Below are 122376 nucleotides of genomic sequence, written 5' to 3'. Positions count from 1 at the left end.
GTTAGCAAAATAAATATGTAGCTCAGATTTCAGTTTCCTGCCAGACTTTGATCTGACCTCTTTGAATCTGGAGGTTTTCTGTGGCTTTGATGCCACATTTGATTGAATTTGATCTTTGAAGATGAATTCTCTCATTTCTTCCCTGACGGATTAAATACATTTTCTGTTAATTCTCTGACAGCGCCCCCTACAGGTCTGCAGCTTCAGTTGCTTCTCTGAATCAGAATTGATCTGTTTGGTTGATCTGTTGCCTCTGAATGTTGCAGGTGGCTGTAAATATTGTCTGTTGTTGCTGTGGTCAGATGGACGACGTACCGCTCTCCTCCTCTCCTCTCCTCTCCTCTCCTCTCCTCTCCTCTCCTCTCCTCTCCTCTCCTCTCCTCTCCTCTCCTCTCCTCTCCTCTCCTCTCCTCTCCTCTCCTCTCCTCCTTTCTTCTCTCCTCCTCTCCTCCTCTCCTCTCCTCCTTTCATCTCTCCTCCTCCTCCTCTCTTCTCTCCTCCTCTCCTCTCCTCCTCTCCTTTCATCTCTCCTCTCCTCCTTTCTTCTCTCCTCTCCTCCTCTCCTCTCCTCTCCTCTCCTCTCCTCTCCTCTCCTCTCCTCTCCTCTCCTCTCCTCTCCTCTCCTCCCCTCCTTTCTTCTCTCCTCCTCTCCTCCCCTCCTTTCTTCTCTCCTCCTCTCCTCCTCTCCTCTCCTCTTTCTTCTCTCCTCTCTTCTCTCCTCCTCTCCTCTCCTCCTCTCCTTTCATCTCTCCTCCTCCTCCTCTCTTCTCTCCTCTCCTCCTCTGCTCTCCTCCTTTCTTCTCTCCTTTCTTCTCTCCTCTCATCCTCCTCTCCTTTCTTCTCTCCTCCTCTCCTCCTTTCTTCTCTCCTTTCTTCTCTCATCCTCTCCTCCTCCTCTCTTCTCTCCTCCTCTCCTCCTTTCTTCTCTCCTTTCTTCTCTCCTCCTCTCCTCCTCTCCTCTCCTCCTCTCATCCTCCTCTCCTTTCTCCTCGTTGCTTCGCAGCGTTTAGTTTTCACCGAGTGGAAATGTTCAGACTTTCATCTTTTCGGTTTAACTTTGTGAAGTTTGGTTCACAAAGTTTTCAAAACATTGAAAACATTTTATTCTCCTTTTTCATATTTTTATCTTTATGCATTCAAACTTCCTCAGGCTGTTTTTAACGTTGCTGCATGAATTTCTTTCTCCTCTTTTATAATCTTGTGTTTTTAAGACTTTTCTCTGCCTGTTTTTAAACCTTTTTTATTGTTTTTCTTTCTTCGTTTTTGTACTGTACAGTTTTTTAATAATTTTTAATGATGTGTTTGAACATTAGAAAAGTTCAAGATGAGTCGACCGTTTGCATCCAGGAGAATAAAAGTAGGATTTTGTTCTGAGAATTTGTTTCCATGTTTGTTGTTTCTAACTTCTTGATTCCTGTTAGAAAAACCATTTTCATTACCACAAGTCGCCACCTGGGGGCAGCACCGCATGGCCCAATCGTTAGCTAATTATTAGCTTTCTAGCTACTTGTGATCAAGATCTAATGGTTTCCAGATGCTTAACTGATCAGGTATCAGGTATTTAATGTCCATCAATAACTGGTCGCTAACCAAACATGGCAAGTTAATCGGTAGTTTTCTAAACGATTCATTATTCTATCAACTCATTCAAAAATCTGAATATTATTGCAAAGTGTTTATTTCAGAAACTTTATCACCAAATGAAACAATCATACAGATTAATTATGATGATTTTTCAGTTGCAGTGAAAGAAAACGTGACATTTAAAATTATACTATCAGACCAATATTTTAACTAAAATATGTTCAACACTTAAAATTTTCAAAGTTTTGATATGATGAAGAGTTTCATCAGAATAGACTCATTATTTAATCAGATGATTTCTGGAGAGTCATCAGATAAAAGATGTGAAAACAGACAGTTCAGGGTAAAGATGGAGGTTTCCATGGCAACAGCACCAAGGCAGATGCTGGCTTTACCTCCACGTCACTTATAGTAATATAAATCTGTCCTTCATTAAATTATTTACTTTGAGTTTTGATTCTCAGCTTTTCGTCCCAAAGGTATCCTGCCTCAGTTCCTCTATATTAGTTATAATAAATATAAATAATTTCATTCACCTACTGCTGTCGTCTGGTTTAGTTCTCAGTGTCTGAAACAAAACCAGACAAACTAAAATCACTTTATTCCTGAAATCATCTAACAGCTGCCGGTCCAGACGGAAAATCTCAGTGAGGTGGGTCCAGAGGAAACCTTGGACCCGGTCAGGGCCGAGCGTGAGGGACGGACCCGTCGCATAAGATCTGAGAGGTAAACGGTGATCTGATCTGTGCGTCCAGCTCAGACACAAGAGGACAGGCAGAGAAATGAGCAGCAGTTCTTACCTGAACAAAAAACTCATTTCCGCAGTTTGTCACATCGTCTCATCTGCTGAACCTTCAGGTCTCTGGGCTGAAAGGAGGCGGTTCAGGGTCAGTGGGGTCAGCAGGGTCAGCAGGGTCAGCAGCGTCGGCCGCTGACCCTGCTGACCCTGCTGACCCCGCTGACCCCGCTGACCCTGCTGACCCTGCTGACTCTGCTGACCCTGCTGACCCCGTTGACCCTGCTGACCCCGCTGACCCTGCTGACCCCGTTGACCCTGCTGACTCTGCTGACCCCGCTGACCCTGCTGACCCCGCTGACCCAGCTGACCCCGCTGACCCTGCTGACCCTGCTGACCCTGCTGACCTTGCTGACCCCACTGACCCCGTTGACCCTGCTGACCTTGCTGACCCCACTGACCCCGTTGACCCTGCTGACCTTGCTGACCCCACTGACCCCGCTGACCCTGCTGACCCCGCTGACCCTGCTGACCCCGCTGACCCCACTGACCCCGCTGACCCTGCTGACCCCGCTGACCCTGCTGACCCCGCTGACCCTGCTGACCCCGCTGACCCTGCTGACCCTGCTGACCCCGCTGACCCTGCTGACTCTGCTGACCCTGCTGACCCCGCTGACCCAGCTGACCCCACTGATTAAATTCAGGGACTCTGTAAACAAACCGAGCTGCAGCTCATCCTGCTCCACTTCATTTCATCACAACTTTGACATTAAACAAAGTTGCTGTAAAAACTGAGATTTTGCTGAACTTGCAACATTTTGGCACAAAAAAGGCAAAACAGATTTTTAAGCTGCAAAGGATTTTAGAAATAAAATCTGAGTTTCCCACTGATGAGTAATAAATGCATAAGGATTTTTATTTGTCAGAAAATCAGATTCTTTTCTCACATTGATCATTAATATCTGCAGCTCAAAGTCCCACTTTACCAAAGTTATAATAGTTTCTCATTTTAGTTTAATTTCATTTCATTGTGAATTTTGATCTAAGTTTTATTTAGTGTTTCTAGTTTTTACTAGTTAAATATTTAGTTTTTATAAGTTATGTGATGATGTATAAATCAGTTAGGTAAATACTCAACAGAAGAAAAAAAAGGTTCAGTTATTCTTCACTCTTGAGTTTTCTCCCATCTTTTGCTGTCGCCATTTTTTGGAACAGCGTAAGTGGCGCCAGCAGGAAAATGGATCGCTGACATCTGCAGACAGCTGATGTAAACAGCTTGTGTGGGAAAAACTATTTTATATCAGTTCAAAAGGCCAATAAATCTATAACTTCAGTTTGTTTTAGTTTTATAAACATGAATCCAGTTATCTCTTGTTTTCCCCATTAATTTCCGTTTTAATTTATTTCAGTTCATTTTTTTCTCCTTTTCATTTTTATTTTGTTTGTTTTAGTTGAACTTTTATAACTTTGTTCTGTTTTTAAAACTCCTGAATCTAAAGGCTGAGTTAGAGATGAACCATTTATAGATTCAGACGACCGTTTTTCATCTCAGATGCAGCTAAACTCACTGGCCACTTTATTAGGTTTGAAAGGTTTTGATTTGATTTAAACACTTTTTCATTTATTGAAGTTCAGTTTAACGTTTGTAATCTTTCATTTCAGTATTTACCTTTGCCAGGTTGTTTTATCTGTTTACCTGCACCGAGTTTAGGAACACATTTTGCTGAACAATCTGATCATCAATAAAACATTAACCAGTATTGATCATCTGCTGCCGGTAAGGATCAATAAATTGCGTCACGTTGGACTCGTTCAACCTGGATCTTTGCTCCCAGAGATCCAAAGCTCAGACCCGGACTCGGATAAAACCCGGAGCGCTCCAGGGCTTCGGCACAGAGTCTCCTGTCCTGCAGTCGGTCCAGGTCTCTCAGTTCCTCAGTGAAGATGAAGTCCAGTTGGTTCCTGGTGGCGGTGCTGCTGTGTGGTCTGGTCAGCGCTCAGCAGGGCGGTCTGCCTGAGCGGGTCCAGAAGCTGGAGGCCGACAACGACGTCCTGAGTCGGTTCTGATGTTCTTCCTCAGACTTTAGCTGATTGTCTGTTGGACTCCCAGATGTTTGAGTTTCTCTAACTGACCTTCTGACCTCCTGCAGCCAAATCCAGGGTGGCGTTCTCCGCCGCACTCGTCGACACCGACGACTGGACCACCAAGGGCCCGCTTGGAGCTGATGAAACTCTGGAGTTCAAGAGAGTGATCACCAACATCGGCAACGGATACGACCCAGCAACAGGTGGGCAGGGAGTCACTAGATTAGGGTTCGCAGGACCAACTAAAGTCCAGCAGCAGTTTAAATGTCTTCCAGAACGAGAACCACTGACCCAGATTCTCTTCCTGCAGGCGTCTTCACCGCCCCGGTCAAAGGTCTCTACTACATCCGGGTCTCTGGAGTCGCCGGTCCGAACGGTGAGCTGCACGCCGGGGTGAAGAAGGACGGAGTGAACATGTTCGCCATCTACCAGAAAGCAGGAACCCAGGCCGGCGCCTCCAACGGCATGGTGCTGGCTCTGGAGCAGGGAAACCGGGTCTACGTCCAGCTGTGGGCCGGGAAGACCATCGCTGACCAGGGCCGCCTCAGCACCTTCACCGGGTTCCTCGTCTTCCCCATGTAGATGAAGGTCTCCACCTGCAGAGCTGCAGGAAGTCTGCTGGGCGGCTGTCAAATTAAGAGCACGGATAAATAAAAATGCAATCTGCAGATCTGTGAAAGATCTGAAATCAGCAGGCTGCTTGTTTTGTTTTGTTTTTTTGTTTTTCTCAAATCTGTTGAATCCTGTGAGAAACCAGTCAGAAAGAAACATGTTCAATATTTTCAGACTTTTAAATATTGAAACAGATAAAATGTGAACCACACAGAAATGCTTGGATTCGATCCAGAAGGCCGCCTGCTGTTTGGTTGGTTCAGCAGGTTATCGACACGTTTCACAGTCAGAACTGTTAACATCCAACAGAGATGGGCAGAAATCAATAACCTCTGATGGCGGGAAAACAGCTGAAGCTTCAGTTTCCAACCGGGCATTCACCCGGTGGGCTGATGTTCTGCTGGTCGAACCCATTCAGCAGTTCTTTTATTTACTGCATGGTCTGGCCAGCATCCCAACAACATGAACACCAGCTGCTTTCCTTCTGGATTCAACAAGTAACGTCTGTGCAGCAGCCACCCACCTTGAAACATGCGGTTGTGTAAAGCTGCTTCACTTCGTTACTGTAAAGTGAGTCGGCTAAAGGAAGCTAATCGTTGGTGAAGCTTCTTAAAGCAACAGTGCTGAAGTAACCCAGCAAGGGTTGGGGTTAGTAAACCAGAGTTGTTCTGTTTAAAAAGCACTTTGGAATTTTTGGAAAATATTCTCATCAGTAGACTGAAGTTTTCCAAAATAAAAGCATAATATTCATGTTTCAGGGTTTGTGAATACAAACATCCTCTCTTCCGCTGACACGGTGGAGGTTGCATCATGCTGTGGGTCAGCCTCCAGGCCTGGACAGGCTTAATATTCAGTTTTTACACCTTAGATCATCTCTCAGTGGACGGGACAGAAATAAAACAAACTCAGTGATCCAAAGCAGAAATATTATGGGATGGCTGGAGACTCAGGCCTTGTGTGACGACTTATAACGATTTAAACAAAATGTTTTTCACACTCGGACTCTTCCGTGTGGATAGCAGGGTCTAATTAAAGCCTCTGAAGTGAATCAAAGCTCTCCTGCTGTGTAATCGTATTTATGGCTCATTTATGTCGTGCTAATGGAGTTCTTCCTTCTGCTGAAAGATGAAATTTAATCACTAAAAAATATTTTTTTGACAGCTTGTAGGTGTTTTTGAAGACGATGAGAGAGGAATTGAAGTGTTTATGCTTTGAAATGAAATAAAAAATATATTTTAGGATGTTTTGCTGTGACATTTTTGTCTCTTTCCTCTTTGAATCGAACTCTGAATGTTTTCCACTCAGTCGTCAACAAAGGGCCTCTGTCGCCATGGCAACCAGGATGAAACACGCTTTAATTGTGTCGTTTGTCTCCGTTCTCCTCCTGGGTGACAATAATTCGCCTCACAGTTTCTTTGTTTCTGCTGTTAATTAGTGTTTGTCACCTGAATTAGTCACCATGGAGACGGTGACCTCTGTTGACCTCGGTCGTGTTTCACACGGCGCAGAGACAGAGGAGCGTCTGGAAGACGATGCAGCTGCGCAGGACCAACATTCATCTCTAATCTACAAGCAAACAGATTTTCCAGACAAAACTGAGACTTTCAGTTATTTTCCCAAACCTGTGACCCAACATGGTGCTAAAACAGGTCCGTTGGTCGGATCAGAACCGGCAGTAAGAGCGCTGACTTAACTGGTCCTGAATATTCAGAGAAAGTTGAGTGGAAGAAAAAAGTGCAATAGAAGTGAGGATATATAAATGCAATCTTAGGAGAATTTGGGGAGATTCAAAAAAAGAAGAGTCAGAACCAGAACCAGAACCAGACAGTTTCTCTCAGTTTTCTCTCCAGATGACAGTTTTCATTTCTTCGTGTTCAGAGTCTGAAGGACGAGCAGAAAGAACCAGAATCCATGTCGGTTTAAGTCCAGAGGGAAATCTGGACCCATATTATCTGCTGGTTCTGGTTCTGGTCCACTGGGCTTTCCAAAGTTTACAATGTGAATATCCACTGTTTGCTCTCAGTCTGGAATTTAATTCAAACATTTTCTGAGACTGAGAAAAAAAGAAAATACAGATTTTATCATTCTAATATTTAATGTGCTGTTTTTCCATCCATCCATCTTCTGACTGCCTGAAACGACAGAAACTCGTTACTGGATGTATTTAACTTCCTTTTCATGCAGATTTCTGAGGCTGCAGCTCATTAACATCATAGATGGATGTTAATTGAAAATTAATTCAGAGAAACAAAAACATTCAAATGAAGACCTGGAAGCTGGAAGATGATTAACACCCAGTCTGGATCATTTCCCTCCTCATGTTTTAATCACTGCTGATCTTTGGAACCAAAATGACAAACGACGGACTGGAGAAGCTCCAGTCACGGCTGGACATTAAAGCTGCATGTCAAACTAACAAACTCCACTTATAAAGATAATTAAAACCTTTAAAACCATTTAAACTGATCAATAAAGCAGAAAGGATAACATGTGTTAACGGCACAGATGGTAATTAAAGGAACAAACAAAAGAAGATCCCAGAAGGACAGAAGACATTTAAACCATGGCAGGAGGAGCCAGGCTGAGAAAATCTGAGTTACCACGGCAACAGGGTCAACGTCTCCCCCAAAAGAGACAAATAAATCCTTCCTGACAGGAAAAGACAAAAATCAAGAGAACAGGATTTGGGCTGATCTTTCTTTCAATTTTAGTTAATTAAAAGCAAAGTCTAGAGTAAAAATGTGTTTTTAAAAAATAAAAACGTTTTTCCTGAGGATGATTGTAAAAAGGTTTAGATTTACTGGTAATGAAACGTTTCCCTGTCTCCAGCCTCCTGCTGATGAAGCTTCTGCAGGTTTTTATGTTTCATAGGAAACAAACAACAAGCCTGATGACATTTAGACTGTCAGTAAATCTTTATAGAGTAGAAAGTTTTCCTCCTTCAGGCTGTTTATTGTCATGTTACTTTAAACCTCATTGATCTGCTTCATTTATTGTTTCTTTGTCTTTAATAATCTGTTTTCAATAAAACCAGGTATGAAAGGTTTTCAGCTTCACTGCTGCCACCATAGGCGTAAACCCCAGGGGGTTCGGGGGGCCCGGACCCCCCCCCCCAAAAAAAAAATCATTGAAGAAACATTTGCATTTAAATAATATCAATATGAAAAAGCAAAAGAAACAAAGAATGAACTAAATCTGCCATTTATCTCAGAAAAAAATAAGAATTAATTTTTAGGTCCCCCCCACCATTATTAGAACAATGGTTCAGTCCAAAGTGAAGGAGGAGCAACAGCAGCGCTGAACGGAGAGGAGCTAGCTGTTAGCTGTTAGCTGTTAGCTGCAGCACTAACATAAACCCTCCACTAAGTAAATACTTAAAACAAAAGACATGTAAACATTTTATTTACCTTCACTGCTCAATAAGAAGAAACACATCAACAATAAAGATCAGCCTGCAGTTCGTTAATTTCTTACTTTGGCTGAATCATGATAATCTGCCTCATTAGCAAAACTGCTACGTTGCTTAAGTTTTTTTTCATGAAGCTTTTTAGTCAACGGTAGGAAACATCTCATTCATATTTAACTCTTTTAGTTAATTAGAAGCGTTTGAAACAGGAGGAGGGGCTGGACTGGACCAGCTCTGTGTGGGAGCCGAGAAACAGAAAGTTATGCTTTATTTCTCATTTTCTTCAATGTAGAGCGTTTAAAACCACAAAATAAAATCTGAATATTTTTCAAAATAAACCCTGGTCTTAAGCGTTATGTTTAAGTTATGATACTTCCCAGATATTTATTTCTATCTACTTATTTGTTCTCAGTCCTCCAGGCCATGCCAACATTTAACAAGCCTTAAAAATAAAGCAACTTAAGTTACAATTTAAACAGCCCATAACTTTAATTTCAATAAATCAGTGTTTATGGGGAATTTTAATCTCATGAAAACTTTTTTATTTAGAACCTTACATTTTTGTAAAGGTGTAGCAGAGATTAGATCAGTCAGACTGAACAAAGCAACATTTGAGTTTTAGTTTTAATTCTCAACATGTTGCTTAGAAAAACACGTTTGATGTGCATTACTAGTCATTTTTGGTCCTGCAGCTTGAATGTGGTTTAAAAACTTTTTAAACCAAATTTTACGTTACTTTTCACTGAAACTTCGTCGACCCCCAGAATTGGTCTTAAGAAACGTTCCAGTTTATGTCACAAATAAACACTCAGATCATGTTTACCTGAGTATTTCAGTGCTTCCTGTTCTCCAACACGCCTTAATTCTAGATAAGTGAGGCTGTGTTCTGCAGACGGTTCGGACCGGTTTGTCGGTACCGGGTGTTCGGACCGGGTGTATCTGAGTGAGCAGCCTCTCAGGCATGCAGGCGGCCTGCCAGGACGAAACGTGACGGAGAATCGTAAATCAGGTCAGCATCGCTGCTCTGCGGTTTTCACTCGTTTCTCTGGAAGAATCGGATCTTTGTTTGGTTCAGGGAACTTTAGAAACTGGATTCATTTTGTCTTCAAACCTCAACAACTTTACAAATGATCAATAAAACGATTCTGCATTTTTTCCTCATGTTTATAATTTTAATAGAATAGAATAGGTTTGCAGAGAATATCCTTCATTCTGAGTTTAATTTCAGAATATTGACTTTTTTATCAATTAATTTTTTTTATTTGAAATTCTGAATTTTTGACTTTTTAATCAGAATTTTGACTTTAATCTTCTGACAAATGTGAGAATTATGAAAAAATCAGAATCTTTAACTTAAACTCAGAATCCTGAGAAACAAAAGGTTTCAGTTCCACAGATTGAAGATGTTTGTGTATTGAGTCTGATAAAAACTTTTCTTCAGCTGATTGATGTCTGAAGTACAAAATGAAAGAAATGTTTGTTCTCATAAACTGTTTTCCTCGTCATTAGAACGAATTCCCGTCAGCCAGAAAGCATCTGAAACATGAAGGGCAGGGAGCAAACCACATCAATCTGTTCACACCAGGTAACAGGCTGACGCCTCGCAGCTGCTCCACACAACCAACATAAATCTGAACCAAAGCTCTTCCTCTGCCTTATCGATAATCTGAAAGCCAGAAGGATTTTATTAAACTGATTTTTGTTTTTGTCTTCAGGATTTGGTGAAAGTCGTTTCATTCCTGCTGCTCCACGATGTTCCTCATCATTAATTGATCTGCTCTGAGTTTTCCAGACGCCTCCAGGCTTTAAGCTCAAACCCAGCAGGGATTATTAGACAAACATCAATGAGAGTCAATAATTCAAAGAGCTGCAGGTTGTTTCCTCCCTTCACCGTCTGAGTCTCAGTTCACCTCAGGTCGCTTCACAATCAGCTTTATTAACCAAACCATGTGAACAGACAGACAGACAGACAGACGTCGGATATAAACATTAAACTTCATAGGAGATAAAAGGTAAACATTGTTTCTGGTAGATTATACTGGTGCAAATGTTCCAGTAGAGGATTCGACTCCTCCAGTGGTCATTGTGTTGATCACTGAGGCAGAAAATGTCTCTGTGGCGCCGATCCAAACACTCTGTGTCCAGCATGTGTGTGGTCTGCAGAGACGTTCTCCAGAGTGAAAGAGTCGATGCAATAGATATTCAGACATTAACTGTCCAACAGTCACAACAGGGACTGAAAACATTCAGCAGGCAATGAATCACTTTTCGAACTGAACACCCAACTCTGATTTTCCCTGAGTAAAACTTGTAGATTAAGGCAAATGTTTCATTATTTAAAGCTAAAATGCGAATAATAAGTATAAAATATTGTAAATAGTAACAGAGAAACAACCTGAGAGACTTTGAAACGTGAGTTTCTCTGTAACTGCAGGTTGAAAATCCTGAACAGCAGGTCTTGAATGCTGCTCCTCTGTTGTCAGCTCCTGCTGCAGCTTCATGCAAAACCTTCAAACAGCCGAGATTTCATCAACTTTCATCCGATTTTTAGGATGTTTGATACTTTTTTTTAATGGTCGTCACTAAAACATCCATACTGGCATTTAGTCACAACAAAAGTTTAAATGTTTTCACTCGCTAGGTGACGTCTGCCTTCATCATGATCCACGTCATAGTGCATGTAAAACTCTTCAATACTCTCTGATTTAGTACAGAGAGGACGTTCTGCATCTGAGTCCTGAGCATCTTCAGGAGGTTTCTTGAAACTGCTCAATCTAATCGATTTTGTAGAGGACTGGTAGAGAGAGAATCCATTTTCCAATTTTTTGGTTGAGCAGAAGGTTTTCCTGAACTTCTGCCTGAAGTTTTTGCCTATGAAGCCGTACAGCACCGGGTTCAGGCAGCACTGCAGGTAGGCGATGAACTCTGTGACGGACAGGGCGGTGTGCAAGCGGTCAGCCTCTTCACATGCCACCAGCTGGAACATGGTGGAGGTGTCGTACAGCAGGACCAGGTTGTGGGGCAGGTGGCAGACCACAAACACCAGCATTATCCCCATCATTGTCTTCACTGCCCCCATTAGATTGTTTCTGGATTTTGTGTTGTTTTGGTCGAAAGGCTGACCAGTTTTCTTTGCGGATTTTCTGTTAGTTGGGATGAACTTTTTGGTCAGTAGTTTGATGATGATGGAGGTGTAACAGACGATGATGACGAGCAGAGGCAGGAAGAAGCCGACAGCCATTTGGACGCTCGGAACCGCCACTTTCACGATCTGGGACAAGTCGTGGTCTTCAAACTGAAACTCACAGACGAACTGCGGCGACGCTGAGGAGTTGCTGTGATTTTCACCCTCCAGCATGTGGATGGTTTCACTTGTTGGCACATACAGCTGGTAGAAGTAGAAGGTGGGGACAGAGAGCAGCAGGGCAAACACCCAGATGGACACACAGACGATGAAGCTGTGTTTCATCTCTATGAAGTTTGTCAGACTGTACAGAGGACTGCAGAGGCTGACGAAGTGCAAAACGCTCATCCCAGCGATCAGCAGCATGCCGCTGTACAGGTTGATGCTGTAGGATCCCTGCAGCAGCTTGCAGGCCGCCTGGCCCATCGGCCAAGAGTACAGCTCGTTGTAGATCAGGAAGGCCAGCGCCACGGTGAACAGCAGGTTGGTGATGGCCAGGTTGAGCTGGAAGACTTCCTGTATCTTCAGCTTGTGTTTGGTCTTACATGTAAGAGTGATGATTATTACAAGGTTCCCCACGAGGCCCAGGATGCAGATGATGGAGTAGATGTAGGAGCTGAGCAGCCAGTTCATGCTGTTGCTGCTGCTGAACCTGCAGGGCTCATGCAGTTCTTCCTGGTCAGAGGCGTTGAAACCTGCCTGGATGACGGCTGAGTCCTCCATGCTTCACTGGAACAGAGAAAAGACAAATCAGGAAACAGTCGAGATTCCACTCACAAGTTTCCGCCTCTGATCTTTATTCTCCATCATGACCAACCTGTAACTGGGGAAGGTTTTAAAATAAAACAGCCAAAATTACACAGAACAATAAAGATACTTTTCTTTTCATGGTGCCTGAAATCTCTGAGAAATATTAGAAATGAACATCCAACAGCTGAACATCTGATCAAACAGGAATGAAAATGATTTCAATCACCTGGACAAAAACCTAAAACTGACAAAAAGTTTATCAGTGAATTATTGTAAACAGTTCAACCAGGAGATCAGATCAGATTTACAGCAGGTTGCTGGTCGTTCACTTTATTTGAGGAAAGTTACAAAAAATCTAAAACTGTAGATGCTAAGTTATAATTTTGACAGACAATTTTAACTGACAGGAAGCAAAAAGAGTTTGGCCTGATGTGTTCAGTGGTTTCTAAATAAATACAGACTGGAAGAACCACAGCCTGGTTCTGTTGGACCTCATCACAGCATGTTGACCGTCACAGTTCAGTGTTTAACTGGTTTAAAGATCAGGGACTTTAAGCTCCTCATCAGAGCAGGTGACATGTGGAGAACCTCAGGGTTCAGTTCTGGGTTCCTCCTGTTCAGTATCTGTTTGCTGCGCTGGTTCAGGTCGTAACCAGGAATCCGATTCATTTTCAGAGCTATGCAGATGACACACAGCTCTACGCACTAAACAGATGCAGAACAAACAGATGCACTAAACTCCTGCAGAAACAAACTGAAGCAGTTCTTACAGATCAAGAGTCGACACACAGCTTTAAACTGATCTGAGCTTCAGAAACGCATAAAGACAGTTACAAAGTCGGCCTTCTACCACCTGAAGAACATTTCAGGAGTAAAAGACTAAAATACCAACAAGGTCTGGAGAAACTCATCCAGGTGTTTATGTTGCTACTGCAATATAAAGTTTTTATTTGTTTTTATCATGTGAAGCACTTTGAATCGCCTACAATAGACATGAAAGCAAAAATTAAAAATAGTTTGAATCAAATTTTATTGTTTGAAAGGAGTTAATTAACTTTACGGTCTGAACATCAGCAGGACAAACCAGTCAGTCATTTACTCTGATGTCATTAAATGTGACTCAACATAAGAAACTTAGAGTAAAGTTTGATATGTCAGTTAAATATTAAACTTTTCTAAAACTCTTTCATTTGCATAATTAGTGAAGTTCAGAAATCTTCTGGTACCCAATAAAACTGTTTAGTGCGTCTGTTTCCGTAAGGCTGGATTATTGTAATTCTTTAACACCATAAAGCTGAAGGATTGAATCCGTTTGGATCAGAAATCCTTCAGATGATTTTTCTTTCCACCTGGTGTTTAAAATGTTTGTCCTGTAAATCCAAACAGAACCGGCCAGAACCGCAGCATTTTAGAACTGGACCCAGTGATGTTTTAGAAAACGTCAGGATGAAGGATGGATATTTTTAAAGAGTCTGAACTAAAAGCAGGTTTCTGTGTGTCCTCATACAGCCTCGTTCCAGCGGGAGCCGAGGAATCCAGACCATAATATACACAAAGAGTCACAGGCGCTGAGTCAGACGACACCTGATGACTGCAGCCAAACTCTCTGAGCCATTATTCATTCTTCTGCTTCTTGCAACATAATTACTCTCACTTCTGTGGAAAAACTCCAGGCTTCATGATCTGAGCTCAGACATCATTTTGATCTTTATTTTGATCTAAACACAAAAACTGAACTGATGAAAAGGCCTTTAAATTCTCTGCCACCCGGAATAAAATGGAGAAAGATCAAAAATGATCGTCTCTCATAACTTTGGACCAATTCAGTTCAATTTTAAAAGACAAAAGATTTTCTCCTGTAGCTCATGTTTAATAATGTTGTTTATGAGTTTGTTAAATGAAGATAAGATAAACATAAAGTTTAGAAAAAAACAAAAGTTTTTATATTTTCTGTCCTTTAAGTTTTTGAAGCATCGTCCAGATTTTTTCTACAACTTTTCCTCCGTAACCCTAACCCTAACCCTAACCCTATCCTTACCCTAACCCTAACCCTAACCGTAGAGATTCAAACAGTTTAAAAACAGACAGACAGGAAGATGCTGGGCGAGTAAAACATCTGAAACAATGTCAGAGATTCTGCTTATAATTATAATTAAGACCTTAATATTTATTGGTCTTAAATATAACATAAATCATATTAATCATAGTACTGTGCAACAATACCATGAAGAAAAGCTGCTGGTCCAGTAGAAGCTCCACATTCCTCCAGTTATTCAAACCAAACATCTTTTCTCTTTCTATAAAAGCAACAGACTCTTTGAAATGGTCGAGATTTTATCTAATAAATCCAACATCAAATTAATTTTCTGCAACATTTCTCTCATGCAAAACCAGGATTCTCACCTCCTGAAGCTGATCCAGGTCCTGCTGTGTGTTGAATTAAAGCTCAGACAGGAGGAGCCGGTCGTTCAGTCAGAGCTGCTCTCTGGGTCAACACGATCCAACTGATCATCAACATCCTCGATGCTTCGCTGCTTGAGAAAACAAAAACACTCAGAGGGACGTTAGGAACAGGTCTGACCTGTCTGACTCTCCTGTCCTTCCACTGCATGTCCACTAGGTGGAGGTAATGCTCCAAACATTCGCTCTGTTCACATTTATCTCCATAGTCTGCACTTTGGATCAAAACATGTGTATGTATTGGAACGGCCTAGTTAAAGTTCAGACTGGAATCTCAGTCAAGATTCAGATATTTTTCTCTCAAACTTTAGATTCGTTAAAAAGGCGAATGGGAGAAACTTTGAGGATGAAGACGTGATTCATCCTGTCATTCTGTTGGTGCAACATCACCATCTAATGGCCAACAGTAAAACTACATCTGATTATTATTATTATTATTATTATTATTATTATTATTATTATTATTATTTCCGTTGACTCATCATTTGTATTTTATCAAATTAAATTAACTCGTTTTCTTCATGTAACTCAGTAACTGAGTTGATCAGGACTTTGACTGGATTCTCCCATGGAAGTGAAGGTTGTCTGTGGTAGGAAGTCATCTCTGTGGGGAATTTCTCCACCAGTAAGAAGTGAAAGAAGAAATGGTCAAAAAGCAGAACAAAAATGCTGCCAGACTCCATGTAGACTGTTAATAATGGCCAAAATGAACCTTCAGAGACACATAAAGACGGTTACAAAGTCGGCCTTCTATCACCTGAAGAACATTTCAGAATTAAAGTCTCAACAAGAGCTTGAGAAACTCCTCCATGTTTATTTTTCCACTGCTATGTAATGTAATATTTCTTGCTTGTTTGTTGTTTTAACATTTTATCATGTTCAGTTATTTGAACTTCCTCGTTGTTGTAATGTAATAAAAATATATTTCTTTACCATCCCATTTTCATGAGAAGTGAAATTTGCAGTCAGTTTTCCTTGTTTGGTTGATGACAGTCAGTTTTATTGATCATTTAATCCTGATTATTTCTGATCAGTTGATCACAACAGAAATCTTGAAGACATGAAACATCTGGAGGGTTCAGCCGTTCTCTGACGAAAGGCAGGAAAAACGATGCAAAGAAACGAGAAAAGGTTTAAACTTTGAAATGTCATTTAGAAAAGAAACGTGCCCAAACAATAACGCCAAAATTAGAAATATTTTGTGTAATTCTTCACAAACTTAAAGCCCAAAGATGAAGCCAGATGTTTTTCTGGAGCCTCTGGATCTGTTTGTTTTCTGCGTTTTGAGGTGATTCTTATGAATTGATGCTTTAAAAGTGTTTTCCTGTTTTCACTGGAAATCCAAACAGGTTCTTAGAACTGGATCAGCACAAACACCAGTTATGTTTTAGAAAACTTCAGGATGAAGGACAGACGTTTCAAAGAGTTTGGACAAAAAGTCCAACCAGTCGAATATCTGATGTGAAGCCAAACATTATGAAGACACTCTAACACGTTCTCTGTGTTTATAAGCATCTCTAACACACGGCCTGCCTTGTTCACATCAGGAAGGAGGGATGCAGTGCATTCCCCAAACATGCAAATAGTCCAAAGATAAGATGAGACTGAGGGTAACAGAGTCAGGGAAAGTTAAATTAAGTAAAGTGAAAACAACTGGGGAGTTTTAGCTCCACGGGTTCGACCCGTCCCTGATGTCAGTCAGAGGTTTTGCTGTTTCTTAGATTCTCCGTCAGCGAGTTTCAGCCGGATCACAGAGAGCAGCTCTGACCTGGAAACAATCGGCTGCTTCTGTCTGAGCTTTAATTCAGCAAACTGAGCAGGAAACTGAATCAGCTGCAGGAGGTGAGAATCCTGATTCCACTGCTTGACAGAAACGTTGCAGAACTTTTTAGTTTTTAGTCTGAAATTTGGTAAAATCTCAACTGTTTAAAGATTTTGCTCCTTTTACTCCTTTGGAAGGTGAAAAGTTGTTTGGTTTTCATGACTGTGGATGAATGCAGAGATCCTCTGTGGAACCGGCAGCTTCAGTTCATGTTGTTGTTGCAGTGATAAATATCTAGCTCATGTAAGTTCATTTCTAAAACTAATAAATGGTCAACGAAGCAGAATTTCTGATATTTTTTCAAATGTTTTATTCACTAATCTTGTTCTGGCGTCAATCCAGGACAGAAAATAACTTCATAACTTTCTGTTCAATACATGTTTAGTTTTAATAAGTAAAGTTCTGGATCAGCTGAGTGAAAGTAGCAGAGACGTAAAGATTCATAAAATGATTTTCTGTGGAAATACAGACGATCTTCATGTGTGTAAAATATGCTGATGGTTCAGAAAGTTTCTGTAAACTGGATTCATATGCAGTCAGACAAACATGTTTACACAGACCTCCTCCAGGTGTTTCCTGTTGGTATAACCTGTGTAAAGCACCACAGGATGTATTACTGTCATTTGCATGGAAAGTTCTCAGCAGATAAATGTTTCATATTTGCATATATTATGATCTGCATTCCTCCTTCCTGATGTGAACAAGGCAGGTTGTCTGGGAGATGCTTCTGAAAAGACAATTAACAGAATCTGGACCATCTCTTTAGGACGTTGGACATAGAAGGTATAAAAATATTGCAATAAATACTTTATCAGTTTTTTCCTAAACTACGTAAAAAGTTTTATAAAGATGTGAATTTATTTAAAGGTCATTTTTAACTGACTAACTTTAGTTTCATTTTTTCATTCCTCCTTCCCCATAAAACAAAGTCTTAAGAGATTCTTTTGAACGAAAACCATACGAACTATCTAATCAATAATAATGTTATTGAAAAACCCATTTATTCCAGGAACTGAGTGAGTGAAACATATACTGTAAATTAGCTGAAAATATTCTCCTATCACAGTTTCACTATCATTGTTTTATAGAATTTTCCTGACAAAAGCTTTCTGCATAAATTCATCACCAAAGTTTTTCTAATTGCGTAACTTTAAAAAATAAAACAAATCCCTCAATGTTTTCCTCAACAATATTTCAACTTGTCTTTAATATCAACGTTACCGCCCCCTACTGGTTTATCATGAGCAATGAAACATTTTTCTGAATTGCTGCTTTTGTCACATGTTTTAATAAAGTTTCTCTTTAACTTTTATTGCAGAAAAACAAGATGAACCTCTCCAATAACTCCAATCCAGCCGAAGAAAACAATGAAAACTACAGTGATGATGGTAGATATGAACCTTGTTCTAACAGTGTGAACGTTGTGGTTGGTCCTTACATTCACTCCATCATCTGCATCCTGGGCTTGGTGGGGAACAGCCTGGTCATCCTCACCTATGCCCTCTACAAGAGAACCAAATCCATGACTGACGTCTACCTGCTCAATGTGGCCATCGCTGACCTGCTGTTCGTGCTGGCTCTACCTTTCATCGTCTACAACGAGCTGTACTCTTGGCCGATGGGGCAGGTGGCCTGTAAGCTGCTGCGTGGTTCCTACAGCGTCAACCTGTACAGCGGCATGCTAATGTTAGCCTGCATCAGCACCGACCGCTACATCGCCATCGTCCAGGCTCGCCGGAGCTTCAGGTTACGCTCGCTGTCACACAGTCGCATCATCTGTGCCCTGATCTGGATCTTTGCCTTACTGGTGTCTGTTCCCACTTTCCACTTCTACCATTGGTACGAACCATCACATAATGACATCGTCTGGTTCAACGGCACCGAAGAGGAAGAGACAACAGATCCACAGTACGTCTGTGAGTGGAAATTTGGTGACAGCACCACTGCTGGCATAGTGAAGGTTGCTGTTCCCAGGACCCAACTGGCCATTGGCTTCTTCCTGCCACTGCTCATCATGATCTTCTGCTACACCGCAGTCATCATCACCCTGCAGAAAGTAAGAAACTTCCAGCGACACAAAGCGGTCCGAGTGGTGATGGTGGTGGTGCTGGTCTTCATTGTCTGCCACTTGCCTTACAACCTGGCCCTGTTGTATAAGACTGTTCGTTTGTTCAAACACATTGATTGTGGTGAGCACGACTCCCTGCAGACAGCCATGTCTGTGCTGCAGACCGTCGCCTACCTGCACTGCTGCCTGAACCCGCTGCTGTACGCCTTCATCGGAGTGAAGTTCAGGAACCACTTCAGGAGGATCTTCCAGGATCTCTGCTGTGTGGGTAAGGGATACATCGCCCCACGCCGTTCATCCAGGGTCACCTCAGATATCTGCATGTCCACAGTTCACCATTCAGTGGATGGTTCTGCTGAAAACAGTTCGTCTTTAATCATGTGAAGATGTTGATCTCAGAAGTTCTGATTGAGACATTCAGGTCTTCAATATTCAAACTGGACTTTCTCCATCAGCATGATGGATTCAGAAAGGACTAAAAAAAACATGACGGTATCCATAAGTTTTGTTTTGTTGAGCTGATTGTTGCAACTGAACATTATAATTATTATTAACTATTAAACTTTGGCTTTCAAGTAGGAGATTATCTGCAACTTTCAAAATGTGCTCATTTATTATGTTGATGATTGTGATTATGGCATTTGACAAAAATTAATGTTCATTACTGTTTCAAAATTGATCGCTGCATTACGTGTTTATGACATAAACACTTGAAGTGTCTTTTTCTGAAATGTGCTGCACAAACGAGTCCTGATGAGCTACAGATGATTTTTTTATGCAAACCTGCAAAGACACTGTTGCACTAAGCAAATCAACTAAAGATAAATGGATGTTACTGTAAAGCAACACATCACTGTATTGTCCTACAAGGAGATAAAAATAAATACTGATGAAAAAAGTAATTTAATAAAGAAGCACCAAGAAAATCCTCCCTTTAAATGTTCTGCAGGTGACAGAAGGCTGGTTTTGTAATTGTCTTTATGTGTCTCTACAGGTTCAGGTCACTAAACCTGTTTAACTGTTGAAGCAGCTTTTTAAATGATTCTGCTGATGAATGAAAGGTTGGAAGGTTTACCTTAAAGCATTTTGTCTAGATTGTTTTTTCAGCATTGGGTTTGTCACTGCAGTGGAAAGTTAATTGTTTTTGTTTGTTTGTTTTTCATGTCAAACATTTTGAATTGCTTTGTTGATAAAATGTGATGTACAAATCTTTGTCCTTTTCTTTCATAATTGTACTTTTTATATTGTGGAATCAATTCTTATTGTCTGAGATTTATGTATCATTAAACCCTGATTATTTCTGATCAGTTGATTTGAATAATGTTCTCATATTAACCTGTTTTTATGTGTTCATGAGTTGCTTTGACAGAGCTCCAAGTCCCGTTTCCTGTCACTGCCATTATGTTTGTGCATGTAGTTCCGCAGTTGTCCACTGGGGGGTGAGAATGAGTTGATTTACCTATAAGTTGTTCTGAAAAAGTTGGACCTTTAGTTAGTGATAAAGAGCGCAGCTGAAGATGAGTTGGGGACAAAATGCAGCAGAATGAAGCAGAAATATTAATGAAATAAAACATTGATGATTTTATCTTTGGCTTCTTGGAGCTTTGCATCACATTATAGTGTTACTCCCTCATTAAAAAAATTACTATATCCATAATATGATAGATTTGGAGATTATTAAAATAGAAAGCAAACCATGACAAACTCCATAGAGGCTTTTTGTGTCTACTTGTTCATTGCTGCTCGATTTCCAAAAGGATTTTTGTTACTGCTGACGATACAATCAAGAATCAGCAACAGATTCAGCGATCATAGTGTTACCTAATGGGTCTATTTTTGGCTCGTCTGCAGGTAACGAGCTCTTTTAAAGGTTCTGCTCCGCTGGCGGCACACAAGGAGGAGGCAGATGAAAGCTTGTAGAACTTTATTCCTTCTTTGCCAGGCGAACAACGAACAGAAGAACAACTGCGCAGCTAGAGTCTTCCAAAGCTAACACACTCGCTCTTCTTCTCCTTTAAAAAACCCCTAGACGCTGCTCTCTACCGCCCCCTAGGGAAAGGCTGGGCCTGTAACAATAGTTAATGATCAGGCCTGAAATCTGGTGTTAACCTGTGACTAATTCTAATCTCCATTGAAGGATGAAAAATATTCTCTTCTGGTTGGTGAAGGGGCTGCACAGTGGTGCAGTTGGTAGAGCTATTGTCTTGCAGCAAGAAGGTTCTGGGTTCAATTCCCAGCCTGGGGTCTTCCTGGCTGGAGCTTGCAGGTTCTCCCTGTTCATGGCAGGTTCCCTCTGGGTACCCCGGTTTCCTCCCACAGCCCAAAAACATGACTGTCAGGTTAATTGGACTCTCCAAATTCTCCCTAGGTGTGACTGTGTGTGTCCTGTCTGTCTCTGTGTTGTCCTGCGACCTGTCCAGGTGACCCCACCTCTTGCCTGAAACATTAGCTGGAGAGGCAGCAGCACCTCCTGACCCCACTAAGGGACAAGGGAGTTAGAAAATGGATAGGTTGGTGAAGGGCCTTTTCCTACAGCGATAGAGTATTTTCCAAGTTGAGTAGGACTTCTAGACATTCTGTTTTAAGGTTAATTAAAGCAGTGAGCCAAACTCCTGGAGATCATTACCACCTTCACCCATCCAGGTGAAAGGGAATGTCTGAGTTATAAATATTGAATAAAATGTTGTGCCACATGACTGGCTTTATTTTCACTCTTATATTTAACTTTATGACACACAAAACCACAAATGAATCGTCCTTATTGTCTCCAGGTGCATTCTGGGTAAAGCTTGTCACCAACGTCATCATCAGTCACTTGGCAACAAATGGGAAACTAGCTAGAGCATTTCTATGGACTACGTTAACATGTTTTGAATTTGTGTTTCATCATTAGTGACCAGTAGCCTGATGTTTCTGTTCTTCTCCTGGTTTGTTGAACTTCATGTCAGATGGACTAAATGACAGTCGCTCTCTGTGGTGATGAAACTTGTTAGCTCATGTCCATGTTGTAAAGTTAAATTATCACAAGCTTTATTATTTGGGCTCGGTCATTAGCCCCGCCCTCCGGTCATTAGCCCCGCCCCCGGCCCGCCGTCTTGTTCCGCTACTGTCACATGTTTGCCTGCGGAGCGGAGGCAGCAGTTTGGCGTCTTGTCTGGAGCTTATAACAAGGTAAGTTCCATGTTTTTGGCTATTGTTTATGGAGGCATTATTTTTCCGTTCACACAAGAGTATGGATTCATATGCACAGTTTGCTTAACGTACGTTTATTTGTTTGGATATCACGGTATATACGACTGTTTATTATCTTAACCGAACATTGAAACTGTCAGGAAAACCTGGAGGCCATTTGAGTTAACATTATTTAGCTGCAGGGTCGTTTTCTTTAAGTTTTTGACCGTTGGTTTGATCAATGACACAGGTGTCAAACTCCAGTCCTGGAGGGCCACTGTCCTGCAACATTTAGATGTGCCTCTGCTGCACCACCTGAATACAATAATTACGTGATTAGCAGGACTCTGGAGAACATAGCTACACAATGAGGAGGCAGTTGAGCCATTTGACTCTGGTGTTTTGTACCTGTGGCACATCTAAAAACTGCCAAAATGTTTTTTCTTTGTTAGTGTGTCATGTTGGTGACTGAAGCCTGTTATGATGACTTAAACACGTTTCTTCAGACAGGTTGGCACGACTTCTAATGCTGTCCAGAATGTTTCTATAAGCTGAATAATGTCTTTAGTAATTATTTCTGACTTTTTTATGCTTTATCTTGTAAACCAGGTGGCAGAGTAATTTGAATGATTATGATGGTGACACACAGAGGTGGGTCTGATTAGTTTTGTTCTTTTTAAAATATGTATTTATTATCCTAATGTTTCCCGTTTTTCCTCCAGGCTGGAATAAACAGGCGTTCTTCTGTTGGTTCATGTTCTTCTTCCTACGTCCAAAGGCCACAGGAAAAATGCCAAAACGGCTCATGTCAAACTGGACCATGTTGTCAGATATGTGCAGGGATGTGTTACTTTAATGATCCTAGGTCTTTGTAGAAGGACTTTCTTATTGGCTTCGTTTGCTATTTGAATGTAGCTGTGCTCAATATAGTTAATTTATTTGTTTTCTTTAGGACGTCCTAATTTGCTTTTGGATTTCTTCATCTAACCCTGCCATTTTTTCTGCTTGTGTTTGCTGTCATATCAACTCTGATGGACAGTGTTTGCGTGAGTGCAATAAGGACTTATAATCATGACTTTCTTTTCGTAATCAAAGAGTCAATGGAAAGCCTCTTTCACGACTGGGACAGCTACAAACAAACTTTTCCACCTCCGTTTGTGTGTCCCCCAACCTCCCGTGAGTACCTGGCGTTGTGGCGACGTCCAGGAAATCTGAAAAGGAGGAGAAGAGGCTGCCGAGCGGGTGTCCAAGTTCGGATCAGGCGTGGCGTGCGGCGTACGGTTCATGGAGCTACAGGTGGCTGCGTCAGGTGCCGCTCGTACACGGCCTTACAGCTGGGGGTGCTGCTCCATCTACGCATCTCGCCACTCTTCCGTTGTGGAGTTAGGCGTGGACATTGCTGGACCCGCGATGGACGAGGTGCCTGGGCCCCAGGTCCATTTCAACGTTTTGTGCTTACATCAGGAGAGCAGTATCGGTCATGCCAGTACAGCTGTTTGTCACGTGACCGTGGGAGATGTCTTCGCCCTATCCCGCTGTGCCCAGCCGACTGGACTCCTGATCTGACTTCTTTGTCATCGCAAAATCGGATTGGATTATTGAATGCTCGTTCAATTTCAAATAAATCGTTCTCCATTAATGAACTCATTGTTAGGAAAAACTTGGACTTCCTTTTCCTCACAGAGACGTGGCAGAGGGAAAATGAATTTGTCCATTTAAATGAGCTTTGTCCTGCTGGTTGCTTGGCAGTAGGTAAGTCTCGCTCCGGCCGCCGTGGAGGAGGACTGGCTGCTGTGCACCGTGACTGGTCCACATGCAGACTGTCAGAAACAAGCCACATCACCTCTTTTGAAACCCTCATGATGGAAGTTGGTTCCTCAGATACATTTTATACTATTTTGATATATCGCCCTCCTGGCCCTGCTGGGACTTTTCTTCAGGATTTCGCTGACTTTTTATCTTCTATAATTAGATTGGGAAAGGTCTTGATTGTGGGTGATTTTAATTTGCAGATTGATGATGTTACTTCTATCCCAGCAAGAGATCTTATATCACTGACAGAGGCGCTTAACTTCACACAGTATGTGTCAGGTCCCACACACAACAAGGGTCACACGTTAGACCTGGTTTTTGCACTGGGCTTGCAAATTACCAATGTGTGTGTGGAGGATGTGCTTCTCAGTGACCATTACTGTGTTTTCTTTGACTTGATGGTGCCATCTGAACCTTGGCCTGTATTGACTAAGGCAAAGAGGAGAATCATCACAGAGGCGACAGCCATGCTTTTCTGCGATAAGTTTGATCCTTCTCTTCTTAATAATCTCACTGAAACTGATTGTTTTGTGAATTGTTTTAATAGCCAATGTGCTGATATCTTGGATCAAGTAGCGCCAGTTAAGGCTAGGAAGGCACCACAGGAAAGTTTCTGTCCTTGGATAAATGATGAAATTATGTCTCTGAGGAGAACATGCCGCCAGCCTGAACGTTTATGGAAGTCTACTAAATTGGAGGTCCATAGGCTGCATTTAAAGGATTTAATATTGTTCATAAATAAGAGGATTGAGGAGGCCAGGGCAAGTTATTTTAAATGTCTGATTGCCTCAAATAAAAGAAATCCTAAAGTGCTCTTTGACACTATCAGCTCTCTTGTGTCACCTGTTGCTGTAATTCCTCATAACTCTACAATTAGTTGTGATGAGTTCCTGGATTTCTTCATTGATAAGGTCAAAGTAATAAAGGACAGCTTGCCTCCTTGCCATGGTTCCCAGCATTTGGAACCTCCCACTCAGAGCTGGGCCTCATTTGAGCCTGTCACTGTGGAAGACATCTCATGAAAGACATCATGAAAAAAATGAAACCGTCCTCTGGTACTTTAGATGTTCTTCCTTTTAAACTGTTTGTGAGGGTTTTTGACTCTATTGGGCCCTATATTGCAAAAATGTTTAACATGTCTTTGCTTAGTGGTGTGTTTCCTTGTCTTTTCAAACATGCCATTGTGGAGCCACAGTTAAAGAAAACGGGACTGGACTCTTTCGAACTCAAGAATTTCCGGCCAATATCCAAGACCCCTTTCTTGGCCAAAGTCCTGGAAAAGGTGGTCTGCACCCAACTTAGATCATTTTTGCAGGTAAATGATATTTATCACACTTTTCAATCTGGGTATCGTGAGTTTCACTCCACTGAAACAGCCCTGTTGAATGTGTTTAGTGATATTATGATGGCAGCTGACACCGGTAAATGTTCTGTGCTGGTTTTGTTGGATCTGTCATCGGCGTTTGATACAGTAGACCATGGCATCCTGATAAACAGGCTCCAACACTTGGTTGGAATGTCGGGTTGCGTTTTGAAATGGTTCACCTCTTACCTAGTTGGCAGAACTTTTAGTGTGTCAGTGGGAAATGCAGTGTCTGATTCTGCAGAGCTTTTGTGGGGTGTGCCGCAGGGATCGGTCTTGGGATCTGTTCTGTTCCTGCTGTACCTACTTCCTCTGAGCAGGGTCATCCAGAAGTTCAGTGATGTGTCCTATCATCTGTACGCCGATGATCTGCAACTGTACTGCTCTTTCAAGCCAAGTGAGCCACATAAACTTTGCACTCTAACTAGTTGCTTGGCCGAAGTGACAAAATGGCTCACTGAAAACAGCCTATTACTGAACTCCAGCAAGACCGAGACCTTGATTGTTGCTCCTGACAGTGCTGTGCCTGGAATTAAGCAGCACCTCGGAAACTTGAGCTGCACAGTTAGAAGCAACCTGGGTGTTTTCATGGACGGAGCGATGTCTATGGAGCGGCACATAAATCAGCTTGATAGGAACTGCTTTTTCCAAATTCGGAACATTTCTAAACTTCGTAAGATGGTGACTTATGGTGAGCTTGAGATGATTGTTCATGCTTTTGTCTCATCGAGATTGGATTATTGTAACAGTCTGTTCACATGTCTTAATAAAAGGGAGTTTGCTCGTCTGCAGGTAGTGCAAAACTCAGCTGCACGCCTGCTCACTTGCACTCACAGGAGGGAACATATTACACCCATCCTCAAAAGCTTGCACTGGCTGCCTGTATCTTACAGGATGCACTACAAAATCCTGGTACTGACTTTTAGAGCTCTTCATGGACAGGCGCCAGACTATATTAAGAACCTCATCCAGCCTTATGTTTCGACTAGGAGCCTCAGGTCGTCCAATCTGAACTTGCTGATGGTTCCTCGGACCCTTTTTAAGACTCGAGGAGACAGATCTTTTAAAGCTGTGGCGCCTCGCCTCTGGAATGAGCTACCTTGTACCATTCGATCTCTGGATTGTATAGACACTTTTAGGAAACAACTTAAGACCCACTTTTTTAAACTTGCTTTTTAGCGTAATACTGTGTTTTATTGTTTTGTATGTTGCTTTTAATTTATTCATTTTTTTTGTGCAGCACTTTGTGACCCTGGTCTGTGAAAAGCGCTATATAAATAAAGTTTACTTACTTACTTACTTACTCTTCACTATCAACAGATTGTGTCAATCAACGTGTACGTAGCGCACATGTCAGTCCGTGGGGGTGGGCACAGCTGAAGTGTTTTGGTCCATTTACTCTCATAAATTTGGCGGCTTGGTGTTTTTCTGTAAGCTACAGGTGAATGAGCGGAGTTTTTTCCTTCCGCACTTCTAACAGCGGTCGTTTGGATCCGCCTGAGCGTTTTGCCGGTGTGGTTCTGGCAGGTCACCCGGTTGGTCAGCTGTTTAATCCGCTAATGATGCGTTCACACCAATCGCGTTACGCGCGTCAAAAACGCGTCTGACGCTTGAAGTTCGACGCGTGTGCCCTTTTGGTGGTTCACACCAAACGCGTTTTGAGCGTCAGGCGCGTTTGGTTTACATTCAGTATGAGGGGCCGTTTAGGACAAAATTTACGTTTTGTCTTTCACACACTACCAAAAACTCTCGCATACTCCAAAAAAATAGCCACGCACATTCAAAAAATACTCACGCACATTCAAAAAATACTCAAATTGCGTATACACACTACTAAAATGTCACACACACACAAACGTTAACTTTCTCGCACACATACACTACCAGCTCGCACATTCACACACACAGACGTTTATCTCTCACATACACAAGACTAAAGTTGAACACACACACAGTACTAAGACTCGTTTTTTGAATGTGTGAGAGCGAGACTTTTTTTGAAAGTGTGAGTTGTCATGGAAGAGGCGGGGCATAATTTTTGGATCAAACTGCGCATGCGTAGATCCTAAACTATAAGTTTCGATTGTTGACTCACTGTATGTTCTATTACGTAGTATATTTGTGCTTTTAAATATATATAAATATATTGAAACTATCTTTCAATAGCTACCTTATATTAAACTATGTTAAGGACAAATGTCAAACATAGTGCAAATATTTTGAAAACAAAGTAAAAGATCTTGCAGGTATATTAATCTCCTTCCTCCTTCATCAGAAATGAAAAATTATAAATGCACACTATGTGTTGGGAACCTGTGTTTGTTGACTGACTTTTATTTGTCAGGCTTACGAGACAAAAGCTGAAAAAAGATCGATTTCCTTCGCTTTCAAAATAACACAAAACAGCGAAAAAAGACCTCCACACCAGACCTCGTTTATTTATGTATGTATTTTTATTTTGATAGCTGCCGATTAAACTGAAAGTTACACATTGATATGATCATATGAGTAGTTTTTACCGAGAAATCTATCAGAAGCGCCGTGAAAATGGTCAGATTCACCGGATCCGCGTCTCTGGCTGCAATGCGCGCTCCCGTCACAGGGGGAACAGATTTTCACGGGGGAACAGAATTTCTCACAAGACCTCTTAATAATTCCTGTAATGCTGCCACCCAGTGGACAGATTGTACTACAGCAATTTTGCTACTTTTAATCAATCAATCAGATTTATTTATTTCTATAGCACATTTAATCTACAAGAAAGTTAAACGTTCTATATATATTTAAAAGCACAAATATACTAAGTAATAGAACATACAGTGAGTCAACAATCGAAACTTATAGTTTAGGATCTACGCATGCGCAGTTTGATCCAAAAATTATGCCCCGCCTCTTCCGTGACAACTCTCACACATTCAAAAAACGAGTCTTAGTACTGTGTGTGTGTGTTCAACTTTAGTCTTGTGTATGTGAGAGATAAACGTCTGTGTGTGCGAGCTGTTAGTAGTGTATGTGAGCGAGAAAGTTAACGTTTGTGTGTGTGTGACATTTTAGTAGTGTGTATACGCAATTTGAGTATTTTTTGAATGTGCGTGGCTATTTTTTTGAGTATGCGTGAGTTTTTGGTGGTGTGTGAGACAAAACGTAATTTTTTTGAGTGTGCGTGGTTATTTTTTTGGAGTATGCGAGAGTTTTTGGTAGTATGTGAGAGACAAAACGTAAATTTTGTCCTAAACGGCCCCTCATAATTCAGTCTATGTGGGGCGTCAAACGCATTGGACACACTCGACGCTTCAAAGGCTCAAAAGGCTCCAAACGGTTCAAATCGCGCCGCGCTTGACGCGCCTCCACATAGACTTTGCATGTAAAGCAGACGCGGCTGAAGCTCAGGACGCCTTATGGACGCAGCGGGTTAAACAGTTAAATCCAGTTGATACTTTGACAAAAGAGTAGATATTTCACCTCCCTCATCTCCATCCTCCGATCATATGGGTAGGCTTTGCTTTCATGCCTTAATTATTAGACATAATTTTAAAAATAGGTCGCTGTTTTAGTGAGCCATGCGCCCATTACGCACGTGTGACCTGAATTTGTGTGGTTTAGGTTTGTGCTGGTTTTTTGCAACACGCACATAATGTGGTTGTGCTTTTGCGGGTCAGCAGCAGTCAGTGTTGCTTCCTCCCTGGTGAGCAGTTACTTCAGTCTGTATCTGAACCGTTTTGATCACGTGTCAGGCTGTGAATATTTGTACGCATGCCTGAAAAGTTACTGCTTTACAAAGAAACACATCACATATACTTTGGACCAGCTTGATGCATTAGTCATTAAGCAGATCATCTAATTATGACGAAACCTTCAGACATGCTTTAATACTCTCTCCGTATTCAGCTGTTCATCAGGTCGGCTGCAGGTATTTATCCATCTTTTATATTTTTCCAGACTCCAGTTTTAAAATGGAATAAACTCTATTCCGCTTTAAATGCTCTGGGTGAAATGCGTCTTGTCCATGTTAAATCCCTACGGACAACTTCTAACCATTTTTTATGATTTCCCACTAAATCTCTATGACTGCAGCGCATTTAATATCCAGCAAGTCAGCCAATCGGTAACCAGACTGTAGCGCACGGTGCCAGGTGAGGTGAGGGGAATTTACTTCGGGACAAACCAGGAGTTGATTCAGCTTCTCCTGTCTGAGCTTCTACTCAAGAAAAGAAGAAAACTGTAAATCAGCTTCAGAAGGTGAGAATCCTGAATTAAGACAAACATTTCAGGTCAGTTTGTTGCTGCATTGTTTAGATAAAATCTGAGTTTTTAAAGCCTCAAAGTGAAAGTATGTTTGGGTGGAATGACTGCTGGAGGAATGTTGTAGTCTTCTACTGCATTAAAAGATGTTTCATTGTATTGCTGTGTGGTTGAGTGACTAACATTCTTTAAATTATATTTAAGACCAATAAATATCAAAGTCAAAGCCGAATTTCTGACCTTTTTTCAAATGTTCACACCCAGTTTCTTAAAGTGTCACTGCAGGAAATGGTACAAGGAAATGAAATGAACTAAATGTAGTGATCTGTATTCCTTACCTGTTCAGTTGAGTAAAAACTAAAATCACTGCCTGCTCAGGTGAGGAAGAACAGCAGAGAAGGTGAAGATGTGTTTTCCTTTGGAAATCCTGATTCATGCTTTTATTTTGTTTTTTTTTTCTTGTGCCTTAATTTTTAATACCATCCGATTTATTGTCTGCCAAAACATTTGAGCTTACTTTAGACAACGTACAGATGTGATGAATTAATTTTTTAATTGCAGTGTCTGATGATTTCTGCATAGTTTTTAATGCATTTCAAACATAATTTATGAGTTTTACAGATACAATAAAGATAAAAGTGAAACTGCAGAAATTTTATGCAAAGCACTTCTGTTTTTAATTTGAGCTAATTTTAACAACCTTTTATTTTTAACTTCCTGTACAATCTCTTATTCTCTTTAATTTCCCCATTGTGGGAAATTACAGGCCATTACAACCTATTCTACTCAAGAGACTGAAATCAGGAAGAAGCAATTTGAGTCACTGTTTACTTATATTACCATAAAACTCAGTCACTTTATTTTGGTAAATTAAGGAATTTTGCTTATCTTCCATTAAACCAAAATTATAGAGAACTGACCAACCAGTGATGATCACTTTCTATAATTAAAACAAAATGGCTGAATATTGTGTATTGAAGTTATTTTTAAATACTAAAGTATGTCCAGTGTTGGAAGAAAAGCAGGTCAGTCAGGAAATGGCTCTAGTCAAGTGTAACGGATATTCTCAGAGTAAAAACACAGAAACTCAAAAGCTGCTGGGTAATTAAATATTTTAGAACATTAACGGCTCCATGAAGGTGCAGAAACATAATCCTGAAAGTGATTCGGAAGAAATCCTCTTCCCTTTCAGAGCTGCAGAGTTTGGGGGAGTCTGTTCTATAATATATTTCTCCCTGCAGTCAAATAAAAAGGAAATGAATAACAAATATCAATCCGGTAAACTGAACATGACAAACGGGGAACTAGCACCACCTGCTGGTGGATCACCTTTGTATTGATTGAACCCATTCATAGAGGAATAGTTAAATGTTTTAACGGCAAAAGGTTTGACCTCTAACAATGGAAAACAGCTTTAGTGTCTTCAAGCACAAGATTCATCTACTGGACTATATGGGTTTTGTTAATTTGTTTCACTTTAGTAAAAGTTGCTTTTTGCTGAGGAACTAGAGTTCCTCAGCAAGTCTTCTTGCTGAGCTGCAAAAATTAATAAATCTTTTGTAATTGCATAACTGCAGAATAAAAGCAAAAACTAAAAAAATCCCACCATTTTGTTCCTTCTCAATGTTTCACCTTGTCTTTTTGTTAACATTAGCGCCACCTGCTGGTTCTTTATGACCATTAAAACATTTTGCTTGGAATTAACGTTAATTAAAATGTCAAATTAACTTTCTATTTGGCTTTTATTACAGTGAAACAAGATGAACTCCTCGGATAATTTCACAGACTACTATTATTACGACGACCATCCTTATGAACCGTGCCCTTCCAGTGACAACGGTGTGAACGCTGTGGTTGGTCCTTACATTCACTCCATCATCTGCATCCTGGGCTTGGTGGGGAACAGCCTGGTCATCCTCACCTATGCCCTCTACAAGAGAACCAAATCCATGACTGACGTCTACCTGCTCAATGTGGCCATCGCTGACCTGCTGTTCGTGCTGGCTCTACCTTTCATCGTCTACAACGAGCTGTACTCTTGGCCGATGGGGCAGGTGGCCTGTAAGCTGCTGCGTGGTTCCTACAGCGTCAACCTGTACAGCGGCATGCTAATGTTAGCCTGCATCAGCACCGACCGCTACATCGCCATCGTCCAGGCTCGCCGGAGCTTCAGGTTACGCTCGCTGTCACACAGTCGCATCATCTGTGCCCTGATCTGGATCTTTGCCTTAATGGTGTCTGTTCCCACTTTCCACTTCTACCATTGGTACGAACCATCACGTAATGACATCGTCTGGTTCAACGGCACCGAAGAGGAAGAGACAACAGATCCACAGTACGTCTGTGAGTGGAAATTTGATGACAGCACCACTGCTAGCATAGTGAAGGTTGCTGTTCCCAGCACCCAACTGGCCATTGGCTTCTTCCTGCCGCTGCTCATCATGATCTTCTGCTACACCGCAGTCATCATCACCCTGCAGAAAGCCCAAAGCTACAAGCGACACAAAGCGGTCCGAGTGGTGATGGTGGTGGTGCTGGTCTTCATCGCCTGCCACTTGCCTTACAACCTGGCCCTGTTGTATGACACCGTCAGTTATTTCGAACATCGTGATTGTTATGCTGAGTCTTCACTGCAGACAGCCATGTCTGTGCTGCAGACCGTCGCCTACCTGCACTGCTGCCTGAACCCGCTGCTGTACGCCTTCATCAGCGTGAAGTTCAGGAGCCACTTCAGGAGGATCTTCCAGGATCTCTGCTGTGTGGGTAAGAGGTACATCGCCCCGCGCCGTTCATCCAGGGTCTCCTCAGATATATGCATGTCCACAGTTCACCATTCAGTGGATGGTTCTGCTGAAACCAGTTCGTCTTTAATCATGTGAAGATGTTGATCTCAGAAGTTCTGATTGACACATTCAGGTCTTCAATATTCAAACTGGACTTTTTCCATCAGCATGATGGATTCAGAAAGGAAAAAAAAAACATGACGGTATCCATAAGTTTTGTTTTGTTGAGCTGATTGTTTCTCATTCTCCATAAAAATTCTGGCTACTGTTGACAATACGGTGTATTGTATGAGGCATAATTATGACTACAGGTACCTAACCTTAAAATTTTACTGAAAACCAGCTGAAAAAGTTTTTTTGTCTAAGAGTTGAGAAAGTTGTTAAAAAGAAAAATGAATAGATGTCCAGACAGTTGATCAGATGGATAAACCAACCTGACTTGCCACCTCTGTTATGGATCGATTTGGATAGACATAAAGAAATAAGATGTTTTATTTTACAGATTTTTCTGGACTGACTAAAACAACCTTCAGATATTTCTGATGCCCAGTTGAAAGCATTGATATGCTGCAGTAAGAAGATCCTGGTTTGAGTTTTTCTGCATGGAGTTGATGTTCCATCTCCCTGTGAGAGTACGGTTTCTCTCTGGGTACTCTGGTTTTTACTGGTCCGTGTGTGTGTGTGTGTGTGTGTACATGGTGGTTTGTCCTGTCTCTGTTTCCCTGTGATGACTGATGACCTTCCTTTACTGCGGCTCAGTATGGTCATATCGTCATTGTACTTGATGAAAATGTTGTGTAAAAGTTTTGTGTGTAGATGTGAAGAGTTTCAGACTGAGGCTGCTGCCCTGTGCTGCCTGTGAGCTCAGCAGAAATCTTCTTCCCTTCCCAACCTGTGGTCTCTGAGAGGAAGTCCAGAGTCCAGTTTCGGTGGGGGTTTGTGTTCCCAGTTCTCCTTAAACTTATGTTTACTTAAAACTACAAAACGTGCACTATGCAGGAAATCAAATAATAAATCCAACATATACCACCATTATTTGAACACTTGTCTCTCTTTTGACATGAGGGCAAATGTATAGAGAAGGTGAGGCGAGGAGCCCTCTAGTGTTCAGGTGAGGTATGACGATTTTTAAAATCACATTTGACCAAAAACAGCCACAGACACTCAGGAAACCTCAGAGGTGAAAACTGTTTCTATCAAGACAGAGATTTGGTGAACTGTTTGGAATATAGACCATAAAATATGCAAATACTTACATGAATGTAAAAATAAAACTCAATGTATCAGAGAGGAGCTTAGAAAGGAGCTTTAAATAATAATCGTATGTGAGACCCCATAATACACCTGTCCTGTGTGCATTTCTTACGTATTTCTGTTTTAGTGTTTTACTCTTGTGGTTTTGAAATGTGCTGTAGAAATAAAGTTGGATCACTAAAGCAGAACGACTGGAGCGTTTTTGTGGTGAGGTCGGCCCGGTTCCTCTGAGGGTTTGAGTTTTATTAAATGCTGAAGCAACAGGAATATTTGGCAGCAGTCGATCATTTTCACACAGCGACTGACTCTGAAACCATCGGCTGTTTGTGTCTGAGACTTTATTCAACACAGGAAGGAGGAAACTCTGTAAATCGGCTTCACAAGGTGAGAATCCTGATTTAACGGGAACAGAAATATTTAACTGTTTATATGATTTTATAAAATCTTTATTTTAAATGGTGAAGATTTTTTTATTGAATGACTGGAGGAACGTAGAGCTCTTCTAATAGATTAGCAGTTTGTTTCATGTTATTGTTGCTTGTTGTTTAATTAGATTTAAAGTCGATAAATATTTCGCTCCACAAAGTAGAATCTGGTATTTTTAAATGTTTATTCACCTAGTCCTGGTTCTGTCACTCCAGGAAATGAAATAATTTGACTTCATGTTTAGATGTGAGAAATAAATGAAGGTCAAATCAGTTGAGGCAAAGAACAGAAGGAAAGGAAACATTTTTCTTTGGAAATAAAGTTAATCTAAAATGTTTACACACTCCTGCTTCATGTTTTAACTGAGGATTGTGTTTCTGTCGTTTGTACAAAAAGTTTCTGCAAATAAAGTTTGACTGACTGATGGTCACTACAGACTGAGAGTTTCAGTTTGTTACCAAATAGGAATGATAAATATCTGTGTGTCGTCACCCAGTGGTGCAACTACACCTTATTCAGGTGGATGCAAAAACATAAATCGGTTTTTGCAACCTTCCCTCTCCCCCAAAGGAAGGTTGAAGGAGCGTGAAAACATGCGCTCGCTCTGACTGAACTCTGGTTCCTCAGAGCTGTTGATCCTCCCTCTGGCAGCTCCAGTTTTTATATATTTTATTTTCAGTGTAGAAGATTCAGACTTGTTGGAAAACTTGATATTAAAAGTTTTATTCAAAATATTCCTCTGTTACAATGTTAATATTGTACTTTGTATAAAGTTCATTAGCAAGTCTTATTTTATGAAGTGCAAAAATTAATAACCAATTCAGCATATTAATTATAAAACTATGTAGAATTAAAGAGAAAGAGACTCTGAATGTTTTCCTTCTCAATGTTTCACCTTGTCTTTGTTAACATTAGCGCCACCTGCTGGTTCTTTATGACCATTAAAACATTTTGCTTGGAATCAACATTAATTTTTGTTAATTTGACGCATTTTAACTAACTTTCTCTTTATTTTTATTACAGTGAAACAAGATGAACCTCTCCAATGACTCCATTTCTCCAGCCTATGAATATTATGAGAACTACCCTGATTATGAACCGTGTTCTTTCAGTAACAACAGTGTGAACGTTGTGGTTGGTCCTTACATTCACTCCATCATCTGCATCCTGGGCTTGGTGGGGAACAGCCTGGTCATCCTCACCTATGCCCTCTACAAGAGAACCAAATCCATGACTGACGTCTACCTGCTCAATGTGGCCATCGCTGACCTGCTGTTCGTGCTGGCTCTACCTTTCATCGTCTACAACGAGCTGTACTCTTGGCCGATGGGGCAGGTGGCCTGTAAGCTGCTGCGTGGTTCCTACAGCGTCAACCTGTACAGCGGCATGCTAATGTTAGCCTGCATCAGCGCCGACCGCTACATCGCCATCGTCCAGGCTCGCCGGAGCTTCAGGTTACGCTCGCTGTCACACAGTCGCATCATCTGTGCCCTGATCTGGATCTTTGCCTTAATGGTGTCTGTTCCCACTTTCCACTTCTACCATTGGTACGAACCATCACAAAATGACATCATCTGGTTCAACGGCACCGAAGAGGAAGAGACAACAGATCCACAGTACGTCTGTGAGTTTAAATTTGATGACAGCAACACTGCTAGCATAGTGAAGGTTGCTGTTCCCAGGACCCAACTGGCCATTGGCTTCTTCCTGCCGCTGCTCATCATGATCTTCTGCTTCACCGCAGTCATCATCACCCTGCAGAAAGCCAAAAACGTCCAGCGACAGAAAGCGGTCCGAGTGGTGATGGTGGTGGTGCTGGTCTTCATCGCCTGCCACTTGCCTTACAACCTGGCCCTGTTGTATGAGACTGTCCGTTTGTTCAAACAGATCGAATGTGGTGAGCAGGACTCCCTTCAGACAGCGATGTCTGTGCTGCAGACCGTCGCCTACCTGCACTGCTGCCTGAACCCGCTGCTGTACGCCTTCATCAGCGTGAAGTTCAGGAGCCACTTCAGGAGGATCTTCCAGGATCTCTGCTGTTTGGGAAAGAAGATCATCACCCCGCGCCGCCTCTCTATTGATGGGACCAATGAAGACGGTACGTCTTTTAGCATGTGAAGCTAATAGTGTCAGGAGCTCTGATTGAGATCTTCAGGTCTCCAAAGCAAAATCTGACCACAAAGGGAAGATATTAGAAAGTATTTAAAAGAAAAATCTAAACATTACAAACTGCTGAGCCTTCCTTGTGTTGATTGTTGCTTAGTTTCCATAAGAATCTTGGCTGCTGATGAACATGTGAACTGCATGAGGCATAGTGACGTGTGAAGGAAAATCATCTGTTTTGAATACATTTGGACAAGACATCAAAATTTCAACATATTTTTGGACTGATCCAAAAGTACCGGAAGATGTTTCTGATAGTTCAGAGTTTTTAGAGGAAGTGCCCACCACCCTCTGAAAAGGAAATATTACACTGTTTATGTACACTGCCTGTTTTAGTATAATACTTTATCTAGATGGCTCCAAAGCACTTCACAGTACATTCACCCATTCATACACACATTCACACACGGATGGCGGGGAGCTACTACTGAGGCAATTTAACCAAATAAATCCTGCAGGTTTTACCTGGAAACCCAATAAATGATCCTCTGTAGTCAGATTCACAGCCTTAAACTAAGAATTTGTTGAAGCACTTTTAATTAAATTTCACTTTCCAGGTAGGAGTCTATCTGTATCTTAACCTTTCAAAAGTTCTACAAATCTTCTCATCTATTTTCTTAATTTTGATGATGGCATTTGACAAAAATTCATGCTAATTGCTGTTTTATAATTGGTTATTGCATTATGTTTTTATGGTGTGAAGCACTTGAACCATCTTGCAGTAATCAATTAAACTAAAGATAAAAGGATGGGTTAGCGTCTCAAGACCTTTTTGTGTTCATTAGTCCTTTAATGCTATTAATTTTATTTTTAAAGCATGTTGCCACAAAGTGATTAATAACTATAGGGAGATCAAATCAATACTGATGGAAAAAGCAGTAAATTTATAAAGAAGCACCAAGAAAATCCTCCCTGGAAATGTTCTGCAGGTGACAGAAGCCTGGTTTTGTAATTGTCTTTATGTGTCTCTACAGGTTCAGATCACTAAACCTGTTTAACGGTTGAAGCAGCTTTTTAAATGATTCTGCTGATGAATGAAAGGTTGGAAGGTTTACCTTAAAGCATTTTGTCTAGATTGTTTTTTCAGCATTGGGTTTGTCACTGCAGTGGAAAGTTAATTGTTTTTGTTTGTTTGTTTGTTTGTTTTTCATGTCAAACATTTTGAATTGCTTTGTTGATAAAATGTGATGTACAAATCTTTTTCCTTTTCTTTTATAATTGTACTTTTTATATTGTGGAATCAATTCTTATTGTCTGAGATTTATGTATCATTAAACCCTGATTATTTCTGATCAGTTGATTTGAATAATGTTCTCATATTAACCTGTTTTTATGTGTTCATGAGTTGCTTTGACAGAGCTCCAAGTCCCGTTTCCTGTCACTGCCATTATGTTTGTGCATGTAGTTCCGCAGTTGTCCACTGGGGGGTGAGAATGAGTTGATTTACCTATAAGTTGTTCTGAAGAAGTTGGACCTTTAGTTAGTAATAAAGAGCGCAGCTGAAGATGAGTTGGGGACAAAATGCAGCAGAATGAAGCAGAAATATTAATGAAATAAAACATTGATGATTTTATCTTTGGCTTCTTGGAGCTTTGCATCACATTATAATTTAGTGTAAAGCACTTTGAAATGCCTTGCTGCTGAAATGTGCTATTTGAATAAAATTTGATTTGATTAAAAACATACCTGCAGTGTGTTTTAATTCTTTCATGCATGTTTGAAAAATCATTTAATCTCCCATGGCAACCATTCACAGGTCAGTTTTTTAAATTATTTTTGTGTATGCAGCAATTTTATCACAACTGAAGGAAACTTGATAGTGCATCATGTCCCTGGAAAATGCATATTGTTGCCCCTTTAAAGGTTTGTCACTGTTTAAACTGGAAGTCCAAACGGGCCTTAGAACTGACGCAGTACAAGCACCATTTTAGGACTGGAACCGGTTATGTTTTAGAAAACGTTAAGGTGATGGATGGATGTTTTCAAAGACGCTGAACATGAATTTAAACAACAAAGTTCCTGATTTGAAGGCAGCCTGAAGACACGCTGACCTCTGGCTGTTCCTGTGTTGTCCAACCGTCTCTTCCAGACAGCCTGACTTGTTCGCACGAGGAAGGACGAACGAGGATAATAATATATACACATATTGACAGGAATAAAAAAATGAAATTCAGAGAGGAACTAAAAATGACCTTTAGAACAGAAACGTGGAACAACAGTTGTTGTCACAGATCACATAGTTCCTAATATTCCTCTGAGTGATTTAGTATTTTTAGACGCTGAAGCAACAAGAAGGCATTTAAACGATCAGCTGCTTCTGTCTGAGCTTTAATTCACCACACCGAGGAGGAAACTGTCTGCATCAGCTGCAGGAGGTGAGAATCCTGTTTAACAGCCACTGCATGAGAGAAACGTTCAGAAGGTTAGTTTTTAGTCTGAAGCTGGACTGTTTAAAACAATTGAGATTTTACCAAAGATTTTGCTCCTTTTACTCCTCTGGAAACTGAAAAGATGTTTGGTTTGAATGACTGTGGAGGAATGCAGAGATCCTCTGTTGACCTGGCAGCTTTGGTTCATCTTGTTTCGCGGTGCAGTGATTATATTGTTTAGATTGTATTTAAAACCAACACATATTATGGTCAACAAAGCAGAATCTCAGATTTTCTCAAAATGTTTTATTCACCCAGTATGTGGAAATAATACATGGGAATGAAATAATTTAACTTAATATTCTTGGTGAATTTAATTGTGAAAACAGTAAAATGACCAATCAGTTCAGGAAAAGAAAGCAGGAAGTCTTTTCTTTGGAAATACAGTTGATTTAAAACGTTAACTCCTGCTTTGTGTTTTTGTTGTTTCCAGTCTGCCTGGTTTTAACCAGCACACTGTGTTTCTGTCATTTAAAGTTATCTACAGATGAAGTTTGATTGGTTGATTCTGTTTCTTCAGAATAAGAAAAATTTAAAAGACAACAAAGAAAGAAACTGTAAAAATCTTGCAGTGAATATTTCATCAGTTTATTATGACGATGTTCCTGTTAAAATGTTTTTCCTGATCTCTGAATGGACCTTCTAAGGAAACCTGATTTTGAGTAAACATATTTACTTATTTAAAGGTCATTTTTAACTTCCTCTGACTCCATTATTTGTTTAACATTCATGTGACTATTTGCGTATAATAAGTTTTGTGTTTTTCCTTCCTCTTGTGAAAAAAGGCGGCTGTGTAAAGAGATCTTGATGGACACCAGCCTGTGTTTTCTTCAGCTCAGAACATGATGATGTTTAGCTTTTTGTTCAAACGATTGGAAACATCCGTCCTTCATCCTGAAGTTTTCTATAACATAACTGGACTGAGAGCCTGTTTGGTTGTAAGAAATGTCACCTCAAGGAACTTCAAACACAAACAGAAACAAATTGAAGAATTACAGTACGACAGCCTTGAAGTAATAAATGTTTTAATTGCAACATATTTTAATTAACTTTCTCTTTGGCTTTTATTACAGTGAAACAAGATGAACTCCTCGGATAATTTCACAGACGACTATTATTACGACGACCATCCTTTTTCTGAGCCGTGTTCTTTCAGTAACAACGGTGTGAACGCTGTGGTTGGTCCTTACATTCACTCCATCATCTGCATCCTGGGCTTGGTGGGGAACAGCCTGGTCATCCTCACCTATGCCCTCTACAAGAGAACCAAATCCATGACTGACGTCTACCTGCTCAATGTGGCCATCGCTGACCTGCTGTTCGTGCTGGCTCTACCTTTCATCGTCTACAACGAGCTGTACTCTTGGCCGATGGGGCAGGTGGCCTGTAAGCTGCTGCGTGGTTCCTACAGCGTCAACCTGTACAGCGGCATGCTAATGTTAGCCTGCATCAGCACCGACCGCTACATCGCCATCGTCCAGGCTCGCCAGAGCTTCGGGTTACGCTCGCTGTCACACAGTCGCATCATCTGTGCCCTGATCTGGATCTTTGCCTTAATGGTGTCTGTTCCCACTTTCCACTTCTACCATTGGTACGAACCATCACATAATAACATCATCTGGTTCAACGGCACCGAAGAGGAAGAGACAACAGGTCCACAGTACGTCTGTGAGTGGAAATTTGATGACAGCACCACTGCTAGCATAGTGAAGGTTGCTGTTCCCAGCACCCAACTGGCCATTGGCTTCTTCCTGCCGCTGCTCATCATGATCTTCTGCTACACCGCAGTCATCATCACCCTGCAGAAAGCCCAAAGCTACAAGCGACACAAAGCGGTCCGAGTGGTGATGGTGGTGGTGCTGGTCTTCATCGCCTGCCACTTGCCTTACAACCTGGCCCTGTTGTATGACACCGTCAGTTATTTTGAACATCGTGATTGTCAAGCTGAGTCTTCACTGCGTACGGCGATGTCTGTGCTGCAGACCGTCGCCTACCTGCACTGCTGCCTGAACCCGCTGCTGTACGCCTTCATCGGAGTGAACTTCAGGAGCCACTTCAGGAGGATCTTCCAGAAGCTGTGCTGTGTGGGTAAGAGGTACATCACCCCACGCCGCTTATCCAGGGTCACCTCCGATATCTACATGTCCACAGTTCGCCGCTCGGTTGACGGGTCCAGCAGAACCAGCACATCTTTTCTTATGTGAAGATGTTTGAGTCAGAAGCTCTGATTTTGCCATGGAGGCCTATAAACGGCAAACATGACATGAAAATTGTTTTTATCTCAAGCACAGTTCAGCTACAAGATGTTAGACTTAGAAAGGACTAAAAAATAAAAAGTAAACGTCTTTGTCTGTGTTAAGTGTTGCTCAGTTTTCGCTTTTCCGTCCAATAACGCAAATTTAGGGACCTAGGCATATTTGAAAACTCACCAGTTTTCAACACATTCTTCCCTCACATGAAAGGTTTTTAATGGAATCAAAAGTGGTTGTGGCCAAACTGCTCAACGTTTAATCGGCCAAACGGTACATTGTAGAGATTTGAAACTTGTTATGTAGGTAGATGCTCCAAAAATCAAGTAAATAAATTCTCTTAAATATGTCCTGAAATGTACAGGGAGGTTCCTGTTCTGGGTAATTTCAGCCACTTTTCACATTTAAACAACTCAAACCTTGGAGTCCTCCTCCAAAGGTTTTGAGCTATTGGCTTCAGCTTCTCTCAGTATGCAGTTAAGAAATGAGAGATTAAAAGTTATCAAAATCTTGAGTTTTTGGGCATGTCTACGGGGAGTGGCCAAATTGTGACCTTGGCATGCTCACCAAATCAAAGGAAATGCCAGAACTTTCACAAAGAAGACTGAATTACACCAAACCTAGTCCGAGTCATGCAGGTTGTATACTCGGTACTATGTGGCTGTTTGCTGACATCATCACCCTGTGTTCATACGTCTGGCTCTAAACGTTTCAGTCGATCTGCTCCACATTCAATATGATCAGTCCTCATCCTAATATTTAGTGGGTGTGGCCTAATTCATCCCCCTACAATAATTAAAAAAATCAAACCCAATCCATGCTTTGATCAGCAATGATGAAATTCGGTATATATGTGTAACTTCCCGCAGGAAGTTGGCCATTTTGGATCAAAGTCACCATTTTGTCTCTTTTGCACATGTATCTAAGCAAACTCCTCCCACTGCTTTTTTTTGTGCTTGTTTTGCATGTGGGCGTGGCCAAGCCTCACAGTCTGACCATTCACCCAGTGTGTGATGAAGCTGACACTCCCAGCTTCATCACACTTTGTGTCGTAGCCGACCAGCAATCGTCTCATTAAGACAGTCAGATGTGACATCATTTTAGCTCCGCCCCCTTCCAAAATGAAGTCACTTATTTAGCTGCTGAACGTTTTCCTTTTGGACTTGGACTCGTACAGATTTTAACCTGTCTGGTGTCAGAACATCATGATGCTGAATCCGTCTCTCAACACTGGTGGCTGAACCAATCTGGGCCTGGCGGATTGGCGAATTCTCATCCTTTGCGGTTTGCATCCGATTGGCACTAAATCACACAAGCATTGTCTGATTTGCGCCAAACTGGATATGTATGACCTGTGTTAACCTCCAACGATGCCAGGAGGATTATACTGGAATCTGACTCCAGTGCGCCCCCTAGAACAGATACAGCATCTGATCTGTACCAGATTGATTGTGCGCCATCAGGGAGCACAGCTGCACACATTGGTGTGGTGGTTTGGTGACATGACTTAAGCCCCGCCCACTCACTGGACAAACTGGTGACTGGTACGTCCCTGTGTATGACATGAAAGTGTATCCACTAACATAATGTGTTCAAAAGCCAACAGGAAGTCCTCGCCAATATATCGTGAAACAGGAAGTGACAATCACTCCTGCCAGTTTGTGGCCCAACTTTAAAGACCTGCTGCTGGACTCATACTGGACTGGACTGAAGGCGATTTGGGAGATTGGCCAAACACACCACCTGGTGGACATGCGCGTGAATTACATGAGCGCGTTCATGATGCTGTGTTACTGTTGCTGAGATATTATTTAGTTATTGCATAGAAAATAAAATCTCTACAACCTGCATTATTATTATGTCTACATTTAACAATATTAGTTGTTTATCATTTTAAGTTGTCGTTTCTTCTGATGAAGTCATTGTTTTGTTGACGTTCATGTATGTTTGGATTCACTGTGACAGAAAAATAAACCCCAACATAACCCCACAGGCAGATGCTGCCACCACCGTGCTTCACTTTGGGTTTGCTGCCATCTTGGAATGAAAGTTCAGATTTGGTCTCAGCAGACCAGAACACATCCTTCTTCCAGATCTGAGGTTATTTTAGAGGTTTCCTTGGCAACAGTGGCATCTGATTCATGTCTGGTTTTGATTGTGTCACTCCTGTCTCATGTTTTCTCACATTATTGTCTTTAATGTCCAGATTTATGAATAAATACTGTTTATTGTCTCGTGGCCTGTAACAGTGACGCCTCCTGTTGCTCTGCAGCATCTCTGCTCTCAGCTGTTCAACAAATATCAGAAAATATTAGGACAGCAAAGCTTTATGTCCAGTTCATCGGCTTCACCATGACGGCAGGCTGACCTCAGGGAGACGCAGTTAAAACTGAATAAAACGGATTTTAATAAAATCTCAGCCTAAATGTGTGAATGAGGGAAAAGCAGCTATAAAATATTGTTACTGTTCTGGTTATAGATTTAGGCTCCAAAAACTGGCTAATTTCTTCAAACTGGAATTTTTTTTAACCTAAAGTACATCTTTATAAATAAAACTTGTGTTTTTATTACTGTTGATGATTTTGTCTGTTTTTCTTGTTCATTTGTTGAATTTGTATAACATGAGGATGTTTTATATGTTTGTTTCTTCGTCTTTTTCTCCTTCGGTTTCTGTTTCCTGCTCAAACTTCATCAGCCTTGGATTCAGTTTTAAGGATTAAACTCTGAACTTGTTGCCAAATTTGAAGCTTTTATTTTGCTGCTAAATGTTTAAGGAGTTCAGGACGTCTGAGGCACTGATGTTACACTTCAGGTAACGTTTATATGTGTTTGAATGTTACCATGGAGACGGAGCTAAAATCTGCATGTCTGAGATTTTAAGCATAACAATAAAAATCATTTTAATCAAAAGATTTGTGTTGTGATGTTTGTGGTTACACAGCTAACTTTGAATTTGTTCCTCATCAGTTGAGTCCTGATCAGCATCAGCTTGTCCAGTTTGATCTTTTTGATCGGCTGATTCTGAAGCCTGGAGGGGAAACAGCTGATCGTTTTACGATTCGAATCAGAGCAGATGCAGAACTTTGTGTAACCACCTTTTTCTCAAATATGGGATCAGTTCACAAACTCTTGGTAAATCACAAACATTTGGAAGATTTCACACAGCTCCACATTGCAGAGGGACATTTTACTGAGGTTATGACAGGCAGGTTGGGCTGACGGCGTGAGAACCAGGAGACAACGACATCATCGTGTGGCAGGAAAGCTGGATTTCCTGCTTTCACAGCCTGTGTTGTTTCTGAATATGAAAAAACAACATTCTCTAATATTCCACTTTCAGTGGCGACGTACTCCAGCATGGAGATGTAATTACATCTTCTGTCTTCAGCTTGTTAAGAATCAACAAACCTGACCTGTTGGGAGTCCGTCTGCTGATCTGGACGGTTTCTGTTCCTCTCAGGATGAAAGTGACTCTTAGATCATTTACAGACTAATGAGAACTTAAAGCTGCACATGACAAAAGTCATTTACCTTTTATAAGGAATGGAGGTTTTCTATCAGTGTGTTGTTATTGTATTTAGCTAAATGTGGTTCAGTTTCATCATTTAAGTTTAAACATTGGGTTACGATACTTGAGGTAAATGACTGAATGGAGCCAGATGTCAGATTTATTCATGCCGACTTGTTGCACCACAGAGTATTTATCCAAAGTGGCCCTGATTCCTTTTCTCTTCCTCAGAACTTCCTCTCATCTCCCTCCTTCTGTCCTTCCTGGATTCTTCTGTCTGCTCTGTTATTCCCGGTCGCTCGTTGCTCCTCTGCTCCTGTTTATCATCTTGCTTAACGGCTCTTGTGCTTTGGCTCCTTGGTGTTTTCCCATCATTAATATAAGTTGTTTTCAGTTTCATTGTTTAAGATTCATCACTGTGATTCTCTCCAGCTCCTGACTGCCTCTAAGTCCCTCTGCATAAAACCCTGCTGGTCCTGCAGGGCCAGAACTGAGAGCAATTTATTATTATTATTATCATTATTATTATTATTATTATTATTATTAACAATAACAATGTGCAATGTTTTCATTTAGTTAACAAATAAATATTTTGTTTGTATGAAAGGAATCTAAATCTTTGTTGGTCTAAACATCATAAATGTTGTAGATGTGCAAATCATTTCTATTGCTTTGGATTCACGTTCCTCATTTTTTCACACTAAAAACAGAAGCAGGTCATGGATCACGGATCGCGGATCAGGACGTTCAGTGTTTAGTTGAGCATAACAGAGGTTAACACCAGACAAATGCTTTGAGTTGTGCCAAAAAATACAATAATAACAACATATATATATATTTTTTTCCTTTTCTCTTCAAAAATCTCTTTTTATGAAAATGTAAATAATTTTTGTGAAGAAGAAGCAAAGAGGAGGGAGGCGAACAGAACCATCCAGAATGGACCCGGACCCAGTCTGGACTCTCCGGTTCTGGAGGACAGGGAGGAAAAGTGTTTGCACATTTCCTCCACTAGGTGGACGAGTGAAGGAACAGCTGCAGAGTTTCTGCCGCTCGGACTGAGTGAGTTTTATGAGACGAGGATGTTCAGCAGCAGTTGGATCATTTTGACACAAAAAGCAGCTCTGAGTTGGAAACGACCAGCTTCTGGTGTCTGAGCCTGTTTTCATCACATGAAGCTTCAGGAGGTGAGGATCCTGCTTTAAAAACAGAAATGAAGCTGAAGATCAGTTAATGCTGGATTGTTTAGATGAATGAATAAGATCTCAATCATTTTACAGGCTGTGTTCTTATTGTTCCTCAGGACTAAAGAAAAATACATCTGTATTTTTACATATAATATATATGTGGTGCATCTATCATGCAGCCATTTCACACCATGATGACATTCAGGTCTGACTGAGCTGTTAAACTGGAACAATAACAGAGTGACCTTTTAGCAACGCCTGACATTTATATTGGACAATAAACTGACATGTTATGGGTTAGTGTTTATTCAACAGTAGGTAGTGCAGTAACCTCTGACCTTTGCATAGTTTTATGGTTGATAAGAGTTTTATAGCTGCAATAAAGATAAAGGTCTGACTTCATGGCACGGCTGGGAAGATTCTGCAAAGAACTTCTCTTCTGTTATTTGCATAGTTTTGTTTTGGTTTTTCTGAATAGTGTGTTGTTGTCGTTGTTAGTGTTGTTGTTAGTGTTGTTGTTAGTGTTGTTGTTGTTGTTAGTGTTGTTGTTGTTAGTGTTGTTGTTAGTGTTGTTGTTAGTGTTGTTGTTAGTGTTGTTGTTGTTAGTGTTGTTAGTGTTGTTGTTGTTAGTGTTGTTGTTGTTAGTGTTGTTGTTGTTGTTAGTGTTGTTAGTGTTGTTGTTGTTGTTAGTGTTGTTAGTGTTGTTAGTGTTGTTGTTGTTGTTAGTGTTGTTGTTGTTAGTGTTGTTAGTGTTGTTGTTGTTAGTGTTGTTGTTAGTGTTGTTGTTGTTGTTGTTGTTAGTGTTGTTGTTAGTGTTGTTGTTGTTGTTAGTGTTGTTGTTGTTAGTGTTGTTGTTGTAAGTGTTGTTGTTGTTGTTAGTGTTGTTGTTGTTGTTGTTGTTAGTGTTGTTGTTGTTGTTAGTGTTGTTGTTGTTGTTAGTGTTGTTGTTAGTGTTGTTGTTGTTGTTGTTAGTGTTGTTGTTGTTAGTGTTGTTGTTAGTGTTGTTAGTGTTGTTGTTGTTGTTGTTGTTGTTAGTGTTGTTGTTGTTGTTAGTGTTGTTGTTGTTGTTAGTGTTGTTGTTAGTGTTGTTGTTGTTGTTAGTGTTGTTGTTGTTGTTGTTAGTGTTGTTAGTGTTGTTGTTAGTGTTGTTAGTGTTGTTGTTGTTAGTGTTGTTGTTGTTAGTGTTGTTAGTGTTGTTGTTGTTGTTAGTGTTGTTAGTGTTGTTGTTTTTAGTGTTGTTGTTGTTAGTGTTGTTGTTGTTGTTGTTAGTGTTGTTGTTGTTGTTAGTGTTGTTAGTGTTGTTGTTGTTAGTGTTGTTGTTAGTGTTGTTAGTGTTGTTGTTGTTGTTAGTGTTGTTGTTGTTAGTGTTGTTAGTGTTGTTGTTGTTGTTAGTGTTGTTGTTGTTGTTGTTGTTAGTGTTGTTAGTGTTGTTGTTGTTGTTGTTAGTGTTGTTGTTGTTGTTAGTGTTGTTGTTGTTGTTAGTGTTGTTAGTGTTGTTGTTGTTAGTGTTGTTAGTGTTGTTGTTGTTGTTAGTGTTGTTAGTGTTGTGGTTTTTCACTGATTAACTGAAAGAGCAAAACATCAGAGTGTGATCTCTCTGCAACAACGTTTTGCATGGCAGTGAGAGATTCCAGCGTCTGCTGAAGGATGTAAGGTGAATAAACTGATCCGGTAAACTTGCTGCTCCAAGTCGCCACCCGGACATTTTCTCAGCAAACACCACCCATTGGATGGATGAAACGGGTCGACCCTGGTGGACTCCAGGGAAACCAGTCCAGAGTATTATAAGATCCACTTTGTCACCAGGTTGTGATCAGTTCATTCCTCCATTTTTCTGAGTCTTCATCTCACAGGGCAACAATTCACATTCCAAATTTGGTCTTCAGTCATTGATTGGTTCAAGGTGAAAATCAAGCCTCTCCATGAAATGTCACCTTTGACCACATGGACTAATAGTTTTCAGAAGAAAGAACAAATTGCCGGGTGGCTTCCTGTGCAGCAGGAAGTTCTGGGAAACCGTTTGGTGGCTCAGAGATGTGGCTCTTTTGGCCATGGGACTGTGGAGGACAGCTTCACTCATTCAGGATGGCTGAGAAATTTCTAAGGAGTATCCGGTCTACATGTGTTTTGTGGACCTGGAGAAGGCGTCAGACTGTGTCCTCTGGGGAGCATCCAGGTGGCATCCAAGGAATATCCAATCCCTGATCGTGGATCAAAAGCAGCACAAAGTCTCACCTCTTCCAGCTGTGAGTTGGACTCTGCCAGGGCCGCCCTGTGACACTGATCTTGTTTGTGGCTTTCATGGACAGGATCTCAACGCATAGTTGTGGAGAGGAGGGTGTCAGGTTTGAGTACCTTAGGATCTCAGAGCTGACATCCTAAGGTACCCAAACCACAGATGATGGAAATTTTCTGGGCATGTCCAATGTCTCAGTCCCAGTCCTCATGGACTACTTCCCTCCATATTTTAGATATTTCTCTGTTGCAGAACACCTGATTGAAATGATTGCATGACTTCTTCTGCTTGCCATTAAGTGCTGCAGACGCCTGTGAATCAGCCACTTATTCCAGAAAGAAGCACCTACAACATGCAGGACCGTGGAGCCAGAGGACCAGACATGAGAAACACTAACAGAAAGTGTCTCGTTTGGAATCGATGCTTTCTATTGTCTTAATTTAACATATTTTGATTAACTTTGTTGTTGACTTTTATCACAGTTCAAGAAGATGAACTTCTCCATTAACTCTGATTATTCAGCTGACGACTACGAGAGCAATGAGGATGGACTTTCTGAACCGTGTTCTTTCACTGACAACAGTGTGAACATTGTGGTTGGTCCTTACATTCACTCTATCATCTGCATCCTGGGCTTGGTGGGGAACAGCCTGGTCATCCTCACCTATGCCCTCTACAAGAGAACCAAATCCATGACTGACGTCTACCTGCTCAATGTGGCCATCGCTGACCTGCTGTTCGTGCTGGCTCTACCTTTCATCGTCTACAACGAGCTGTACTCTTGGCCGATGGGGCAGGTGGCCTGTAAGCTGCTGCGTGGTTCCTACAGCGTCAACCTGTACAGCGGCATGCTAATGTTAGCCTGCATCAGCGCCGACCGCTACATCGCCATCGTCCAGGCTCGCCGGAGCTTCAGGTTACGCTCGCTGTCACACAGTCGCATCATCTGTGCCCTGATCTGGATCTTTGCCTTAATGGTGTCTGTTCCCACTTTCCACTTCTACCATTGGTACGAACCATCACATAATGACATCATCTGGTTCAACGGCACCGAAGAGGAAGAGACAACAGGTCCACAGTACGTCTGTGAGTGGAAATTTGGTGACAGCACCACTGCTGGCATAGTGAAGGTTGCTGTTCCCAGCACCCAACTGGCCATTGGCTTCTTCCTGCCGCTGCTCATCATGATCTTCTGCTACACCGCAGTCATCATCACCCTGCAGAAAGGCAGAAACGTCCAGCGACAGAAAGCGGTCCGAGTGGTGATGGTGGTGGTGCTGGTCTTCATCGCCTGCCACTTGCCTTACAACCTGGCCCTGTTGTATGACACCGTCAGTTATTTTGAGCATCGTGATTGTCATGCTGAGTCTTCACTGCGTACGGCGATGTCTGTGCTGCAGACCATCGCCTACCTGCACTGCTGCCTGAACCCGCTGCTGTACGCCTTCATCAGCGTGAAGTTCAGGAGCCACTTCAGGAGGATCTTCCAGGATCTCTGCTGTGTGGGAAAGAAGATCATCACCCCACGACCCGAGTTGCCTCTCCATGGTGGCCTCCAGTATCCGCCGCTCAGTTGATGCTTCTGTGAGGACATCCATTGCCCGCTGGCCCCTCTGGATGTTTAGTTAACCTTTATTCTACCTGGAAGTCCCTTCAGATAAAGATAAGGACCCCTGAGACTTGGACTTTGACTCCGATAGAAGTTTTTAACCTTGGCATCTGTTGAGTCCCTTTTATCCTCAGTCCAGTTACATAAACTCACTTTGAACTACTAATCTTACAAAAAAGACAAATTACGACTCATGGTGAAAATTTGGTCTGGAAAATGTTTTTAAAGACCAACATTTTATTTATGTTTTTAGGTTTCTGTTACTTTTAACATCATTCCATGAGATTCCACGTAACTAAACCTTGGAAGACTGAAACATTCTGAAACAACATTAATTGTTTTCTTATTCACTGCGGTCTCCATTATGTTGTCTTCATTTTTGGTGAACCTCAGGGTTCTGCTTTGGGGAACTTATTATTTTTGGTTTACATGTTCTTTGGCACTGGCTCAAAAGACCTTTAGAAGATCTGGGAGTAGTGATGATCTCTGACCTGAACCTTCAGAGCCACATAAAGACAGTTACAAAGTCGGCCTTCTACCACCTGAAGAACATCTCCATGGTGAGAGGACTAATGTCTCAGTGAGATCTAGAGAAACTCATCCATGCGTTTATATTTAGTCGCATTGATTATTGCAACAGTGTCTTCACAGGTCTGACTAATAAATCAATCAGCTGATCCAGATGCTGCTGCTGGAGTTCTGACTAAAACTGGAAAAAAGAGCAAGGTTTCTGTTATTTTATAACACCATAATATATTAAAGACCTGATGTTGAGCCTTCAAGACCCCTCAGGTTCTGGTTCTGGTTCTGCTCTGCACCAGAACCAGAACCAAACATGGAGAAGCAGCTTTCAGCTTCTAAGCACCACAAATCTGGAACAAACTTCCAGAAAGTTGCAAAACAGCTGAAACACTGAGTTCCTTTAAATCAAGGCTAAAAACCAGCTGGTTAGATTAATAACAACTGTAACATTGATTCATATATTTTATATATATCTGATGATTTTGATTATGGCTTTTGATAAATTGTATTATTTGTTGCTTGTTTATTGTGTTGTGGTGTTTTTGTTATCTAAAGCTACCGTGCAGTAAACCCAGAGGAGGTCTCACTCCTCTGACCTTTTCCTGACTTGGTTTTATGTTGTTTACCTGCAGCATCAGGAAACCATGAGGAAATTTATAATTTAGAGCAGGGGTGTCAAACGTACGGCCCGCGGGCCGGAACCGGCCCGCCGAACGATTTAGTCCGGCCCGGGGGCTAAATGCATTGTCATTATTCAAGAAAAAAACATATACTTCGTTTAAATGAAAATCTGCAGTTCCTATACTGTCCACGAGGGGCGCTGTGTTTTATTCAGAGCACACAACATGATGCAACACTGCAGCGGAACTAACAGCAGATGGCAGCACTGAGCTTCAGGTTCTGTAAACAAGTTGGATTCTATGCTTTACCAGCTTTTTATTTTGGCCCTGGCAACCTCATATTTCTCGTGCATGCTAACATACATACATGTTATGTATGCAAGTTTTTCTATATGTATGCATTTTATGCATCAACAAATGTTCTTAATCAAATGTCTGTTTAAAACAGCTGACACTTAAGATTTCAAATGTGTGAAGCCAGATAATTTGTTCAAATTGCTTCCCAGATGTTGAAAATTGATTTTAAATCTTTTCTTAGTTTTTGTCTGTTGTATTTTGTGATGCAGGACAGTGTTTTTAAGTTCCAAAAACTGTGAATTAATGTTTTGCAACAATCACTGAGATCAGTTCTTATGCATAATGCACTTAAATAAATGCTTAACTGAGCAAAAGTATTGTTGAAATTGCAGATACCTTTCTTAAAAACTGAGATTATTCATAATATATTTTGTAAAAGTGAAATTCGTTTAATATAAAAATCAACAAGTCCACTTTTATTGGTTCTATTTAATCTTGCAATGAGTTTACTTGTGTGGCCCCCTGCAGATCAGATTAAGCTGTATGCGGCCCCTAAACCAAAATGAGTTTGACACCCCTGATTTAGAGGGACAAAAATCAGCTGATGCTGCATCTTTGATCAATGCAGAAACCAGATCAAACCTGGAAAGAGAACATTCTTTTTAAACCGACTGGATTTTCTGCTCACGTTTTCACGAAGACGGACGCAGAGAATATGAGAAATGTGTTGAGCAGGAAGGTGTTTGGATGATCTCATCTGATGATGTAATGAGTCAGTCGAGTATCTGGAACATGAACCAGTAGCATCGACTCAACAACATTAAACTGATTCTGCCTTTTGTCCCTGATCTGTCAACATGTTTATTGGCTCCACTTGTTTTGATAAAACTACCTGGAGGATGAATCAACTGGCTTGTATTTTCATCACATAAACTGTTTTATAACTTAATAATTCAGTGATCAAACTGGAATTTATAAAAGATTTTATAGCTAACAGAGTGATTTCGACATCCATCCAGCAGGGGGAGCTGTTCGGCAGTAAATTCGCTGACATTTCATTTGAGGAACATCTCATCCACTTTCATTGATTTACAGAAAAAGCTCATTAGCTTTAATTGGACTGCAGGTTGTTGAAGGAGGAGCTTTGGACGAGACAGATTCTCCTGCTGACTGAACATCTGATTCAGCCTCACAGAAACGGTTTGACAGAATCTGGCATCTAATTCTGGACCTACACGGTTTTTTCAGTTTGGAAACCTGAATGTGCAGAAATCATATTAATAGATCCAGGAAAAATACTGAATTAGCCTTTTAATTAAGATAAAGAGTGAATTAATGATTGATTTGAGTCAGAATCTCATTTTTTAGAGGTTCTGCCTAATATCGATGTAGTTGCATGTAATTTATCGGAATTGTTTGTTGGTTCTGGTTCTGGGATTATCTGATCCCGGTTCAGCACCAAGGACAGCGACTCGGTTCACATAGTTCACAGAAACAAACAGTTTGTGTTTTATTTCAGAATCCATCACCCATTTATGGGGTTTTTATATTTATTTCTTCCAGCGGAACTTTCTGCAGCCGCTGCTGTTTTGTGTGAAAACTGTAATCCCTCCTCGGTGAGTTCTGGGAGGTTCTGCAGAGCCATTGTTCCACCAAACAGCCGGGGTTCCGCTCCGCCTGCAGGGCGTAGACGCAGAGTCCAGTCTGGAGCCTCGGACTGAGGAGGAAGAGGAGGAGGAGGAGGAGGAAGAGTCCAGCGGTCAGTGGCCGGCTTTGTGTCCGGAGACACGGAGAGCCGCAGCCAGACCGGAGGAGGGGAAGCCCGGCTGCAGCCGCCGCGCCCCGGAGGAGATGGAGGAGAAGCGGACAGGAGGGAAACTTGAAGCAACAGGGTGAATGAATGAGAGCGTAGCGAGCAGGGCGTCAACTGCTGGGGATTTGAGCAAAAAGGTGATAATTGGGCCTGACAGGATCCCGATCGAACCGAGCCGGTAACTATGGACCAGATGGCAGCGGACGAAGGGAAGCATCCGGGTCCAGACCGCAGCGACAACCCGCCGCAGATCACCGTGGAAAACTGCTACGAGCTGCTGGAAGAGGCGAAGCGCGGCGGCTCGGAGCGCGACAAGCAGCGGCTGCTGGGCTTCATGAGCGACCACTACCTGGAGGTGCTGCGGAGCCCCGCCGTGTTCGGCCGGCTCACCGCCGCGGAGAGGGAGCTCATCCTGGCCCGCAGGATGGAGGGGCGGAAGGTGCTGGCGGTGGCCGAGACCTGCGAGGTGCTGGACAGCAGCCGCCCGCAGAGCCCGCAGCGGGAGGACCCCGCCCCGCGCCGGGTGTTCTGCCTCCACCCGGACTCCCAGCGCTGGGAGCTGCTGACCGTCCTACCGGAGGAAGTCCCGGCTAAAGGCTCCGGGATGTGCACCCTCTACAACTACCTGTTCGTGGCGGGCGGGATGGGGACGCAGGACGGCCGCTCCACGGCGTCGGACCGGGTGTTCTGCTTCAACCCGCGGACCGGCCACTGGAGCCGGGTCCGCCCGCTGACGCAGCCGCGCTGCCAGCTGCGGCTGGTCTCCATGGACGGACACCTGTACGCCATCGGGGGGGAGTGTCTGTTCACCGTGGAGCGCTACGACCCGCGCGCGGACAGGTGGGCTCATGTGGCTCCGCTGCCCAAAGGCTCCTTTGCGGTCGCGCATGAGGCTGTTTCGTGCGGCGGCGCGCTGTTCGTGTCCGGCGGCTCGCTCTTCTACCGCCTGCTGCGATACGACAGCCGCCGCGACGAGTGGGAGGAGTGTCCGTTCAACGAGAGCCGGCGGCGCTCCGCCGACATGGTGGCGCACCGCAGCCTCATCTACCGCTTCGACGTGGAGCGGGAGCGCGCGGCCGTGAGCGTGTACAGGTACAACACGCTGGTGAAGGTGTGGCTCGGCGGCGCGCGCTTCCCGCTGGACAACCCGCAGCCGTTCCGCTGTGCGGTGCTGGGAGACCGCATCTACTGCGTGAGCCGCGGCCACGCGCTGCAGTTCGAGGTGCGTGAGGAGCGCGAGGGCTTCCTGTCGGAGGTGCTTCCGGGTCCTGCGGAGGCCCGCGGGTCCCTGGTACCGTTCGTCCTCAGTCTGGACAAGTGACCCGAACCGGGTCACGTCCTGCGGTCAGCCGCGGTGCCTTCCGATGAGTCCCAGCTCAGTAAAATTACAACACTTAGTGTTATCATTAATTCAGTTCAAAAAGTGCAATTTGTAAATCAGATGCATTCATTTGATTATTACTGCTTACAGCTAATAAAACATAGATTTATATTAATAAATAAAGTACAATTTAAGCCTGAACAACAAGAAAAAATAAGTTTTATAGATGTGACATCAAATCACACACAGGGACTGCTGACTCAGCATTGATTGTTTATTAAAATATTAAGAGCCTTTTGGGTTTCAGAGGAAGAAAACCTCTTGCATAATTCAGGACAACAGTGTCACATATCCTGCAGAAGTCATGTAGCATGAAAGGTCAGTGATAAACATGAACTCAGACATGCTGCTCATAAATATTACAACAGGAATGGAAGGCATGCTCTGTTCTCACTGACTTGATTATCAGTGGAATAAAACTTTTGGATTTTTCCTGCTTGGTGTGTCAACAACATCCAGGTAGTTTCTGCTTCTTTTCAGATTAAACTGAGTTTAACCAGTTTTCAAGTCTTTGGAGATCATCTGCTGAGTGTTTCACTGCTGGAACTGAACTCTGATCCAACTGGAAATAAAGCCGATATTTAACACATTTGTGTCTCTTTTCTCTGAAACTTTCCTCCTCTTCCTCAGGCTGTGGCTGCCTGAGCTCAGGCAGGTTTTATCTCTGGAGATGTGAGTGAGTTGCTGGGAAACAGCAGCAGAATGTGTGTTTCATGCAGTCAGCGCGTTGCTCCACTGAAACGGCCAGCAGCCAACAGAGCCGCAGTGTCTCCAGCCTGAATGGGTCTCTGTCATATTTCCTCGCCTCAGTTTAATATCCTGCATGTGTCTGGATTACTAATGTGATCCTGAGCTGCAACATGAAGCAATCATCTGAGAGTAAATATAATCCAGACATAAAATCCAACTTTTAGACCTGAAATTACAGAAACATGAGTTTTGGAAATGATTGGAAAATGTCCAATTATATGTGAGTATTTTATGGAAATCAAATATGAATCAACTTTGGCTCATATTTTGTTATTTATGCTGAGCTCCCATATCTTTAAACCGTGTTTATCCACGCACTCAGACGTTCCTGTTATCTCTTATTGTGGCTCTGTAAACATGTTCTCCAGGATTTCTGATGGTCTTTCTTAGTTTTTTGGCCTTTAGCTGCTTTCCATCCACATTTTCTGACATTATCATAAATCATAAAAAGTGATTGCTTGGAACAGTTTGTTTCCATCAGTTCTAGTGTTCACTTGATTCCAGTTTCTTCCATTTCCCTGCATCTGAGCTGCTTCTCTGGCCCTGGAAAATGTTTTACAGCAGATCAAATTATAGCTGGTTTTACTTACAGCCTGTTAAGCGGCATTTTTGGGGTAACTGATTTTACATGTCACATTTAAGAAGGAAACTTACAGTTCAATCAGACTCAGTTTTTCTCTTCTATTTATTTTTGATCTAATATGTAATATTATATGTAATATATCTAATATGTTCCCAGACAATAATAGGCTCCTTTGGGCCAATCAGAGAGAAGGACTGGGGCCTTTAGGGCCCAAGTTTAGTAAACTATGAGGTTTTTAAACAGAAAAGGATTAAATTCCATCTTTTTATCAAAATGAAATTTAATAATACAACTGTAAGTGTGCATTTAAGAATATTAGTGATTAATTAATTGATTTAGTTAGGTATTTCACAATAAAAGCCCCGCCCTCCAGGAAGGTGTTACAGGTGACCAGAACACCAGACCAGGTGTAGTTTCTATAAAAAGTTAAAAACTAACAAAAAAAGATAAAGTTAACAGTTAAAATAGCAGTAAGTAACACAAACTTGGAGAGTAGGAGGAGAATGAGGAGTGGTTTTCATTTCCTCCAGCAGCATGACTGCACAGGCAGATCAGGACAATCTAAGCCAGTTTAACTATCAGTTCTTAAAAGTACATTTTTAAGCTTAGTCTTAAAAGTAGGCAGTGGAACCATGCTGATATAACACTGATATAAATAACATTTGAAGTTGTTTCAGTTTTTATTTCCTGGAGTTTGTTTTCATCAGTCCCCTCCATGCAACAGCGCCCTCTGCTGGGTGTTAACATAAACTTTATTACCATGACAAACTGGCTTCGTTTAAGTTTTTGTTTCTCTAAATTTCGCTACATTAATAAATCAGGATTTTAACTACAAATAAATTGTAATTCATCATTCTAAACAGTAAATATAGATTTATGACTTATTCGATGATTTTGCTTGACAAATTAAACTGTGCTGCGATATCTGCTGAGGAAATTCATTAAGGAAAGATTTATGAGGAAAGAGCAAAAACACAGCTTCAGTTTTACACGTCATGTTTTCACCACTGACTTTCTTCTTCTTCCTGTAATAAATGACTAAACATTTGAAGTCACAGTGAGGTAAAGAAGCAGTTATCTCACCTCATGGTCCTCTGTGGCTTCATGATGCTGCGGCTCAAAAACATTTAAAACGCGTCAAGAAAAAGGCCAGAGTGAGACATCTTCAGAGTACCGACAATCTTTGCTTTCATCTGGAGTCGTGCAACAGAATTACCACCAAGGTGAGAACTCCACAACAAACAACTTTATGTTAAAAAAAATATTTATTTTGACACCAAAATCCCCCAAAATACAGATTTTATATCAGCCTCAACATTCACACACATTAACGTTGCTTAAAGTAAGACAGGAAGACTCTTTCAGCTCAAAGCAGCAAAATAAAAGCCTCAAAGCTGGCAAAAGTTTCAGTTTAATCCTTAAAAGCTGATTAAGTTTGAGCAGAGAAAAGCTGGAGGAACAGCGAAGATAAAAAAAAAATAGAGCTGCCTCTTTCTGAGAATTAAAGACTTTATATTTAACATCTTCAGGTTACACAAGTCCAACAAATGTACAAAAAAAACAGAAAAAGAAATAAAATCTGTCAGTAAAAGAAAAACAACATATTGTATTTTGATGAACATTTTCCAAACAGTTTGACGAATTTAACCAGTTTTAAGGGGCTAAATCTGTAACTCTGGATGTGCTCTGTTCTGACGAGACCAAATCTGAACTTTGGGTCACATTTCCAAGATGGCACCGACCCCCAGTGGAGCATGGTGGTGGCAGCATCAGGCTGTGGGGTCACTGTTTGGGGAGTGGTGGTTCTGTGTCATAGTGAATCCAATCATATATGGAAACCAACAAAACAACAGTCAGAAGAAAATTAAAGTTCTGGAATGACATTACCTCAGAGTCTTGAATCTGCAGCAATGAACCACAATTATTCTTAACTTCGACTAAATAACTAATTTTGTTCAATATAACAATATTCATATTATAAAATGGAGGTTTCAGAGTTTTTCCAACTTTCCAAGGAATAGTTAGATTGAATGTCCACTAAACAATGACGCTAAAGTACCAGAAATATTGTTTTTAGATCTGTATTTTCTCATTAAGTGGGAAATTACCTGCTTTTTAAATAATTTTCCATAAATAACATCCTGAAGGAGAAAGTCTATTAATCCTCTTTTTATGTTTTATGTGAATCTTTATTTTAAAATCTAATAACAGAAGTAAAATAGAGCTTCTTTATAAATGGCAACTTTTCTGGAAATGTTCATTTTGCTTTTTGATGAACATAAAAAAACTGTTTATTAAAAATAAAATTTTCTAAAAATAGTTTTAACTTTAAAAAAAAAGTTAAAAAAACAGTTTTTAACGAGTTTATGTAGATGAAATTAAAATAAAAGTGGCTCTATAGACGCAAAGGGTGCGTTCACACTGCAGCCTGAAGTGACTCAATTCTGATTTTTTTGACGCAATGCGACCTGTATCCGATCTTTTCATGGCAGTGTGAACAGCACAGGTCGGATTCTTTTTCAAATGTGACCCATATCCGATACATATCCGATTCGAATGAGGCCTAACGTCCAGGCCACCTTCATCCGAACTGAACGTCACTGATTCTCAACAAATCTCACTATTCTGTGTCCTGATAAGCGCAAGCGGGAATAAAAACAACAACCATGACGGATTATATGAGGATGAAGTTGTTAATATGCTGCTCCGGCCGGACAACAACTTCAAATATATAAGCTAAGCTCCACCGTTAGCCTCCATGTTTACTTCCGTAAACACTGAGCACTACTTCTTCTTTTTATGGCGGTTGGCAGAACACTTAGAATGCTGACGCTATGGCGCCCTCTACTGCGCATGCGGGACACGTTCAGGTCGTTTGCCCGTTCAGACTGCAGAACACATACAGGTCGCATTTACTGGCAGTGTGAACGGCCCCGGCAAAAAAAAAAAAAGAAAACATGATTTGACAAAAAAATGGGAATTGGGTCACTTCAGGCTGCAGTGTGAACGTGCCCAAAGGTTACAGACTCCAGTCCTAGTCAAAGTCCAGAACTAAATTTCTGGGGTCATCCAGAAGGGCAGTGGATGTCCTCACAGATAACAAAAAGATTTGACTTTTTAAAAAAAAAAGACAAGTCAAGATGCAGATAAATTCCTACTGAAATGCTGAACCTTAACCTACAGGTGCTTGAACAAAGTATTAGTTTAAGGGTGTGAAAACTAATGCAACCAGCATGTTACTACTTATTTATTGGTTTTCCAATAAGCTATATGTCACATAAAATGTGCAGCATTTCCAAGGCAGGGGACACAAATCATTTTCTCTAAACACTGGAAAATCAGGAACAATTTTTTATGTCTTGTCCAAATTTATCCTAAATGGAGACATTGAGACTTAAGGTTGGTGCATCCAGCTGATCTAAGATTGAACCATGAACAGACATCAGTAATCATCTGTCAGGACATCTTTACTCTTTTTAACCAAACTAATTGAGACAGAAGAAAAACTTGACTGTTCTGCTTCTTTCCAATGAAATTTTGTCAGTTTTACCTTTAGACATCATTATACCTAATATGGAACACAATATTGTCAGCAGAGAAGATCCTGATGGCAGCAGAGCAACAATCAACACAACAAACCTAAGGAGTTTGTCACATTCTGTTTTCTCTGTCTAAATTCATCATGTTGTGGCTAAATTTGCTTTAGAGTAAAAAACAAGAGAGTCAAGTTTGAATTTTAGAGATCTGCAGGTCTCAATCTGATCACATGGTAAAAGACGTGCCGTGTTCACTGGACGAATCCACCGAGCGACGGATTGTGGACATGAAGGTATCGGAGGTGACCCTGGAGAAACGGCGCGGTGCGATGTACCTCTTACCCAAACACCACAGGTCACGGAAGATCCTCCTGAAGTGGCTCCTGAACTTCACTCCGATGAAGGCGTACAGCACCGGGTTCAGGCAGCAGTGCAAGTAGGCGATGGTCTGCAGCACAGACATCGCTGTCTGCAGGGAGTCCTGCTCACCACATTCGACCTCTTTGAACAAACCAACAGTCTTATACAACAGGGCCAGGTTGTAAGGCAAGTGGCAGACGATGAAGACCAGCACCACCACCATCACCACTCGGACCGCTTTGTGTCGCTGGAAGTTTTTGGCTTTCTGCAGGGTGATGATGACTGCGGTGTAGCAGAAGATCATGATGAGCAGCGGCAGGAAGAAGCCAATGGCCAGTTGGGTGCTGGGAACACCCACCTTCACTATTCTAGCAGTATTGCTGTCACCAAATTTAAACTCACAGACGTACTGTGGATCTGTTGTCTCTTCCTCTTCGGAGCCGTTGAACCAGATGACGTCATTATGTGATGGTTCGTACCAATGGTAGAAGTGGAAAGTGGGAACAGACACCAGTAAGGCAAAGATCCAGATCAGGGCACAGATGATGCGACTGTGTGACAGCGAGCGTAACCTGAAGCTCCGGCGAGCCTGGACGATGGCGATGTAGCGGTCGGTGCTGATGCAGGCTAACATTAGCATGCCGCTGTACAGGTTGACGCTGTAGGAACCACGCAGCAGCTTACAGGCCACCTGCCCCATCGGCCAAGAGTACAGCTCGTTGTAGATGATGAAAGGTAGAGCCAGCACGAACAGCAGGTCAGCGATGGCCACATTGAGCAGGTAGACGTCAGTCATGGATTTGGTTCTCTTGTAGAGGGCATAGGTGAGGATGACCAGGCTGTTCCCCACCAAGCCCAGGATGCAGATGATGGAGTGAATGTAAGGACCAACCACAGCGTTCACACTGTTGTTGTTACTGAAAGAACACGGTTCATAATCACCGTAGGTATCATAGTTTTCATAGGCTGGAGAAATGGAGTCATTGGAGAGGTTCATCTTGTTTCACTGTAATAAAAGTAAAGAGAAAGTTTATTGTTCATATATTAAAATAAGACAACAAAGAACAGCGATTCCAAACAAAATGCTTTAACGGTCATTAAAAACTTGCAGGTGGCAATAATGTTAACATTAAACACAAGCTGAAGAAGTGTCAATGAGTAAAATCATTCTGTTTTTACTCGTTGACATAGTCACAGATTTCTTTTTAAATTATAGTCTGTGTATATATTTTCAGTTGATATGAATTAAAAATCAAAGTAAGTATAGACCGAAAGTCAGTGAAGAGCTGACAAAATGTTCTGCATGTATCAAAGCTTTGGTGATATAATTAGGCAAGAAAGACTGAGAAACATTTTGAAGTTCCCCTTAATGGACTGCCATTGTGCCATGGTGGAGGGGTTTTTGTGTATCCAGTGATCCCGAATATCATTGGGACACTCAATGAAGCCCGTGAGCCATACTGTCAGGGGCTTCATGCCCCTAGTAGAGCCACCTAAGGCAGACAGGTCCTAGTTAAGGGACCAGACAAAGTGCACTCCAAACACCCCATATGATGAGTACAAGCAATGACCCACTCTGGAGCCAGGTCTGGAGGTGGGGCATGATGACAAGCATCTCGTGGCCAGGCTTCCACCCATGGAGCATGGCTGGGCACAGCCTGACAAGGGTCCTCTAACCACGGGCTCACCAACTGTAGGAGGGGCCAAAGGGGTCAGGCGCAGCGTGAGATGGGTGGTGGCTAAAGGTGGGGACATTGGCGATCTGACCCTGGGCTACAAAAGCTGGTTCTCGGAAGGAGCCTGGGCTGGTGTGTGAGGTTGAGAGGTTGAAAATAGCCAGTCTCACCTCAACACATGGCTCTGGAACCAGTCTCCTTGAGAGGGGTTGGATTTCACTCTGGTGTTGCCCCTGGTGTGAGGCACCGAGCAGAAGTGGGCATACTAGTTGTCCCCAAGTGCTGGTGCCTGTACACCTGTGTTCACCCTTGTGAACAAGATGGTAGCCTCCCTCCGCCTATGTGTGGGAGGATGGGTTCTGACTACCGTTCAGACTACCCACCCTTTTTAGAGTCCTTGGAGGGGGCACTGGACAGTGCCCCTTCTGGCTCGGGTGGCCATTGGGGCAAAAACTCGGCCATGGGAGGATTTCAGAGAGATCATGGAGAAAGACTTTCTTGTGGGCAGAATACTTTGATCGCACCAGCATGTCTTCCTTTGAGGAAGCAGTGCCTGAGGACTGTGACAGTGCCGGGCTTTCTCATCTCTGGTACTAAGGTCACTGAGATGGATGAAAAGATTCTTGGGCCAAGGTCCGAGGGGTGGATGAGATTTGTCTACTGTTCCTTAAGGCTCTGGATGTTGTGGGGTTGTGCTGTCTATGCAATATTGCACAGACATTGAGGGCAGTTCCTCTGGATTGGCAGAACTGGGTGGTGGTTCTCCTCTACAAAAAGGAGGAGGATCACCATAGCATGTGTTCCCACTACAGAGGGGTCACACTCTTAAGCCTCCCTGGTAAGAGCTATTCAGCGGTTCTGGAGAGGAGGCTCCATTGGATAGTCGAACCTCGGCTTCAGGAGGAGCAGCGTGGTTTTCATCCTGCTCATGTAACACTGACCCAGCTCTACACCCTCAGCAGGGTCCTGGAGGGTGTGTGGCAGTTCACCCAACCGGTCTACCTGTGCTTTGTGGACTGGGAGAAGGTGTTTGACCGTGTCCCTCAGGGAACCCTGTGGGGAGAACTCCAGGAGTGTGTGGTACCAGACCCTTCGATACAGGCTGTTAGGTCCTTGTATGACCCCAGTCAGAGTCCGATCTGCATTTCTGAGATTTTATGATTCATTACCAGTACAACCTGAAATACTGTAAACTGAGCCTCTGGCATTTTCCTGAATAAATTATATTTGGTTACAAAAGGATATTGTTAAATAGGTTATGTGATCAAATGAGTGCAGAACTTTCTGTGCAGACGCTGATACTTCCTGTGATTTCTTCCTCTGTTTTTGGTTCAAATGTCATACCTGTTAACAGCAGAAGCAGCAGTTTTCTCATCATAAAGTTCTAATCAACAGGAAATACGTACAATACCATTGAGTCCCTGCTGCAGCTACGCCTCATGACTTCATAAAAACTGTGCTTTCAGGTATTTGTCACTGACACACTTTTCCACCTCCACATTGCCAGTTTGTGACAAAAATTGTTTCTCATTTGACTTTCTGCCAGTTTTATTCAGTGTGATGGAAGAAGTTCAAAAACCCTGACATTAGATATTTAAATGATCTGAAATGTGCCCAGAAACTTCGGCGTTTGAAAAGGTTGGTTCTGCTCAGACAAGGGCGTCCCAGTTGTGGTCTGAAGAAGGTCTGAAGGTGTGACGAGTTTGTTTTTTACAAGTGTCAGAGCTGGGAGGAAGTTTGCAGAAAAGAGGTCAGCCTGACTCGGAGTGACCCAGTTCACGAGCGGTTTCTTTCCCTCCCCAGCACAGATCAGAACCACAAATTACAAAACTGAGTAAATACAGACTCTCACAATTTCACATCTGGGGAAAAACCAGAAGATGAAAACATGAAAAGAAGAAGGGTGTTATCTTATTGTCGACTTATTTAGTTACTAATATAAGGAACATTTCCTCATTTATTCCAGGAGTTCATCAGCTTTTAAAGCTCTGTGACCTTCTGAAGAGGAAATTTCATTAATGCACAGACATGAGTATAATTCATGGAACTGGTTTGTTCTTCATCAATGCAGCTGAATTCAAGCCAATGAGACGATCTGCACGGAAATAAAAGCACACGTGTATTTCCTCTGTTACTTTCCTCTTTTATTTACTTCTATCAAAATTAAAGGTGCAGTTTCTCTTTTTTGTGCATGACCTGTGCTGCTTCTCTCACGTGCTTCAGATGGGAAATAAATATAACAACCAGCTGAGTTCATCCACATCAGCTGACAGACACACAGAAAACGGGTCCTTACGATGTAATATTTGACTTTCAATGACTTCATCTGCTGCACACTTTGTTACACTGAAAAACTCTAAATCTTACCAAGAGCTTTGTCTGGTTTCTACTGCAAATATCTCAGTGCAGTTACTTTTACATAACTGCTCAAGACAGAGCAGCTTGTTGCAAGTTAACAATTCTGGACTATTGAGAAAAAGTAAAGTAAATGTCATGTTTCCAATATTTGTTACCTTGTTTTGAGAATCCATGGATCCAATCATCCATTCATGTATCTATTTAAGATAATAACAACAATAATAATAATGATAATAATAATAATAATAATAATAATAATAATGATAATTTTTATTTTAACGTATTAAAAAATAATATATATTTAATTACTATTGTTAATAATTTTATTAATTAAAGTATTTTCATTATCCTTAATTATTTGTATTTTTATTAATTAAAAATAACAATAACTACTATTATTAATATTTCTATTATGTCATAATAATAATACATATTACTATTATTATTATTTTTGTGGTAATGATAATAATTAACATTAATTATTATTTATTATTATCATTTATTATCATTGTATTGCTCCAATCTTTGACAAGGCTGATATCTAATCAATCAGCTGTGAAGAAAAGAACAGGAAGCTGCTGAACTAAAATCCTGAAAACTCATCATGAAACCTTCAAGTTCAGTTTTCATCTCTTAAACGTGAAAAAGTCGACCCAGCTTAGAGCGTGAGGTCAGCTTGTGGCTGAAAACGACATTTTAAATTTGAGAAGTCGGTGAAGACAAAAGTCTGTCCATTGAGCAGAAGTACAGATCAGGAACTTGAAGCTTTTGAGGAACTTTCACCTTTTAAAATAACTTTAATTCTCCTTTTAAAATGGATTTTCTTACTGCTTGGATAAAATATTGAAACAAGCATTAAAATCATTTATGTTAAAGAGTCACAGGAACATGAAGTTCTGCTGAGGTGCTCAGGAAGCCCAGGTTGGCCCGACAGCAGCTCGTCTCGTTTCTATCATACTTTTTCCTTCCACTCAACTTCCTGTTAACATGCAATGTCTTGAATAAGTCTGTGTGCGGCTCTCCCTCCATTTTCCACTTCCTATGAACATCATCGAAACTCGAAACAATCCTTTGATTATCCCGGCTGCTCATCAATACTTTTTCTTTCCACTCAACTTTCTTATTAAACTTGAGTCGTTATTCCCATCATTACTTTTTCCAAAACATTTAATCTCTGTAATAACATTCTTCATCAATTACTCTGATGTAACAATTTGATTCTTTAACAATCTGAATTTTACTCAAAATGAAATAAATGACTGACTCAGGTCCCTCCGTGTCTGAAGCCACTTCATCTGCAGGTCAGAGTAAAATCTAAACCTTGATGATGTAACACTGCATCAGTCACACATGACTGATAGAAAAACCTGCACAAACTGACTGGTGTCCATTTTTTCATTTCATGCTGCATCACTGGACCAGTTTCATGTTCACACAGTAATAACAAAACTCTATTTATGAATTTAGTCTCAAAGATTCGTTCTTGTCTAAAAACTGAATCCATTCATTTGTGTCCATTTGATCGGGTTGTGCAGCAGAACCCGTCCGACTTCTCGTTCTGGTCCATCCAGAAACATGAATCGTGTCCAAAGCTGTGAATGACTCAGTTCAAGCAGTGATTGAGTTACAGGACAATGCCTTCCTGTTTTTCTCTGGTTCAGAGCTTCTCTCTTCACAGCAGAAACTAAAGCCGGTCAGGACCAGGAGAACTTTGGTTCCTATTTCCGTTACTTCGGGTCAACGTGTGAACGGGTTTCCTTTAGGCTTCTGGGTTCCCAAAGCTAAAAAAAACTCTTCACAGACATCATGGGAACCAGAGAGTAGCACCCATCACTCTCATTAAGATACTGCTGTACTAAAACCACAGCTAATGTTAGCATGTCTGCTAAACAGACCAGCTACCGGAGCAGAGAGCCTGACTAATTCACCAGCTTGTTATGTGGTGTTAGCTTAAATAAGGAGCAGAAAGTCTTAAGGAACAACAGCTACATTTAGTGATTAGGATCTATGCTTTGCAAGTAAATGTAATTTTAAAAATCAACAATAAAAACTTTAATAATAATAATTACAATAAGTTTGTATCAACAAAAATATGTAAAATAAATACATAAGAACTAACATCACAATAACGAATCATTAAATACATTAATACCTAATGCTGCGTTGTGTCAGCAGCAGTAAGAATCATTTCTTGCCTTTGTGTTTAAAATAAAAGCTGAAATGTTTCTATAACTGGGAAAACGTCAAACTGCTTCCACTCACGTTTTATACTGTTTTTATTTTTAAGTCAAAGTTAACAACCTGGTGGCTGTAAACCACTTGTCAAACATTTCCTCATAAAGCTCAGGTTAAACAAATAAACATGTAGCTGCAGGACAATAAAAGCTGCTCAACAGCAAACAGGAAAAAGATTCTGACTAAAATGCATGACCAGCAGGTACTTTGTTCTGAATTTGGTGGATTTATGATTAAAACAAAGTGAAAGTTGTGCAAATGATCAACATGTTTAACCTTTATGCAGCTGCAGTTGCCACATAAGAAAGGAAGGTGTTAAAAAAACTAAAATGAAAAACGATGCAGGAAACTGAGGCTCTTCTCTTCACAGAGCTGCTCTGAGCGCAAACATTTATAAATGCTATTGTTCATAGATTAGATTCAGATGAACCTCAGACAAAATTCAAAAAAATAAAGCATAAATCGTATATTTTTCCACCCAGCCGCCTTACAGACCCAGTTTAACAGACAGAACACAACACAGCTATCTGGAAGTTGTTGTTTGAGGCTTTAACACAGGAACAGTCAGAGTTCAACATCATCGGTTTCACTGATAAACATCTGTGGTCTGCCAAGGTGAAACGGCTTTAAATAGACGTGAACATGACTGCATCATGAAGATTTTAGAGATAAAGAGATAAAAGTGAGCAGCTGTGTGGCGCCTGGCGTCACCTGAGAGACGACAGACGTTACATCATGATCCAAACGACAACATGAAGCTTCAGATAAGAGACGAGACTCAAATCTGATCGTTTCCTCAGGCAAGCAGCCCAAATGTTTCTACCGAACTCCACATCAAAGCATAAGGCAAGAAGACAAACGTCTAAAGTGAAGCTTTAAAATGTTGAGTTTAAACTTTAAGACTCAACAGATTAAAGAAAAAAACACGTAGAGAAAATGTTGAGAGCTCACCTTTCTGCGGCGGACAGAAGTAGGGCTGATGCAGCGAGGGAGCAGCGGTGGCGAGACTGATGCTGCTGCTCAACATCACACTGAACCCTGCTGCTGATAAAAGGGAAACGGTGTGTGTGTGTGTGTGTGTGTGTGTAGCCTGCAGCTGAAGTCTTCCTCTTTCAGCCCCAGCAGAAGTGATCTTTGCTTTGTCCTTCCAGCTTCCTCCTGCTGAGCTCGAAGCTTCACGTTTATTTAAACTTACATCACTTTATTTACGACGCGCCGCAGAAACTGATGTCTTATTTATGGCTCTTCTGCAAACATTTAGGAGCTTTTAACGAAGCCAGCTGAGACATAATCTGTCAGCGCAGCATCTGGTTCTGACTCATCTGAAGAGCTTTCAGAGGTCCGATCTCATCTCTGGCTCAGCCTGTAAACATCAGAGGCCGATTAATAAAACACGCAGCAGCTGCAAACCGTCCAGCGGCAACAGACCAGCGACGGGAACCGTCTCTTCATCAGAGTGGTGCTCCGTTTCAGAATAAAACAGAACTTATTGTTCAATGTTTTCTATTTAAATCCAACATCCAGAAGCTTCTAGTAGAACTTTCTGAGGTCTGGACTTTGACTAGGCCGTTAAATCAGACGTCCCCACAGTACCATACCTCCATTAGGGGACCAACAGTTGCCTGTTTTGTCACTGCTGTGAATTTAGATCCATTTTTTATTTATGTTGTAAGAATTTTTATTTTATTTTAGGTCATCTTGATTGATGCCATTTGCCATTTTATATCTGAAATGTACATTATCAAATTTATTTGATGAAATTACATCACTTAGAAAATGTAATTTGTTATGAAGTGCTTTTATTTTGTAATTGCACATTAACTGATTTGATGATTAAATGATCATGTTAGTCATCATTAAAGTGATCATTAATTATTTATATAGCATGACTTTTATTTTGAAATCCCACATGTATTTAATTCAAGGAGCTTTTACTTAGTAAAATTAATTTAATATTTTATAGAAAAATATTATTGTGCATGCTTCATTGATTTTGGCTACTTTAAGTAAAAAATTATTTTCTGAATGACTTTTATTTTGAAATACATCTCTTCTATTTCCTTATGTCACATATATTTCTTATTGCTTAGTGTAACTTATTTATCTTAGCATTTATTCCACAGACCAATAAATGCATTACCTTTATATTAATATTAATTATTTTGTCCTTAACGGCCTTCCGTACGTTTCTTTGATCTCATAAAGTTTCCTTCAGGCAGAAACTGGAACAGAAACTTTCCCTCCAGGTGAAGCCAGTAAAACAAACCCTTTTATTGCTTAAACAAACTGTACAGATTTAAATATCCAGAGGGGAAGAGGTGCATGATGGGAGCTTCAGGACACGTCCTCCATGTAGTCGACTCCGTGACTCTGACTGACCTGAGAGACGCTCAGGTCCTGCGTGGTTTCGTCAAGCTGAGCGACAGACAGACAGACAGAAGGCGACATTCAGAGCTGGAACTGACCTCAGATCAGACGCTCACACCAGACAGGAGAGGGTTAAACCTTGTCGCTCGTCTCCGGACCCTCGATGGAAACCTCCTCGATCTCCTCGCCGATGCTCAGCTCGCCGTTGGAAAGGTCCGACCGATGGCTGAAACACAGAACCGGCTTAAAGCTGAAGCTGCAGAGTTTACGTTCCCTTTGGGTCAATAAAGTGTTTCTGAATTTAATTTGTTTTCCTGCTGTGGGTCAAACCTGAGTGAGGTTGGCACCTCAAACTAAATTGGTGTCAAACATTTTAGTTTAAGCAGCAAAAAATTAGTTTGTGCCGCTATCATTTTAAAGATATCAATAAAAGTTTCCAGAGGTCATCAGAGGTCAACCCCCCCGCCCCCCCGCTTACATTTACGAAATCTAACACGCTGGGTGTCAAACAGCTCAGCTACATTTGTGCAGCAAACAGTTTTGTTTGTGTTGTTTGTGCTGCTTTTGCATTGAAGATATTCATGATGACCTCTGGAAACGTTTTTATTCAAATATTTAAAATAATAACAGCAAAAGTTTGACAGTAACTTCAAACTGTCAAACTTTGAAGTTTGACAGACTCCTGCAAGTCTAACCTCCTGTTAGACTTGCAGGAGGTGGGAGGGAAACTTCACCGGGTTCCTGCAGCTCTTCTCCTAACCCCTAAACCCCTAAACCCCTAAACCCCTAACCCATCAGACCGAACGCCTCAGCCTCCTCACCTGTTGAAGTCGTCGTCGTATTCCACGTCTTCGTCTGTGGAGACAAAAAAATTCAATCCGATCGTTAGACCCGGTTTCCTTCCTGGAACTAATGGAAGCAAAAGGATGAAGCAAATGAAATGGTTCTGACCCAAATGCAGAGACCCGGTTCTTGGAGACTTAAAATATTTGTCTTTGAAGTCGTTCAGCCCTAGGAAAGAAAAAGACCTGATGTTCAGAAACTGATTCGGTAACACTTTATTTGAAGGGGTGTGCATAAGACTGACATCACCCAGTCATGAACATGAGGAAGTCTGAATGTTTATGACTGTTGGCATGAATGTCATTCCGTAAATAATGACACTTTTAATGCAAAGTTACTCTAAAAGTCCATTAAAGTGCCAACTCTGCGTGATTTTGTAAATTATGATAATTTAATGCAAAGATGGAGGAAGGAAGGAAGGAAGGAAGGAAGGAAGGAAGGAAGGAAGGAAGGAAGGAAGGAAGGAAGGAAGGAAGGAAGGAAGGAAGGAAGGAAGGAAGGAAGGAAGGAAGGAAGGAAGGAAGGAAGGAAGGAAGGAAGGAAGGAAGGAAGGAAGGAAGGAGAGGTTCATCCTCCTTGTGGGTCGGCTGAGTGAAGCTGACCGTTCCTGCTGTGGCTCGGTTCCGACCCGATGCTTCCTGCTCCGGGCCTCGACGCCTCAGACAGAGAACCCGCCGGACTCCCTCTGGTACCGGACGCCTCGGGCTTCCTGTGGGTCAGAACACAGAACCCGGTTCATTCCGGCCTCCATGTGGTTCCTTCAGTCAAACCGGAACCAGAACCAAAACAAACCCAGAATGTTCAGCTGGGGACGGATAAACCCAATTCAGATTTCCAGACGGTTCCAGATTTTCTTAAACATTCGATGAAATGACCCGTTTGGGTTTCTGACCCGTTTGTTCAGGCAGGTTGTTGTTGTTGTCAAGTTTAAATAAAGGTTACAGGACTTTGACAATCTGACTACCTGTTGACTTCAGACACACCTGAAGGAAACCATGTTGGATTAATATTATTAATAATAACTATATTATTATTATTATTATTATTATTATTATTACTGGGTTACAGGAGGAAGTTGGAATCAAACTTTGGACTGCGAGGTATCGCTTGTTCCCCTGTAAGCAGATTATTCTTTAGAAAATTAGACTCTTTTAGATAATAAGTAAATCAGACGACCTGCAGCTCACCTGAGCTCTGAGCCGAGATCCGAGACGGGATCGCCTCGCTCGGGCTCTGGGTCTGCAGCCAGGACCGACAGGCTGAACCAGGAGGAGGAAGAGAAGGGACGTAAGGAGAGTCAGAGAACACACACACACACACACACACACACACACTCTGAGGTGTTAAACAGCCGGCGCGGAGACTCGGACCACGGCGACCGTTCAGCTGCTCCGCCGTTCGTCTCGCCTCAGTGACCCCCTCTTCTCCTCCCACATTAAACTTTCATGCAGCCCACGGCGGAGAGACTGACTGGGCCCCGGTCGCCCGGGGGCCCCATGCGGGCTCAGCGAGTCATGATGCTGCAGACATGATGGGACGGGACGCAGCGGTCACAGGGACCTGCTGCAGGCGTGGCACAGACACCAAACAGGCCGGCGGCAATAAATCTGTCCAATCAGAGAGAGCTGCAGGATTCATCGGGTCCAGCTCACCTGAGAAAACACCTGAGAGGCTCTGAGCTGACATAAACCTCCTCATCTGAAAGTTACAGGTGTTTTAATTCAACAAGTAGGAGGAGATTCACAGAGGAATCAGCTGATTGAAAACTCCAACCGTTTCCAACACTGCCTGCGTTTCCATTAGAAATATACACAAACGTTTGTCTACATTCTGCTAATGTTGAAAAAAAAAAACAATTTCACAATTGAATGTTTCCATAACGAGCACCACAGGTTCACTAGGTGTTTGCTAATTGCTCCTGGCTAGTCTGAAGGAGCTGAGAGGAAGAGACTTCATAATTCATTTATGTGTTGTTTTGTTTATTTTTGATATTTAACATGTCCTCCACTTCCAGTTCAGGATCTAAAGTTTATGGATCTTCCAGAATGTGTTTTTGGATTTTTACGCTTTTATCATTATATGACTCGAAAATGATTTCAAAACCATAATATTATGGTTTATCACAATAACTTCTGGGTTAATTTATTGTTTAGTAAAATGTGTTATCTTGTCAGGTCTGACATCAAGCAGTCTGTTTCTGTTCACCACTAAAGCTTTTGGCTGCGACAGCCGAATCAGATGTTGGATTTTTATATGATGTCAATCATCACATGTCCAGCTGATTCTGCTTCCTTTCTCCAAGAGCTTGTGGAAAGTTTTCTCGTGCTTCCTGAATCCCTCCTGAATCCTGCAGTCTTCATCTCCTGAGGTCTGTGAACGCCTCGCTGCAGGAGGCGAGTTGAATCGGGTTTCTGATACGGTTTAGATGCGGTGGGCTCGTTAGCGTTAACGAGGCTCGTCTGGTTGGACGGAGCATGCACACTCACTCGCTGAGGCTTCGGCCTCGTCTCATCAGGGAGACGGGCGGCCCACACAGACCCTCCTCCCTCAGCGGGACAACGCTACAGGACGGGATAAAGCAGGACAGGGACAGAGACGCTTCAGAGACAGGTCAAAGGGACAGCAGAGTGAGGATGTGGACAGGTGAGAGTTCACCGAGACGACGGAGAGGAGGAAGAAAATCCCAGACTTTAGTTTCTGACTGAGACGTAAAGGAATGTGCCGAATAAGGAATACTTTCTTCCTTCTTCTCCTAAATGACCTTTGACCTCCTGATTTTCCCCTCCTCTGACTCGGGTTTTGTTACTCACTCCTTGGGACTGTTTGTCCTCTCTGACGACTCCTTTTCTCCGATCGGAGAGCTTCCGAAGCAGCAGGAAGAGAAACGAAACACCAGAGAGACAAAGACGTTCAGATGGTTTTAACACTAAAACCTGATCGACATGCGGATGAAAACGGAACATTTCAGATTATTTTTATTGATTTATCTATGAGTCCAAACATGAAAAATCCAGAACTGAATCAGCTCCAAAATTATGAGAAATTTAAATTCAATGGTTTCAAATTTCACAGAAAGTTTACAGACATTTAAAAACAAATTCGCTTGAAATTTGTTAAATATTCATTTCAAAATATTCTGGAAAAAAAATCCAGATATTTAACAAGCATCCATCCACTTTCTTTACACCCCTGTCCCTTAGTGGGTCAGGAGGTGCTGGTGCCTCCAGGTGAGAGGCGGGTCACCTGGACAGGTTTCCATCTGTCGCAGGACAAACAACAAACATGTTTTTGGGGAGGAAACCGGAGAAAAGCCACCATGAACAGGGAGAACATGGAGACTCCATGCAGAAGGACTGGGAATCGAACCCAGAACCTTCTTACTGCAAGGCAACAGCTCTACCACTGTGCCACTGTGCAGCCTTTGTAACAAGTAGAAAAGATAATTTACTGTTTGAAAATATATTCTAGATGCAAAATGAAATAAACATTTGATGCATACTGAATAAAACTCCAGTGTTTCATAATCACTTCTGTTTTTTCTTTAATAGCTCGACAACAAATCGTTTAAAGCATCAATCCTGAAGTTTATTAAAAAATATATTTATTATTTCAAAGCAATATTTAATTAGGTTATTATTTTTATGGGACTGTTGTGTGGGGAGGTATTTTATTTTTTCCACAAAATAAAAAAACATTTTATAGTTATTCAAAAAACAAAAGCAACCAAAGAACACAACCTTCAGGATTCATTATTATTTTTTCTTACAAAACAAAATTTGCAAACAGTTTCTAAAAGCATGATTGTTTTTGCGTAGCTGGTTGTCAGGCTGCAGGTTCGTTGTCATTTATTCCTAATTTCTAACTGCAGCTGATGAAACATTTGCGCTGCAGATGGTTAAATATGAGATTATGAAGGTTTCCTCCCTGCTGCTCTCCGGTCTGCAGCCGGTTTCCTCCAACCCGAAGGCGTTTTTCTCACCAGCCGTAAGTCTTGAGCGGTTTGGGCAGCGGGTCGTCGAAGAAGGAGTCTCCTTCGTCATGGTCCACGTCTCCGTCCAGCTCCAGGTCCAGATGCGCCGCGCTCCCAGCTGTCGGCTGCTCCTGCTGGTACCGTTTGGGCAGGGAGAGGACCTGCTCCAAGTCCTGGCCAACAAACAGAGTTTCCACACAGCTGAGCAACAAGCTGAGGCAACGCTGGTCACAAACGGTTCCAGGAACCTCCTAGGATGAAACACAGGCTGATGCTGCAAAAGGAAATCGTTTCTGAAGCTTCTCCCTCATGCCAGTCGTTTTGTTTCGGCTTTTTTTGTGTGACGACAAATCAGCTGAAACTATTTCCACTGGTTGTCCAACTTCTTTCTGTTACGCCTCCGTTTTCAGAGAAAACATGTTTCCTACTGATCAACTGGTAATCACCAAGAGAGGCTTTGACTTGGATTTGATCTAACAGGAATCAGAACCACTAAGTAAAGTAAAAGTAGGATGTTGATGTAAAGCCTTCAGAAAAATTTGCATGTTTGTACTTATTTGTTTCCTTAAATCTCTTGACTTATAACCGAAATAAATAGAGACGCTGGAGTTATGATGCGGTTTGTTACAAACACGTTTGGTGATAAATTAGCAAAGTGTACGAAGCAGCGTAGAATCAAACTGACCCTGAACTGAGACCACTGCTCGCTTTCCACCGTTTATGTTGCTGCTTGTTTTCAGAGAGGTTTAAATTGGGGGCCTGTCCGGGATCTAAACTGTTTTTGGAGTCAAACTGACTGATTTTGTAGTGGTACTTGAAATATTTGAAAGGATTTGTGCAACATTTTGTCCAAATTAAATCATTTTCCAAAGGGAACAGGCAGACTGAACAGCTCAGTTTTTGTTAATAGCAGAGTTATAAGAGTAAGAAATACTGCAGCGTGCAGGAGGGAGCTACCGATCACATAAAGCCAATATTTTTCAGTTTTTGCAGAAAATTAATAATCAACTCATAATTACGCGTTAATGTGAAGAAATGCAGGGATTTGTTGATCTTGAGTAAATTTAATGTCAGCATTAGATCAATCCAGAGACCAAAGACTTTGTTGTTGGTTTTATTAATGTAGAAATTAAAAATGGGGGCCTGTCCGGGATTCAGAGGTTTTCCATTCATTTGAGTGTCGTAGGTTCATAATCAACCTCCCAAACTTTCCCTTCTGGTTTGATGGCTGGATTGGTATTTTTAAAGTTGGTGCTCTGTTTTTATGTGCTGGCCTGAACAACATTACAGGTGTAATTATTAATATTAACAATTACTCCAGTGTTGGACGGGTTTCATTGGGCTTTGTAGCAGCAACTATACGTTGCTCTAAAACCTCCAAACATTAAAACATTTACAAAAACCACCAAGTCCGAGAGAGTCACAGGTTGAGCTGTAGCTACAGACATGGAAAAAGAGCAAATAATAAAGATGGAAGCAGATCAGCAGGCAGTGAAGGAAAACTGGGTTATTTCTAAGAACCGTTCAGAACCGTCAACAGTTTCTAACCAGAAGTCTAAAACACAGAATGAGTTCCTACATAAAGAATGGTGCCAAGGACTGAAACCCAACATGAGAAGGTTTGCTACAGAGCATCAGTGCTTTCTCTGCATCAGCAGAACCTGAAACAACCCGGTTCTGATCCAGCTTCAGTTCAAAGCTTTAAAAAATGCAGCTGATTACTGTTAGATGTGTGAATTAATCATGAAATACATTTTTCTGCCGTTAAATGGTCTAGAAATTGGTTCATCTCAGATGTTTTTATCATTTTTTCTTTTTTGTTTTGGACAATCCAATTCAAATGAATACTGAGGTCCAGTTCAGAGGACCTGCTCCTACTCAGGGTTCTGTATTTCTGGATTTTTTTAGAGTAAATCTACAACACTCAATAGAAAATGCAGCTCAGGAACCTGAAAAACCTGCCGTTAGCAAAGCAGCCATACCAGGGGCGCCAGGTATTTGTCTTACCTCTGATTGGCTGTAACTGCAGGAGCAGAAGTAAGAAACTTTAGATATTAGCTTCTGCTGTAGCACTAAGCTGGTTCCCAGTGTGCACATTAATGCAGGTTAATGAATATTTGGTGTCTAAACTCTTAAAATATGCATTTATATATATAATCTCTGTTCAGATTACGGTTAAATGTTGTTTCTGCCTGAGATTTGATCAGAAAAATAATCTGAAGCTTCTTCCAGTCAATTTAACCAGAACCTTTGGACACAAACAGCTGAGCAGAGCAGGATGAGAGCAGCTCTGTAGTAAACCCGTCTGTGCCACTCGGTGAAGACGGTGAAGAAACGTGCACCTCGTTTCCACTGAGCGGTTCGGTGCCTTATGTAATGATCTGCAGTGGAAACGAGGCGGTGGATGTGATGGTGAGTTAGATGCAGCAGGGATCCGGTTAGCGAGCTCAGGTGCTGTTCATAGTGATGGTGTTAGTGCTGCCCTCTTGTTTTTACCTTCGCTGCTGTCTGGCTCCTCTGACCTTTGAACCTGGGGATCTGTGCACAACACGGACAGCAGCCATCAGACCGACAGACTGGATGCTGGGCGCCTCACGCAGAGACCAACAGCGGGCTGATTTATCGACCTAAAGTCTAGAACCATTTCTAAATAAAACTGTTCTACTGAATAAAAACCAAAACTTGGGAGAGTACTGGAACTACGAAGGATCAAAAGAATGAAATTTTACGACAAAAATACTGGAGACTTTGTCTCCTTTCAGTCAAATAAGGCAAGTTCCTGCACATATTTCATGTCAAAACGAACAAAAGGAGGAAGAAACAGGTGAAAAGTTTTATTTTAAATGTTAATTCAAACCTTGAAAGCGTCACATTTTTCTAGACTTTAACCCTGCAGAGAGCAGCCTGACCTGGATATCCAACAGCATCAACCAATAATATAATACACTTTATAATACACATTCACTAATGATTCACTTCAGAAGTGCAGAAAAAAGCCTCTATTTCTTGGATTTCCCATACTGTCCCAAGTTTTCCTATATTTTGGTTGCACATCACAGAAGCAGATTTTTCCAGCTTGTAATCCATGTTTTCTGTTTTCTCTGAACACCAGTTCATTTCTCTGAGGGAATTCTTGTAGGGAAAAATAAAACTTGAGCTCTGTACCTTACTGACAGGCAGAGAGCCCGGTTTGTCTTCAGCAGCCTGGGTCTGATGCCGACTCTCGTCTGAGTCCGAAACGACCTGCAAGCAGTTCAGACAAACGGATCGGTTTGGGTTTCCTGGAGGAGCCACCAGATAAAAAACACTTCCACCAGATTTTCTCCATTTCATCTAAAAGTCCATTAGATTAGATTCCTTTTTAGAAAACTTTTTATGAGGAGCAGAAATAGTTTGGATTTAATCCAAACGAGGCTCCCGAGTGAAAGAACTGAGGAAAATCCTTCAGATGAGTGAGCCTCTCACCACACTCCTGCACTGATCGAAGAGACGTTTGTATGTTGACAGGAAGGACTGGAAGTCGACCTCTGCAGAAAACAGAACAACACAGTAATATGTTACTTTATAACAATACCACATGTGACACATGTCACTGATGTGGAGTAACTATCAACATGGCTGAATTTAGCACTTTAGCATTAGCTTCTGCTAATTATCATGTTGGTGTAACCAACACTTTAGCATTAGCTTCTGCTTGAAAACAAAGACTCACTGCTGTCTGCAGCTCTGAGCTCTTCGTCGACGAACCTCTCCAGCATGCTCCTGCAACAGGGAACACAGATGAGCCATCAGATTAGCGGCTCGCTGACTGGAATCTGACCAGTGAAACCAGTTAGGACATGGATCCTACTTGTTGAAGCCGGGCAGCAGATCTGTGAAGACCAACTTCAGGTCTTCCTTCCTGACTGAGCCGCTCTGATCCTGCAGGTGGCAGCACAGAGTGCAGGTGAGACCGCCGTCAGCGATTGGTCGTAAAAAGGCGACGTTAAACTGCGGCACTGACCTGATCGTGAGAGTCAAACGTCTTCCGAGCGTGACTGATCTGTTTCTGAGAGAGATCCTGCCGAGGAAACAAAAGGAGCCGATGGAACAAGAACATTTAACTTTTATTTAAATGTTAAACTTCACAGAACGCCATTAATTTATAATCATCTATATCTTAATCTTTTCTCTGATTGGTTTCCAGAACCTTCTTTGTTTCTTTAGGATCTAGAACAGATTACTTCCTTTGGGCCCAAATGATTCGATTTGGTTCTGAATCACAGAATCCGACCTTCAGCTCACCTTGACGACGTGTCCACTCCTGTCTCCCTGACAACACAAACAGAGACATGAGTCAGGTGAGTCTTCGCTGCATCGGGTCGGATCAGAACCCGGACCGGATCTCACCTCAGAGCGGATGGGCAGGTCGCTGCTCCGCCGGGCCCTGCGGACCAGCTCCAGGAGAACCGGGGCATTCTGGTTCAGCTCCGAATCTGACACGCCCAGCTCCCTGCAGACCAGGTCCCGGCTGTCCAGACCGTTCAGCTGCAGAGGGGTCAAAGGTCAAACACTTAAAACCACAAGAAACCCCTCCAGGTTCAGAGCAGTCAGAACGAATGGACCCAGCTCCTCCCCACTCAGCTCCTTCAGACTAGCCAGCAGCCATTAGCAAACAGCTGGTGGAACAGCTGAGCTCATTATCATCGGAGCTGCTGCTCAGAGCAACGCTGGAAAAACGTTAAAGGGTTAAAGAGGAGCCATGTTGGGACGATGTCCAGGAGGCGGAGCTTCAGACAGAGCAGGAGTTTTTAAAGAGACACAGGCCCAATTTCAAGGCATTAAATATCTAAGTAAAAGTTATTTCAAGTTACTTTTCATGCATGTAGCATTTTCATAACAACTGAAGGTAACATAGTTACTTGATTGTGTTACAAAATGGCATTTTGTGCATGGAAAACACATAATACTGCCTCTTTAAAACCTAGTGTGGAAAACCAGACTGATCCCCAGTCAGTCCAGTTAGAAATGATGTGAAACTCTGCACATGTGAGGCAGTTCTCCTGCTGGCTGGTTCAGACTCAGAGTTTCATTTTCAGGCAGCAGGAACCGGGCTGAGTTCTCTGTGGGATCCAGCGTTCACAACCACAGACCACAGAGGAGACGCTCTGAGTCGCAGCTGCTAGCACGACGCGCTAACAGCTTCGGCACCCTGCAGGAGCGCTGCAGGACTCACCGAGTTGATCTCCGGCTGGAACACAGCGAGGCTGAAGTCCAGGTTGAACACCTGCAGGAAGTCCATGATGAGACTGGCCACCAGGTGTCCTGTCGAACACACACAGGTTCAGAACCAGAACCAGAACCACAGCAGAACAGCTCATCACACAGATCTGATAAATGATCCAGAAACTTAAAGGTCTGAAGCAAACTGCTGTCTGATGATGCAACAGTGCCTCCTGGTGGTCAACAACTGCAACAGCAAACACGATCCATCCATAATTTCTTCAGATTTTCCTTCCTCCTGCCCAGACTGTCTTAAAAATCTGATAAATCTTTACCTGAGGGTAAAATAAATCTGCTTTCCAGAGAGACCCTGAACTCACCATCTTTAGTGTTGAGGCATTTCTTCAGGTTTTCATTGATGAGGGGAGTTTTGTTCTGAGAGAAACATGACAAAGGTGAACATCAGCTGATAAAAACACAAACTGTGGATCAAACCACAAGAAGCCTCACCTCCAGTCTGTCCTGGTCCTCCATGGCCAGAAAAACAGCTGCCCTCATCTCCGCCTGTCAGGAAAAACACACACATTTTATTGGAAAATAACCATTGCTAACACAACTAGAGGATAATTTCCTAATAATTTAGATTTCAACTTGTGATTGTTTCCATTTTGCTGCTGTTTGTGTTTCATCAGGAGGTTGGTCATGTGACAGTGATGCAGCATCATAATCTGGTCATTTGTTCACAGCGTTGAAATGGTAGGAAAACTATAATAATGTATAACATCGGCTGAAAAAGCAACATTAATATCAATATTGGCCCAAATGTTCAGATCAATGAATTCCTGCTAAGATAAAGTAAAGGCAGCCTGAATCCATTTTGACATCACAGCTGTAGATTTATTAAAAACAAAAGTGCAATAAGTGAGTAATTTTCTTCAAGATAAATTCAGCTTTAAGTTTTTGGCTGTTCTTCTCCATAGCTGTAGGTTTGGTTAAAAGTTTAAAGGGCAAAACAGAAATAAATTCTGCCAAATGTTACAACCAGCCACTGTGCTCTCTGCTGCTGATGAAAGTATTAGAAGAGAGAATAAAACATATTTTAGTAATGGCATAATTCATATGCTTATTTGTAAATTACATAATGACCTATATACATGTGTTATTTCAGAGAAATTATGATAAATTTACAAGAACTACTTCAAGTTGGGGCTGTGAGCCAAGTTTAAAATATTTAGGTGGTAAGCTTGCTGCATATGGAGCTGTTAGCATGTCACTGCCGTCCCGTCATACAGCAGCCATCTTCAGTCAGAGGCCTCCTCAGTTTTGTTGCATGACTGACTGCAACTGGAGATCCTTTCTGCCCACAGCAACACCATCCATAACTCTTTAAGTTTATGATTCAGCATACTGCTTAGTGGAAACGAGGCAATGGAGTTTTTTTTAATTATTATATTTATTTATGACAACATAACTCATATTTATGAGCTGTAACAACACTTCATTTCCTTTGGGATAATATAGGATTATTTAATTGAGTTGAATCAATTCATTTCAGCCTGTCTGAACTGAATTCATAACTAGTTCTTGTTCAGTATGAACTGTTCCAAGTCAGGCTGTACTAAATGGGTCGCATAAATCATTCTACCAGTGCTGGTTCGGTCTGACCTCAAAATAACTAAAATATCTTATGTTAATTACATATTTTTGGAAATATTAAATTCTTATTTCTGTTTTTATGTAAAATACTACAATAAAATAATAAAAAAATTTGCTACATAGTCATCGGCTTTAACCAACAGGTAGCTAAGACTGTTTCTTCAAAGTTAAACTGGTTAAACTGGCTCATCAGTAGATTAGCAACTCGATGCTAGCCGCTAAACTGAAGCCGCTAACCGGAGGCTTCTTGGTTCTGTTTCCGGTTCTGATTTCTGACCTTCAGTTTGTTGAGAACTCCGCTGTTCTCCAGGTTCTGGATCAGCAGGTCGCGCAGCTCGGTATCATCTTCAGCAGCCGACATGTTCACCTGGATCTAAGCTAGCCGCTGCTGTCAGGACAACAGACCAAAACAAACTATACGGAAGTGCTCCTGATGATGCTTCTTCCGGTGTTTACCGCCACCTGCTGGACGATACCGTGTATACCCGTTTTACCACCAAACCTGTTTACTATGGATACAAAAGGTTGTTTATGAAATTTTAAGTGTTATTAAATGGATATTAATAATAATAAATTAGACAAATGAAACGTCCATTTAAATTGACTTGAAAATTATAATTACAATGAAAATTTATTTTTTGTTCTTTTCATTTTTAGTATAAAAATACTTTAATTAATGTGCACCAGCTTCATCACAAACATATTCAAATATAAAAGTTATTCTATAAACTAATAACTGTAGATGTGATTAAATAGAAAATAAACATAAAATAAGAATAAAAAATGTTAAACAAAATTAAAGACAAATAAAAATAGGGCATAAAAACATTCTTTGTATTACCATTGTTTGTTTCTTTTGGCATATAAATAGTTTTACAAACTGCATTCCAATTCTTCCTTCCTTCCTCCCTTCCTCCCTTCCTTCCTTCCTTCCATCTTTTTTCTCTATAATTACTAAAATTTGATAGTAATTTTAGAAACACGTTATATTTTATATGCAATTTTCGGTGTGCTTAAAAAAGCTATAAATAATAACATGGACATATACGGAAAAATATTAAAATAGAATATTATTTAAAAAAATATTAGAACATTAAGATAAACTATTCAAATAAAAAATACATAAATTTTAATTAAAGCAAACAAACAAACAAACAAAATAAATAAATAAATAAATAAATAAATAAATAAATAAATAAATGCTGATGTTTTTTCTCAGTAATTTCTGGTATTTCAGTAACTGAGTCAGGAGAAATGATAGAATATGTTTATACTGAGAGGTGATGGGTGAAAAGGGAAGGTGTGAGGGATACAGATGGAGGAGAAAGTACAGATCTGGGTGACGAGGGAGGAGAAAGAGGGTCTCAGAGGGAGGAGGGGGAGCAGCCAGACAGGGTGAGGAGGAGGAGGAGCAGGAAGAAGAGGACGACGCTCAGGCAGACTAACAGAGCAGCCTCCCGGTGGATCACGGAGCTGCTGCAGCCGGAACCCCAAGCAGCGCAGCCGGAGCCATGGCCGACGAAAGCACCCGAACCACGGCCTGCACCGGCTCCAGCCTCCTGCAGCCGGTCAGCGAGATGACCAACCTGCCGCTGGATCAGGTAGGACCCGGACTGGGCTCTTTCTCCATGCATCATCCCGGGGGCCGTGCCTCGGAGCCTGGCGGACGCCGCGCCGCAGCTCCGAGGCGGGGATCGTGTCTCCAACAAGCGCCTCTTCCGAACAAAAGATGCCTGAACAGGGCGGCGAGGCGGTCGGTGAGTCCTGGCTGGACGGAGGCCTCTCAGAGTCCAGCTGTGGGAGGAGAATGTGTTTTGTAACGATGATCAGGTCTGAGCAGAAGATGCGCCTCTTTGTGGTGGAAATAAACAGGAATCTATGAGCCTGGGTCTGCAGCAGGTTTATGGAGCAGAGCAGAGGCTCCAACCACCAAAACATCTGCAAATCCAGATCATTTATACCAAATAAAACGATGAGGAGGAGCTTAGAGTCCAACCAGGATGAAGGGCTCATCAATAACAGAATCAGTTATCAGGTGATTCAATCATTCCTTCAACTGTGGAGCCCCAGACCAGCAGGAACTAGTGTTGACTTGTTCAGATATCCTCCTCTGGTTCCCAAATTCAGGGATATATCATTTACATATGGGGTCTATTTACAGTTAATCTCTAATTTTCCAACATTTTCCACCTTTAATGTGTCATAAAATACCCAGAATTCAGCTGAAACAAGCACAGGGAGAAACTATTAACGGATTAACAAACTGCTGCACACCATTTTGTTTGAGACACACTAATATGAATTATAATTAACAATAAATAAAGTTCAGATGTCCTGGTAGGATAATTTAGTAAAGCTATCGTTTATAGAGAGTTTACAAAGGTACCAAGGTACCAGTCAGGAGAAGGTTAAAGACAGTTTAATCAGCCTGGAATTTGCAGGGATTTTTTAGTACAACTGTTCCAAAGAGCTAGAATCCACAAATAGTTGAGACCTCCTCTAAAATGCCTCTAACTGCTTATTTTTACAGTTCAAACAGTAAAAATACCTTAATGTGCATCAATACACTCAGTGTAAACAGCATTAGTGCTACCACAGAAGCTAGCATCCACAGTCTTCCTTATTTCTGCTGGTCAGGCCAATCAGCACCCAAGGAAAAGAATAGGGCTTCTGGATTGGCTGCTTTGTAAACACCAGTCACTAGCAGTTAGCATCTAAGCTAGGCATCTCAGCTCTCCACAGAGCATTTTCCTTTGTTTTGTTTTAGAACTGATTTACGAACAATTTGGAGAAAAACCCCTGAACAGGCGTGGTCCACTGTGTGTAGAAACTGAACAGAGAGGCTGCTAGGATGGTAACGCTGAAAAGCTGCAGTAATTTCTGGCTGTGTTGGGTGTCAATAATCTGCTGTTGTCTCCATGGATTCTCCTCTGATGGGAAACATTCAAACCTGCCGAAAATCTCCCTGATTGTCATTGGAGAATGTGTCTGGGAAATAAATCTGAACGTTTGGGTCCTTTAGGGACAAAAACAACGCAGTAACATTAGTAAAACCATGGTAGTGGTAGTATCATGCTCTGGGATTATGTTTATTCAGATGGAAACTAGGGCTCTTTTTGTTTGTTTTATCAAAGTTGATGAACTAGGGACAGTTCTAAATACGTCTTCATCACAAAGTCACTCTAATAGGACCTGCATGACAGCATGAAGTAGGCTGAAGAAATTCAGATGCCACTGGCTTATCATTAGCAAGTATTCATATTTAAAAACTCTCCCAAATGAAATAAACTCATCAAAGCATTGAAGGTCAAACTTCCTGAAAAACGATGCCAAAGACTCAACCTTCAAGTTATGAAATCATTATTGGTTATTTTTGTCTCAAATTATAAATTAATTTGATTCAAAATATAGGAGAGCAAAAATATTTCTGTTGTTATGGTGATAAAATGTCAAGAAAAAGTCATTTATGGATTAGCAGATTGACTATGTGGTAATGTTGAGTCTGAATGTGCTAAGCTAAAGGTCAAAGGTTAATATTCTGTTAAAGCTGAGAAACATCAACACACTGACAGAAGATAAAAACTTCCTGAAGAGCTTTGAGCCTCCAGACTAACAGGTGATACTCGGCGTGTAACAGGTAGACGACGCTGCGCTCTGATTGGCTGAGAGCCAGCTGTCTGGATGCAGGTGGATCAGGTGGTCGGTGCTGCTGCTGGAGGTCAGAAGGTCTCTAGGTGGTGATACCGAGACCTGGACGTCCAGATGGCCAACCAAGATCTGTCCGTCTCACCTGTTAGAAATATAATTCAGGGCTGAAAAATGGAAAAATGTTTCATGAAAATGTTTACAAGTTGATCAGATGAACTGAAGTTTGATTTGCAACGTTGTTTTTTGGTTTCAGTCCCTCAGCTCTTACTGACCACCACAGGTTTGATGCTCTGCCTTATGACTAGAAATGGGGATTTATTTTACATTTTGATGTATTAATGTCATGATCAATTCCAATTAATGATGTTTAAAACTTTCCTTGTTGTTGGGATTCTTAGTTTTCCTATTTTATTCACTGTTTGTTAAATAAAAACATCAATAAATATGAAAAATATTAAAATAAAAGTTACAATGTGCAGCTTAGTGATACAAATATCTCTACATGATTCTTTTAGAAACACATTACAAATGGGAATGTTTTGCTCTCAGTCACACATAAAAATGATTTATTAGTTCCTGTCGTCACTGTTTTCATTATGACACCTCAAAGTGCTGAGATAAAACTTGGTTTTGTTTTAGACCATTTTCCAGTAACCTAATGGAAATGGCAAAATAATGCAAGAACTCATAATCAAAGATCAATAAACCTTAAATTCTAATAAATGTTTAACACTGGAACATTTTAGATATCCAAAATAAACGAAACAGAAACAACAGATGAAATGAAGTCTCTGTAAACATAACTGTCCTTTATCTGAGCCAAAAGCTCCAGACTGGAAGCTTTTATCTTTGCTAATGGAAATTATTGAGCTCATTTTAATTTATCGTGTCAGTAATTGATTTATTGATTTATTGCTCGTTATGACACGCCTACTGCTGATATCGTTCCGCCCTGACATGTTGCTTCAGACCATCAAACAGAAATACTCTGTGATTAGATTTCTACTTCCGGATCTTTTCTCCCAGTTTAAACTTCCTAAAGAAAGGAAAGAGGATCTTCGTTTCTCCAGACCGAATGTCTCCGTCCAGCCGCAGCTGGTCGGAGTTTAGTGTTGGATGAGTAATCGCTCAGTTTACACACTTTCTATTATTTATGACACTTGGTCTCAGATTACAGACAGATCAGATGCTCAGTGAGATCACTTTCTGGAAATACAAGACTACATGGGATGGAGATGCTCCTCGTCTTCAGCAGAAACACAAACCTGCAGCTGGACGTGAGATTTGGTGGCAGCAGAGCATTTAGTGTGTTTTGGTGATTTATGATGGCTGAGTAGATCAGAAATGTATTAAACCCAAACAGGCTGGTTTTTGGTAAATCCACCTTCCACCAGATGTTGGTTCTCATAGATCAGGATTCGATTTCTGAACCAAGTTCAGGACGTTGGTGTCTCTAGATCAGTTTGAGGATGGATGGATGGATGGATGGATGGATGGATGGATGGATGGATGGATGGATGGATGGATGGATGGATGGATGGATGGATGGATGGATGGATGGATGGATGGATGGATGGATTAGAGGGGTGTGAATACTTATCTGCGCTGTCAGAACTGGATCGGCTCTGCAGAGAAATGTTCCTGTCTGTGGCAGTGAAGGTCACTCAGCAGATAACGCCGGGCTACATTCACCAGATACTCACACACACTCACTCACACACACACTCTCTCTCTCCTGCATAGTGTCCAGCCCGTCCTATCTCATAATGATGGGCGCCATGGCGATGGACCCACCATGTAATCTTCCTGACACCTCAGAATAATCTCTGTAAAACCGAGTCTGACCCGTGTTGATGCATCTGTCCAGACAGGAACCAGGCGACTCGAGTCTCATTAATCAAAACACAAAGTTTTAAAATTCCTCACACTTCCATGAAAGCCTGAATAAATCTGACTCTGGAGCTCTGGTCCGATTTATCTGATTTATTTGTTGGTTCCACCATCAAGTGTTCATGAGATCTGCTAATTAGCCTTTAGCATCACAACACTGACCCACTCTGCTTTGCTGAATTGATTTAATTCAGACCCATTGGAGGGCTTCCTAGTATAAACACCCAGTTTATAGCATCTCCATCAGATTAAAATCCAAACTTTGACTAGGCCACTCCAGCAAAAGGCTAATTTATTCCACCTGGTTGTTGTTTTATCGTTTGCATTTTCATTTCTGGTTTTTGGCCTGTAAAACCTGATGATATGAATAAGTTTACTTCCTGATTCTGACGGTAGATCAGTTCGTACTCCTCTTATTGTTGAGATAAATCTGTCACTGTTCGGCGAACTGAAAGGTTTCGCACCATGTGGGCCGTCTGAGCGACTCACATGCCTGTCCTGACCCGGCTTCACCGGGCTGCTGCTGATGAGAACCATCTGAGCAGCTGAACAAACCTCGTCTGACCCGCCGCGGTCAGCATCCTGCTGGGCGGACAGGAAGGACCAGAACTTCACCCAGAACAGCAGAAAAAACAACCACAGCTCTGCTTTAACATGAAGGCGTGAGGCGTAGCTGAAGGTCTCGCAGGTCGGTTTGCTCCCTGTTGGTTTGGAGAAACAGGAGATGAATTTGACTCTGCTGCATTTAAAAGGTTTTCTAAGACTTTAATGTAATCTAGTGACACTGATGTGTTAACGGGAAACTGGGATGATGTGTGTGAGCTCCTCCTCCTTCCTGACTCTGACGCCACTTTTCCCTCTGCTCCGTCTGCAGGTCAACTTCGTGGTGTGTCAGCTCTGCGCTCTGATCTCAGCCTTCTGGTTTCGTCTCTTCCTCCATCCCAGTAAAACCAGTCCTTTCATTAGACATGTGGTGGCGACTGTGCTGGGGCTCTACTTCGCCCTGTTCTGCTTCGGCTGGTGAGGCGACGGCTGGAAAACTTCCTGCTTCCCAGTTTTAGCTTGTTTTTGCCAAACTGATCAATATGTTTCAGTGGAAAGAACAAATTTCTGGATCACCTCGAGGTGAAGAATGGTGAAAAGTGGCTGAAATTTATTTTCCCTGATAAATTCTGATTATTTGGGACATTTGGAGAAGAAACATTGCAAACTGCCATACGGCCTTTGTTGGCTGCTGTTTGTATTAATATTAACAGCAATAATTTGGTTATTTGACAAATTAGCCAAAGAGAATATTTTGTTAGCTAACTAAATGTTTAGCTTTATGCTAAATATTTAGTAAACTAGCTAAATAAATTTGAAGCTAAATATTTAGCTCAGACGTAATTAATCAGGAAATATGCAGATTTACTTGCCAATAACTGGAAGTGGACTGTCAAACATAAACTTTGAAAGTCACCTCTTTATTATTTCTTTTCCTCTTTTTCCCAACATTTCAGCTTAAACCAAAGATGAGCCGTTTTAAAGGCTCAAACCAAAGGACCTGCAGCCTCAGTGGGGCATTGACTCACCAGCAGAAGTTCATGTAGAAGTCCTGAAGGTCCAGCTTTTATTTTGATAGTCCACTTCCACGTATCCACAACTGAATTTGCATATTAGGTCAATATTTAGCTCTGAGCTAGCTGAATATTTTGTTTGTCAACTACATATTTGACAAAGCTCAAAGCTAATAAAATGTTTAGTTTGCTAACTAAATCCTTAGTTTTCCAATCCTAAAAACTCTTCCATGGAGATCAAAATGTCCTCCAGAATCAACTTTTTCCAACAATCCAGACACACTTTTGGTTTCTGGTTTTCCTGAATGATAAAGCACAGAGTCTCAAGGCTAAAATGATCTCAAAGTGAAGAACAGAACATAGTACTGAGGAAAATGTCCAACCTTATTTCAGTTAGCCCATAGCATGATGCTACCAAAGCAGAAGCCGACACACTGTGATCAACGACGGGTTGAGACAGGAGTTATACTCAAGGCAGGCACAATGATTGCTAAATGTTTGATTATTGTTATTGTTCACATCTTTAAAGAAGATTCATCAGTTTCTCTTTGACTCTCTGCTCCTCCTTTCTGCAGGTATGCGCTTCACTTCCTGCTTCAGAGCGGACTCACCTACGGCATCATGATCCTGACCGGAGTCGAGCACATGCACAAGTGAGCATCATGGACTCCCTAAATAACGGCGTCGTTATAGAGACATTAAAACTGTCAGAGGAAGCAGCAGCTGTGAAATTAATCTGCTTGATCCATTAAACTCAAATCATCAGTTTTATTCTTTAGAGCTCATGTAGAAAACAACTTCCTGCTCCTTGTGTAAATTAACTAGTGGAGTGCTTTCTCCAGACAGGCTGCTAATAAGTGGATTATGTTATGGTCAAAACTAATTTAGAACTCACACATACTGAAGATTAAAACTCAGTACTGAAGAGTATCAGTTTTACATCAGGAAGTCTAAGAAATAAATTAGATAATAAATTCAAGCAGCTAAAGCTCCAGTACAGGAGGCTGGACTCAAACATAGGGAGGAGCCCAGAGTAGAGTCACCGCTTCCTCATATCAGACGGCGATATGGTGAATGGTCTGAACTTATAAAGCTCTTTTATCTGGTCCAGGAGACACTAAAGGGATTCATTCATGGGGACTTGTTTCAGAAAAGTCCCTATAAGTCGAGGACTGAGGACAGACCTTCATATCCAGTAAAGGGTTAGGTCTCACTAGTAGGTTTGTTGCACCTTGGAGAACCCATCTTTTGACCCTAAACAGGCAGCTGAGTACAGTTCCTGTACAGCTGAAAGAAAGAAAGTCTAGGGATCTCTACTGTGGTTGCCACCAAAATCACATCTTAGATAACTGGATGGGTGGAATCAGTATCCTTCTTCCAATCGTCAACAGTTCAGGAATTAAACCCAACATTCTTCTTGGGACAATGGTGTCGACTGTGGTAGGACTTCGATCTGCAGTTGGTGGGATGCCGGTATGATCCCCCGCTCCATCTGTCTCCGTCGTTGTGTCCCAGGTGAAGACACTTCACCCGCCTTGGTGGTCTGAGGGGTCAAATACACCCAGACTCGGTGGTTTGCCACCATCAGTGTGTAAATGTGTGCGTGAATGAGTGAATGAAATCCTCTGGACTTAATAAAGTGCCATTCAAGTAAAGACCATCCCATCCACTTCCTCCTCAAAGATCTTAAGGTGTTTTTAAGCTATAGAGGTTGTGTAGGTTCCCTCCAGTGTGTTCTGGGTGTGTGGAGGGTTTCCTGTGGAGAACCCCCAGATAAAGCCATCCAGAAGGTATCCTGATCGGATCATCCACCTCAGTTGAGTCCAGTTTGGAGGAGTACACTGAGTACTTGAGTACTCCACGGACATCCACATGTACTCAAGTAGACTCAACGATGAGTGAGTGTCAGACACTTGGTGTCGCGTAGCAGACCCTCAGCAGGAGATGGGACGATACCAAAATAAGGCAGCAAGTGGGCGCAACCAGCCTAAAGGATGCATAGAGTGACCACCACTCTCTGTGCTGCACTGACTGATGTGCGGTGACTGTCCTGGTCAATCAGAAGTAGGACTAGGTTCCCAATTAGCCCACCAAACTTGCTAGTATCCATTTGGATTGTGGGAAATGCAGGAATTTGTCACAAGAAATGTAGGCAATCTATACGCTTTACTGTGAAATCTCATCTGTTCATACAGAGTCCACATGGCTCATAGAATATGCCAGAGTGTCTGGGTGCCTTCACTCAGTCTCTTTACTCTAACTCTACCCTGTCCTTATAGTCAAGCCTTGTCACTCTACCTAGGAACTATTTTCAGGTGTTTGCATCCAGAATCTCATTCTTTAGGTCATGACTCCAATGATCCAGGCAGGAGATATTTTGGAGATACTTGAGAAGAAGAAACCAAATGCATCCTTTAAAGTCGTTACTACATATTTAGTTTAAGAGCTGAAACTGTGGTCACCTCAGAAGAAGCAGGTTGGGAAGTCTTCCTGAAGTCTCTCTAACAGACAGACTAACTGACCTGAGATCAGTGAGTTGTTGTTGGTCTGACTCTCTTTTGGTTGCAGGTATTGCCTCGTGGTGGCTCTCAGCTACCTGAGTCTGTGCCAGATCACTCGAGTCTACGTCTTTGACTACGGCATGTACTCTGCTGACTTCACAGGGTAAAACTCCTCCTGTTTGTCATGTTGGTTAAAAAGCCTGGAGCTATGATCAGTGATGTTTGACCTGCTGCCTTGCTTCCTTTTCCAGTCCCATGATGGTCATAACTCAGAAGATCACAAGCCTGGCCTTTGAGATCCATGATGGTGAGCTGCTGCTGCTGTAGTTACACAGCACAGGGACGACTGGGACTCAGGTGTTAAAAGTCTCTCTTGTTTTGGTAGGAATGGCTCGGAAGGAAGAACATCTGACCGCAGGACAGAAGATTTTAGCCATAAGGTTTTATCCATTGTTTTTAATATTTAAAGTTGGGTTTAAAGTAGTTTCCCTCTGGAAGTGTGAGCTCCTATGTGTTTGTGTGTTTCTTTAGGCGAATGCCGAGCCTTCTCGAGTATTTCAGCTACAACTGTAACTTCATGGGGATTCTGGCTGGTCCAACCTGCTCATACAACGACTACATTGCCTTCATCGAGGGGAAACCGTATCGCCACCGAGAACAAGAGGCCGACAAATCCAAGACCAGACTGGGTCAAGGCGAGCCATCGCCAAACGTAGGTCACCTGACTGGTTTAGCCCTGTAGCAATCACACCCCAGACGTAATCAATCTTATGGCTTAAACAGTCTTAAATAATGATTAATCTCTACCTAAAACCTCTAATCTAAAAGCAGCAAGCTGACAATAGTGCAGGGCATTCTAGGGAAGTACAACAAAAACAAAAGAGGGAGTGTAGAGCTAGCAGAAGAAATGGCTTCTGTTTTTTTCCCAAAGACCAAAGAAAAATCCTCCAACTGCTAACATCTCACAGCTGCGCTCAGTGTCTTCCGAGGTTTTTGTGTCATTTCCTTCAGTGGTTCTTGGTGCAGCGCCCCCAAAGGCAAGAGGAGAAACAGGTTGCTCAAAGGGTTTGGTTGGTTTGACATAGTGCAGTGTGAAAGCAAACTGCACCAGAGGAAAATGGAACAAATGTTGCAGTTTTGGTCCCCAGTCGAATAGAATCCACTGGACTATCAGGTGGGACAACATCCTTAACGATGCAGATCTTTGTCGCCACCAGCGTCTGGCAGCAGTTGTTATTCTTCAGATGTGAAAGAGTCTCAAGAGCCTGTTGCACTCGGCTGGTTCTTTGGCAGTTGGACAACATTGCTTGAATTATCTTGATGTAGAGATCCAACAAAGACTGTCTGGCTTGAGAACAGTCAGTGATTGTTGTTTCTTGATTTCATGATGTCTTGATTTGGAGGTTTGTGTATGAAACAACTCAAAAAGGCCATAATGTAGAGATTCAGTTAGAAATTTACTGCTCAACATGAAGGTTTACTGCTGCTCCAACCAGGAAGCGATGGAAGTTTCTTCTTGGAGACACAATGAGGACAAAAGTATCTTCCTGTCTACAAGCAGAAACTAAACCAGAACAAATGTGTCTCTCCTCAGATGGAGGTGGTTCGTAAAGTGGCCACCTCCTTCTTCTGCCTACTGGTCTTCCTGTCGGTGTGTAAAGTATTTCCAGTGGAGCGAAACATCGAGGACGACTTCATTGCCAACACACCGTTCTATGCCCAGGTGGTCTACCTGTACCTCTCCATGCTAACCACACGACCCAAGTATTACTTTGTCTGGACACTCGGTGGGTGGCTGTGTTCATATTTCCCAAACTTCTTTATTCTTTTGGACTGTTTGCTCATATTTCACCTGAGACTCTCACCTAACAGCGGATGCCATCAACAATGCTGCCGGCTTTGGTTTTAATGGCTATGACAGTAACGGCGCCCCCCGCTGGGACCTGATCTCCAACCTGAGGATACTCAACATTGAGGTTAGGAGAGAACATGTCCTTATTGTGTTTTAACATTACAGGTTGGCAGCTGGACTAATTAGACTTTGTGTTTTCCAGCTTGCCACCAGTTTCAAAGTTTTTCTTGACAACTGGAACATTCAGACGGTCCAATGGCTCAAAAGGTCTGTCTGGAGATCCACAGCTGTTCATGCCAGTAAAAGGACACATTTTGTGTAACCATATTGTGATCTTTATCTGTTGGAAAACAGGGTTTGTTACGAGCGATGTCCCTACCACCCAACAGCAGCCACGTTCATCCTGTCCGCCATGTGGCACGGCGCCTATCCAGGATACTACCTAACCTTCCTGACCGGCATCGTTGTCACGCTGGCAGCCAGAGCGGTGAGATGATGGATGGATGGATGGATGGATGGATGGATGGATGGATGGATGGATGGATGGATGGATGGATGGATGGATGGATGGATGGATGGATGGGTGGGTGGGTGGGTGGATGGATGGATGGATGGATGGATTGGGTGTAGATGAATCTTGTAAATGTAAAAACCAGAGTAAAAGTTATTAAGCTAATATTAATACATTATTGTTCTTTGTTATTAATACTCTATCAGTCCTGTGGCTGAGTAATGATCTGTCCTCACCTGTCCGTCTTCTGTCCTCACCTGTCCGTCTTCTGTCCTCTCAGGTGAGACACAAAGTTCGGCCCCACTTCCTGCATTCTGCGGCCCACAAACTGTTCTATGATGTCATCACGTGGGCAGCCACTCAGATCGCCATCTGCTACACGGTGGTGCCTTTTGTCCTGCTGTCTGTGGGCCCGTCCATAAAGTTCTACAGGTCAGCCATCTCTTTCATTTCTCTGGTTGTACATTTAATTTTGTACTTTGACAATCAGGTTCGAATGGAACCTTATTTCCAGAATGCAACTGAGGTCCATATTCCCTATTTCTTCCTTCCTGCAGATCGTGGTACTTCAGCCTCCACATCATGTGCATCCTCCTGGCTGTAGCGCTGCCGGTCAAACCCAGACATCTGCGCCTCAAAGAGCAGCAGAAAAGCTGCTCCCAGGATGCAGGCCTGAAGCCCCTGGAGGCTGCAGAGACCCACAGTCACAAAGAGAAAGCCTCCTGAGGCCGGGGCCAGAAGCATCTTGTAAATTTCCATGGACTTGTGTGGGAGGATGTGAAGCCGGATGGACCGAGTGATGCTCCTGCTGGACTAGGTACAGAAAAAAGGCCAAACCTGATTAATTTGGATTCAGTGGATGATAAAAGTGAAAGCAGGCTCTGGGTTTCTTTTTTTTTCTTAAAGGAATCTTGACTGCCAGAAAGACAGCAAACAGACTCAGAAAAACCTGCCATGTTTAAGAATATAAATACCTAATGTGAGTTTACATGGGAGAGCTGCGTGTGATCAGTGCAAACTGCCTGAACTACCATGATTTTAAACCAACTCCCTGTTCTTACTTGTCAGAAACTTGTGGATTAAGGAGAAACTATATGATGATATGAAAAGAAACAGAGGTGAAAAGCTGGAATACACAATTTGATGACAACAGGGGTTGTGTGAATAGAAGTCAGACTGATTAAAGGAAAGCTTTTAAATATTTTACAGAAGTTAGTTTTGGAAAAAGTGCCAATGTTTGTTCACTCAGTCACCTTATTTGTTCTAAAAAAAAGAAAGAAAAGTCTTGATGTGTTTACATGTGTAACTTTGGTTTAAAGTTCTTACTGGTGTTTCATTCCAAAAAATAAAGATGTGGTTTGATAAGCAAAAGATAAACAGCTTTACAAAACCTTCAGAAATGAGCAGAAAATGGTTTTCCTTTCCAGTTTGATTATTTTTTACATATTTTCATTTCCAGTTGGGTTTGGGCTGGTAGCTCAGGATGGTAATATTTTATTTCTTTACCGTTTGTCGCCTCATTCAGACTCTGTCTCATTACGTCATTTAGCTCAGACACTGGGGAGAAAAAGCTGCTTGGTCTTGCAGCTAATTATTGTAGATAAAACGATAGACATGGTTTTATCCACAGTCTTCTGTCCTCACCTGTCCGTCTTCTGTCCTCTCAGGTGAGACACAAAGTTCGGCCCCACTTCCTGCATTCTACAGGAAGTGTCTGTAAAAGACATATTGTGAGTGGCATTTTGAAAGACTTGAAAGATTTTACAGCGACCCTATATTTCTGGAGAAACAAAATAGATACAGTTTGGTTGTTACGACAAACTAAATAATTAAGTGGTTTGTCATGTTTTAAGAGGTAAATTAATGTAGATCTAAGTGCATTTTGTGTTTCTTGGGGGTTAAGTTTATTCTGATTTATAGATATTTTTGCCAGTAATATTAAATGAGTGTTTCATTGTGTGTAAAACAATTTGTAATTTTGCTGAAATAAATTTCAACAATTTTATTTCAAACGTTCAGTTTGCACACATAGTTCTAATAATTATCAAGGAGACCGTGCCACTCACAATATGGAGGACGCACTGAAGCCAACATGGCGGTTACCCTTCTATGTCTGTTGGTCAAAAAATGCTGAAGAAAAGTTTAGAAATTCTGATTTTGTCTTGTTTTTTGTTTTCATTACAACCTGACTGAATTAGAATAACATTAAAAAAGTTTTTGTTGACAACAATACAATCAGATTTTTGTATAAAACAAGGATTTTGCACTGTGGTGAGATTCTAGGTTTTCTGGCACCAACATATGATAGAATATGGCCTTTAAACATAAAACGGAAAATATTTTGTTCCAGTATTGGTTCAGTTTTAAATCTGAATTACAGAAAATATATAATTTTTGACAGGGCTTTTAAATCCAAGTGCAAAGATGCTACAGCGAGGTGGGTTTTGCTAACTGCACACATTTCCACCTGCAAAACAGAATAAGTGAGAAATAAAATAGTATTTGACCATACAGTAAGTTTGATGAGACAAAAGTGACATAAAACAGTATTATAGCAATTGATTTACAATAATTTCACACTAGAAGTAGCTATAAAAAGCTTGCAGCTTTAAATAAATTAGGTTTTCCCACTTCCTGAATGCCCAGTTTTTACATTTGTTTAAGTTTAGGTGAGTGTTGGCTGTGAGTTATGCTGTAGCCATGATTTTTATGGGTTTCTCTCTGTTCCATCAATGTTTTCTGTGGGAGATTTAAAAAAAAAAGGCGCAGCTTAAGGAAAGTTTACCTAGCCTTTATTGTTTTGTTCAATTAAAAAAAATCTGTATTTAATTGTTTGCTTTAATGTTAGCTAGTGGTTTAATTTAGCTATGATTACTCATATTTTGAGTTATTTACCAAACGGATCCATGTGTAAATTTAATCACCAATATTTTTGTTGTTTAATTTATTTTAACACTGAGTGTAGCTGAAAAATTGTGCTGGAATAGCTACTTTGTGTTTACTTTTGAGCTTTAAGCTTGCTAATTGCTAGCTAACTGAACGTCAAGGGAGCTAGCTAAAACTGAGTTTCAAATAAAAACCAACTAATATTTGTCCTGCACATCCTCACCTTAAAATTCGATTAAAAAAAACCAGTAATAAACTTATCTCATTAAATGTTCTTGAGTTGGTTATAGCTGTTAGTTTGGCTTTCAAGGACACAAATTAGCTCGTTTTCTAACTTCAGACGTTCAAGACAACTGGAGCACAGCAGGAAGACATTTCTATAAAGTTGCTGTAAATGTTCTCTTCCATCAAACTTCTGGTTTTAGTTTATCTAAACAATTTAATCTCATTTTCCGTCCAAACTATTCTGAGTATTAACAGTCAGCAGTTCTGCCGATCAGTAAAAATCAGTGTTTTCTTTGCCTCTTTTCTTCTAAAACACAGAAAAATCTGAATCTTTCTCTGAATCTTTCTGTTTTTGTATTTGTTCTACAATTGTATTCCTAGTTTTAGGTTTCTGCCATGACACCTGGTTGAAAAGATGTGACTGCTAATGAACATGTTTATGTAAAACAGTGATTAAAAACCAGCCACCTAACTTTGTAGTTTTGACATGTTTGTTTTGACTGTTTATTTTATTTGGTTTATTTTGTAAATTATGTGAATAAATGTTGGATTTTTTTTTACAGTTAATGTGTCGAAGGTTCCAGTTATTTTATTATTGCACAGCACATTAATGAGGGATCATATAAAGTCATATAAATGCATAGCCCCTTACTATCTTACAACCAAAAACATTAACATATTGTCACTTTGTATGATAACATTAAATTGAACAGGAGATTCAGATGAATTTACAAATAAATCATTGATAGAAGAAGGTAGACAGGTGAGAGTATTAGTAATAAAGGCAAGAGGAGAATGACTCAGATGGCACAGTCTAGATTATGTGTATATCCATGGCCTAATACCAACACTGTACTTGTACTTTCATGAAATAACACTTCTGCACTTTAACCCTGAGTAAACTACTGAGCAGAGATCCTGCTAATGCGCTGAACTGATAAAGATAAGTAGATTTACTGCACAGATGATAATCTGCATTCATAACAGATTCAAATAGAAAAATTGACACCAAAAATAGCCAGACATTATGCAGTTGCATGCAAATATATTGACACAACTTGATGTTGATCAACATTACAACCACAAACCTCAATGTACTTTATATGGATTTTATGTGATGGACCAAGGCAAAGTAGTGCATAACTTTGGTTTTGGATCATTTTAACCACTTTTCACTGCTGTTACAGCTAAAAGTATTTTGGGGGAAGTCCCCATCAGCTGGAGATGTTGTAAATAAATAGGATTCAGAATGCAGAGAAGCTGTTATGGGTTCAGAGTCCCTCTAATAAAGACTGCTCTGGAACATTTATGACAATGATTGTCTATTTTTATCCATTATGGCCTTATGTTATGAACACATTTATAACTGTTTTAACAACAGAGTTTACAGAAATAATTAAACATGTATAAAGGAGAAAATGAGACTCTGACACCATGTTATTTAAAATATTTATAAACATGTATATCTTAATTTTTATCCAGCAGTTGAATATAAACCTGACAGGCTTTTCAAAAATATGTTTTTTAGTATAATACTAACGTTGAAAGTGGACATTTTGAGAAATAATTAAATCAGGATGATCAAGTTGGCGGATATTAATAGCATATATGTAGGAAACAACTGTTACTGGGGCTTTTATTTTGACAGGATAAAGCGGAAATAAAGTCCTCGTTTTTGGCGCATGACGTATTGGAGGGTTGTGATTGGCTCGTACTGTTGTTTAGGTTGTTATTCTAATCAAGATGGCTGCTGTTGTCGGGGATGGAGAATAACCGCAGACTGTTATCCGAAAACAGGCCGAAGAAACGCACCTAAAACCCGAACCCCGAACCGGAACCGGGCTATTCAGGCTGAAAGCTGTTCTTTTCTAAAGGTAAATCTCCTCCTCTCCGCTCTTCTCACCGTCAGCATCCTTTTCCGTTCTATTAATTATTGATCCGCACTTGTCGCGGAGGAATCTGTCGGAATGAATCAGATCCTCACCGATGTTCTGGTATTTTCCATTATAATGGAGGTTTTAGCTATGAATTGTGTCGTTTTTATTTTGTTTTGAGGTGATTTTCTGTGCGGTTCGGCGCCGCAGGCCGTAAATCAGTGAATGTGTCCGACAGTGTGAAGGTTACAGCAGCCATATAACGCCGATATAACACCGGGGGCGTGGCCTGTCATCATACAGCTGCGATGGGAGCTGTGTAATTATCACTATAAAGTATATTACTGTTTTTATTAAAACCAACTGATGATTTTTATTATTATTTTATCATAATTCGATAAAAAACAGTAGTGTAAAAATTAAGATAACACGTGTATTAATTATATTACACATATTATGTATTAATTGTATTTCTATACAAAAGCAGTAACAACACATTAGATTTAGTTATGTGATTAAATAATGGAAAAAATATAAAATGAATGAGAGAATAAAAATTAGGATTTAATTAATTGTTTTTAAACTTACAATGTTTAAAACACTTTAAGTTAAATTTAGATTTCCCCTTTTAACTGCATTGTTGACATAAATACCTGTAATAATTATTCAAGAAATAATGAAATGTTGGAATTTATACAGAAAAAGTGAGTAATGCTGCTAATATGGAGTGGATAACATGTTTTCTGGATTGTTTAGTGACTGGATTTAAAGGTAACAGGAGCAGAAATCCTAAATCTCAGAACGGTTTTCATGTAGGAATCGTTTCGTCAGCTTCAGTCTAATTGCTCGGTTTGTTAAATCCCTGTTAGAGAAGAAAACCACGTTTTTATTCTGCATTCTGCTCATTATCCTTCTGTTATTAAAGGCCCGACTCTCTGATTACACGTTAAAAATGAGCAGAAGCTGTTTCTGTGGTTTTCGGATGGAGAAATCGTCCCCAGACTGCAGCGTTTAGGGATTTTTATGGCGTCAGGCTGAACATTAAGGATCCACACCCAGTTTTCAGGTCTGAACTCCCAGATTAAGCTCATAGCTAACGCCCTGTTTGCTCATTTGCATTAACATTCACTCACTCACTGGGCTCCCTCTTTGTATGGGAGATGTGTAGGCTGTTGTCATGGCAACAGCTCCACATTTTACCGTCTGGCTGTGATGGAAAATGAGATCCAGCCCCCATTGAAGTGTTTATCGGCGGGGAGCGGAGGCAGCGGGCTGATCTGGGGTCAGCTCAGGTCTTCATATCAGCTGCACCAGCAGCTCAGCGGTTCAAACCATTCCTGACGCTGCAGGAAGCTCTGGAGTCGCTCATCTTTTATTTTTATTTTGAAAACCTGTGAACTTCTGGAGGTGTTTGAAACTTCTCTGTCTTCCTGCAGAGGGCGCAGTGAGGAACCGCAGACATGGACACCACCACGTCCATCAAGATGACCACTCTGGCCATCCAGAACCTGTTCAGCTACGTGGAGGAGGAGAACCTGGCCGCCATGAAGGCTCACCTGGACCGCTTCAAGGAGGTGGACGGCCGCAGTGACGTACGTACCGCACCACACCATACCGCACCGTACCGCACCGTACCGCACCATACCATACCGCACCATACCGCACCACACCGCACCACACCATACCGCACCACACCATACCGCACCGTACCGCACCATACCGCAACACACCATATCGCACCATACCGCACCATACCGCAACACACCATACCGCACCGTACCGCACCATACCGCACCACACCATACCGCACCACACCGTACCGCACCACACCGTACCGCACCGTACCGCACCGTACCGCACCATACCATACCGCACCATACTGCACCGTACCGCACCGCACCATACCGCACCGTACCGCACCATACCGCACCACACCATACCGCACCGTACCGCACCATACCATACCGCACCGCACCGTACCGCACCATACCATACCGCACCATACCGCACCACACCATACCGCACCATACTGCACCATACCGCACCATACCGCACCATACCGCAACACACCACACCGTACCGCACCATACCGCACCACACCATACCGCACCATACCGCACCATACCGCAACACACCACACCATACCGCACCATACCGCACCACACCATACCGCACCATACTGCACCATACCGCACCACACCATACCGCACCACACCGTACCGCACCACACCGTACCGCACCATACCATACCGCACCATACCGCACCACACCATACCGCACCGTACCGCACCGTACCGCACCATACCATACCGCACCATACTGCACCGTACCGCACCGCACCATACCGCACCGTACCGCACCATACCGCACCACACCATACCGCACCGTACCGCACCATACCATACCGCACCGTACCGCACCATACCATACCGCACCATACCGCACCACACCATACCGCACCATACTGCACCATACCGCACCATACCGCACCATACCGCAACACACCACACCGTACCGCACCATACCGCACCATACCGCACCATACCGCAACACACCACACCATACCGCACCATACCGCACCACACCATACCGCACCATACTGCACCATACCGCACCATACCGCACCACACCATACCGCACTATACCGCACCACACCATACCGCACCATACCGCAACACACCACACCATACCGCACCATACCGCACCACACCATACCGCACCATACCGCACCATACCACACCATACCGCACCATACCGCAACACACCACACCATACCGCACCATACCGCAACACACCACACCATACCGCACCATACCGCACCACACCATACCGCACCATACCGCACCACACCATACCGCACCATACCGCAACACACCACACCATACCGCAACACACCACACCGTACCGCACCATACCGCACCACACCATACCGCACCATACCGCACCACACCATACTGCACCATACTGCACCATACCGCACCATACCGCACCACACCATACCGCACCACACCATACCGCACCATACCGCAACACACCACACCGTACCGCACCATACCGCACCACACCATACCGCACCATACTGCACCATACCGCACCATACCGCACCACACCATACCGCACCATACCGCAACACACCACACCATACCGCACCATACCGCACCACACCATACCGCACCATACCGCACCATACCGCACCATACTGCACCATACCGCACCATACCGCACCATACCGCACCACACCATACCGCACCGTACCGCAACACACCACACCATACCGCACCATACCGCACCACACCATACCGCACCATACCGCAACACACCACACCATACCGCACCATACCGCACCACACCATACCGCACCATACCGCAACACACTGCACCATACCGCACCATACCGCACCACACCATACCGCACCATACTGCACCATACCGCACCATACCGCACCATACTGCACCATACCGCACCATACCGCACCATACCGCACCACACCATACCGCACCGTACCGCAACACACCACACCATACCGCACCATACCGCACCACACCATACCGCACCATACCGCAACACACCACACCGTACCGCACCGTACCGCATTGCACCACATTATTTTATCAAATTATTTATTAGTTGCTTATGTATTGACTAATGAATTAATCAATATGAATGTACTAATCAAAATATTTATTGAATACTGGTTTATTTATTTAACATATCTGTTGAACAAAAAAGTAATTTATGAAATTTTAGAAATTATGCATGTTTCGTTTTGTTGACATGTTTTGGTTTATTCTGTGTTTCGGTTTGTTTACATGTTTTTACTTACGTTTGTGTTTGTTGACGTCTTTTGTTTTGTTTACGTGTTTATTTGTTTGTGTGTTTGCAGAACGGCCAGACGCCGCTGATGCTGGCGGCGGAGCAGGGCAGCCTGGAGATCGTCCAGGAGCTCATCAGGAGGGGAGCCAACGTCAACCTAGACGACGTGGTGAGCAAACCCAACGCCCCTCACCCCCTCTGTGTTTTTATTCTGTCTTGTGTGGTTGCTAGGACACCAGCGGGTCAATTATCTGCTGTTTCCATGGTAACATGGCCTTCCTGCGTGTTTCCAGGACTGCTGGTCGGCTCTGATCTCTGCAGCCAAAGAGGGTCACCTGGAGGTGGTGAAGGAGCTGCTGGAGAGCAGCGCCTACATCGAGCACAGAGACATGGTGGGAGCAATGCCTCATGGGATACGTAGTTGGAGCAGATGTGCTGTGGATGTGTGTCTAAGATGAGGTTGTGTGATTTAGGGCGGATGGACGGCGCTGATGTGGGCGGCTTATAAAGGTCGAGTGGAGGTGACCCGGCTGCTGCTGGAGCAGGGAGCCAATCCCAACACCACGGGACAGGTGAGACCCCCACATGTTGCTGACCCGCCGCAGAGCGTCATCCCCTCATGCTCTCGTCTTCCTCCTGTCTGAGCAGTACAGCGTGTATCCCATCATCTGGGCGGCGGGACGGGGACACGCCGACATCGTCAAGCTGCTGCTGGAGCACGGAGCTAAAGTCAACTGTTCAGACAAGGTGACGCTCAATCAGAGGCAGAATGAATCATGACCGGCAGCCATGTTGTCTCTGAACGCGCCTGTGTGTCTCTGTGGACAGTACGGCACCACCTCCCTGATCTGGGCCTCCAGGAAGGGACACTACGACTGCGTGATGCACCTGCTGGAGAAAGGAGCCGATGTCGACCAGGAGGGGGCGGTATGTCTGCACCGTACATGAGACTAAACAGATTTAACGCATTTCTGCTGAACAACTGAAAGCCAAACAGGCTGTTTGAAGAACAACACACTCAGAGCAGTAACTAGGCCAAAACTGTTTCAATAATATAACCATTTTGTATTCAAGATGAAAAATCTTATTTATTTGTAAATTTGATCTACCAAGAACTCCTGAAGAGAGTTTTAGCTTCAGCTAGTTCAGATTCTGTGAAATAATCCCATGAGCATCTTTTTCTGTTGATCCAAAATATAATCATCAGATCAGGTCAACTCTGTGTTGTCCAGCAACAAGGTCTGAGCTTTTTACAGGTAGATGCATCCTGTGCTGCATGATCCACTGTTCACTAAATAAATACTGTTAATAGGCAATTAAATGTTTAGTTTGTTGTTTAAAAAGTGAATTAAATTATTTATTTATTTGCATTTTTATGTATTTTAACATTGGTTATAAACTTAAGTGGTTAAATGAAAAATCTGCAGAATGTGCCAATATTTTTATCCGATTAATCGTTAGAATAATCAAATAATCATCAGAATAATTGACTAATCATGAGAATAATCGATCAAAAAATAACAGATTAATAATAAAAATAATCATTTAACAGTCAGAATAATAGAATAACTATTAGGATAATTGATTAACAGTTAATAATTGATTAGTTATCAAAAATAATTGATTGATCATCAGAATAATTGATTAGTCTATTTTTACTTGTCATATTTTAGATGAAACGGTTCAGAAATTGTGCCTCCTGGTCTCATTTAGCTCAGATATTTCTGCTGCTGAAGCAGCGCTGCGATTGAAACACCGGACTCTGGTCTCCTCAGAACTCCATGACGGCGCTGATCGTGGCGGTGAAGGGCGGCTACACGGAGGTGGTGAAGGAGCTGCTGAAGAGGAACCCCAACGTCAACATGACCGACAAGGACGGCAACACGGCGCTGATGATCGCCGCCAAGGAGGGCCACACCGAGATCGTCCAGGACCTGCTGGACGCCGGGACGTATGTCAACATTCCCGACCGGGTGAGGCGCCGTCTGTTAGGACCCGACTGGTTCCGGTTCCGGTTCCGATTCCGGTTCTGCTCCCCTGGGAAGCTAACGGCACAGTGTGTTTGCAGAGTGGGGACACGGTTCTGATTGGGGCGGTGAGGGGCGGCCATGTGGAGATCGTCAGAGCGCTGCTGCACAAATACGCCGACATCGACATCAGAGGACAGGTGAGAGCCTACCGGAAGGTCAAAGGTCATAAACTACTGGAAACTTTAATGTATTTTATTAGTTTTTGTGTAACTGACAACTTTCTCCTGGCCCTGTGTGTTTTGCTCTTTAACACAAAAAGCTTAAAAACAGATTCAGGTTCTTGTAGAAAAGTTTGCATTGTGTCCATGTTCAGAATGTCAGAGGACCACAGAGATCAGCTTCCCTGATATTTGTTGGGTCTGTTCTTGGAAAACAAACCATTGCTAGCAGATTTCCTCCCTCATGGTTTTGTCGGTCCTTTTGCGTCTCCAGGAGAACAAGACGGCTCTGTACTGGGCCGTGGAGAAGGGAAACGCCACCATGGTCCGGGACATCCTGCAGTGCAACCCCGACACCGAGACGTGCACCAAGGTGAATCCACTGGATCCCAGAGAGGATCACACACCGGGCTGATCACATCACTGACGAGTGTGCGTTTTCCTGTCAGGACGGAGAAACGCCGCTGATCAAAGCCACTAAGATGAGGAACATCGACATCGTGGAGCTGCTGCTGGACAAAGGAGCCAAAGTGTCGGCTGTGGACAAGGTGGGAGACTCAGAGTCACAGAACCTCCAAACCCGAACTGTGTTTCCATTAACAGCAGAATTACTCAAACTGAAACTATAAAATAAATTAACTTAATGAAAACACGCCAGTTAAAAACAAAAACTCTGGGAGAAAAGCTGGGATGAGGCAGCTTTGCAGACGTAACAGATGTATTTCGCAAAACTGCCTGTTCGAACATCCAGATGTTACTACTGCCGAAAACCACAAAGAAGACGACAGGAAGTGGTCTTCTTTGTTGTTCATACAAAGTTGTGTCATTCTGTGTTGAATTCACAGCTCTAATGTAAAATGGCCGACTACAATTTCCCCAAAACACTGCATATGTAGCCGCTCCCAAGTAGGCGGGGCTTGTCGCTCCAACACCTGAAGAAGACGCCATCGTCTCCTCATTTAACTGTTTACATCCGTCTCTGCCATGATTGTTAGTGATTTTTCATGTGAACAACCTTATTCATTCGATTTTAATTTCATTTCTTATTAAAAAGAAACACCACAATTGTGAGATTGTTTTTTTACACAGGCAGACAAAGATTTGGGCTCATTTGTCATGGAAACTCAGGTACAGACACGTCAATGACTTCCTCATTGCTTCTGTCCGTTTTCCCAGAAAGGAGACACTCCGCTCCACGTCGCCATCCGCGGCCGGAGCCGCCGCCTCGCCGAGCTGCTGCTCCGCAACCCCAAAGATGGCCGCCTGCTGTACCGGCCCAACAAGGCCGGGGAGACGCCATACAACATCGACTGCAGCCACCAGAAGAGCATCCTCACCCAGATCTTCGGCGCTCGTACGTTTTCCTCCTCCCTGACGATCATGTGACCCGTTTCTAACGGTAACCTGACCCCTCATGTGCCCCGCCCCCCACAGGTCACCTGTCGCCCACGGAGACGGACGGCGACATGCTGGGCTACGACCTGTACAGCTCGGCTCTGGCCGACATCCTGAGCGAACCCACCATGCAGCCGCCCATCTGCGTGGGTCTGTACGCCCAGTGGGGCTCCGGCAAGTCCTTCCTGCTCAAGAAACTGGAGGGTCAGCACACACACACACACACACACACACACACACACACACACACACACACACACGCATACACACACACACACACACACACACGTACACACACGCGCACACACACACACACACACACACATACACACTCACACACACACGCACACGCATACACACACACACACACACACACGTACACACACGCGCACACACACACACACTCACACACACACACACGCATACACACACACACACACACACGTACACACACGCGCGCACACACACACACACACGCACACACGTTTGTGTTGCTATCTTTGTGGGGACTTTCCATTGACTTCCATTCATTTCTACAGCCTAAACCTGACCTTTACCCTTTTCCTAACCCTAACCAACCAAAACTCAATTCATACCTTAGCCCTAACTCTGACCCCTGACCCAAAAACAGGGTTTCCCCTCGTGGGGACCAGGCTCAGGTCCCCACGAGGAGCAATTGGTCCCCACAACGTAGTATATGTCAGGAAAATCGTCCCCACAAGGTATTACAAACAAACACACACACACACACACACAAAATACCTAATTTTATCACCATATTCTGTGGTTGTACTGTGATAATGATAAAAATAAACTACATTTATAGCTAATAGTTGTAACTGAAGCTTTCATGTCACCATTTAAGTTTCTTACTTAAGAAGTCTGATTTATATCACCAAACTGCAAACAGTAACTGAAGTTAATCCCACTTGTTTCAGATTTACTGATATTTATTAATGCTCTTGTGGGACAAAATGCTCAGAAAATAACATTCCAATAATGTTGGTTTTGTTTTTTATTTTACATCATTAAATTACATTTATCAACACAGCAATTAATTACAATCTTATGATAAGAAATGTGTTGTTGGTTTGGTGAGTTTTATTTCTGTATAAAAGCCTTGAAAGTGTTTGATATTCAAACTGCACAATTTGTTTAATAAATTATAACATTTGATTAAAAGCTTTCTCAGAACAGGAGATGTGCAGTTAGAGATGTCAAAACATAACGTCTTGTTATGTTTTAGCTTTTCTCCTCTGTGCTCTAGAATGTAAAATTTTACCATAAACCATTATTAACTAATAAATTAAGTAGTAAAACAGCGAATTGAAAATATTGTCTTCTTTCAAAGTGTGGAGCTGAAAAAGTTTGAAAAATGACCTTGAAAAGTTCTTGAATTTTTCTGTGAAGTGTGTTTGAACCCTGGCTTCATACCTACGAGTTAACGCCGCTCCTCCTCTTCCTCCTCCTCCTCCTCCTCCTCCTCAGATGAGATGAAGACATTTGCCGGTCAGCAGATCGAGCCACTCTTCCAGTTCTCCTGGCTCGTCGTCTTCCTGTCTCTGCTGTTCTGCGGCTCCGTCGCCGTCGTCCTCGGCTTCACCGTTGACCTCAAGCTGGCCATGGCCGTCTCCCTCAGCCTGCTGGCGCTGCTCTACCTCTTCTTCGGTGCGTCAGAGTTTATTCTCTTCCTCCTCCTGTAAGGAACTGCTGATGGAGCCGTCTGTCTGCTCCACAGTGGTAGTGTACTTCGGCGGGCGGCGCGAGGGCGACAACTGGACGTGGGCGTGGCTGCTGAGCACGCGCCTGGCCCGCCACATCGGCTACCTGGAGCTGCTGCTGAGGCTGATGTTCGTCAACCCGCCGGAGCTGCCAGAGCAGAGCACCAGAGCCCTGCCTGTCAGGTAACGCACGCCGCTACAGCCTGCTGGGAATGCATCATAACTATGGTAGAAACGACAGAGATCTGCACCCTACCAGCTAACCGCAGTGATGCTTGTTGATGACGTAACCGGCCGGCATCAAAACAGAGCAACCGCGAAGCAGCGTGGCAAAGAGCAGAAAGGAAGAGCTTTTTAAAAAGGCAGGTGTAAAACCATCAGTTATCTGGACCTGGATCAGGATTTTAGCTCAACGCTCAGGAGGAACGCAGCAGATGTCACAGTCAGACAGTTTCTATCTGTAACCCTCCTGATGTAAAACCAGGAGCAGAGAAATGTAATCTGAAAGTGTGGAAGAGAGGAAATACAAGCATTTTGTTTTACCACCTTTATTGTGGGACTTTTAGCAAAAGTCTACAAACATTAAATACAAATAACATCCACAAAAAGGAGTTTTAGACCAATATAAGTATCAAATATTAATACTGTTATGGCCGATAACCGATATTTACTGATATTACATATATCTCTCAACTGTTCTGACACCTTTGGAAAAAAAAACGACCAGAAACAGACGGCAACAAGATGGAAATAATATTAGTTATTAATATCGGCCCAGTTGTATTTATCGCCATGGAAACACAGGAGAGCCAGGTGCTGATGATACTCTGACCTCTGACCTCCTCTGCAGGTTCTTGTTCACGGACTACAACCGTCTGTCCAGCGTGGGAGGAGAGACGTCCATGGCGGAGATGATCGCAACGCTGTCGGACGCCTGCGAGAGAGAGTTTGGTTTCCTAGCAACACGACTCTTCAGGGTGTTTAAGACGGAGGAGACGCAAGGTGAGACGCACTTTGTGATTAGGGATGGAAACTGATAAGAATATATCGATACCGATTCCGTTATCGATTCTATTGCGTTAGAAACTCTTATTCAAGATATGCACCATGTTGTAACTAATTAAGACAATAAAGTTTAAGTACATTAAAAGACAAAGAAAGATGAAGCTATAACTGAAAAATTAAATTAAAAATGTATTTTAAATGAATTAAATATTATATTATTGCTGTCAGTATTCCAACCAGCCAGCAGAGGGCAGTAAAGATGCTTCAAATCCTTTTCAAGGAGCTTTGATCAGTTTTAGATCAATATTTCTATATTTACCTGTAATATTTGTTTCACATTGTGGAGCTCTTCCTCTCTGCTCCCCTGCAGGTAAAAAGAAGTGGAAGAAGACGTGCTGCGTGCCGTCCTTCATCCTCTTCGTCTTCGTCCTGTCCTGCCTGATCACCGGCATGGCGCTGCTGGCCGTCTTCAGGGTGGACGGCGAGAACCAGACGGTGAACGCCGTGCTGATCGCCATCGGCAGCGTGGTCGGCCTCGCCCTGCTGCTCAACTGCAAGACGTGGTGGCAGGTCACCGACTCGGTGCTGAACTCGCAGAGGAAGAGGCTCCACGGCGCCGCCAACAGGATGCACAAGCTGAAGAGCGAAGGCTTCATGAAGGTCAGACGGGAGTCCAGCTTTAAGGCTGCAGAGAACTTTTTATTACATTTTATTTCCTGACAGGATCTTTTATTACATATTTTTATTATTATTTAATTTTAGCTCATTTATGCATTAATTTTATCATTATTATTGTTAATTTTTTACCTTTTTATTATTATTACTTTTGTTTTTTTATCATTTTCTTTTTCCTGGCAGGAGCTTCTGTTTTATGTATTTATTTTATAGCAGTACTTCATTATTTTTTTATTTTAATGTTTTTATCTCATTTTTTCTGACAGCAACTTCTTTTTTGCTGTTTTATTATATGTATATACCTTAATTTTTCATATTTATTTATTTATTTTTACATTTTCATTTTATTAATTAATTCATTTTTCGATTAATTTATTTCATTCTTATTTTCACAGGCATTTATTAGCAGCCTTCATGTCTGAAGGATGTTTTAACCCTACGGGCTTCGCTGGTTTTCTCCTACAGGTGTTGAAGAACGAGGTGGAGCTGATGGCGAGGATGGCGAAGACCATCGACAGCTTCACGCAGCACCAGACCCGGCTGGTGGTCGTCATCGACGGTCTGGACTCCTGTGAGCAGGATAAAGTCCTGCAGATGCTCGACACGGTGAGAAGATGCTGCGTGAACTACATGGACCTGAGGAACTCCTAGTTAAATTTAGACACCACTGAGAAGCCCGGCTTTCCTCTCCTGCAGGTCCGGGTTTTATTCTCCAAAGGTCCGTTCATCTCCATCTTCGCCAGCGACCCTCACATCATCATCAAAGCCATCAACCAGAACCTGAACAGCGTCCTGAGAGACTCCAACATCAACGGACACGACTACATGAGGAACATCGTCCACCTGCCCGTCTTCCTCAACAGCAGGGGGCTGTCCAGCGCCAGGAAGATCTGCACCGCCGCGCCTGCCAACGGGGACGCCGCCAACTCTGAAGGTAACCATGACAACGAGAAGCATTTTTAAAATCTCTCAATTTCATGTATGTAAAATTAAGGCCTTAAATTGTCTTTGATTGCTTTTTAAAAAAAAGTTGGCCTATAAAAAAATGTTAAATTAACATGTTATACCAACATTTAATTAAAATTTTTAATTTGGGATCAATAAGGTATTTCTGAGCTAAACATGTTAATCAGGTCGTAGTTGTTGTCATGGCAGGTCCATTTAATCTCGTTTATTCTATGTATTTATTTTTTATTGCGGGACTTTTGGCAAAACTCAAATTATTAAGAGACACAAAATTAGAATTTCTCCCAAACTTTTAAGTTTCAGAGTTTGAGTGACAGAAGACAGTGGAAGCTATTGCTAATTACCTGCATTATGCTTTTACTAGCTTGCTAGCTACCTGGTAAGCTGGATTTTTGGCGTCAATAATGATGAAGTGCAGATTTATCTCTAGTTGGCTGGACAAAGTTTTCACATTTCTGTGGTTATTTAGATCTTAAATACCTTAAAACATCTTAGATTTGAATTAGGAAAAGGTTAATTGCATCTGTGTGCGTGTGCACGGGTGTGTGTGTGTGTGTGTGTGTGTGTGTGTGTGTGTGTGTGTGTGTGTGTGTGTGTGTTTTCAGTGGGTTGGCATGAGGAGCTGGACAGGAAGTTGTCTCAGCACAGTTTGGGAGAGTTAACAAAGTTCGGCAGCAAGACGACGCTGAACCGCCGGGTGAGTCAGACTGGGAGGTAACTGGGACTTTGACTGGTCCTCCAGCTGCGTGAGGTCATGTGACTTGTGTTGCATCGCTGCAGGACACGTACCGGCGGCGCCAGGTGCAGCGCTCGGTGACGCGCCAGATGTCGTTCGACCTGACGAAGCTGATGGTGACAGAGGACTGGTTCAGCGACATCAGCCCGCAGACCATGAGGCGGCTGCTCAACATCGTCTCCGTCACAGGTAAGCCCCGCCCTCCTCCTGGGCGGCCGCTCACACCTGGACACCAGGCGTGGGCCAGTTAGCGGTTAGCTAAATTTAAACTAAAGCTTATGCTGCCGTTAGCATTTAGCATTAGTGAAACTAATAACATCTTGTCTGCAGAGTGTTTTGGAGTCGATGGATTTGTGGATTTAACTAATTTTAAGTGAAAGGTAAAAATACCGAGTGCCAAATAAGTACTTTGTAAAAAGCATTCATATTTGTGATTAAAACTGACTATAACTACAGAGATTAAAGTTAAACGCTAATTTGAAGTTCCAGTTATATTTACCAATGTCCTTTTAGAACACCGGTGGGTCTGACAGCAACAGGTCAAAGGTCAAAGAGTGAAGATCAGCTCACAAATTAGCAAACATTTAAGAAGCAAATCACTTACGAAACATTCAAAACATGCCAAAGAAATTCAAAATAATCGTATTTAGAGCTGCAATCATAATACAGCAAAACTGGGGCTGGGCAGTAAATCAGTAACGTGATCAGTATCAATAGATAATAGATAGAATGTCCAATAATTTCACTGAACTCTGATACAGCATTCTGGGAGATGTAGGCAGAGGAGCCCCTCATGGCCGCTAAGCTCTTTGTGGAATCAACTAACTCGCTCGCTCTTTGGTTACCTAGCAACAACTAACTCACACCCTCTTTGGTTACCTAGCAACAACTAACTCGCTCACTCTTTGTTGCCTAGCAACAACTAACTCGCTCACTCTTTGGTTACCTAGCAACAACTAACTCGCTCACTCTTTGTTGCCTAGCAACAACTAACTCACACCCTCTTTGGTTACCTAGCAACAACTAACTCGCTCACTCTTTGTTGCCTAGCAACAACTAACTCGCTCACTCTTTGGTTACCTAGCAACAACTAACTCGCTCACTCTTTGTTGCCTAGCAACAACTAACTCGCTCACTCTTTGTTGCCTAGCAACAGCCAGTTGAGTAACTTGCACAGCAGCAGTTTCAGGTTTTGCCTCCGTGCCTCATAAATAACGGGTTGAGTGAGAACGGTGGATAAAACAGGAAATGACACGTCACCAGTTTGGCTCTATTTCAGATATTTAAAAATAAAAGCTAATCAATACTTATCAATATCGACAGATATGAAATGCTGATATTATGATAGGTTTTCAGCCATATTCTCCAGCCGTAATATTTTGACCTCAGGTTATCATACGGTCATCATGTCACGTCTGACTCCGCCCCTTCCTGTGCAGGTCGCCTCCTGAGAGCCAATCAGATCAGCTTCAACTGGGACCGGCTGGCGTCCTGGATCAACCTGACAGAGCAGTGGCCCTACAGGACGTCCTGGCTCATCCTCTACCTGGAGGAGACCGACGGCGTCCCCGACCAGGCCGCGCTCAAGAGCATCTATGAAAGGTCAGAGGGCACGTTCACCTCGCGCCGCTGCCGCCGGCCCGACCCGCCGTCTGAGCCGCTGCTGTCCTCCGCTCCTCAGGGTGTCCAAGAACATCCCCACCACCAAGGACGTGGAGCCGCTGCTGGAGATCGACGGCGACGTCCGCAGCTTCGAGGTCTTCCTGTCGTCACGGACACCGGTCCTGACCGCCAGGGACGTCCGCACCTTCCTGCCCTGCACCGTCAACCTGGACCCCAAGCTGAGGGAGATCATCGCAGGTCAGAGCTCCAGAACCAGGCCGGGGCCAGACGCTCCACTTTGATCCAGATGCTCCAGTTTTTTTTTATCCAGATGTTTTCTCCTCATTTTTTCATCTTTTCTTGTTTGGATCCGGTCCTGTTTGATGTTTCAGCCCAGATGTTTTCCGTCTCGTTCCAGATGTGCGTGCGGCGCGGGAGCAGATGAACCTGGGTGGGGTCACGTACCCCGCCATGCCGCTGCAGGAGGCGCAGCCCCGCCCCACCTCCGTCTACAGCCAGGTGTCGTCCGCCTGCTCACCCTCTGCCTCCTTCAGCGGGCCCTTCAACCCGCCAGCAGGGGGCGTCATCTCCCCGCAGCCCCACAGCAGCTACTACAGCGGCATGGCCGGCCCGCAGCACCCTTTCTACAACAGGGTGAGTCCGGGCCCCGCCCACCTGCCGGTGATGTCATCGTGTCATGTGACCTCCTTCTTTAGTTTCATTCATTTCTTTTCATCGTTTTGATTTAATTTCCATGTTTTGCAGTGAATCTCTGAGAGATTCAGAGTTTATTTTCTGTTGAACGCCTCCATCCATGACCCTTCTTTTGGTTTTCACCCCCGTTCAGCCATATTTCTCCCACCACCTCTACCAGCTGCCACGCCCGTTCGTGGCTCCCTTCCCTCCACATCTTCACCTGCGGCCGCCGCCCAAAGTCTCCTTCAGCCGGGACGCCGGCGCCGCTGCAGCCGTAAGTCATCCAGAAGAATCAGTAAAAGTCAGAGTTGACTCACCAAACTCACCTGTCCAGGTGTTCTGACGTCACAAGAGGACAGTCAGGTGAAATCAGCTGCAGTTCAGATGAAAATATCCAATGGTCAGCACCATAAGCACGGTGGTGGCAGCATCATTGAAGCGATGATTCATAATGATTTAAACTGATGTCAGATTCTGTTATCTCCAGGTTGACAGCAGGTCTGCAGAGTCAGACCTCTGGGGTTTTAGTTTCTTCTTCTTCTGTTTTGCCTCCGTTTCCTCTCCTGTGGGTTGGTTTCTGTCAGAGCTGCTGATGTTTGTTATCAGATTCATTTCCTGATGTGTCCATCCCTCGCCTGTCTGTCTGTCTGTCTGTCTGTCTGCAGTCTAAGAGTTCATCTTTTAAAAGGAAGCAGGTACTGAACCCTCCATGTTGGACGTCCCCCGCCCCGTCCCTCATATGTCCACAGAAGTCCTCTGCATTTTAAGATACGAGACGATTAGCGTCCGGCTAGCTAGCCATTAGCATCTGCTCATATTTCTGTAATTTGAACTGAAACCTCTACAGATTAACTGGATTCTGTGGACATAAAGAGTCGGTTTCCCAGCATGCACCTTGCCTGGACAGCCTGTAGCTTCACTTGCACTTTCATGTCCTCACCTGGAAACTGTCTCACCTGTTGGGGAAACGTACGGTTCACCCCCCAGCCTGCACTTTGACCCTGACTGAGGGATTGTTTCAAATGCTGGAGGATTTCAGATTAAAACATCAAATGTTTATTATTAAGATAAAAAGTGAAACCAACAGTTTAAATGTCCTATAAATAAAATAAAAAACTTTTTTTTCCTTCATCTTCTTCTGAGGATTATTATTATCAATATTAGTAATAAGTTCACTTAAGTCTAATTAAAATAAATATACAGAATTTAAAAGTTAGATGACTGTCAGTTTTTATTGTCATATTAAAATTATAATAATTATGGGTAAATATTGATTTAGTTTAACTTCACTCCCCAACTGTAGTTTCATTAAAAGAGAGAAAATTGTATTTGTCCTTTTTAAATCCTTGCATTATTTTTAATGTTCTTAAAATATTTAATAAATATGACAACTAAATAAGTATATTAATAAATATAATTTACTTTTATTAATATAGTAAAATATTTCCGAACCAATAATAATGTTATTATTATTACTATGACTAAATATTTAAATGTTATTCTTGTTTATCATTCAAAGAAAAGGAAATTGTATTTAATAGTCTGTTATTATTACATTTTCATTATTAACATTCTTACAGTAACTAATAAATTCTAATGTATAGTTTTTGTTCTATTATGTGATATATTATCAACAGATGAATAACAATAATATTAATATACATTATTATTATTGTCTTATTTATAATATATTAATAATGCAATTAATAAATATTAAATATTCTACTTTTCTTTCCATATTATATATTAACTTCACTAAATTTTATAGTATTATTTTTTAATGATGATGATTACATTTAATAATCATCATCATAACATTTGGGTCGTTAGGTTCTGCTGTGTTACCACATAGTTAAAGTATGACTGATGATCGCCATGGTAACCAGATCTGTTTGCATGATCCTGATTAAACTGTTTGGTTTGAGCCTCTCAGTTTCCCCGTTTCCCAGATTTTAGCTGGAATCCATCTTCCTGATGTATTCCATCTTCCTGGCAGCTAATTACTGACCCGTGTTTCCGTGATGACAGTAATAATAAATACTCAGATCACATGAAGTTCTGTCGGTCCGGTTTGTAACGGCTGGTTCTGTTCACCCCCAGGGCTCGGCTTCGGTCGTGTCGGGTGTTCCCGCCGTCCTCCTCAGCTCCATGACGACGGACGGAGTCTGTGAGCGCGTGCGGCAGACCGAGGGCATCGACCAGAGCATGGTGGCCCAGTACACCGCCACCATCAAGAAGGTCCGCATCCCGACCCGCTCTGACTGCGGCGGTGCCACCGGGCTGAGGCTAACGGCGTTGTGTTGATGTTCTGTCTGCAGGCCAACGTGAACGGCAGAGTTCTGTCCCAGTGCAACATTGATGAGCTGAAGAAGGAGATGAACATGAACTTTGGGGACTGGCAGCTCTTCAGAGCCACGGTTGGTGTCGGTCCATCCGGTGGCGGTTCAGAACTCAGAGCAGGTCCAGGTTTAATGGCTCTCCTTCGTTCTGCTGCAGATCCTGGAGATGCGTCATATCGAGAGTCAGGTGCTGCATGAGGAAACCGCCAGCGAGCAAGGCAGCGTAGTCGGTGTCCCCACGGAGGTCGGAAGGCGGGCCATGGCGCCGCCTCTCGCCGGAGCCGCCAACGCCGACGCGTCACCGATGTACAGCTTCAACCTGAGCTTTGAGGAGCTGAGCGGCGTGGGCCTGGATGAGGCACCGCGACCCGGAAACATGCCCTGGATGGTGAGTCCCCTCAGAACCACCCAACAGGACGGTGATGTCAGCTGCTAACTATTGTTCCACCAACCGTCCACAGGGTGGCGCTCACCGAACAGCCAGCATGACCAGCCTGAACTCACAGGAGTCGTCCAACGACATCGGCAAGCTCACCGACAAGCAGCAGGCCGAGTATCGCAACGCCTACCAGGAGTACATCGCCCAGATGGCGCAGCTGGAGATGAGCGGAGTCGGGGAGAAGCCCGTCCAACCGCAGCCGGGGCAGTTCATGACATCATCAGCTGGGGACAAGAGCAAGGACAGCACCGAGCAAGATGGACGAAAGTCCTTCAACAAGAGAAGCAGCGCCAAACTGCCAGCTGACAACACCGACTTCGCCTCTAGTGGCGACGCTCTGGATCCGATCACCGAAGAGGACGAGAAGAGCGGATCCTCAAAGTCGCTGCTGACCCGCAAGCTGTCGGCCGAGAGAGGTGGGCTGTTCCAGGGCGCCGGCGACCTCAAGGTAAAGGCCGGTGGCGGCAGTCTGCGCTACCAGAAGCTGACCAGTGACGACGAGGAGTCCGAAGAGTCTGACAACCCCCTCCTGCCGAAAGACGGCAAGAAGTCGGTCGATGCCAAGCTGCCCGGCGGGTCACTGGCGCTGAAGGGGAAGGATTACCTTTCAGACGCCATGTTGGATAAGAAGGATTCGTCTGACTCTGGCGTGCGCTCCAACGAAAGCTCGCCCAACCACTCGCTTCAGGACGAGGAGGCCGACCTGTCGCAGCTGGAGAGAGCCAACTTGATCGAGCTGGACGAGGAGAGCGCTGCCAGGAAGCGCGGCATTCCCAGCAGCCTCAGCGGCCTCCAGGATCCGGCCGTGACCCGGATGTCCATCTGCTCCGAAGACCAGTGCAGCCTGCTGGCCAGCAGCCCCGAGGAGAGCTGGACCTCCTCCAAGAGCTACAACCTCAACCGCACGCCCAGCAACGTCACCTTGAACAACAACACCAACGCCCAGCAGGGAGGCCGCCCACGACTGCCCATTGAGGGCTCCACCTCCTCCAACCAGACCTCCACCGGGGACGTCATCATCCCACCAACCTCCACCACCACCAGGCCCGGCCCCAACAACGAGAACGTCCGAGTGGTCCACCTGAAGAGAGGCCTGAAACCCGGAGACCCTCCAGAGATCTGCACCGTGTCCTCTGACACCGTCACCTTCGGCGAGGAGCGCGAGAGCATCCTGTGACCGCATGATGAAGACGGAGGAGAGCCATCTTCTGTAGTTGCATGCTTTGTAGTGTCGTAAAGAGTCTTCTGCATGTTGTTGTTGTGATGTTCTCGTCTGTAGGAACCAACTCCTGTCCTCAAGCGACGGTGTCCTCCGTGTTTTAGATGTCTCTTAAGCTACAGGTTGAACCAGGACAGGGGTCTTCAACGCCAGGGCACCATTAAGTAAAAAGTTATTTGCGCTAACCCTAAAGCATTAATCCTAAGTATTAGTTCAGCAATCACTAGAGAGCTATGCCAGCACAGTATTTAATGAAAGCTAAAGCACAAGCTTCAACCACGTTGTCAATAACGCATGTTCCAGCATATTATACACGTACCTGTACAGTTTTCCCTTACGCAGATGTCAAACTTTATTCAACTGAAAGTACAAAATAGCCAAGTATATCAGCGCTTTAGGATTTATGGGGGAAATTACTTTATAGAAAGGCTAGGTATTCTCAAAGTCAGCAAAAATGCTAAAGCGCTTAGCTAAACATTTGCTCCTCTGTTGACAGATTGGCGGAAGTGTGCCCTCACTTTAGTTTACATTTGGGAGCTGCAGCTCCACTTCAGCCGTGGTTTCACACAGGTCAGCTTGGAACTAGGCTGAGTGCGACATCAAACATGTCTGTGCACTCAATACAAATTCTTTATATCACTTTTTATTTTAAACATAAGTTTGAAAACCAACTTGGTAGGCAAATAATGTAATTGAATGCATAATTTTATGCCTCTGTAGCATCATGTATCAAGCTGATATCGCCGCTAATGGGTTAGCAGTTAGGTGCTAAGCTAGCGGGGCAACTAGCATGCTAGCGACAGTACCCCAACACTGTAAAACGGTTATTCCACCCTTAGTTAATGCAGTAACAAATGTATGATCAATAAACACTTTATTGTCGTCATCATCGTGTATAAGACGGAGACTTTACTATTTATGCACTTTATCGGTGAGGCTTGGTAAAGCACCAAACCGTCTGAAGGAAACCACAGCCACCTTGTGGTGTAACTCAGTACTACATTCCACTGCTTTCACCCCCTTTTAACGACCCCTTTTAATTATGTTAAACGACCAATAAAATCAGTGGTCACACCTTTGTATGTGTCACATCATATTTTACCAGGTTGTTACACGTTGCCGTCCCTTTAGGACTGACGTTGGAAACTCCGACTTTAGACTAAGAACCGTTGATGTGACGTAGATCATGTTAGCTTAGCATGTTTGTGTTTCACTGAAATAGTTTCGTGCTGAAAGTTTTGCTGCTTGCTCTGAGTTTGGTCGGTCAGTGTTGATGTTGCTTTGCTGCTACCTGGACTAGGTGTCGCTGTTTCCTGCTAAAATAAATGGACTCGATATTAAACTTGTGGATGTGTTGGTGAAGCTGTTCCATTTAGAGCTGCTTTTATTCTGAAAAAAACTTAAATGTTAAAAAAAAAAAGGCTCGTTTTGAGCCAAGCAGGAATCATTCGGGTTTCATCAGGTTTGAATCACTGGTAAAAAGAAACATTTTTAGATTATTCTAAAAATCTAAAATTATGAACAAATTAAAGTATACCTATCAAACTTCCTGAATAAGTTGTCCATTCAGAATAAAAGTCAGACTGATGAATAAACAAGCTGTTATTTAAATCTGTTAAGTAAAATGGTGTTGATGTTGTATGTGACCACTAAAAACACTCAATAAAACCTGGATGTTGAACGTTTTTGCTGCTTCTGGTTGTTTTTCAGACAATTTTTATTTATTTACACGAAGAAAGGTCAAACTGCATGAAAAATGTGACGTCTGTAGTTTTGAGGTTGTGTGTCGTAATGGAGAACTTAAGCTAATAATAAATAATCTTAAATCTCATGAAAACAGTTAATCAGATGGCTGATTTTTCTACATCCATCCAGAAAACTCCAGTTTCTGTGTTTGGAGCAGATAAAACCTGTTGAGCTCCTGCAGCAGGTGTTGCCCTGTGCAGACTCACTCCTCTCGTCATGCTTTGCATGTTTGAGCCGTTGGACCAGAGAAGAGCTGCGGAGCTGCAGGTAAAAACAGACAAGCTGCTGCAGCCATGCGGTACATTTTCTCTCTTTTATGACTCCCAGTTTATAAAAATGTGTGAAAACAAATGTTATGCAAACAGCTGCGGTGGAACGTTTTCATTTAGTTAAGGTTTACTTTGTGTGTGACTCTCCCTTTTTAATATTTTGTCTAATATTTTTATTGTTGAGCTGAAAATTAAATTAATGTCTTTAAAATGATTAATTAATGACAATTTACTTATGTATTTATGTTGTTTAATTTTATGTTTTGTTAAACACTGCTAATCATTTACTGAAAAAACATAAAAATAATTTTCTTTATTGTGATTTTAAACATTAAATTAATTCAATCTTGTTTATTATTGTGTTAAAAATATAAACATGAAAAAGAAAAAGAACTTATTTGATTAGTTTATTTAAATTTTAGCGATATTTTGATGTATTAATTGTGCTTAAATCGTCTGAGATCTGATCTGAATTTAATCCGTGTGTTTTTTGTTGTTGTTTTTTTAAGTTAAATAAATAAAGATAAAGGCAGATGATCTGATTCAATTTTTATCTGTAATCGTCTCAAAGTAACCGTTAGTGTCCAGCAGGTGGCGCCATAGACTGACTAGCTCCCAAAAACAGTAGATAACCTAAATCAGGAAGATAATTAAAAAAATTTTTTTTAATTTTTAACATTTGTTGGTTATTTCTAACACAATAATGTTCCTTTTATGCTCTTTAGAGGCAGTTTGAGTTTCAGACATAAATGTAAGAAGCAGATTTAACCGTAAAGAAAGTTCTGGGTCGATGCTTTAATGAGCAAAATGTCTGATAAACGTCTGGAAATGGATCAGAGTTCAGATCAGAGCCACCAAACTGGGAGCGGCGTGAGAGAAACTTCAGGGCTCTAAAAATAAAGTGAACCAAACCGGCGCTGGTTTGGTGCCACGGCCCAGATAGAGGTGACGTCTCACGGCGACCTGCGCCGATAAGAGCTTAAGGTACAGTGAAAATATGCAAATATCTGCGGGAGGAAGCAGATAAGAGCGCAACTGGAGCGCAGCTGACCTGGACTCGAACCTTCAACCCGGGAGGAAGCGATGCAGCAATTTCCCCGAACAGAAACCAGACGCAGGTGAGAAAAACTCTTTGTCCCCTTAGAGATTTATTTAGTTTTTGCTCCTCAAAAATACAAAATAACCTGATGAAGGCATAAAGCAGCTTTTTAAAAATAAAATAAGCTGAAAAAAGCTCCAAACAAACCTGACGCTGTGTGAGAAAGTAATCACACCCTAGACCGCTATGGTTGTTCCTCTTACACTGAAAAAAACAGTAATTTAATGAAGTTTATGTAACTTAATCTATTCACATTTTCACCTTAACTTTCTAATAAATGAATTTTTAGCATCACAGTGGACAAACTTTTCAGACACTTTGGAGGGATTTTCAGCATGAAGCTTAATGGCCTGCTCAGTTTCAAAACCGTGCTTTGACTAGACCTAATATTCCATCGTACTATGGCACCAATCAACAACAAATTTTGTTTCAAGACACTTTTCAAAAACAAACAAAAAAAAAGTCATTTCAACCACATATGTTTTTCAGAAACAGAAAAAGTTAACAGTTGAAATAAACTGGAGAGTAGTAGGAGAAGAAAGAGAGAAGAAGTGGCAGCATAACTACAGAGACAGATCAGGTCAGCCATATTTCATGATGTTTCCTGTTTTACGGTCAAAACCAGCAGAGAAAACTTCCTGCAGATTCCCTCAAACTGAAGAGCAGCCGTTCCTGCTGCTTTCGGTTCCAGTTCATCATTTTATAGCTTTATTTTTATCTAGGACAATGTCTGTTCTGCAGGTAAAAAGTTTCAGCATAATTTTTTTATCCCCTCTGACCTCGGTGCGAACCCGTCTCCCCGTTACCCAGAATGCCCTGGAGTTGGTCTCAATTATCCCGAGCAGAATCCCAGATTTATCAGGCTGGAGACGATCCAGCTGAGCCGCCGCTGCCTTTGATCCGCTGCCAAACATCTGATCAGAGAGCAGCAGAGATGGAGAAGCAGCGGATCGCTTCAGTATTTCCTCTGATATGAGTCTGATTACTGTGAGAGCAGCTGAGCCTCGCCCCCCCACCCGGACGGAAACGCTGCTCTGAACACTTAGGAACAAAACCTTTGGAGCTTTTCTGACTCCAGAAAAAGAAGGAAGGAAAACATGTAAAGCCTGGTTTTCACTGCTCTTGTAAGCGAATCAAAATGTGTTTCATGAAGCTTAGTTCAGTTCCTCCCAGAAGAAACGACTCCTGAGTCTAGCAGAGTTTAAGGACAAAGTTCTGGATGAAAATCAGAACATCGTTTAAATTAAGGGACATAAAAGTCCAAACCAAACCTGCTACTTTGCCTTCTGACTTTATTCTTGGTGCTCCTGTTCATTTCAGAGTCAAACCAAACCAGCTTTCCAATAAACTTGAAGGGTTTGGAAGAAATAATTAATGATTTCTCTTCTTTGGTCTCCAAAGGCAAAAAGCAAAGCAAAGCTCTGAAACCGATGGATGCTGCAGAGAGAAGGTGATGGGATCATGTTCCAAGACCTGGATGGGAATTACATAAAGGCTTCATGAAAGAAGCCGACCAACAACCAAATGACCGACCGACCGACCGACCGACCGACCAACCAACCAACCAACCAACCAACCAACCAACCAACCAACCAGGTGACCGACCAACCAACCAACCAACCAACCAACCGACCAACCAGGTGACCAACCAACCGACCAACCAACCGACCAACCAACCAACCAACCAACCAACCAACCAACCAACCAACCAGGTGACCAACCAACCAACCGACCAACCAACCGACCAACCAACCAACCAACCAACCAACCAACCAACCAACCAACCAACCAACCAGGTGACCAACCAACCGACCAACCAACCAACCAACCAACCAACCAACCAACCAACCAACCAACCGACCAACCAACCAACCAGGTGACCAACCAACCAACTAACCAACCAGCCAACCAACCAACCAGGTGACCAACCGACCAACAACCAACAACCAACCAACCAACCGACCAACAACCAACCAACCAACCAACCAACCAACCAGGTGACCAACCAACCAATTAACTAACTGACCATAAAGAACCAGTCAAGCCATTATTACTATGATAAAAATTCCAGTTTTTCAGAAACAGGACATGTGATCAACATCCCGTTAGCAGGAACTCTAAATATCTCGTTTCTCCAGTTCTGTGTTCCTGAAAAAGATTCTGCTGAACATTCAGGATCCAAACCAGATGAAAACAGAAAAACTGGATGAATAATTATTAACACCAGAAAACTTTGGGGAGATTTCATAGGAGGGTTTGTTTCCTTGGTGTTGGTGAGTTTAGCTCCTCTGTCTCACTGATTACAGACTCCAACAGGACGGTCTAATCAAATCCACATGAGTTTAGAAATCTACACCTTCCTCTGTTTCTGGTTGGGCTGTAGAAGTCATACCAGCTGGTTGGGAGCAGATCGGGTTTGAAGCTTTTTCTCTAAAGAAAATCCAACTTCGATTGTTTAATTTTCCAGAGTTTCATTCTTTTATCTCACTGGAATAAGAGTTGATGAAAGTTTTCTCTCTGAATGTGTTAAAAATAGAGACTATTCAAAGGTTTCTGGTTTAAATCTGTCGTTGTTTGCTTTACGTTTGGCTGCGGCAGAAGCAGAGGAAATAATCTCTGCACAAACACCCAGAGCAGGAAGCTGAGTGCTGGTGGGCGTGTGAATGGTTTCCAGAACAGCCCCATTAACACCCAGCTGGTAAAAATACGCCGGCAATCAGCAGGACCAGGTGAGTCCAGCCCACATCGGGACGCTTTCTTTCATTCTTCAAAATGAAACTTTTCTGATGAAGACGTCGTCACACCTCAGCAGGACTGGCTCACTTTAAACCATTTCCTGCCACCGCTCGGCTCTGATGAACTGGGAGAACTGGTTCACACACACTGGAAACATCAGACGGGGTCAGACAGGGCCAAGCGCCGGCTTCCTGCCCCCTCTGAGTTCCCCCCGTTCCCAATTCCTGCGCCGGCTGCAGCGTGCTGGTTTACCACTGAGGACAGCTCGTCTCGTTCTGTCAGGTTCAGATCCAGATTTAGGCTCAGAAACTCCACAAACATTTGATTCTCCAACTATATGAACCAGTTCTGGCAAAAACATCAGATCATCGAGGTGGAATAAGGCAAATAGAAACATGAAAGCAAGAAGGAACCAAACTAGAACCAATCAGAAAATTAGAAACATGAGGCAAAAAGCAGCATGGAGACTCAGAGTTCAGCCTTCGACCTGAGCAGAGGCAAAATGAAACTCTCTACCTGCTCATTGGAAATATAACCGCCATCTTTGTTTGTTCAGGTTCTGACCATTATCAACCCAACAGAACCTGCAGTAATTAAAGGGCCAGGATTATGTAAAATTGACTTTTTATTCGATGTTATTCCTCATCAAAAGCAAATCTGGAGTGTTGCCTTGATTTTTTTCAGACATGTTTAATCTCCATGGCAACCATTCAATTGTATGTTAAAATGGTTGGAGTGAATCTGACCTTGAACTAATCTTCTGTCCATCTCCACGCTGCATTTTCTCAGTAAATTACTTGAATAAGTCTTAGAAACTCAACTCAGATCCAGGTTTTGTCGGGTTCAGATCCCTGATCCAGTCTGGCTTTCTGAAGCATCACTCCAGTGAAACTGCTTCAGTAAAAGACTACGACGACCTGTTAATGGCTGCTGATGAAGACAGACGTTAACATGTTGATTCAATAAGACCAACATGTTCTGTGCTGGTCCTGTTGGGTCTCAGTGGAACCGTGTTTAACAGGACCGGTTCCCTTATTCTGTGTGAAATCAGGCAGGTTCTCCTCCACAAGGCTCAGCTCTGGTCCCATATTATCATCTATGCTAACATCCAACTGCCTCTCATTTAAACCACACCAGCTGGACAAGTTGTCCATCCAATGTTTTTTTGAATCAGTGAGTGGTTCTCCGGTAATTTTCTGATTTTAAAAGATAAAGTCTTTGATTACATCTGAAAGTCCGGTAGACTCGGTCCGATTGGAAACCAAAACTTCAACATCTGCTCCACCTCCAGCTGCTGTGGTTCTCTTTCTCTCTACTCTGAGTCAAACCAACCTGTTCCCCTCCTCGCCTGTGGGGGCGCTGCACAGGCGAAACAACACAAAAACATCTCCAGAAGATACTGAGTGCTACTTGGTTCTTCAGAGACACAAATGGAGAAGCGTCAGATTTTGGTGGTTAGAGGATTTCTCTTGTTTTTGGCTAA

The 122376-nt window shown here is 42.4% G+C and overlaps 7 protein-coding genes and 5 pseudogenes across 17 annotated transcripts; 9 read left to right on the top strand and 3 right to left on the bottom strand.

The window, feature by feature from the left end:
• The first annotated feature begins 4166 nt into the window (after positions 1–4166).
• LOC106904299 (complement C1q-like protein 2) lies at positions 4167–5096 on the top strand. Its single transcript, XM_014968581.2, has 3 exons — positions 4167–4376; positions 4471–4608; positions 4716–5096. Exons 1-3 carry the CDS (start codon positions 4265–4267, stop codon positions 4985–4987), a joined length of 522 nt encoding a protein of 173 aa, XP_014824067.2. The 5' UTR covers positions 4167–4264; the 3' UTR covers positions 4988–5096.
• Positions 5097–10119: 5023 nt separating this feature from the next.
• Positions 10120–14920, bottom strand: LOC106904296 (C-C chemokine receptor type 6-like). The gene is made up of 2 exons (XM_014968580.2): positions 14761–14920; positions 10120–12336 (listed from the first exon to the last, which is right to left on the bottom strand). The coding sequence occupies exon 2, from the start codon at positions 12328–12330 to the stop codon at positions 11044–11046; it is 1287 nt and encodes a 428-aa protein (XP_014824066.2). The 5' UTR covers positions 12331–12336; positions 14761–14920; the 3' UTR covers positions 10120–11043.
• Positions 14921–17881: 2961 nt separating this feature from the next.
• On the top strand, positions 17882–20292 carry LOC148153158 (C-C chemokine receptor type 6 pseudogene; annotated as a pseudogene).
• Positions 20293–29195: 8903 nt separating this feature from the next.
• On the top strand, positions 29196–33514 carry LOC148153157 (C-C chemokine receptor type 6 pseudogene; annotated as a pseudogene). The gene is made up of 2 exons (XR_015761776.1): positions 29196–29292; positions 31047–33514. The product of XR_015761776.1 is annotated as a C-C chemokine receptor type 6 pseudogene (transcript).
• LOC106904067 (C-C chemokine receptor type 6 pseudogene) lies at positions 29197–43509 on the top strand (annotated as a pseudogene). Of its 3 annotated transcripts, none has more exons than XR_015761775.1 (2): positions 29197–29292; positions 39424–43509. The product of XR_015761775.1 is annotated as a C-C chemokine receptor type 6 pseudogene, transcript variant X3 (transcript). The 3 variants fall into 3 exon arrangements; XR_015761773.1 differs by lacking the exon at positions 29197–29292 and adding an exon at positions 38182–38343; XR_015761774.1 differs by lacking the exon at positions 29197–29292 and adding an exon at positions 38183–38296.
• Positions 33553–37604, top strand: LOC106904065 (C-C chemokine receptor type 6 pseudogene; annotated as a pseudogene). Its single transcript, XR_015761777.1, has 2 exons — positions 33553–33716; positions 34782–37604. The product of XR_015761777.1 is annotated as a C-C chemokine receptor type 6 pseudogene (transcript).
• Positions 43510–48018: 4509 nt separating the features above from the next.
• On the top strand, positions 48019–51423 carry LOC106904066 (C-C chemokine receptor type 6 pseudogene; annotated as a pseudogene).
• Positions 51424–52150: 727 nt separating this feature from the next.
• On the top strand, positions 52151–54358 carry LOC106904059 (kelch repeat and BTB domain-containing protein 11-like). Its single transcript, XM_014968178.2, has one exon. It carries the CDS (start codon positions 52573–52575, stop codon positions 53707–53709), a length of 1137 nt encoding a protein of 378 aa, XP_014823664.2. The 5' UTR covers positions 52151–52572; the 3' UTR covers positions 53710–54358.
• Positions 54359–56348: 1990 nt separating this feature from the next.
• ccr6a (chemokine (C-C motif) receptor 6a) lies at positions 56349–67368 on the bottom strand. Its single transcript, XM_014968179.2, has 2 exons — positions 66219–67368; positions 56349–60004 (listed from the first exon to the last, which is right to left on the bottom strand). The coding sequence occupies exon 2, from the start codon at positions 59993–59995 to the stop codon at positions 58865–58867; it is 1131 nt and encodes a 376-aa protein (XP_014823665.2). The 5' UTR covers positions 59996–60004; positions 66219–67368; the 3' UTR covers positions 56349–58864.
• A 146-nt stretch (positions 67369–67514) lies between these two features.
• cep43 (centrosomal protein 43) lies at positions 67515–79741 on the bottom strand. 6 transcript variants are annotated; one of them, XM_014968186.2, is made up of 21 exons: positions 79583–79741; positions 78160–78213; positions 78030–78084; positions 77663–77751; positions 76837–76974; positions 76732–76758; positions 76451–76507; positions 76298–76368; positions 76160–76209; positions 75913–75974; positions 75613–75690; positions 74944–74985; positions 72457–72620; positions 71288–71338; positions 70964–71038; positions 69665–69736; positions 69080–69186; positions 68586–68645; positions 68456–68489; positions 67773–67860; positions 67515–67682 (listed from the first exon to the last, which is right to left on the bottom strand). In XM_014968186.2, the coding sequence occupies exons 1-21, from the start codon at positions 79664–79666 to the stop codon at positions 67602–67604; spliced, it is 1539 nt and encodes a 512-aa protein (XP_014823672.2). In that variant the 5' UTR covers positions 79667–79741; the 3' UTR covers positions 67515–67601. The 6 variants fall into 6 exon arrangements, with proteins under 6 accessions (XP_014823672.2, XP_087857921.1, XP_014823676.2 ...); XM_088001795.1 differs by having other exon boundaries at positions 76732–76974; positions 79583–79677; XM_014968190.2 differs by lacking the exons at positions 70964–71038; positions 71288–71338.
• A 261-nt stretch (positions 79742–80002) lies between these two features.
• mboat2b (membrane bound O-acyltransferase domain containing 2b) lies at positions 80003–94933 on the top strand. The gene is made up of 13 exons (XM_014968185.2): positions 80003–80906; positions 85718–85863; positions 86975–87052; positions 88968–89063; positions 89152–89207; positions 89286–89340; positions 89432–89612; positions 90495–90687; positions 90773–90876; positions 90955–91019; positions 91107–91239; positions 91544–91695; positions 91821–94933. The coding sequence occupies exons 1-13, from the start codon at positions 80817–80819 to the stop codon at positions 91987–91989; spliced, it is 1518 nt and encodes a 505-aa protein (XP_014823671.1). The 5' UTR covers positions 80003–80816; the 3' UTR covers positions 91990–94933.
• A 1160-nt stretch (positions 94934–96093) lies between these two features.
• Positions 96094–116728, top strand: kidins220b (kinase D-interacting substrate 220b). The gene is made up of 29 exons (XM_014968182.2): positions 96094–96248; positions 97685–97840; positions 100133–100231; positions 100356–100454; positions 100536–100634; positions 100711–100809; positions 100891–100989; positions 101838–102035; positions 102131–102229; positions 102525–102623; positions 102700–102798; positions 103427–103604; positions 103685–103849; positions 105134–105313; positions 105384–105549; positions 106217–106368; positions 106742–107031; positions 107512–107652; positions 107743–107980; positions 108618–108709; positions 108793–108937; positions 110188–110350; positions 110430–110608; positions 110769–111004; positions 111198–111320; positions 113147–113284; positions 113365–113463; positions 113543–113773; positions 113847–116728. Exons 2-29 carry the CDS (start codon positions 97709–97711, stop codon positions 114999–115001), a joined length of 5193 nt encoding a protein of 1730 aa, XP_014823668.2. The 5' UTR covers positions 96094–96248; positions 97685–97708; the 3' UTR covers positions 115002–116728.
• Positions 116729–122376: the final 5648 nt, after the last annotated feature.

The sequence above is a fragment of the Poecilia mexicana genome, unplaced genomic scaffold (assembly GCF_051168715.1).
Source record: "Poecilia mexicana isolate PSO_F unplaced genomic scaffold, ASM5116871v1 scaffold_21, whole genome shotgun sequence".
In the NCBI taxonomy this organism is placed as follows: domain Eukaryota; kingdom Metazoa; phylum Chordata; class Actinopteri; order Cyprinodontiformes; family Poeciliidae; genus Poecilia; species Poecilia mexicana.
This window is presented reverse-complemented; position numbering and strand designations above follow the sequence as displayed.

What these genes read in the sequence shown, in the direction of transcription:
- LOC106904059 (XM_014968178.2), top strand. Translation starts at nt 52,573, where the DNA reads ATGGACCAGATGGCAGCGGACGAAGGGAAGCATCCGGGTCCAGACCGC.
- ccr6a (XM_014968179.2), bottom strand. Translation starts at nt 59,995, where the DNA reads ATGAACCTCTCCAATGACTCCATTTCTCCAGCCTATGAAAACTATGAT.
- kidins220b (XM_014968182.2), top strand. Translation starts at nt 97,709, where the DNA reads ATGGACACCACCACGTCCATCAAGATGACCACTCTGGCCATCCAGAAC. An exon ending in ACATCGACATCAGAGGACAG is followed by an intron (nt 102,230 to 102,524) that starts GTGAGAGCCTAC and finishes TTGCGTCTCCAG; the next exon opens with GAGAACAAGACGGCTCTGTA. An exon ending in TCCTGCAGATGCTCGACACG is followed by an intron (nt 107,653 to 107,742) that starts GTGAGAAGATGC and finishes CCTCTCCTGCAG; the next exon opens with GTCCGGGTTTTATTCTCCAA.
- LOC106904296 (XM_014968580.2), bottom strand. Translation starts at nt 12,330, where the DNA reads ATGGAGGACTCAGCCGTCATCCAGGCAGGTTTCAACGCCTCTGACCAG.
- mboat2b (XM_014968185.2), top strand. Translation starts at nt 80,817, where the DNA reads ATGGCCGACGAAAGCACCCGAACCACGGCCTGCACCGGCTCCAGCCTC. An exon ending in ACGGTCCAATGGCTCAAAAG is followed by an intron (nt 91,020 to 91,106) that starts GTCTGTCTGGAG and finishes GTTGGAAAACAG; the next exon opens with GGTTTGTTACGAGCGATGTC. An exon ending in TCACGCTGGCAGCCAGAGCG is followed by an intron (nt 91,240 to 91,543) that starts GTGAGATGATGG and finishes CTGTCCTCTCAG; the next exon opens with GTGAGACACAAAGTTCGGCC.
- LOC106904299 (XM_014968581.2), top strand. Translation starts at nt 4,265, where the DNA reads ATGAAGTCCAGTTGGTTCCTGGTGGCGGTGCTGCTGTGTGGTCTGGTC. An exon ending in GGCCGACAACGACGTCCTGA is followed by an intron (nt 4,377 to 4,470) that starts GTCGGTTCTGAT and finishes GACCTCCTGCAG; the next exon opens with CCAAATCCAGGGTGGCGTTC. An exon ending in CGGATACGACCCAGCAACAG is followed by an intron (nt 4,609 to 4,715) that starts GTGGGCAGGGAG and finishes CTCTTCCTGCAG; the next exon opens with GCGTCTTCACCGCCCCGGTC.
- cep43 (XM_088001795.1), bottom strand. Translation starts at nt 79,666, where the DNA reads ATGTCGGCTGCTGAAGATGATACCGAGCTGCGCGACCTGCTGATCCAG. An exon ending in CGTTTGACTCTCACGATCAG is followed by an intron (nt 76,369 to 76,450) that starts GTCAGTGCCGCA and finishes TGCCACCTGCAG; the next exon opens with GATCAGAGCGGCTCAGTCAG. An exon ending in GCTCAGAGCTGCAGACAGCA is followed by an intron (nt 75,975 to 76,159) that starts GTGAGTCTTTGT and finishes TGTTTTCTGCAG; the next exon opens with AGGTCGACTTCCAGTCCTTC.